The 144,179-nt window shown below is 41.3% G+C and overlaps 1 protein-coding gene and 1 long non-coding RNA gene across 15 annotated transcripts; both read right to left on the reverse strand.

Annotated features, from left to right (window-relative positions):
- Positions 1-7,525: 7,525 nt before the first annotated feature.
- LOC120726258 lies at positions 7,526-43,748 on the reverse strand. Its single transcript, XR_005694303.1, has 4 exons — positions 43,354-43,748; positions 29,688-29,785; positions 11,124-11,221; positions 7,526-8,030 (listed from the first exon to the last, which is right to left on the reverse strand). It is a non-coding gene; the product is annotated as an uncharacterized LOC120726258 (long non-coding RNA).
- A 6,188-nt stretch (positions 43,749-49,936) lies between these two features.
- Positions 49,937-119,209, reverse strand: mef2cb (myocyte enhancer factor 2cb). 14 transcript variants are annotated; one of them, XM_040019689.1, is made up of 13 exons: positions 119,061-119,206; positions 118,911-118,969; positions 111,708-111,844; positions 87,782-88,024; positions 78,254-78,457; positions 64,481-64,624; positions 64,161-64,298; positions 61,594-61,774; positions 60,711-60,758; positions 56,156-56,328; positions 54,519-54,648; positions 54,065-54,200; positions 49,937-53,767 (listed from the first exon to the last, which is right to left on the reverse strand). In XM_040019689.1, exons 4-13 carry the CDS (start codon positions 87,833-87,835, stop codon positions 53,419-53,421), a joined length of 1,557 nt encoding a protein of 518 aa, XP_039875623.1. In that variant the 5' UTR covers positions 87,836-88,024; positions 111,708-111,844; positions 118,911-118,969; positions 119,061-119,206; the 3' UTR covers positions 49,937-53,418. The 14 variants fall into 14 exon arrangements, with proteins under 14 accessions (XP_039875623.1, XP_039875628.1, XP_039875625.1 ...); XM_040019694.1 differs by having other exon boundaries at positions 49,937-53,671; positions 118,911-119,209; XM_040019691.1 differs by having other exon boundaries at positions 61,594-61,771; positions 118,911-119,206.
- Between the last annotated feature and the right edge of the window lie 24,970 nt (positions 119,210-144,179).

Genomic DNA, 144,179 nt, shown 5'->3' on the forward strand with positions numbered 1-144,179 from the left:
GTACACAATACACACATTGCATATAATTGAGGCACCAACCCAGTTACTGGATATACTTTGTCATAACAAGATAAAAATGGGCTTGTAACTCAGTTTCCATTAGTTTTAGTTTTTCAGAACATGACCTTCATATATATTCTTTAAAACGTTAACGTCTTCTACAAGAACAAGTAATGTATGTGTGGTTGTTTACTGACAAGACCCATGGAATGAAGAGGTGTGTGTCCTTTTTGGGTCTCTGAACAAACCCAGGTGCTTGTGTTTATCCACACACGTTGCACATGATTGCATCATTATCTACTGGAAGTTACCAATGTTAGTGAAATATGAGAGCCTATGACTTTGCAATGAGGTAGTGTGTACAGTTTGTCTGTTTGTTTGGGTTTTTTTTTACTTCTAAAGGTTAACCGACTCACCGTAAACCAAATTACTGCAAGTAAATTACATTCAATAGTTTAAATTTAATTTATTTTAATTCATTTTAAAATTCCATTAACAAATATTTTGAGTTTCCATGACATTTCCTTTCTATTTGATTCAATGACACAGATCATTTTGGATTCATTTGAACCAGTTTTGCTTTTAATGAAGCTGTAAACAGAAGTATAATTACAGAATACCTTTTTTAACGAATAAAGTAACATTTTTCTTCTGAAGCGTTCATAGTGGGCATGTTGGGTAAGTTCTGCCTTTGCAGGAGTCAGTTATGGAGTTCTTATACGTTTGTTCCATTATGTTGACAGTTGGAAATGTAAACTTAATGGAAATTGTTTGGAAATGTGAAGAGGAGGAACAGTAAATATGGTGCCACAAATAAGTATTTGCCCCCTTCCTAATTTCTTAGCTTTTAACGTTTATTTGTTTCAAATCATCAAATTTTAATACTATAAAAATAATAACAACTAACCAAGTAAATACAAAATGCTGTTTTTAAATGATGACCTCATTTAATAAACAAAAAAGTTACCAAACCTACATGCCCCTATGTGCAAAAGAATTTGTGCCCTAAACATAATAACTGGGTGTGCCATCCTTGGGAACAAGAATTGCAAACAAGTATTTGTGATAACTGGCAATGAGTCTTTTATTTCACTTTTCAGGAACTTTGGCCCGCTCTGTTTTCCATAATTGTTTTAATTCAGCCACATTTAAAGGCTTTCCCACATGAAGGGTCTTTTTTAAGTCACGCCAAAGCATCTTGCTCAGATTTAAGACCAGACTATGTCACTCAAAAACCTTGCTTGTTTGTTGTTTTTGTAACCATTAGTAGAGCACTTGTTGGTGTGTTTTGGATCATCGTCTTGCTGCATACCCTAAGTGCACTTGAGCTCCAGGGCACAAACTGATGCCATTCTGCTTCAAATTTTCTGGTACAGAGCAGAATTCATGGTTCCATCAATTACTGCAAGTCGCCCAGGTCCCGAAGCAGCAAAGCAGTCCCAGACACACCCAGCCACCACCTTGTTTGACAGTGGGTATGTTTTTTTGTTTTGTTTTTTAAGGAAATGCTGTGACAGATGTAATGAGACTCAAACCATCCAAAAGGATTCCAGAGATTATTTCCCCAAAAGTCTTGGGGATCAACATGTTTGTGGGCAAATGTGAGATGAACCCTTGTGTTCTTTTTTGGTCAGCAGTGGTTTTTACCATGAAACGTTCCCAATGATACAGTTTTTGCCCAGTCCTTTTTTTATTGCTGAATCATGAACTCTGACCGTAACTGAGGCAATTGAGGCCTGCAGTTCTTCAGATGTTATTCTGGGCTCTTTTGTGACCTCTTAGGTGAGTCGTCAATGTGCTTTTGCTAGGCCAGTCAGTCCCGGGAAATTTCACCTTTGTTTCAGAATTTTTTCCATTTGTGAACGATGGCTCTCACCATTGTTCAAACAAACATACTTTCTTCCTGAACACTTGTGCTACAGTTAGCTGAATTCAGTTTTTGCGGGAGGAGGGAAATGATGAGGTGCTCTACAGTTTTTGAGGAGTAGAGATCTTTTTTTTTTGTTTGTTTAATTGCACAACAAGACAAGACGGTGCGATTGGTGAGATGCAGACTACTACACACAGACATACAACTTTGGCTCCCAGCAAGCATCCGTACATACCACATGCTAACACAAAGCTAGCCAAGAATCCAGAGTGATGTTTAAGCTGAGTGGATCGTCACTGCAGCCCAGGAACCAGGTCAGGAACCAGACCGTGAACTACAACAGGTAAAACAGGGTAGTGGTGACCCATTAGGGTTTCAACATTTTCAGCCTCCATTTTCACCGGTACATGTTTCTGCAGTAGAATTACTGTGGCTTTAAAGTCTCTTTAGGGCTATTTTTCATCTTTGCTTTGCTGGTTTTGCGTTCATACATGAACACTAAACAATACTAAAAATAAACTAAAAAGAAATTGTTTATGTGTCTTAAACTAGTATAGGGTTTTGTGTTGATGTGTGGAAATGCCGCCTCGGGTTTTTATTATTAACTGGTAATTAGGTACCAGCGGTTTCTGGTCTTTTCACAGAGTAACGTGAAATTAATGTAACAAACATTGTAAAAAAAAAATACTTTTTCTGGCGAGGAATTTAAGTAACGTAAGTTAATAGGTTACACAAATTTTATGAAAAGTAGTACATAATACATTCATATTTTTGAGTAACATGTCCAACACTGGTGGTATGATTTGTTGCTTATTGAGACCTTTTAGCCTATTTTTACTTTGTCGGGTTCTATTTAAGTGATCTCTTGTTTCAAATTGACCTGAACTTGCCTTTTTTGGAAAGTGGAAAGTTTTGATTGTGATAAACACAGTTAATTAATTATTTAACTCAGGCTCAGGTGCATTTTGGTAGTTTTTTTTCTCCCCTTTATAAATTCTGGCATAATTTATGACCCACATTTACTCTTTTTTAATATTACCATTTGTTTGATGGTCTGAATAATATACACCAAACTAAGAAATCACGTGCAATGTAAGGCTACATCCACACGTACCCGGGTATTTTTGAAAACGCAGATTTTTCTATGCGTTTGCACCTGTCGTCCACACGTAAACGGCGTTTTAGGTCACTGAAAACGGAGATTTTTAAAAACTCCGGCCAGGGTGGATATTTTTGAAAACTCCGTCTTTGCATTTACGTGTGGACAAGAAAAACGGAGAAAATGCAGAAAACGCAGCGTCAAAGGTGTGCGCCTTTTTTGACGTCACACTGTGCGCCATGTTATTGTTTCGGTGAAATGAATTTCTACAATACTGTTACTGTTAATTGTACTCTCTGCAGTGTTTAAATGCTTACATATACACACACAGTTACTGTCCCTCCACACATACGACTCAGTTCTGCTTCTATGCCCCATCCTTGTTTACTATTTCCCACCTGAGGCTTCTAGACTTCTGATTGGCCAACATTTCTACACAGTTAGGAATATATCGCCACCTGTTTCTTTGGCATGTTCCTAGCAGCGTTTTCCTTCATTTCTGTGTTTACGTGTGGACGGGATTATTTTTTAAAACGAAAATGGAAAATCTCTGTTTTCAAAAATACCAGTGTACGTGTGGACATAGCCTAAGATAGGATAAAATGGAGGCAGATGTGGTGACCACTAAAAGTAGCAGCTGACAGAAGAAGAAAAAGATAGTAGTTGATAGTAAAGATTTGTGGATTAGATATGCATTTGCAGTATTATTGATGTCAACTTCACCTCCAGCTAATTCAGAACTTTACAGACAGACGCACAGCCCATACACTAACTAACTGTTCTAGCGCTAGCTGTGTTCACAATATTGAGGAACTCTTCCTGAGGACTTTGGAGAGGTCAGTACAGTTTCCATTTCAACATTTACATGTTAAAAAGTTATCATAAGTGTTAACATTGCTGGTGCAGATGTTTACATTAGACGTTTAACTGTTAGCAATTATCTCATAGTCACATTAGCTGTGTATTATCATTAAGGTAGCAGCTAGCAGCTATGGCTAACAACAACCCTGTTAATGTGGAACCTGAGCAACAAATGCTATCAGTTCTGCCTCTCTGTAATAATAATAGTTATACCCTTAGAAACAACATGAGTTGGACTGTGTTATAACAGTGAATGCCCAATGCATGCAAAAGCTAACAAAGTTTTGCCCAGTTCCATTTCCCATTCTTTTCTTATTTATTACCATGGACCTAAATGGGGATATAATATGCTTATCAGTTAAGTCATAAACATAATTAAGACTTAAATAAACTCAATTTATAAATATGTTACCTTTGTTATCTGGAAAAACATAAAGTGAATGAGAAGCTCAATATATAGTTAACGGCTACAGTGCTAAGTCGTTTTTACCAGCTGCAGGAATGACAGGGGAGCTTGCACAAGATTTCATGTTGCATCTTTCAAACTGACACCAAGACATGTTTGAGCTATTTTAACACTCCTCTGACAGTTGTTGTTGAGGCTTCCTTTATTTTGCCATAGTTACCTGCAGATGTGACACCGCTGGCTCCAGGGCATCCTTTGTCTCATCACAAAAGCCACTAGCAGTTGATACAAACATCATTGGACACTCGTGGAATACACACCATCTCACCTGTCACACTGTAACGATCACATCGACAATGTGCTGCAAACACGAGGAGCAAAAATTTACACAGACACAACCCTCAGCTTAGATTCATGTCCCATATGACCACTGACGTGCATCCGTGTGAGCGCGGCTGTGTGTAATGTGTATGTTTTTATGTGTGTCAGTCTGTCTGTGTGGGGATAGTTGGAGGCCATCTTTCATCTCTTGCTGTGATCAGGTATTCTACATGATATGATATGATGATACAGGCCCAATTAAGGGATGGGGCTGTGTGAAAAATGTGATGACAGGGCAAGCGGAAGACTAGACTGTGATCTGACATCTGAGAGGGAGAAAAATAGAAGTGAGAGAGAGGAAAAGAGAGAGAGAGGGAGGAAAAGAATGAGAGGGGCGGTAAAAGAATGGTTTAGTGTGGGAGAGGACAAGTGAGGACAGATGAGCCTGAAAGATGGGTGAAGGGAAGAATGATGCTGGTAAAGGAAATGAAAATGGGGTAAGTGTGAGAAAAATAGTGACAATGAATGTTAAGTAGGGAGAAGCAGAGAAAATTAATGTGATTAGAATAGGAGAGGGAAGAATGAAGAGTGTGGCACTTTGGATTTTCAGTGACACCAGATTCATATTAATGAATTGAACCAATTAAAATAAATGTATCAGTCTAATTCATAAGAAAAGCCTTAATTTTATTGACCCCCAATACTGTGCAGAATCAGAGACAATGATTTGGTCCAAATGGAATGTATTTATCTCACATAATACATACATAATCAGCAAATAATGAGTAGTCAGGGTGAAAAATAAATATTTAATTGCAGAGTAATTATTAAGTGATCCTCCCTTTTAGCCATGAAGGACCAGAGTTACTATGCAGATCAAAGTAATGTGAGACTGGGAAGTGGGAAGTGTGCGAACAATCTACTGAGCGACTTAAAACGATAAGATGGCTTTCACAGGCAGTTCCTTGTAATAGTGACCAACACAAGCCAACAGTAGTACTTTAAATTAGCGTCACTAATGAACAGACCTGATGAGGGAGCAGTTTCTTAAGATGTAAGGGCAAACTTTAAAGTTCTAAGAAACTAAATAGTGTGCTTTGGTGAAAACTATTTCACCGGTAAATCTTGTGTGACAGCTGTCCTGTAGGGTGAGTAGGGTAACACAGAAAATTACCTTAAGCATTTTGATTGAGTGATTATGCATAATTGCTTGTATTACTCTTGTTTTTGCCATACAGGGTTGCAAGTACTTATTAAAGTTCATTGTGCATATTGTGAGAGTCAGGCATTAATCAAAAACACACCTTTGACCTGCTTAAATCACTGTAATCTCTGTAGTTTGACAAATCAAATATTGGGAGTCAGTAAAAAGCTCTGCACTCATGACATTGAGCCATTCACCTGTGTCAGTATCTTGTGCTTAAAATATTCCCTTGGCATTCGACAAAAATTACCACTCCTGGCAGCAAATATCAGACCCAAATCAGGCTCAAAATATGATGGTTTTTTTTTCAGTATTGCAGTCAATGTACTTTGCAGTAGATTCCTTGTGAAAATCTTTGTAAATTAAGTTTGCATGATTCATTTAAATAAGCTCCTCTCCAAATTTTGCACTCCTACAAATGCGTGTACAAGGAATCCAGCTACAAACATAACTGTGTCCTCTCAGTCGTTAAATAACATCAAATTTAACATAAAAAGAAGGTTTTTCACTGGCCTTTAGGCTTGTTTGATAAAAATATACAAAATTAAAGTTATTCTGAGGTTGTTTAACTTACGGCCCCTGCTGGGTGATGTCCCTTGTGAGTTAGCTGAATTTTATTCAGCGGCTTTTCAAGGGAAAGTTTACATACCACAGTTTTTACATGCTCCTTCTTCTGAAACAAAAACATTTCCAAAGAGGTGGAATTACGCTTGTGACTTCTATCTTTTGGTGTAACATCTTTTTGTACTGCAGTGCATTGCAGTTATATTGCTGATACTTGAAAGCGAGTTTGGCAGTTGTTGTACAGTTGATATCTTTGAGGGTTATAGAGGCATGTATTCAGGCGGAGAACATTTAAGCCTCAAATTTGCTCAATTTTATTCTTTCTTTAAGAAAGAAAGACTACTGGAATATTTTGACATTGAATTGTGGTTAATTTGGTGTTTATTCTGTGCTGTGTTTTAACTAGAGGCCCTTAAAACTATAAATGAAACCGAATATTAAACTAGTTAAGATCTAGACAAGGCTAAAATAGAATGATCGAGGATTATACGCAGGTTTCTATGTCATATTATTTTCTTTACACAAATGCTACAAGTGAGCTCGAGCCATCACTTAATCAATTACAGTTTACAGCAGTTTCAATTGATGCTGCCAACTGGAAAGCCCTTAAAATGACAACTTAATAGACTAGAGAGCTGCACAGAAATGAAAAATAAAGTTGGTTTTTACACTTAGTGGTATTTTTAAAAAGTACTTCACCAGACGCTGGTGTTTGGATACTGTGGGAAAACGCAGGACGTCAGTATGAGTTTGTCTGTATGTGTGTGTCCTTTACATGTCCAGTTTGCATTTTCCAGTGTCAAACATTAGCTTTCTACTTACCTCATGAAGTGTTATGATGTTATTGGTTTGTAGCCTGGTGTGCTGTATACTGGTAGTTGTGCAACAGGAAGGACATAAAAACTGAGTAATAAAAGATAAAACCAAATTGTTTCTATACCGAACAATTTGTAAGACACCGTGATCCTAATTTGTCTTTGTAATTTAGCGTGTGGATATAATTATGTAGACACCTTGACAGCACAAACAGAAGTCAGACTGTACATTCCCCCCCCCCCTCCCCCAAAAGGAGATATAGACAAAAATAATAATCATTGTAATTCTTAATTATTGCACATGCACTTACGCTTGATTTGACAGACAAGGAGCAGCGTGTCAAAATGGTTCACAGTGTTGAATGACAGAGATTTTCAAGAGGAAGGCTTCTTGGCGCCGACTGAAATTTCTTTCCTCTACATTTCGTAAGTTTGTCTGGAAAAACTACAACTGTGTCAGGTGTGTGATTTGATCAGGACACATAGTGCTTTGATCACACTGCCAGCTTTTATCAGTGTGCATGCTCTTTTCATAACCACATAGGACCCAATTATGTCAAGCACATTGTTCTTTACCTGGAGTGCCACAGCACTGAACAGAAAGGAAGAAATAACTCACACTTAAAACATCACTTATGGGGGAAAAAGTCTTTATTTAGCTGTCAGAAAATATACTTGTTAAATTCAATCACTGACATGAAATAAATACATGTTTTAATGTGTAGAATATTTTCATCTTATTTTAAGAAGTGTTTTTCCATTAAAAAAAGAAAAGAAAATATGATACCCATCAGAACAAAGGCACAGTAAGTACTATTTTCAGGCTGTTGTAAGACTCTGTATTGCTGAAAGTTTGGCTCCGTTCTTCTTAATCAGGATAACTTATTTACCTAAAAAAAGAGAAATACAAAGAAAAAGAAATAGAAGAGAAATATGAGTTTATCATTACAACAGTGTTAGATTTTATCACAGGAGTTTATTAATTACAGTTTTAAAGAAAAATATTGATGCTGCGTGGAAACAAATGTACAGCACACAACGTTTAGGAAATACTCTTTAGCTTTCAGTAAACACAATTTTTCCACCAAGATTGGGGAAAGAGTGAGTTATGCTTCATACACAACAAACACATAACATCCGTGTTTACAGTTTGCCATCAAGCGTGAGGGACGGCATTTGTTGTAGAGTTTCGTCACATCCCAGAGCATGAGCCTTGAATGAAAGGAGCTCAGTGAGCTGCGAGTTCCCAGTGTACTTGAAGGCGACAAAGGCCTCAGCAATATCCGCTGACATTAGTCCCCCTCATATCACACTGCACTTTCCTCCTATTGTTCTCCCTGCACTTCTCACATGTATTGTCTTACATGATATCCTTAGAACCTGATAAGAAGCCCAGTGGAGGTTTTTGTAGCTGAGGACACAGGCCTGGGAGTGTCTCAGGGTTACAGCTGCTTATTATTCTCTAATAGAGAAGCCTAGAAGACTCTAAGGTCTGGGGAACGCCTTACCGGATCCCTGTACCCTCAGTCTAACCTGGGTTACCTGCATTTCCAGCCTTTCCTCCATTACTCCTGCCATACCCGACACTCCCTTCCTCCAAAAAGACATTATGGTATTAAATTTCCTCGAAACCATAGAGCTCGTTGACAAGCATGGAAGGTATTAAGGGGCCCAATACAAATGTATAGGCTGTACAGAACAGCTGGGGTCATTTGAGACAGTAAGGGTGGCTGAGTGTCTCGTCAGCTGCATCAGACTACAAAGACAACAAAGCATGTCATTTTATGAACCTGTGACTGCTGTTTGCTGATTTAACTGACCACTTGAAATAGCTGTAAGAGTGCACTACACCTTTACAAGCTGCAATAAATCAGTAACTCCCCAAAGTTTTTTTTCAGAGAAAACAAGAATTTATGGATGTAGTGTTTTGGCCAGACATGTTTCCTTGAACAAGTTTGTCTGATGTTTGGCTGACAGTACAAAATAGTTCAGGGCTGGCATGGGGTCCCTGGGCCATCAGCAGTCCAACTCAGCCTGACTCCAAAAGATGAAGGGAGGTGGATTCAGACAACTCAAACACACCACCCTGTCTGTTCACAACTCCTCAAGGGCAAACACTGCCTGCCTGTCTGTTTGTGGCAGCTGATCGCAGTCAAAACTACATGTGCCTTTCTATGCATCCTCCTGATGTCCTCTGCTGACACTGCAGTTTTATGCCTATAAGGATGATCCGCTGTATTTTCCTCTTTCAAAAACTTTCAACCAAAGTGTAAAATATTTCAAGAAAAAACAGAAAGACTGAGATGAAGCACACTGTGAAAACTCGTGCTTCAAGATGAATACTTAAAGGGTAAAATATTGTAATATGTTCTTATAACTTTATTATTTCAAATGTCCCAAAGAGAGTTTTGCATCTTTTACGAACTAGGGCATTTTTAATAGTTTTAGCCTTCGTTTTCTTGGTTGTCGTAACATTTCATTGACTGTAAAATTCAGAGAGAGACATTTTGAGAAAGCAGACCCAAGAGTTGTGAAATATGATCTTAATGCGGTCACCTCAGTCCAACATCTTTGGCTGTTAGCACAGCAGCCTGGCCTGCTTTCTGCTTGTGAGGAGTAGCCAATCAGAAGACAGTTTATTTAAAAGGAGGTTGGCCTTAAAGGGAGAGGAGTTAAAAACATTTTTTTCTTTTTTATTATACAGAGGTTGAATTCAGGGACTGAACCAATATGTTTTAGCCATAAACACTAGTAGATTCCAAATATGAGCATAATAGCATAAGCATTGAAATATGAGCATAATAGGTCCCTTCGTCACTATTTTCATCATTTATGTTATAAAATACACACACATGCACACATCTATATTTTAGTTTACGGATATTGTTCGGTGACTTGGAATTTCCCTGAGCGGATCTGTAAACATGTATAGTTGTCGTGCTCTCCATCACAATGCGCATTTATGCAGAAAAACACTGGAATTTTGGGGAGTGCTCTCTCCTCATCCACAAAAAAATAAAAAGGATTTCATGTCAAAGTGTCCCCCAGGAAATTGACAAAGGCAGAAAGTAGTATCTGGTGTTGCCCCAAGTTGTAGGAGGAGTTTTATGCCTTAGTCTCCTTCTGCTAACTACTCCCAGTAGACAACAGTCAGATGCTTCCAGTCTCCAGGAGGGAGAAAGTGATGCTGCTAATCTATAGAGAATAAGACCTGACTGAAGTCTATTAGAACTGGAAGAGAATATTTATACAAAGTCAGCAGGAACATGATATATGTATAGACAGGCACATGCACTAAATAAGACTATTTATTTTGCATTATGCAGTCTATGACTGGATATGTTTTTCAACATATAAGTGCATGAGCAGATTCCGAAAAACAAACTGGGGGTAATAAACAGACATACATAAGCACAGATGCACAGACACAAAAACGAACATCCACAGAGATGTAACACACACACAAACACATCTCTCCACCATCCCATTGCCTGCCTCTCCTCCGTTCTCTGTCTATCTCTGTCCAAGCTTCTGAACCTTTGGGAGACACATTCTTTTTCATCTGTCAGTATGGATGGAAACAGACATGTTCAAAACACACAACAATGGCCTCACCAGCACCAAGGAGGCTCTATGTTTTGTATGCTTGAAGCACTGCATTATCTCTTAAGTGTCTAGCAACCTCAGTATAGTAAATAATGGATGCTCCTCTTCCTTCTGAAAAACCCCCTCTTTCACTTCAGGGACCAGTCATGGTTTACCTGTATAAATGCCCTTTCTGTGTCTTTGGAGAAATGGATAGCACGAAAGGATGTGGGTCAGATGATTTCATTAGCACAGCATTTCTCTCTGTGTCTCCTTCAATCAGCCATTTGACAGAGGCAATGTCACTCAAAAGTGTCTTACAGACACCTCCATATCAAATGTTCTGAGAAAAAGGATGCACAGAGCAGGCCATGTAACAATGGAGCGAGTTCAGTTACCTCTGAGATCAGCAGAATGTATTCCACGTCCTTAGTCGGAGACTCCGGTCATTATTCCAGATGTTTGTGGATCGTGATGGACTTCTGGTCCATCAAACCTGAAATAACAGGACAGGTATATTGTTTAGCGCTGTATATATGAAGACATTTCACAGTTGTTCCATGTAACTAGACTTAATCAGAAGGTGAGGGGCCTTTCCACTTATTGACCTACTTGTTTCTTTTTACCGTTAAGTCAAAGCAGGATTTTGCAAGACTATATTGTGCCACTACATAACTAAGTCTCTTTGGTATCCCTCCCCCGTTCATTCTGAGGTTACATCGAAAGAGTTTCAGCTATTGTGAATTATTTACTTGATTCTCCATTCGGCCCTTTAACCCCTCAGCAAAAGCACAGGCAGTTGGGGTTAAAAATACACTCCCGCAGGATCTGAGTTTGACTCTACATCTGTGAGTGTGTGCTTGTGTGCATTTGTGCTTGAGTATGGACAGAAAGGTGAATTTAAAATATAAAACAGTATATATTCCATGTCACAGAAAGCATCTTCCTCTGTCTCACTCTTGTGCACTGTCTCCCTTGTGCTCTCTCTCTCTCTCTCTCTCTCTCTCTCACACACACACACACACACACACACACACTGAAACACATATATGTGCTACTTTATGAGGTACTTTCTGAGTGAGAATCCAGGCCATCCCAGATGGGATTATTATAACACAGCTTGAGCTATGCAAGACTCATGAGAGTGATTGTGTGACTTTGTGTCTGAGAATGTGTTAGTCTGTGTTTTAATGTTTGTTAGGCAGCGACCTGAGTGCACATGAGGGTGCACCTGTCTGTATCTGCGAAAGCATAAAACACACAGCACATAGGAGGAAATGCTGAACCATTAGCAAGAAGACGCTTTCACTTACAACTGTGTCAAAGTAAAAAACTGGCTTACAAAAGAGCACATCTATTTATGTTTAGCTTCTGAGTCAAAGGCTAAAGATATATGTCTATCAGCAAACTGAGACTTCAGCAGGTTCCCGGTCTAACTGAGAGAATACTTTCTCTGAGATACAGTATGTGGACCTTAATGGATCTGCACCGACACGTACACACACACACACACACATCTACTCTCTTAACTTTCCTTGGCTATATTGCCGTGGTATATCCCTGCATGCAGTGAGGTTGTCATGGATACACCCAGACACATCCGCCATCCCATAAGCGGGGGGATGCTGAGCGCTTCAGAGGGGCTGGCGCCAAACCCTCAGTCCCCATTCTCTACCCCTTCCCCCAAAATGAATTCTGTCCCTATTCTCCCTGAAAACTGGCTCAACCTTAAAAAAGGCTCTCTGCTTGTCAAACGCGGAGGCCTGGAAGAAAGCCGGAGTTATTTTTTTTGCTGTGGCCTCCTTTGCTCCTCACTGGAATGGATCATTATGGGCCTTTAAAGATGATGGAATGATGACGAGTAAGCTATAAACAGGGAAAAAAACACATTGGTACCGATTTGACTCCAGTTGGAGAAAAGCTGAAATCAATGCTGCACCTGGAGAATGGGTGTATATGCATGTACTTGTGTGTGTGTGTGTGTGTGTGTGTGTGTGTGTGTGTGTGTGTGTGTGTGTGTGTGTGTGTGTGTGTGTGCATGTTAGCCTCAGGGCTGTGGTTAAGCCTGTAGTTCATCCTGAACTGATCCTTTTCATTAGCCATTATCAATAATTCAACATTGCACTTGCTTTAATGGTTTAATGTGGGCAAACCCTCAATCTGCACACATTCACTATGACACACACACACATACACACACGCTCATATGCTCTGCCTAATAGCGCTCGCTCTCTTGGCCTGTACACAGTGCCACTAAGGTGAATATAGATGTATTATCGTGCACATAACACAGTCAGTGCACCTAAGGCTTTCAAACGTAAAACACCTATCAATCAGATGCACCATTTTGCCCTACCAGAGTCTTACAGTATCCTCTGACTTATAGGAGAAATCATTTTTTCCTCCTGCAAAAGTCTTTTTTCTTTTTTAAACTGCATATCAAGTTATATATGCAATAAAATGGCACGCCAGCTCCTCCTGTCTGAGATGAGGAAGTGAAAGGGTTAATCTTTTATGACGTGCCCCCTCCCGTTCCTACACTCTTTGCCCTCCCTTTCATATTCTCCACCATGGCAGTGCTCAGTAGCTGCACATATGCTGAAAAAATAATCCTCTTTGATTGGAAGGCTAATTTGAAGTGTCAATTATTCTTATGCAAATTAAGGTACAGTTTCTCACGTCTGAAACGGGTTTGGCGGCACAGATGCGTGTGTGTGTGTGTGCGCGTGCAAATCTCCTTCCAAAAAAACAAAACAAAAAACCATACAGCACTATCAAACCCTTCCCCCCAACCAACTCTACATCTATACCTCTTAGGCAAGAAAGCTGACATACAAAGAGAGACAGTATAATGGGATGAGTATATTTGCATGCACATTGTCCACGCTGAACGCTAAACAGATCATAAATTGAGAGTGCAATGTCAAAACAGTAACAAAGGCATAGAAGTGCAAGTCAGCTCCCAAAACAGTCGACAATACAGAGGCATGTAATGTAAATAATGAAATGATGTCGGGTAAACAGGAATACAACGAGAGCTTGGATGTATCACGGGAAGTATTGTGGTTTAACAAAACAATTTGCGAAAGCTTTTGTCATCTAAACACTTTCCAGTAACATTCTCCCTTCTGCCACTGCCACACCAGAGGTGCAAAGCGAGGAATATAATCCCAGTGTCTCCACAGTAGAGAGAGAGAGGCACAGGAAGATCTAGTTTAAAGAAAAAGGAATAAATGGAGTTTTGAGAGCAGCACCATGCACCTAAAAGCACACATCTGTCTAAGTAGAGTATGTGAATGAGTGCATGCTCCTCTGCATTATAATTAAAACTTTGGACTCTAGCTTGAATCTGGATGAGGAAGTTGAGCTGACAAAGTGAGGATGAAAAAAAGGACAAAAAACTCCCCCAAAACCCAGAAGCGGACAGACTGAGGACTTTACAAATAGACTCTGTTGTCTGACCCTCTCAGCTGATCTGGCAGCTCAAGTAAGAAAAAAGCTTTTCAGGCCCAAAACAGGATCAAACAACCTGCTATAGAGTCCGGTTACACCACAACAATAGCTTACATTCACTCTCAGTTTCAACACACAAGCTTCTTTTTTTTTTCTTTACCCCAAAGAGAGTAAAGGGAGAGAGTGCGTCTGGTTTAGAGGGTGGGTTCATGTGGGTATGTATACTGATATCTTAAACGATAATGGCGCTCAGTAGATTAGATGGTATCCGCCATACTGTGTTTGTTTTCAGCGGTCGACTCCTGCCTCTCGACTGAGATGTATGGTCAACCCTGCAGGCACTCTCCCTCTCAAGGAAACCTTTAGATACTGTCAGGGAAAGTGAAGAACACTGACAGATAGCATTCAAAACTCTGAGATAGAGACAGCTGTGAAATGGTAGCAGGAAGGATCATTAAATATATAATGTGAAATGCACTGACAGCTAAAAACCTGCGATTGTGAGAATAAGTAACCGTTAACTGGTCGCATTAAATATTTGAGGAATTGTGAATTCATTTTCAAGCTATTCGTACACTTTCCTTCATTAGCTCAGGATTTTATACTCAACACACACTGAGAGAGTCCTAAAGATACAACTTGCAGCTCATTAATCACACACCCAGAATAGACAGAATAATATCTGCTAACCTGCTAAGACCAAGCTGAATAGAAGCCCTGGCAGACTGTATTTGTTTTGCATTGGCTCAGTAGTTCGGAAGAAATTAGTATGCAGTTAGGGATGGGAGGGCTTGTCAAGATCAGGAAGAAATCTCTACCCACCCACCGGGTAGCTCTACATTCATGAACAAGGTTGACAAGAAAGCTGACTAGTGTAAAGACAAGGAGCAAATAAGATGGCGGCGAACGCGCTGAATATTCTTTTTCATACGAGTGCACTGAGAACACTTTCACAGACAGGCCTGTTCTCTATCTGTCTGTCTTATATGTCTGCTCATCTGTCAAGACACTCACTCTCCCTTTTTCTTTCTCGCACCCTCTAGCCACTCTTTTCTTTTCAAGAACTATGTGTCATGCACGTCAAAATGCGAAGGCCAGCCCTTTTGAGGGTGTTCTGCTGGACCATAGAGCGAATAAACATCCATGTCAGGAGAAAGCGATCTGGGGCCCTTCTCTAACTGAGCCCGAGCTCTCCTGGGAAACACACAGCTCATACAATGGATAGAGGAGGTCTTTTGTTGAGTCTCTGGGAGCTGCAGGGCTAGCTCTGGATCAAACAGGGGTGTATGTGTGTGTGTGTATCTGTGCATGCGTGTGTGTACATTTCTTCATTTTGTGCACACACACACACACACGCACACACCTTTGCCCACACACAGAATCACAGACTCTCCTCATCTCCCTAAACTCAGTGTGACTAAGTAAACTTCTTCACCCTCTTATAGCCGTTACCTGAAATCACCAGCAGGAGAGGAGAGGTGAGACAAAAGATGAGAATTGTGACGCAAGCTAGTGTTGTACTGATTTAAACAGGTTTAGTGTCAGTCTAAAGGGGCTTTCTGATGTACTGTATTTAAATCACAGTTCAAAGCTTGCTGCTGTGCTGCCTTGCACCCCGCGCGCGTGCGGGTGCAAGACAGGAAAAGTCTGTAGGGAAGTGTCTAATGCTAATGGGTTACCTGTGTGTGTGTGTGTGTGTATATATATATATATATATATATATATATATATATGGCCCTGTTACGTATTATATATGCTTGAGAAATTTCTCAAGTATGTGATCTAATATGAGTTAATGGGGAAGTGGATGTGCACAATTTGACTACAAGAGAATAATAATGACCAGAATTTGTTAAACGTGCACCTCCATCAGCTGTTGTGCTGTTATCTAAAAACTGTGTTTTTTGTGGCTGAACAGCATGATTATATGTGGTGACAAAACAAACGCTGCAATACAAAAATAGTGTAGTTCCTCCCCTTCTCCCAGAATACATTTTAATAAATTTCCATTCAAGCCTTGCTTCTGGCCGTCTGCCCCTCATGGAGGATCTATGAGAATTCTTCCTACTGAAATGAACTCACACCGTCTGACCTTATTCATCCCCAAGACTGCACTTTCTCTGGGACTCCCCCTTTTCCAGTCTCCCGTTTCCCACAGACCCCCTCACTCTTCTCTCTCCCTCTCTCTCTCTCTCTCTTGCACGCTTTCTCTCTCTTTGCATCCTTCTCTTCTTTCTCACCACCTTCCCAAGCCTCCCCCCTCCCATCTCTAGTCTTTGCCTTGCCTTCAACTCCAATTTTGGGCACAATGAAGTTGTTCTGGCTGACAGTTTGGCCAGTAGAATAAGTGTTGTTTGAGCCTGCTGTGTGGCCCTGTAGTGGGCCCATTCTCCCCCTCGCCGGCTCAGTTACCGAGAGCCTGGTTGGTGGGACACGGAAGACATCCGTCCCCACACTCCCACCCTGACCCAAACAATTAGGCTCAAACCACCATGAGGCTCACCTGCACCTCCTCCTTACATGTTCCTACACATGCATGGATAAACGCACATCTGTTATGGTGTAGCTGCTGCTACACAAAAGCCAGGTTGGCCTGATTTACTCAGTTACTCCATGTCTTGTAGGACGTGTCAGAAAGGATTCTGTATTGGGGTCAGCTGGAAAGACAAAGCCTGCAGCCCTCTCTCCTCTGTCGCTTTCAGTAAGCATCAACCAGCCTCTCTCTCCAGCACCCCCCCTCTCACACACACACACACACACCCGTGCCCCTGAATCCCTCTGTTTCTTCTCTCCTGTTTCCCTTTTCTGACGAGTTACCAATGAAATACAAAAATGCACACTATAAATATTCTTCCTCACGCTACGTCCAACTCTGCGTGTACACACACAAAAGGACAGTCATGCACAGAAGCCAGGACATGGGAAAGTGGCTGGGAGAGACACTGATGGGGGGGGGGACGACCATATGTCCAGACGTTGTATATCAGTCGGCTCACCCCCAGCGCTCTGCCAGACCACCATAACTTAGTTTGTCTTCAGCACAAAGTTTGGTCCAAGCTTGGCTGGGTTCATTAGGAACCTATTCTCTGGAACCAATGAAGCTCAACAGACCTCCAACAAAGGAGCTAATCACACCCACTGCTGCTCTCTCTCTCTTTTCCTTACCTTCAGTTTGATTCTAAAAAAAAATGCCTCTATCATTTCCAAGCAGTACGACTCCTTTACTTAATAGAAAACCAAAAAATATATAATCTGATGATCCCAAACAATGATTATTCCAACAGTTAAATGATGCCAAAAACCAGCAGTTGTCAGCTAACGATACTTTTTTATTCTTTTCTGCTACAGAAGCAAACGTGGATAATTGTGCCTTCACCAGAGAGTCACACATGCAGCTGCTTGTATATGTGAATGGACTTACAAAGTGTCATGTTCACACCTGACAGACACTTTCCTCCCTCAGATGTTTGTGCATTTTTGAATAGCTGTGTGTAGAATGCATCCCTGCATACAATGTCTCGTATGTGAATCCGAGTGGATGCGTGAGCAAAAGGATGTGGTGCACTGACAATGGAGAGCCCCGGGGTGCAGAATACTTGAAATGACCTTGAACCTCGGTATTCTCCATTCCCATGACTGCAGGGACGGTGAGTATGCCTGTGTGTGTGTGTGTGTGTGTGTGTGTGTGTGTGTGTAAGAGTGTGTGTTTGAGAAGCAGAACAATGAGGCTTTGCACTTTCTTTTTTAAAACACATTAGCTCTTCCAAAATTCTTCATTCCAGAAAGTCAGGGATAAAAGAATTCCAAGTAATCTACGTACATTTTTTTTTTTTTTTAAAAAGCAGAAGCAGTTTTTCCCTTTGATAATTGAATTTTTAGATATTTCTTTAATAAGAAAGACATACTTAGACATATTTTCAAGTTACTGTCACAGAAAAGACCTTGTGAGTTGAGCTTATCACATCATAGTGAGCTATCCACTGTAACATACTCCAGTACCCCCGCCAGCCCACAGCAACTGTATTTGCTCACCCTGTATCCAGCAGAGAAAGAGGCTTGCTCCATACCATGTTCCCTACTGTGCTCACAGGCTAAAGGCAAGCATGAACGTGGCTGATCTGGACATGGCTTAAACACACAGACACTGTACACAGAGGATGGTCCCAAAGCACACCAACACACACAAGAAAACACACACACTCATTGATGTGCACGCAGATGAAGAGGACTTGGTGGGTTAAGAATCACAGTAGGGGGTGCTGATGGTGAAGGGAGACCCAGCGAGGGGTGGTAAAGGCCATACCACTAGGCCCTGCTTGGACACAAATGTCAGCAGCATGATGACCTGTACACAGGAACCCACAATGAGAGAGTACAGGATATGATCAAAAAGGAGAAATAGATAAAAAGAGCTGGCAATGAAACCAAGGCAGAGGTATATATAAGGTAAAGAGAAGCTCTTAAAATGTATAAAGTAATTTGAATTGAGGCTTTAGGAAAGAAGATACAAGCCGTGTTATTTTTTTATGTTTCGTCTTTTGTGTGTTTTCAAATGACAGCAAAGGGAACCTCTTTCCATCTCTTTCTTTGCAAGTGAACAGCTCACCAGCACTGGTGAACATTTCACCTTTTCAAGTGCAGGAGGAACAAAATACCCACTGAAGCTTTAAACAATGAATACTTTACACACATTTGAATATTCCAGGTGATTCAATCATCTTCCATAGCACACATACAGTATGAAATTTCAAAATACAACACTACAGTGTTTCCAAGAATTCAGAAGACAAGAAATATAAACACAAAGACACAAAAGCTGATCCAGTTACACACAAGCAAACAGACAAAAAACAAAGATATCATAATTAATTAATAATTATTTGCATATTCTATTGAGAAAGGATACGATCTGGACTAATTGTGGCGTTGACTTAAGCTCCATTAGGTGTGGTGTCAAATTTCTCTCATAGCAAGCTCAATAAAACATACTGAATAGCCAGTAATAGCAGTTCACACACACACACACAGGTATTCACTGACGCTTGAGTCCTGAAGATTAATTTAACAACCACCTGTATAAAACTAAGCAGCCAGGCACACAAAGCAGCCGCCATGCATGCACGAGTTTCTTAGCATACACAACATGGCTGGTGACTCTGCCTTCAAAGGGAAATTCTGCTGCTGCAAATCGACCTGCTTTTTGACCGTTTTGGGGGTGGAACTGGCTCCTGTGATTGGCCACTAATAATGCAGTAACAAGCACACAGTCTCCTTGATTGGCTGATTCAGTTAACTTCCTTCCAGTAAGTTATGCTGTGGCACAAACATGAGCAACACTTTAGTAACGCTTCAGAACCTATCTGATATGCAATATGCCAGTACCATAGGTACCAGCTGTGCTGCCTTTCTGTTGACCTATGTAGGCATGGACTTTCAGAAATCTGCCAAATTAAGTTCTCCTACTTGTATGGAAAGAAATATAATTTTTCATGTTACTCATTCATTTTTCCAACATATGAGTCTGAAGTGGACTTAAGTGATAAGAGATGAGTATGTCTTGTATGTCTTTTTAAATAATTAATTAATTAAAAACAGACTTATAAGTATGTATATATGTATGTATGCAATGTTCCCTCCAAGCCGCGCACGTGCGCAATTGCGCACTGCTGGCACGGTCTCTGCGCACAGAAAATCAGCGTTGTGCACAAAAAAAAATCTAACCTGAATTGAAATTAAAATGAATACTTTAACAATTCTGTTTTGCTGTGTTAGTCAGTAAGTGACTGGCTGCTCCCGTATGGGATTAGAACGATGCCACCTTATTCCATAGTCCAGCCATTAATGCGATTCACATTCGTATATACGCAGCTAATCAACGTCGTTGACAGGCTATGGCAGCGCCCTTAGCTAGCAAAAGCGGCGTGGCTGATGTGGAGTGAAGCCCCGTCAATGACAACGTGTACAACCATTGGAGACGTGAGCAGGACAGACGGAACAATTGACGGAAAAAGCGTGGACTTTATACCAGTTTTTAAATTGCGTTGATAGGCCACGTAAAACCAGAGTTATGATAAAAATATTAGCAATGTTTGGTTTTCTTCCTGAATACTATCGTTGTTTACATTTACTGCGGGAAGAAACTGTAAAAACTGCGTTTTATAAGGAAAACGTTCGAAAGCACTCTCCACCTGTGAGCAAAGACGAAACCAAAAAACCCCAGCCTTTCCTGTTGGTCAAAAAATGTACCATGTCACGAATCAAAAAATGATATGGCAACATGGCATTTAGTTGTTTAGGAAGGGGGAAGTTTTAGGAGTGACGGCATTGTTTTGAGATGTGAGAGATTTGCGATGTTTAGCGCAAATCTTGTGTAGTTCGTGTGTAGTGTAGTCAATAGTTTTGTTGTGTGTGTCAGAACAATGAGGCAACTGCTGAATGTTACAGGTGTTACAGCAGTGATACATCTCCTGTTGTCAGGCCTGCAGGTATCAGGGTGTTGTTCTCCTTTATGTCATAGTGGACAGAAATTATTTTTTGGAGTGGCCCAAATAATTTGTGTGGCATCAACTTTGATGCAGAACAACTGATTGTTCTGTAAATAGTTTGAAATGTTTTTTTAAAAAAAACGCCTTAGCTGCATTTTTAGGTAAACAGCTGCAAAAAACTTTGTTGTTTGCAAAACTCGGTTACTTTTTTGAAAAAGTAACTATGTAATTACATTGCCCAACATTGGTCATTGTATACTGTATTTTGCAGACAGACAGCTACAGGACTCTCTCCCAGACCACAGACTCATAATACAAGTCAAAGCTTTATATATATATATATATATATATATATATATATATTTTTTTTTTTTATTATTATTATTATTATTTATTTTTTTTTTTTTTTACTTCCAATAGTGTTAACATGCTTCACAGGTCATGAACAAGATTTTTTTTTTTAAATCTTCATTGTAAGTGGGCTAAAGCAGTTAATTAAAAGTAGTCTAACATAAATGTAAATGCTGTAATTTGATTATTTTAATAAACCATGTAACTTGGATGGATTCAATGCTGGCGTGACCACAGTGCACACGTCTGCTGTTGCTCACAGTGGTCCAAAGGACCGCTCAGGGAGTTTGTGTGTTCGCTGAGACACATGAAAAATTAGAGGGAACATTGTATGTAAGTATGAAATAAGTATAGACTTTACTTACTTAACAGCTTTGTAGTAAAGCCCATAACGTTCATAGTTTATAGTCTTTGAATCTGCTGTGCGTTGTGAATTAAATATATTGCAACATCATTAGAAAACAAATGCTTTTTTGTGGTAAAACTAGAAAAATTTATTTTCCAAGAAAACTGAAGGATTGTTCTGTATTTTCGCTAATTTGACCTTTGAGACATTAATCCTTTTAAATGAGAAAATTTAAAATCATGTCAAGCGTCAAAGTTCATTCTGAAGGACATTTGTACACCGTTTGTTTAAGAAATTGTATTCAGTGTTAGAGTGTATTATGCCCCATGCCATAATGGGAAAGGTGACTGAAATACACACACACACACACACGGGCGCAATCTCTAGATGGCCATATTGAAAAGTGTGAATGCCCTGACAAAAACAGGAAAAGCTGATTCGCTGAACCCAAACCCGTGGCCATTTTTCTCTCAGTGAGCTCTGTCTTCAGGGAAAAAAAACCAAAAAACAAGTCCTGAATCCTCACTCTTAATACAATTTTTCCTCTCTCTCATGTTCCTTCATTTCCTTTTGTTTCCTCTATCTCCAGCCTCTACCTCGAATCACAGCAAAGTTCCTCGGTGAAAGCAGTCTATTCTACTCATCACAGACACTTCTACAGATCCTCAGCCAGACAGTTGTGATTTGTGCCTGTGTTAAGGCAGAACTACTCCTTGCCTTTTTCACAATAAAGATTGCTGCCATTATCTGGAGCTATTCCTCTAGATGACACAAAAAAGAAGAAGAAAACATGGGGGTAAGAGGATGAAGGAATTTCATCCAACCACTGTGTGAACTGCTGATGGAAACTTGACTGACAATTTCATATGCAATTGTCAGTGTCACTCACGGATACGTTGTCATGTCTGATTCCCATCTTCTCAAGCTAAGCTTTAGTGGGTAGAGTGTGTCGTCAGTGGACAGCTTTCAAATGTCTAATAAACTTCGTATTGTTTTTATTAGTTTAGATAAATGGGACTAAATGGGGTTTGGGAACTTGTTTTCTAATTCCGATTTAATGAATGCTTTTGTTTCTGTTTATTCAGTCACACACACATGTGACCTTTGACTGCAGTAAAACCTGAGTAATAATTCAACCCATGTGGCGTGAATGTGGTGGACATGTAAATTCAAAACTGTCCCCTTTCACACTGATGTATCAAAGAAGATCTTTTGTGGCCACTGGGCATTGAGGGTGGGAAAAACAGAGATTCGAGGGGGTCCCTTCAGTCACTCGTTTGGGCTTTGAATGAGCCAGTGCCCAGGCAGGAAAGATGGTGTGCCAGTGGTGTGTGCTCTCTGCTAATTGATTGCCTCTGCTAACAAGAGCATAATGTATTCTATTGTGATCATCCTTTGCCCATGTTCATTAAGCCAGGAAGCAGTGTGATCTTTTCTTTTTGTCTCGGTCCTGCCTCTTTTACTCTCTCCTGCTCCTCTCATCCACCTCCCCCCACTCCCGCTCCTCTTTTTCTTTTTCTCCCTCCTCTTCTCTCTGCCCCCCCACCCCTCTCTCTCTCCGGCACTGGATGGGAAAGGTGATACAAAGGTGGTATGACAGGCAAAACATCCCTCACCATCCCAAATGCAAAAAAAAAAAAAAAAAAAGGGAACAAAGGGCAGGTGGAAGGAATAGAGTAGATGACTTTTAGAATGATGAAGGATGGAAGTATCGATGAAAGGCTGAGAGGGAAAGACGGGGTAGAGAGGTGTGTTGGAAGAGAGGAGGATATGGAAACAAGAGGGAGATGGTGAGAAAACAGACACAATGATAGTGTGAAAAAAAAAACGAGGATCAGAGAAGGACCTCTCACTACCTTCCTCCATACCTCTCTTTTTCTTCACTTCCCCCGCCCGTCCCAGCTTCTGTTACTGCCAGGTTCCCACCTGCTCCTGCTCTCTTCTCAACACCCCCACCCCCCCCTTTTCCCCCTCTTGCCCCTTTTTTACCCACCTCTCATTCCCATTTCCCTCTCCCCCATCTTTGGTTCACTTCTTAATTAGAGCAGACTGGACAATAGTACCACTGTTGCCCATGTTTGGAATCCTGGACTGAAACAATCGCTGTTTACCCAAGCGGTGGCACAGCCTAGACTCTCTCCTTCATTATAGCTGGGCCAAGTCTGATTACTTCTGTTCTGCAAGTGCTAGAATACACCACTGAGCCCGCCACTACGACTCATCCACTTTCCCATCTTTTCAGTCATAACTTCAGCTGCTCCCAGTTGCTAGCCTTAGTCTCCTTTTGATTTGCATATTCATTACCAATGACCAACAGAACCGCATTTACTACAGGAGGAGAATAAGACGGATAAAGAAGCAGAGAAAGCAAAACAGAGACGAGATGGGTTATAAATGATAAAGTATTTCAAAAAATCATTTGTTGAATCTGGTCTATTTTCAAAATGACCTTCATAAACTAGGACAAAGCTAATTTCTTTATTAAAAATTCCCACCGGGGTTGAACATGCTGCAGGCAGTGGCAGCATGACTGACTGCAAGAAATAAGAGAAAGCTCTCTTTCCATAATGGTCTGAGATAATAAAAAAATGGCATGGAGGTACTGTTATCAAGCTGATGCTTGTGGCGAAGACACGCTGAATCAGTGGATTGAAAGCCTTTTCACTCAGCCACACCCCTCAGCTCTGTGGCTTGTAACAGAAGTATGCTACCAGCACTATGCAAAACAGCATCATGAATATGCGTAATTAGGTGGGACTAGTGTAATTTTTCTGGGTTATGGGATGTGACATTTGTGGGGCAGGAGCATACATCAGTGCAAGCCCGACTGACAAATGCAAATCCCTTTCTCTGCAATAAGCCTTTTTACACTTTGCAATACAAAATATCCACTTTGCTTTTATTCACCTAATAGCTGTATGCAAAAAAACAAAAAAAACATACACAGGTGCACGTTTACACTTTGCATGCATAAACATAATAAAGACACTAAAAAAGCGCCTTGAGAACACAGCACAGCTTGTGCATTTGAGCACAAACTCTCAATCACACTCCATTTTAACAACACAGAGACAGGTAAGCACAGTACATTTGTGTTTAGACAAAAAAAACAGCAGCAATAAATGAAGGCCTAGTTGCTTTTAAAGGTAGCGGACACGAGGGCATCACAATTACTTCATGATAATAATGAAAAGCGCAAATCGATACAAAAAGTCAAATTAAATGTGTCTCAAAAGGACTTAAAGGATGCCAAGAGTCCAGCAGGAAGGTTAACTGAGGGCTGATACGTCACTGTGTTTAACAGAGCTACATATCCTTTGATAATGAGCTTTTAGCAGTATTGTTTAAACCACAAACGATCCTCTAAGACAACCCCAATCGAAACTATATTGTTAGGAAATTTATGCAAGGTAAGAAATTCTGCTTTTTTTCTAGATTTCATTGAGTTATGCTGTTATGCCTGTTATTGTATACCTTGTGTATTTTTCTCCTCTCCTTTTTGCATTAGTATTCAATTCAGATGAAATTTCAAAAGACCGGAACATATGAATTCACAAAAAAAAAAAGAAAAAGGAAAATGACAGGTACATGGCCAGGGGTACATTGCCAAAAGTATCTATTAATAATTGGATCATATTCTTATACAACCAGGCACACTTGCATACACACACAAGCATGCACACGTTCAACACACCTCTCTAGCTCTTCAGAGAGAACCAATTTATACATACTGTACTGAACCCCCCACCACCACCTCTCATCTCTCTCTTTGCCTTGCCATGCCCCTTTTCCTTTCCCCATTCACCCATATAGACACAAACACGCACACACACACAGAGACACGCACACATAAACACACCGGCACGCAAAGCACCCTGACACAATCCACCACCCTGCCACACATACCGAAGGGGAGGACACATCCCTCATAGCGCCCAGGAAATTAACTTGACATTTGATGCAGACAGAAAAAAATATATTTTGGTGGGGGAAGGAAAAAAAAAAAAAACAAAGTGTACCAAAGCAGGGATAGCATAAACCCAGCCCTTGTTCACCCTTCCCCACTCCACCCTCCTTAAGCCCAGGGATGCATTCGAGGGGGATTTTAGCGATCTGCAATGCAGACGCCACTGGGTGCCCATGGAAAAATGAGCTTCATCTTTTGCCTGTCCTTGCCAGTATATGCTGTCTGTCCTTCTTTGTTTCCATCTTTTATGATCTAGCCGCTCCATTTTCATATCCATATTCGTGCAGATTTTATTTGGAAGGAACTTGAAAAATATGTGCCACACTTGATGTTGCTTGCATTTCAAATTAGCCACACCCTCTAAGATATTCTTTGTGAATAAATATGATGAAGGATGATGATGTTTTAATTTGTTTCAACTTGGCTTTTTTTTTTTTTTTTAATTTAGCTGTTATCTGCTAAAACCTTGGAACGCTACACCCACTGCTATTCTTTCGTTTACATGCAATATTTAAATAGCTTTGCAAATCTGGTTAATCACTCCAAAATGAATAAGCGTTTAAGAAAGCAAAAAGCAATAAACGGTCTATTGGTTGCAATTCTGTGCAAAAACCAAAGCAAACACGGATGTTTCTTTAGCAGCGCACCTAAAATTTAACGCAGCAGACTAGAAAATAAAGCGCAGCGTGATCTTGCATAAGATTAACATAGTCTTGTAGTAACCTCAGCAAGGAGCCCAAACACTGAGAGCGAGAGCAAGCCACAGTTAATACATCATTATGCCCTGCTACCGTTTATACCCGTGAACACACACAATGTGCAGCGAGACTGCAGACCAGCTAGTGTCTGTCTCAATATCCCCTGCATTAGACATGCAGGAATGTTAACATCATTATGCACAATTGTGAGTGTGTTTCTGTGTGTGCCCTCCCCCCTTTTTTTCCTCCCCTGCCATATTGTGTCTGCGGGTTGGTCCGTGTGTGTATGTGTGCACGTGTGTGTCTGAAAGAGGGCGGTGTTATTTAAATATGATTGTTTGCAGGCGAGCAGAAGGCATTACTGACTGTTGACTGTTGTCTTGATCAGCTTTGGTCATCGGGGTGAGATGCTATGGGAATTAATTTCACATAAATAAATATATTGTGCAAAACGTTCAGTTTTTGATAAGGATTTTATTGGGTAACTGCAGGATTTATATTCAAATAAGGTATGAAAATGAAATACAAGCAGGGAAATCTAAACCCATAAATACATTTCAAGCAAAAAACAAAAACAAAACAAAAACATTTCATCTAAAAAAAAAAATGCTATGTAATTTAGGATGTAAGTAATGTGACTTTGAGTTTAGTAGACCACAAATTATTCTTTAAGGAATTCTATGCTGATGAAACCGTGATGATGCAGTAACCCTGTCATGGCTCTGAATATCCACATTAACAGCCAATTCTAATATCAAGAAATAGAATGCAAGCATATTGCTTTTTAGAGGTAGAGGGAAAAGGGCCTGGCTGTCTTTACCTAATCCCTATAGTTTCTGTATCACGTACAATAAAGTTTTCACTGTGATGGCAAGGAGGAGGGGTGTGACCGTTATTAGCATGGTGCCACTAATATCTGCTCTGCATTTTTCTGAGGTGGTGCAGCCAAAATATTGCATCATCCCAGCACGCACGCTCACACAGACACACGCTTGCTTTTTGCAGCTAGTGAATCACATTTGCATTCACTGCATTTACAATAGCGTCCTCAATGAGCACTATACATTTTGTTGCATCATAAAAATGGAACGCGGTTCTCCGCAAATAATACAAATCCATATATCGTTTATGCATTGTGGGTAAACAGAAATAAAGAGGAATTTATAAGGAGAAAGTCTTGAGAAGAGATTTACAATGAGATTCAAAAGCAGTATTCTTCAGTTATATGACACAACTTAAAGAAAGACTGTGTGCGTGAGTGTTGTATACAAAGTCCTTGGCATCCCTCTCTGCTTATACAAACTCCCCCCCTCCTGCTACTACGCTTTCTCTTGCTGCCAGCAATTTGCATGTATTTGCATGATTTTTACGATGTGCATATCCTTTGTTCTGACTGTATGGTGATGCAGAAGAAAGCCTCCCTAAGCAGCGCTATTACACAGCCCACTGAAAGCTACTTAGATATTATATGAAAAGGGGGAAAAAAAGAACTGTAGCTTTATATATTTTAATTATGAATTGATAAGATGAGATGTGCACAAATACCAAACTCATCCTCTGGTGCATCCGTGATTAGAATGAAGGGTGTTGGGGGTGGGAGTGGGGAAAAAAAGAGATGAGGATGTTCTAGTTTTGTGGAATTTTTGAACAAGCATGGAAAAGACATATTATGCTATCGCTAAGAGGCATGAGCATCTGCAATATATAGCATGGGGAAAGGATTGCATCCAAGCATGAAATATGGAATTACTTGACAAATAGGAAATAGGAAAATTATAGATGGAAACTAAATCATTGAAGAGAAAGAGAGAGGGAGAAAAAAAACTTTCAGTATTTTACAGTGTGTTTTTTAAATAATTCACTTTTTCTCCCTTAATTTCCACTTTGATTTTACTCATCCTTTTATTTTTTTTTAAATTGTCTCTTCTTGTATAACCTGATCATGAAGAATGAAGCCTTCATATTTACTGTGCTGTTAATACTGTGCAAAATTGTTATTTTGCTCTTTGGGATTGGACGAATGCGATGCTTTCTCGTATGCTGGCATCTTTTGTTCTGTGCTGTTGTTTTATCTACGAAGACCAGACAACATGCGCGCTCGCGCACGCACGCACTCGCACACACATACACACAATGACACTTTAGTGCTCCTTAATCATACAGACGCATGCAGATGACTTCATTAATCGCTGTGGGATAGCACTGATGATACAGAAGCCGGCCTGCAAAGACTCGAGGGTTTCGCTGAATGCAGGCGGCACATTATAAATACTTACTCCCGCTGGCACCCTAATAGTAAGCAGCTGTACTTCAAATCTGCATGACTGATAGATGATTATGACTATAGCATAACAAATGAGGTGATGGAATATAAACAAACAATACTGTGTAGCAGACATCCTTTATTTTTTATTAGTGCTTGTTTTAATGGTCGACAGATATGACTAAAGGAAGATTTACAGTGTAAATGTTTTGGTGTTGTCTAAGTTGTGTGAGAGAGAGAAAGAGAATGAGGGTGAAATTTAAGACTTCTACAGACTTTTGCAGTGACTGCTCCTACCAAGCGACTTGCCCTGACCTTCTAATTGGCTCTTCTGAGAAGTCCACCGAATGTGTACGAGTACTGGGAGTAATTAAGAACAGTAATGCCACAGGGCACTGTGACCTAAGGGTGCTAATATGCCACCATACTGACGCGTCTTCTTTTTTTTTTTTTTCATTTTTTCAGCATCAGCAAGAATCAAACTAAGAATATATGATATATATATGGAATATTATGAGGAATATTTGCTCTTGCTGTCAGCTAATTTAGAAAGAATTTCATTCTTATGAGAACCATTCATTAAACTAATCATTAAAATATCTGTCTGCCTACGATTGCATAAAAATGTTGCATGTGAACAGCAAGATGCCTTGCACGTAATTAGTGTGTTAATGTGCGGGTTCTGGTAGCTAGAGGAGATGTTTCTTTTGCAATCACTTCCTGGTTGTAGTTACTGTTTGTGTGTGCATTGTTGTGATGATGAATAGTGAGCAGTAACCTCTGTTTCCCCCGTGCTTGTTGTCTTTGGTATCGACCACAGGGCAAAGAATGGGTCATGGGATTTGATATTGCCCACGATCACGTTGCCTGAGCTCCCTTCAAACCGCTGTTATTCTGTTTACTGTGTCCTCTGGACCACTGCTAACATCTATGCCTTTATCCAACACACACGGGCTAACTTTGCTGCAGGCAAACACACACACTCACACACACACACACACACATTGGTGGAGATAGGCATAGAGGAAAAAAAATCAGTCAAAACAACTGGCAACAAAGAAATTTGGATGTTCCAACAAAATTCTTTATTATTTTGTATTCAAAACATCCAAATGAGTTTCAAATGCATAATAGGACCGCAACATGTGTCTAGCAAATCGATAATTCAATTATGTTTTATAGAATAAAACAATTATTAATAAAAAGCCAAGCAAGAAATTGGTACAGAGTGTTTTACTGAAATGTTTTGTCCTTGAACTACCAGAGGTCACAGTAAACTCATGTTTCTGATAGATACACAAAATGCACTAAAACTAAATGTTCATACACGTTCATTTCGAACAGTTTAGACCAACAACACACACACAGACACACACTTGGTTTATTAACCAAAGCTCACCTCGTGTGGGTCCATTAGAGAGCAAAACCCCCGAAATCTTGTGTTGACCTCTACTTCCTGCTGCAAGCAGTTCCTCTCTCAGCTCCCTTTCTCCAGCACTGCAGCAATGAAAGACATACACAACACAAGCAGGGAGTGTTTACCAAGCGGTAACCTTTACTTGTTGAACAGCTCTTCCCGAGCAAATCACAATTAACGGGTTTTCACCAAAAAAACATCAGAATGACAGCAAACACACAGTTATATGGTTAAGGAGGGAAATAGCTAGCATAGCTAAGTTTGCTTGGAGGAATTCAAATTGGCAATAACTTTGTGCAAATGTCTTCTCAACCTTTACTCTTTGCCACAAATAGTACGCCAAACCTGGGACCTTACAGAACATGAACGGCTGACTTGCGTATCACTTGAAGGTCATGGCAAGCAGTTTTGCATACTTCAAAATATCATTATAAATCTTTGCTCAAATGTTAAAGTTTTTGCTGCGGCGTTTTAACGCTATAATATTAAAAGAGTCTGCTATTTCTTGTAAACTGCCTGATTATCTCTGGTGTATGCCAACACACTTTCTGCAGCCATGTTGTTTGAGTAATGCATTTGAGGTCAGAGATGGTCATTACAGACTGCAGCAGCCTATGAGGATAGTTTGAGACTTAATTTGTGACTTTATCCAGCGAGCCACCATGTGAACCTGAACACATCCTTAAACAATCAGGAGTATTTCATTTTAGCTTCTCATTTTCTGTCCTTTTGCCCCCTGTATATGAAATATGACCGGTGGAACTCTCCTCACCTTGAGACAGAAGTCAGTTAAAAAATTGGCCCGATGTCAGAAAGTTGAACATGGATGACAAAGCGTGCACTTTAGACATAACACTTCTTTAGGTTTCGCCGCTCTCATGTGGTGCTTATGACTCATTAGGAGGCTATGTACAGAAATATACTGTAGGCTACTATGTAGTCACTTTAGACTGGCTTTCTTTCCTCCTGTGTTCCCAAGTGATTGCGAGACTCTTTTAGCGAGTCAGTGTCAAACTGACAGGTGCCACATTTTATTAGAGCCCTGTATTAAAGCTCTCGCGCATGTGCAAAACAACACCTTCACCCTTGCAGTGCGTGCTGTAAGAAGTAATTAATAATGCATCTACGACATCTTATTTTTCCCATTTACTTGCCTTTTTATTTCATCAAATACAGGTTTTACAAGCACATTGATATCAAGCACCCTGAAAGAAACGTGGAAGTCTTGCATCTCTAAATTCAATCAAGACTTCAGGAGTAAAAAAAGAACAAAAAAAAAAGAACCTAAATAAATAAATAAATCACTGAGATATCGGTGCATATTCTCATACTCCCCACTGCAATGTTCCACATATTTCTGAGTGTGTCTTGCGGTCGTGTGGCAAACCAGTGTGCGTGTGTAAGTGTCTGCATTCGTGTGTTGCTGTGTCTATGTGTGTTTCTAGCCCTACGGCAGAGTTTAGGGTAACTATACAGCATTCCCCCTCCACCTTCACCCTGTTCCCTTTGCGGCTTGTGTGACTTGTCTCATCCCATCTCCCTCCTGCTCCTCTATCTCCCTGCTTCGCTCTGCTCCCCTTGCTCTCCCCACCACCACGCTTTGAGCCTACATGTGTGTTGGGTGGATTGGGGGGCTGGTAGAGGTGCTACACTCTACCAAAAAAAAAAAAAAAATTCAAGCCGGCTTTCTTTTAAGCGGCACTGTGGTGATGCATTGGATGCTAAATATAATGCAAATTGCAGACGTATACATATCACAGGCAATCGCGCACCGAGGCAATAAAAGAGAACATAAAGGGAAATGTACACGAGCCATAAAATGATTATCTTGTGTGGAGAAACATTTTTTTTTTAAAAAAAAAGCCCATTTAAGTGAGCTGCAGAGATTTGGAAGAGATTGTAAATTAAAATGGGGAAAAAATTACGACTATTTTGACTGAAGTGACGCAGGATTGACGGTGTCTTTCCCACATTGTGCGACACCTTCCAATTGCACCTGCCTATATGACAAAAGGGAGTAGTCGCAGAACAAAAGCATTTGCTTTATGAGAGGTGTGTCTTCTCTCCACCACCGTGGCTTACAGTGTTTCATTATCCAAAGTCAAGGTCTGCTTTGCCACCCAGCTCCCCCATGCTGCCTGTCTCATTTCCTCTCAGTAACAATCCATTAGCCAACGCGAGATTCAAACTCACAGCCTTTTAATTATTCTCACATCTTTGGCAATGCGCCAGGGCATACCACTCATCAGAGGAAACCGGGAGGTAGGGAAGGGGATCAGCTGATATTGTGTATATACTTTATGCATGGAAAAATGGGACAACAGGCAAGTGTGCAAGGATGCAGAATTCACATGGGAATAATTACACGTAATCTTTGAGACAGTTTCAACGTATGAGGATGGCAACTCACAAATGAATAGACTAACAGCAATGCACATCCACGTACGGGAGTTAACGGCCATTTTAAGCTAAATCTTGAAATTGTAGCGAGAGCCAAATTTCCTTCGGTAACATACTTTCCCCAGATTGGTGAGCCCCATATTTTTTGGCGTGTAAGCTGTGTGTGTGTGTATTTGTCATTGTATGTGTGTGTGTGTGTGTGTGTCTTTGCCTGAATCCTTGGGATGATGTGTGGCATAATTCATCTTGAATAATTTCCTGCACATTCTTTTTCATGCTCAGGAGCACTTCACGATGAAAGGGAATGCTAATGCTGCGTCTGTATCTGACTGCACAATGTGTGTTTGTGCGCTGGGGATGTGATTGCGTGTGTGTGTGTGCGCGTGCCCGTTTGTGCCCGTGTGTGCCAGCTCACTAAGCACATTTATGATAATTAACAGATAGGAGAGGTCAGCTAAAGTGTGTGTATGTGACAGCGAGAGTGAGTAAGAGAGAAGGAGACAGAAAATGATAGGGAGAACAGTAAAGCGTTCATTTACATAAACTTACAATATTGTCAGTGCCTTTCTTACCCTGCTCTGTAGCGTTCCTATTGTCATTTTTGAAATTTTCAAAAAATTCTCTAAATTCTCACTTAAGGTAAAATGCTGCATCTTTTATCTATAATGTTTAAGTAAGCAAAGCCATGTATTTATATTATATACAAAAAGTACTTTTAAATTGGCAAGTGTTTGAAAATCATAGCAATCAAACAACTTGAAGAACTGCTTAATGTTTTAAAAAGATGGTAAATGCACACAATTTAGTTCTTTTTTCATATCTATATCTATATCTATATCTATAGATATATATATAGATATATATATAAAGAAATAGTTGGAGTGTCTCATTACAGTGCTTTCATCGGGGCCTTAACGAAGGCTCCGCTGAAAATTGTTTCCAGGGATAAAAATACACTGACGTGCCAAATTGAAATTCCCAAAATATTAGCAAATGTGATAGCCGCAGTGCCGGTATTAGCGCTCGTACACAATAAGCGGCGAGCAACAGAAAGCTAAACACAGGTCGATCTGCTAAGTGACAGTAATCGAAGGAATTAATAGATGCAAATGAAATGCTCGGCATGCATAGCTGCCGACGACAGTATCTGAATAATTGACTCTCAGATCTGTGTGCTATCCACATGCTTCACGGAAATTTGTATGCATTAATGTGTATGCGTGCGTGTGTCTATGCCAGCGGACATTTTAGGTCTACCCTCCCCACAATCTCACTACCGCCAAACGCCTTAAGATGGTGGCACCTTGAGGCAGAGAGAGACACTCTTACAGAAAGCCAGTCTCCTCCTCCCTTTCCCCCCCTTCTTTCTCCTCAGGTCCTCATGACAACACAGGACAGCCCCCCACCCCCCCTTCCTAACCCTTAGCCCCCCTAATAAATATTTAATTCATCCCTCTCTAATAAGGATATTAGGCGAGTACACCCCAGCCCTGGCGTATATGCATGAGTCCTTTCTCATCAAATTTACATAAAAGGGCCAGATGCTAATGCGAGCGTAGCAACTACTGCTCACCATTCTATATGCAGTGGTAGTGCTTCCTCATCCAAGTGCTCATATAATTTAATTGCCGAACAGCATATATTTTTCAAACGATTCTCCGTATTCAAATTTGTAGCCCGGCCTCAATACCACATGCCTTACAAAGCGCGCGAAGATGGGCATATTTTAATTGTAGGGGATGCGCGTCTAAAATATTTGCGCTTATTTAATTTTTTTGGCGAAGCCCCTCCTCTCATACATAATTACAGAGGCACTTGATATGAAAAAGGAGGGGAAAAACAATGAAAAAGGGCGTTGTGTTTTACACAATCAGAGCCCGCTCAAAAATGAATTACTAATTCAACGATTAAAGCCAGTAGAGTTTTGGAAATTGCGTTAGGATGACAATGGAGAGATAGTTTTATAATAGGAAATGATTATGAAAACAATGAGAGGCAATTTGAATTAAAACTGCACTTTGGAAGCAAGTATCTAGATACTGACAGATTGCGGTTGTGTACACAATGTGTTCTATATTTAAGAAAACAACATCTGAGTGTGCGTTGCCCTAACACCCTAACACCATCTAAATGCAGAGTATAGCACGCAGTCTTGTGTATGTAATTAATAGAGAATGAATTATGCAGTGACACCAAATGTATTATTTACACGCTTTGAAGCAGGTTTCAGATGCAAGTGTACTAATTCATTTATAGTGCATAGTATTTGCATAATCAAAAGCCAGCAGAGCACAGATATAGACAGGCAGACAGCCAGATTCAGACTTTAGCAAAAATAGCACTTGTGCGTACAGCCTCAGTCTGCACTGCTGCTGCCACAGTGCTGATATCTTATCGTACAGCCACGAAGCTGAAAGCATATTTTACTAGTAAGTTGTTGTAATGTTAGATTTTGGGGAATTACAAACATCTTATCAGCTTAAAAAACACTCCATTAAAAACTTCAACAGGGGGTGCAGATAAATAGTAAGATAAGCTATATATCAACTTGGATTTCAATTATTTATTGATTTATTGATTTTTAGACAATAAGGTGGGAAATTCTTTTTCTGTTTTTTTGTTATGCATTAAAAAAGACTGGTTTGTATTTCCTCAAAATTCCCTCCTATGTCTGTTTTTTTAAAATTGTCTCGAAATTGAGCTTTTTGTGGAATATTTTTTACATTGTGATTAACTTTAAAGGTGATGCATAAAATATGGGGGGAAATGTAGGGTGCTTTGGGAGCATACTAGCATGCATACTGGCAATGCAGATTAATAAGATTTGGGTTTGGGTTAAGTGAGGGGGTTAGAAGTGTCAGTCTTGGAATTATCAAATTTCAGCTTCACTTTAGCGTTTCCTTAATGTTCAGTTAATGGAATAAAGTTCAGAGTTTTACGCATGCTCAGAACATTTTCAGGTTATCATAAGATAGTTTTAAATGATGAATGTAAACTCATTTTGGTTCCAGTTTTTAAGTTTTGAAGATGAAATTTTTAAACATAGTCAAAAAATGTGACAGTCTACTTACATTTTATTTCTAACATCATACCAAAACAGATTAATGATAATATTAACAGAGCTCATAGTTGCTGACAAAGGCAGGATTACACCATACAAACAACAAAAATGTGTTGCTTTCAAACTCAATCCCATTATGTTGCATAACAGACATTTGACAGTTAAGTGAGGTGTCTGACTAACATGTCGGTCATGCATATCCACACAGTTAGTTGAAGGAGGGGGGGGGCATACAGTGTGGCAGAGCACAGCATACCCGCTGCTCCCCACAAGACATTCAAGTGGCCATGCATGATGTCATTAAAAAGGGCTGGGCCATGACATTCTTTAGTGGATTATTGGCAAGTTATGGTTGGCTGGTCTGTTATGGAGAGTGGCTGATCAGATCCCTGTTAATCAGCAGTGACACCCTTAGTGAAGTTAGCGACACTTTTAAGCGTGCGTGTCTGTAAAACACGAATTTGCTATCTCAGACTCTGTTTTGTGTTATATATCGAGACGCTTATGAATTTTCCACGAGCTAGATTACCATAATGACTTCAGTTTATGAATTAAAAAAAAGGAGGAAACAAGAAGAAACCTGAAGCTAATCAATTAACAAATGTCAGGGATTTAAGCAAAAAGATGTAACCTTACACAAAAAGCTGTGTTTACGCTAAGCCACGGAGACAGGGGTGGGTGGCATTCTAGTTTCTTGCATAAAACACTCTGTATTCACCTGCGCACACAGACACGCACACAAACACACACGCTGAAACTAGGAACCTGTCCTGCATTGGCAGGGACTGATGCTGCCATGCGCAAGGTGATCTCACCTACCGTTGCCAAGGCGACACCAACCAGAGGGAAAAGCTTATTGTGTGTGCGCATGCGTCTGTGTGTATGTGTATGTGCTTGTGATTGTGACAGAAGCTTGAGCTGGAAGAAGAGAGGGAGGAGTAGGAGAAGGAGGGCCTGCAGGAATTCACATTGTGCCTGGCTTGTTTAAGGTTTATGCCTCATTCACTTACTACCCTTTATCAGGGGAAATACTGAACTGGCTCATTCAATTATCAAGGCAATAAATTCAGCACAGTCGTGTTGTTAAAATAGCAGGCCAGCGCTTTATTGGAGAAAAGACCAACATATGGGGAGGAAAAGAGGTCCGTGTCAATTAATTTGCATATGCTATATGGAGAGATAAAGATAAACATGAAAACATGGAGGCCTTCATGCATACATGCTCACACACTGACAGGCATGCAGACGCATACAAGGATGCACACTGCAGGCATACACGTAAGGTTCACCACACTTGCACAGCGCTACTCATTTAGGGAAACAGACAAAACAATCCCCCCTACTACCAGCTGGTAATGTTGAATTCTATTAGTGATGAAGAGCTAACTCAGACTATAGGAGTCATCTGCTCATCAATGGGTGGTGGTGGCCTAGGCTTGCTCCACAGCCATGAATGCACTGAATTCATTACCCCTGGTGCACAGATGGTGTCTGGCCGCCTGTCTCAAGTTCAAGTTCATGTCCAGGGGACACACACACACACACACACACAGATATACACAAAAAGAGTGAGACATGGCCCAAGCCAGACAGACGTTGTTGACTGAGACACAGCTATTGTTCCCTTTCATCAACATGACTGTGGTAGTCTCACTAGCTATCCACGATGCATGGTAGGGCATAAACGCCACTATGTAGATACACATGATGTCTTTTTTTTTTTAAACTAAGTGGCTGTAACTAACTAAGTAACATGTATAACTCTGTATACCCACAATCTGCCAGCTTTTCTAGCTGCACAGGATGTATATATATATATATATATATATATATATATATATATATATATATATATATATATATACGTGTGTGTGTGTGTGTGTGTGTGTGTGTGTGTTACCTGTATGAGAACTATATACTATATTCACATCCTTTGTCTGGCGCACAAATTATCCAAGTCTGGTACATACTATAAACCTGCTATAGCACCTGCCTTACACAGCACAGAGTCACAGAGGAATCACATAAAGCGCCCAGACACACTCACATAAAATATGCTGATTGCACAGCCAATGAATATGAAAACACCTTCTATGATGGTCGTCATGGTTATGTTACTCAACATATCAGGTGACAACAGTGGTGTGGCAGCAGTGGACTGCATGTGTGAACATGGATGGAAGGCTAACCGATTATATATATATATATATATATATATATATATATATATATATATATATATATATATATATATATATATATATATATATAGCTATAGATACCAGAATGAGAGCCTTGTTTGTATACTATACTGTACTAGGAACACCTCCGTGAATAATATAAAAGCTTCCTCACAGACCGGAGGACACTAAACTAATTTAAGGCATATTTTAGAGACCATGCACAACAGAAGATGCACATTTTCAGGATCAGTTAAATGTAAGTTTCAGATGGGGCCAAGTAATCATCACATGTAGAGAATGCTATTGATTATTTTTTGGACTTATGGCAGCAGTGGCTTCCACTTCATATAAAACCAGCATTTTGAACCAAATTAGAATTTAAAAGCCCAAAAACTACACAAACGCTAGCTGCCAATCATACTGCATCTTCCCTGCATGCAGCAAAGGAGGTTATTAAGTAGGAGAGACATGCAAGTGTGATTTGCAACTGTTTGAGACCTGATGCTGCTCTCTCCTGGTAATAGCACAACCAAGCATTACATTTCAAATTCTATTCACAAGCCTTGAACTAAGGTCCATTAGTGACTACTGGATAGATCAGCAGCATACACAAATTCAGCATATATGCTTTTTCTTTCTTTTTCTTTTTCTTCTTCTTCTTCTTTTTTTTTTTTTAAGAAAACCAATATATATATATATATATAGCATAATTTGTAATAAGGACAGGCTGAATATGCCACAGTCGAAAATTTGGCTAATGACAGGCTATGAGATGTTGCCTTAGTGACGGAGGCATTTTTTTAAATTATTTTTTTTTATATTCCTGACTCCGAGTTGACATTTGGTGTGCCCCCCAGACTTAAAAACACTGTTCTCTTTCATAACGCTAGACAAGGATTTCAATCGACTTAACCGAGGACAATAAGACTTGTTTTATTCACCGCAGCTCGGCCCAAATTGTGTTCTCAAATTTCTTTCGGCCAAACGACCCGGTATTGTATGCCGTCTTTGACAGGGGTCGGGAACAAGAGACACTAGTTTTGTCTGACGGTGTGAGAAAGTCTGCAAGAGACCTTTTCAGCAAAGCCGGTGTTGAATTCAGCCACTGTGCCTCTGTTTAACACGGCACCTAAATAATCCTCTGTTGCAAAAGACTGTGAACATATGCTGAACTTGAAATAGGACTTAATCAGATGGGGTTTTTTAATCTGAACTTTTTTTAAAAAGAAAGGAAAAAAAAGAAAGGAAAAACATACACTGTGAATGGGAGTACAAAGAATGAAAATGAAATTAAATCTGTAAATATTCAAAATAAACAGGCAAGCTGGAAACACGTGGGTTGCAATGGAAACAACCTCTCATTTTTAAGATCAGGCAATCATCGAGAAGTCTAGCAGGCATCTTCGCAAGCTTACAGGCGTTAAAAGCTCGAATCTACAGCACCGTGAGTGATAAACTTCTTTTACTGGAGGAAATGTGTTTTCTTTTTTTAAAGGCCCGTCTGAGGGAGGCAGTTAAATGTGCGTTACAACGCTTGGTCCCATGTGTCACCCCACAGTTTTATCTGTGCCAGCTAATTTTCTACCCCCGACATTGTTTTCTTAATCTCAATTAGGACGTTCGCGGTCAAGTTCAAATACAAAGTGCTGAGCTGTGATCCATTCAGCTGCTCCAAGACTCATTTGCAAAATTATTCTCGAGGAAAATGCCCGGATACGCGCGCACACAGGGCACATGCGGCCATAAACCGCAGAGTTTTAAAATAATGACCCCCCCCCCAAAGAAGTCCTCATTATCACTTGCTACAATTGTGGAGACATTAACGCATTCAGGACCGTTACTACTCCAAGTTTAGGAGCGCCGCGTCGGCTGGGGCTGGGAAACGTCGCCTCTTTCTTTGGGGATGCAGATGAGTCTGGTGCACTTGACGTCTTTTCATGACCCCTGTCGTCCCCCATCCCCCCACCCAGCCCCTCCAGGTCCTCACGGCGCTGTCTGTCATACTGGGCCTGGGCATGGCATTGCCACTTGCCCCACCGAGCGTGGGAATGGGATCGTCCAGTCGTTCACATCTCCTGCACTGCGGTTAACGGAATCAATTAAGCGGGCCCGATCCCCCACCCCCGCCCACCCCAACATCTCCCCAATCCCCTCCCTCCCTCCTGTCCTCCCTCTTCTGCCACCTCCCTCCTGCTTTTACCCCTATTCCCCACCTCTCTCTCTCTCTCTCTCTCTCTCTCTCTCTCTCTCTCCATTTTTGTCACTCCAGTATATGTCCTAATTATTACTGTTTGGGATGCCAGCGCCGTTTCCTGGCCGGACTCGATCATGCTGGAATAAGAAGCATGGAGTCGTACACGTGGATTACTACAGAAGCTCTTAATGCCAATCTTTAATGCTCCCCATAAGCTTAAAAACTACATTTAGATTGAAAACAATTTGTAGAAAGTATGAAACAATTTAACATAAGTGTTTCAGTCTAAGGAAAAGTTCAGCGTGTGTGTGTGTGTGTGTGTGTGTGTGTGTGTGTGTGTGTGTGTGTGCGTGCGTGCGTGCGTGCGTGCGTGCGTGTGTGTGTGTGTGTGTGTGTGTGTGTGTGGTTAAATGTGGATAAGCTTGCACGTGTGGAGGGAGGGATACAAAAATAATAATAAATAAAAGAACAAAAATAAACCCATTTAGATGAATCACATCTACAGTCTCAGGTCCATGGGGAAACTGAGTAGGAATAGGTGGTCCAAAAGTCCTCGACGAGTCTGGAAGTAGTTTTTACTTTCGGTTATCTAGCTTTATGACGAGCAGAACACTCATACAGCTAGATAACCAAAGATAACAACCCACTTCCCAATCTTCAGCAATAATCCACATGTGTATTTCATCTTCTGGTCTCCAAGTTTCCATCTCTCAGAACTCAAATATACATAGCGGTGGGGAAAAAAGTCATCAGTTTCCTGTTTCAAGTCACATTGTGCATTATATCCCTTATATTCCCTTATTTTTGTCGTTGAGGGGACCATAGTACAGCCCGAACTGTTAGACACCTGGTGTAAAAGAAAAAAAAAAGATATATATTCCCAGTGTTAATGTCATATTCACTTGACATTAACCAGTATTACTGAGCTGAAGAGGGCCTTCAAAATCGCGGTAAGGTGTAGTCATCCTTGCACGGGGGCCATCATTTGCAATGCAAATAGCTTCAATCCCACAAAAGGCTCTTTCGCCTCTATTAAGTCGTTGTGGCAGTGGCAATAGATATCCTGCGAGGCCAGTGGAGAAGAAACGCGGCAGAGAAGGTGGGAAATCCTGTTTCCTGTGGAAAGTGGAATAACAGCAAAGGGAATTACGACGCAAATGTTTCGGATTATGAAGACAGGAGCTTGTTTTTTTTTTTTCTTTCTTTTTTTTTGGCCAGAGTGTTAAGTTGTCCGCTCGCATCCAATGTGTACTTAAGGAAAGATAAAAACCGATGACTCTGAGCCAAAGGGTCCGTTCTGCAGGCTTGCATGGTCGATCAGTCTGAAAAGGGGGGGATAAAGGCCATCCCCAAAGGATAGGGGGCTGGGGGTGGCCAAAATATGGACCAACCCCAGTGAGGTCAAAGGCCTCAGACCACGACAAAGTAACTCCGGTGATGTCATAAAAAAATCGCAAATGCAGCCTCATATCAATGCTCAATCTTCATCCATTACACAGAGCGCGTTGGAGTAAGTCCGCCTTGCAGCGAGCAGTCTGCACACCCTCTCTCACACAGGGATGAAAATGGATGGCAGAGGAAACCATATGTGGGGTTTTTTTTACACAGAATGAGAGCGATTATACTGCTTTTAGTGGGAGACGCGAGCAGAAATTGCAGCTATTAAACAATAAAAACGAAACAACTTTGTGAGGAGAGCATCGCTGCGCTGCTTGAGCGCCAGCGTCTTCCTGTCTAGGCTGTATTTTTCTATTCGCAATAACACGGTACCCGTTTGCTCACTGCTCTGCTCCTCACACGAGACACATCTGTACAACAGGAGTCAAATTGCTCTCACGTGCTCGATCTTTGCGTCGAAATCCTTAATAGCCGCTTGTGTGTTGTTGTTGTTGTTTTTGTCTTTTTGCCATCGTCGCAATCAGATGGGCAGACTACAATGGCATTCAGGTAGGCTGCCGGTGTCGCCTCCCGCGGAATGAGACCCCAGCGCTTTTCCGCGAGGATGTTAACCCGCTCACTTTTTCCGTAGAAATGTAAGTAGTTAACTGATAGCTCGGCACAAATAGGTCAAAAATATAGGGGCTCTGTAAGTGTGTCAACAATAACACGCACATGGAACATGTGATGGATCATGCGCAGGAGCATGCAGCTGCAGGTTATCGAGTGCATTTCTTGTATCCTGTGCAGAACTTTGATTCTGTTCGAACTGCAAAAGGCTCTCAGCTCACAATAAAATAAAATTAAAAAGGTCAATCTCACACCTTGGCTGAGTCGGTTCATGCGTGCATATCGGTGATAAATTAACATCCAGTTATTTGTCAATGGCACATTAACTTTTTTTTCTCCTCTTCTTCAGGTGTTCCATTCACTTGCTACAGTTTTAGACCTGGCCCTCAAGTGTACTCTCGTTTCGTGGATGGGAGGGGCAAAGCAGAGGTGTTTTAATGAGCAAATATGAGTCACAGGGCCTGTGCATTTCAATGGGGGATTACTCTACACACTTTGCTCCTTCAAACGTTCACAGTCACATCTAGTAAATTCATATTTGCAAATCTCAGCTGTCCATTTCCAAACAACATATTCCACTCGCAACGTGATATATCCGAATTTGCCCAAATGCCATCTCCGCACAATGGAAAATGCCCCCAAATTATATAATTTACGCACACATTGTTAATGTCTTTATTTCTTTAAATGCACCGTAAGCTTCACCACATACAAAAATCATCCTGTCCTTCTGTTGATCTGTTGGGTGACTAACTGCATATCATTGCGGTTTTCATTATAAAGCACACCTGATTAAGGTAAAGAGGGGTTCAGAATGGGCCTCCACACAGAGACCACGCTCTCATTACGCCTCACCGTTTTTCAGAGGTAAGACCTGCTGATCCTTGTGCAATTACAAGAAGCTGCATTTCCGCGAAAGTTAAAGACACAATGCCGAGAAGCCAAACATTTCAGAAGGGTGCAGTTCTCTTTGCAGTATTAGCTTTATTCGAGCATACGACGCATTCATGCGTAATAACACCTACATAAGTAAAACTGTACAACGAACGCTTTGTTTTTAAGACAGTGTGTGACGATTTTGGTGACGTTATTCATTCAGAGTAAAGTCAAACTTTTTTGTGTTTTTTGTGTCTTTTGTACCAAGACATTTCAGGTCCTTCAACAAACATGAAAAAATATGCGATTGGATCTGTTTCTGTTCCTAAATGAGTCCGTCCTTGTTCTCCTTTCTTTTTTCAAACACATCGCTCTCGAAATCACACTTCTCTCACTGCATCCAGTCCACACAAACAAAACCCAAACACGGTGGATTCATTGGCGCTGAAGTATGCCTTATGTGGGTATAATAATAATGTCAAATTTTGGACAGCACTTCTTTTTATACTCGGCTGTTTTTCATAACCAAAGAGGACGAAAGAAGATTATCTCTGACGCACCTTTTACTCTAGTAACACTGCTGACAATCTTTAAAGATGACTTAATTGCAGAAGGCTGAAATGAAAGAGTGAAGACGCTCTTAAAGTTAATAGCATTAAACTATTCTTTGTGAGAATAAAGCCTAACTTAGGATCTGAATGCATCTAAAGGGCGCCAATCAGTGTCTTATTTCCAAACTGTGCAAAAAAGGTTAAAAGCCACAAACTTCACATTTCTTTCCTGAAAGTGTAACGCAATTGCGAGACATCATTCAGCGACGTATTTTAAGAAAACAGCAGCGCACGCGAGCATGTTTTTAAACGATATTCTAGATTCAACTTTTGCGCACAAGGAAATCTTTAAATCAGACACACAAGTTGCACTTACTTCCTAATGGCGAGTCACAATCAGACCAGAAGCCGTCCCAACCCGGTGAAGAACAACGGGGTCCGAGTGTACCGTGATATGGTGTATGTTCCCTTCAAATATCCCAGCCGTATTATTTGGTGGGTGGGGGGGCGGAAGGGAGGGGAGGGGGGACTTTAAAATTGCCGCTAACACTCTAGCCTGTATTCGGCGTGCTACAGCTGCTCTGTGCAAAGCATGAGCATCCCACGCACATGACAGACGAAGAGAAGGAGAAAGAGGGAGGGATGGGGAGAGGGAGAGACACAACTTTCCCATAACGTCTACAAGCACCAAATAAAAAAAAAGTGCATGCACAGTTGAGCTTCTCAGAGTGTGCAAGTTTTTTTTCTCCCCCTGTTGATGGTGGGTTCGGATGAGGAGGGAGGGGGTGATGATGATGATGATGAGGAGGGGTTGTGGGTTTGGGGGGGGGGGGGGGGTGTAAAGTCCATCCTTCTGTGTGAGCAGAGGACGTGCTCTGAAATTCAAACAAGTTCCCTCGGTTCTTTTGTTGCACGCACGAACTAAGGCAGCATTGTTCGCGGTTTGGCGTGGACAACTCCCTCCTCTTGCCTGACCAGGTTGCGAAGTGAGCCTCGCAGTTGGGTGGTAATGAATTTGCTGCAGGCGCTTCGCTAACACGCTTTGACAAACGGAACGCATTTACCGGTTTCCAGACAGAGGGGAAATGATTTGCTACATGCAATTCCCAAACTAAGTCTAGAATGGGGTCAATAATGAAAAGAAAGGGGAGAAACACACTTTTAAACTTCACTCAGAATCTTTTGATTCAATCTCGGTGTACAGCACAGGCCCATACTAAGACTTATAAATCCACCTTGGTCCCAGTTGCCTAATAAGAGGTAGGCTAATCTCATAACACACACACCGCCCCTCCCAAATTGGACACACACACACACGTCCGCACGTATACACAGCTTGGAGAGAGAGTGAAAAGAAAAGAAAGATGAGAGATTTTTTTTTTACACCACAAAAAAAAGTTAGAATGAAGTGACCCACTTGTCAGTATCCTACAAGTAGCCAGTGTCTTTATATAATTCTCTTGGTGAAGACGTACTTTTTTCTTTTTCTTTTTTGGGGGTGGGGGTGGGGTGGGGGGATATATTATACAGTTCGATATTTCCCAGTAAAACTAGTTAAAAGGCTTTCCTCCTGCCAGAACACCATTTCTTCCAGGCAAACGCCTCGGGCTTCCCGCTCTATTATTTCCACCGGCCACAATTTCCACGTAGCCTATTTTTCCTTTTCTTTTAGCAAATCATCATGTGACCGAAACACGGAAAATGCAAAAAAAAAAAAAAAAAAAAAAAAAGGGAAAGGAAAAAAAGGTTGGGGGGGGGGCTCCAAGCATCCTCTCTCATTTACCCCCCTTACCCCAGCCCCATCCCTTGCCTAATTGCAGGCGTATCCATTAGATTCAACCGGATTCACGTTTTAGTTTAACAGCGAGGGCACGTTCAATGACGTAGACAAGCATATCAGCTACGTGCAGCCATATTTAAATACATCAAGGCAATTAGCGCATCAAAATATGCAAATCCCTCTTACTACATAGTCCGCCCGGCCGCAGTCGGAGTATTTCCCCTCAGCCTGTTCTTGGTGCTTTGCCGTATTGAAAGCCAACATAGCTTTGTTTTGTCTTCCAAAGAAGCTTCCCTAATGTGAGCAGGACAGAATTAAAGGGAAACATGAAGAGAAGGAGAACCCAGGCTCCTGCGTGGAAAACCGCCCATGCGTAATGAGACGACCCGCTCCGCCATTCTCAATTCTCCGACGCCGTTGGCTCTGGTGTGCGTATTATTTTTAATATTGATGCATATTCAGAGGGTAGATTTGCATTACACACTTCTTGCTTGCTGTTTATTGCGACGCATTTCCTCATGTTTTGACCGTTTAGATCTGTGCAGAGCTCCTGTGCACCTTCGTAGCGATAATTTCCTTTATTTTTCAAATGCAGTAATCAAATTATTTGACTAATGCTGTCTTATATTAAGCCGACAGCGAAGATAGCGACGTCACTGTGTGCTTAAGAATTAAATAAAACACTGGATCTTAATGTAAATCGGCGATGTCTTTTGAATACGTAAATGCACCATGCATGAACAAAGAGCTCTCTGGTGGGCAAACAATGGGCACTCAGCATAGGTGATAGCTTAGAGGTGATACTGATACGACTGTCTCAGAGCAAGAAAATGACAGTGTCGAAAAGTAATAACTAAAAAGTCTGCTGTCCCGTTTGTGAGGGAAAAAAAACAGTGACGCAGCGCTGACATTTAGGTTGCAATTGCTCAGCCTGTCTCCTTAGTGTCCGTGCACGCGCACAGAGCTGATGCCAGGGACGAGAGCGCGAATGCAAGTGCTCTTGGAGAAAAATATCCACAAACATGATCACATGTTTATATGAAACCAAGTAGAAATGCGTTAAAACATCGCAGTTTTCACCTTTTTTCTCCTCTCTTTCCGTCTTTTTCTGATTCATTGTGTTTCCGCACGGGTCTTAAATGAAAAATCTGACCACTTACCTCCAAGTTATCATAATCCAGCGCTGCTGTTGCTGCTGCTGCTGTTAATTTGTGTTTGGTTATAGGTCACTTTTCGATCAAGTTGCTAGGACGTTTTCCGGGAGGTCAAACTTTCTTCTAGCAGCCACAGCAGATGCAGCCCCTATGGCTACTCCCCTTGTCATTGAACCTTATTCTTAAATTGCTCGTGACTCAACACCAATGGTCAGGCTGGCTCACGTAAAGATATTCAAAGCCACAAGAGTCCGTCACCCCACCTATGCGTGGCTTCTAACTAGAAAGCAGCCTAACATTACTTGTTATAAAAAAATATTAGAATATTTGGGAGTCCATTCATCATCCTTTGTTGCATCACACACGTATTCATCACCATCACCAAAAACCAAAATGTAGCGCGTAGGCCTTTATCGTTGGAAATGATAAATAACTGAGCATATTGATTAGTGGTCAATTTTAAGAATGTTTAGTGTTCACTCTGGTGCTATAGCCTGAACAAAATGAACGATTCTTGCGGTAATAGTTATTTTGTGATTTAATGATGACGATGTGAAGAAAGGTTTTTATAGTAAAGGGTCTGGAAAGGAGGCTTTCTCTTTTTTTAAACAAATGTAACCTTTTATTATTTTACTTGTTATCCTTTTAGTGTAACCAAAACGGAAAAAGAAAAGAAAAAAAGGGATCTGCGCAATTCGACAAAGCAAAAGAAAGAGCTTATGATGTTATACGTTTTAATTGGGAGACCACTACGTTTCTGGGCACGAACTTACATTTACACTTTCCAGTTCTGTAATCGGAGTTGGGGAGGAGATCAATTCGCTGTTCCGTCATCCTCATTTGAATTGTATATAGAAGAGACACCTTCATGGTGGATTCCCACTGTTCCTCATGGTAAAATCACTTGTTTGCGTGGATAATACAGCCTTTATCTCGGGTCTTATCTGGACAACAGATCCCAACAGCAAATGAGACAATGTGATTTCAAGTAGGGGCACAGAAAATCGAAAGGCATGTCGTTTTTAGGAATTAAAAAAATATTATTGAGAGATGAAGCAGTGATTCGGTTCTCAACATGCTGAATTTAATCCTCGTTTAAAAGGGAGCAAATCAATGAGCGAAACCAGTTTGGATCAGATAACATTAACTGATCTTCGAAAAGACAAAAATAAATAAATAAACAAAATAAAATAAAAATATTGCCTATTTTCCAATTTGAGGCCAGGGTAGACGTCAGCCTACGATGCAGTTTGTAAGAGGACCCGGGGCGCTTTGTCTGGCACATGAAAACGGTATTCAGAAACTGGCGTAATGAAACACCTCCAAGGTAAAGAACCAGCCAAGCTATTTTTAAACTGAATACCTGAAACTGTAAAAGTGCGAGGTCTCTCTTGCAGCTGTGTTCAAAAATGAAAACTTTTTTTCTCTTATAGTAACAAGAAAAACTGTATTATTATTATTATTATTATTATTATTATTATTATGTCACAGTTGTTGGGTTTTTTTTTCTTTTCTTTGCAACACAGTACACATTATCATTGTTTTCACAATCGGATATTAAGCAGTAATTGTTAGAATTAAATGATAATAAATAGTGTATTATGTATTTACACTTACCTCAAAGAAAAATGGATGAAGCAGCTGGTGGAGTACACGGGACCATTCAGGGTCTGGTCTACAGCTTCTTTTGGAGAAAGACGGTGAGGAAGATCCAGGTTGTGAGGGCATCGACTAAACAGCTAAACGGTGACATCTAGTGGTGATTTCTAGTTTGAGTACTCAGGGTGAACGAGTGTGCAGCCTACAAGGGTGAACGAGTACCTGTTCCTACCAACGCCACACTGAACTTGCGCAATCCAACGTCATGCGTGCAATTTAATGTACATTCATGATCTCAAAATAAGCCTGATGCTGGAAACACACATGCCCTCAGAACTCTTTCACTTTTAATGTTACAAAAGCAGCAACTGAAGCCCTAACTGGGCTTTAAGCTAAGAATGTATTTTAGATATTGTTTTCCCCACCATGTAAATGTACAAGTGCTGTCTTGATTTTAATTTATTTATTTTAATTTATTCACCCTGAAGGCGCTGATTTTTTACAATTCGTTTTCTTTTTTCCTGTTTTCATTTCTATAGTTTTTTTTTTTTATCAAAAAAGTGGCAGCCCGTTTGCAGATTCAGGTCTTTGAAAACTGTGAAAACTGTTGTCACAGTATATTATTTTTGATAGATAATTCATTATGTTTGGTCTGCAGTGACCTTACAAACCTTCTTTCACACGTTACTGGTGGAAAACTCTTCAAAATCACTTCAGTGTGTCTGGTATTAATGTAATGGCGAAAGAAAATGTGAACATTTAGACCGTTTAGGAAACAGTGTCAATAAAGATGCTGTAAACATTAAAACTGTTACTTGCCGGCATCTGCACACTCCTGCTCCAGTCTGCACAAGTGAAGCAGTCAGTGCAATACATCGGAGCATTAGCCTCATTGTTATATATAATTTTAAAAGAGTAACTCCTTTACTTTTAGATCGTGAATAATTGTTTAAAGCACATTTAAAGCGATGCATGTAGACATGTTGCTGATGTAGCAATTACTTGTGAAATAAAACAATATCCAAAACGTGTTGAATCTGTTTCTTCGATTTGCCATCTTTAAATACGTGCAATTAATAGATGACGTGTGACAAGTTTTTGTATCATTTCTTGTTACCTATTAAAGAAAAAAACAAAAACATATTTCTCAGCGAAAGAAACGACGGCCAAATTGTAGACTACAAACCGAGTAGGGAGGAAAAACGGTAGAAAAGCAAACGAAACCTAAATGCAATTAGTTTCTCGATAATTCTGAAACCATCCTACAGGTAGGCCTATGTTCACAGCAACCCACTGCAACGTTTCTCTTCCTGGAAAATATATTTATTCATATCGATTCACAATTTTTCTGCATGTGCTAAGTAAATAAATAAATAACGCTAACGTTAAGAAGCGATAACTTCAAGGAACAATGACTTCAGACTAACAAGAAAAGATAGAAAAGGGGCCTTTAGAAAATATAGACGGTAGACATATATTATATATATCTAAAAAAAAAATTAGAGAGATTTATATAGAAGAAAAAAATGAAAAGAAAAACGCTATCAAAAGGATTTCTTTGGCATTACAAAATGTTCGAAATCTCGCGATGGATTTATTTTTTATTTTTGTAAAACTGTAATTCGTTTGTTTTTTCTGTGTGTGTGTGTGTGCCTGTCTATATGGGTATTCACTAATGTTATTACATTTCCATTCGAAAAAAGTGATTCTTTCAGGTAAGCTATACGGACCTGTACTGCCTGCAGAAAAATGCATGAACAGTCAGGAAAATTTCTTCCTTTTTTGCGTTTTGATAACAAAACAAACCAATAATTGTTACAATAAAGTTAAGCTATATTTTGGGGGTCAGTCATTGCGAAATAACTGTTATAAGAAAAGCTGAAAAAAATAAAGACTGTCATGGATTTTATAGAATAAGCTGTCCACTCTCTCTTTGATTCACACTTCTGAGTTGTTTTGGTTTTTTCCCACTTTTTTTATTGAAGAAAAAGCGAGTAGGACAGGAGTAGGCCTAAACCTTTACCTTGTTTCTTGTCGTGTGGGAGCATACGACTGTGATTTCATTGTTTAGGATCTATGTGCTCTCATGTTTAAATGTAGTTTGATTTACTACTCAGAAAGACGATGCAACTGTAATTGTGAGGCCAACTGTTAAAAAAACTGTTTAAAATATTAAATAAATGTTGTTGCTGTTGCTTTTTTACAATTATTATTTATTTGTCATTATAAATATAAAAATGCATCTATTGAAAAAAATGTGGATGACAAATTATCTGCGAGTGAAGTTGCTATGGCACCATGTCCCTTCTTCATTTCCTCATGGAAGCTCTTTGTGTTGATATGTTTTTTGAGTCTGCATGGTATGAAAGCAATCGCTGTATGGGATGCATGTAGAAACAAGTCAAACACAATGAAATCACACCAAGTCACATCAGGATAACTAAGAAAGCCAGTAACTTTACTGAAATCTCTGCAAAATACAAATAGCCTTTCCCTCCTGCAGAGGAGACTTTTATTTCATCCCCATACGTTTTCACTACATACAGCTGAATCAAGTCCCTTGAGTTACAGAGATGTGATTTTAATTTAATACCATCTTAGTCTCAAGTGGCGACAAAGGCCAGCTTATGCCGCTGAAAGCCGCTCCTGCATTCCAAAAAACCTTAGTTACAAACGTCCGCCCCCATCATCAGGTTTATACAAGCTACATTGATACTACAGACTGACTTTTTAAGTATTTTAACATATTACTCTTTTTTTTTTTAATTTCAGCTTTTGAGTACAACTTAAATAAACCACAAACACAGAGGAGCAACAAAGAATCCCGTAGCATGTGAATGTTGGGACCTTAAGCAATTGTTATTACACATGGCTGTACAGGTGAATGGTCTCCCCTTTGCACGTTAAGTGACTTATCAAAAAATCAGCTGAGGTACTGCTTGGGTCAATTTTGAGGTACCAACATTTAGTCTGATATAGTAATGACAAAGAACAACTGATCAACAGATGAAGAAAAAAATTGGCTTCAAATTGAACAAATGTAGAAAGAAGAAGAAGAAAAAACAACATCAAAGATATAAAGACAAGCTTTCTCCATGTCTTTGGTTAAAAATACTGTCAAAACTATAGCACTCTAATTAACTGTCAGGACATGTTGGCATTATTTTATTCAGCGAGCAAGCAGTGTGTAATGTTGATTGATGAAGTGAAAAACAAGTACAGCTTTCACACGGGCCTGAATGATTCCGAGTTAAGTAACAAATTGTAAATAGAAAATGCGTTTTTCCTTTCCTTTTTGTTTTTTTTTCCCCCATGTAACCTTTTTCGATACGCTGCACAGGGAGACAAATGAACAAGAAAGCAGGTAAATTAATACGATTCCTATGGACAATGCAGTTTGATGGCTAAAGCTACAATAACTAACTGAAAGTGAAATGTGAAAACAGTTGTGAATTTAAGCAGAATCTTTTATTATCTTGTTTCAATGCTTGCAAAACCAAAAGAACAAAAAAAAAAAAAACCCATATATGAATGTGAAAATAAAAGCTGACTTTACAACACAGAAATGCCACTGGCTTTGGTTTCTCCACACTTATGCTGCCTGAAACATCATGTTTATTTTTTTCCCAACCTTTTTTTTTTCTATTGAAGTTTAAAAAAAAAAAGAAGAAGAAAAACACTGTTATAGAGGCTCTGCCCCATTTGACTACACAGACTGTATACAGTAACAACCTAGTGATCCTGCATGAAATATGCACATAGAAATATCATAACACTTAAGTGACAGCAGATACGGGTGTGGGAGGCGGAGAGATATGTGGCTAGTTTCATTGTTTAAAAAAGAGAAAATCAAAGCTATTCATCAAGAATAAACAATTGTGCTTCTCCCATACCAGCATGATCAGTTTGTTCTTTTTTGTGTCTTACGCTGAACTGTCTGTGACAGTGTGGTAAAGGATGTGGAACCCTGTTTTCGAGACTGGAGCGACACAGAATTAAATTAGGTTTGAAAACAAGAGTACTTAATCACGATGCATAAATCGCATTACGTTAATGCGATTCAAAGGAAGATTTTACAGTTTGCGTCTGAGCGACATCTCCAACACAAGGTAGACTGGGTCGAAAATTGAAGGTGGTATTCAAAATCGATGAGGTCAAATCTATGTTTTATGACTACGATTATTAAATTATAATAATTTGGACTCCTAACGAAATATCCGGATGCATAAAAATGTATTCGGAGACTCCGGCTTTGTCATATTTCCTCATCAGTGTGACAATCGTGTACGTTACGTGTCAACATTTATTTCTGTGTGGTCTCCAGATTCAGCCTCGTGACATTTTCCACTAGAAATGAGGTTTTTCAGCATTCAGGCTTCAACCCTGGCAATGCTTTCCAGCTGGTTTTTAAGGTTAGTCTAAACACCCCGCCCAAACAGCCCTGTTCAGAGTTAAAATGAAACAAACCAGACAACATGTGCAACAGCACATAGAAACTTCACTAAGAAACCAACAAAAAAAATCATTATTATATATATTTATATATTAGAAAGCTATACACAAGCATGTTAATTTCACAGATTTTTTTTTAAAAGATTCTTAATATTACCATTATTATATATAATAAGAAATACACGTTTAAAAACAAACCTCTACAAAGATTAAACAGTTCAGCAAAGCATTGGATCTCAGTCTGTTTTTCATGGCTTGGGGCTTGAAGCCCTGTCATTTCCCCTCTGGGTGAACTATCCATCTCTTATTGGCAAAGCTATCAAAAAACACATTCTGGCTTATAGAAACTACAAAAAGCCACAAAAATGCTTTGCATTTTATTCCTTTCATATGAAAATATAAGCAAGTGTATTGTACAACTGTTTTTTTCTCTTTTTTTTGTTTATCAATACTGAATAGTTAATACTAGATCCAGAGATTTTCTTGATTACGCCGACATAGCTCTTAGATCAAAGAGTGGTCCTCACTCCGTTCTTTAAGGGGAGCACGAAAACGATCAAGGGTTCCACACATCTAGCATCGGGTTTTCTCGTTTACCTGTACAATCCTTCAAATGTTGCATAATAGCTTTTTCATTTAGTGAGTAAATAAATCTTGTAATGTCTGGCGACTTTTGACCCCAGGCCCTTTTACCCCTTTGACCCGCTATTTACATAAATACGTTGAACCTGCAACATGACATCATCTAATGTTAACACACATTTTTGCAAGGTAAAACTGCAGAGAAGGTCTATAGCAATGAAACTGATACTGTACACATGTATTGTTTGTCCAACTCAAGTGCTAAGGTGTTTTCACTGGACACAATCACGCTCATCTTGTTTTTTTTGTTGTTTTTTTGTTGTTTTTTTTGTCTCTATTCACTGATATAGCACTGGGGCAAATTGTAAGTACGTTTTATGAAACAGAGTACCTGACCTTTTTTTTTTGTATTTGTTGATATGCACATCTGTAGACACGTGTTACACGCGTTAAGATATATGCATACATGATTCTTTTTTTTTTCCACAATACAATTTATGCATAGTTCCCCAACAAAAATACCCCCAGATCCCATCCCAAACAACAACTACCCTCCCAAGCCCCCATTACAACACCCAACTGCTTTATATAATGTCAATATGTATAACACGCACACACACGCACACTCAGCAAAATCAAAACAAGGAACAAAAAATAAGGAAAAGAAATTACAAACAGATTTTTGGAAAGGGTTGTCCCTTTGCTTTCCTTCAATAAAGAGAAAAAAGGAGAGAGGCCATGGGGTTGGGCGGTGAGTGACTCATGAGATCGAGTGCGAGGAGGAAGAGGAGGGAGCTGACTGTGGGGCATCGTAATGCTGCATTGTCGGGAGCGCGGGGCAACTTGGGGCACTGCAGAGGAGTGGACAGTGCAATCATGTCGCCCATCCTTCTGACAGGCGTACCCGTTTGATGGAGGGGCTCTCACGCTCATCCAGGGCGGGCCGGGCCAGTCCCAGAGGTGAGTGGAACTCATTCCTGTGCTCATCGCGGTCGCTGCCCTCATGGGAGCTGCTACAACTGCTCAGGCTATCAACAGGGGAGCGTCCCGAGTCCTGGCGGGACGAGGGGTTCTGGGGAGGTGGCACCCCGCCACCGTAGCCCCCCGGTGTGCTGCTGGTGCGATCTCTAGGAGGAGAAACAGGTTCGGACTTGATGTGGAGGCTTTGAGCAGAGGGCAGGGACAGATTTGAACCCTGACATAAGTGAGAGCTAGAACAATTTCTGTTGGAAGGAAAGGAAACGCAAAGGGGTTACAGAGTTACAGAGCAAGAAACAAAGTGATTTTAAAAGTCAGCTCGTAACACGCACACATACACACATGCCGGCATGCATACATACACACTCGTGAAAAAAAAAAAGTGAGGTGTCACTTGTGTTCGATATTGCAAGTGAAGATTGAGAACAGTAAAGTAGATTTATGAGTGTGGCATTTCAAAAAATAAAAAATCTCTGGGAGTAATTCATGTGTTACTTCATGCACTTCCCAACAACACCTCAGAGTAAGCTCTGTGCACTCACCCTAGCTGGCCCAGCGCTGAATGCTGCATGTTCTGAAGGTGTTGCTGTTGCCACCCACTCATTGAACCAAGGTGTAGAGAGCTGCCACTGTTGAAGCCAGACAGGGAGGACAGGTCTGTGCTATTCAGGGAGTACTCTGTGTGCAAACACATATGAAAAAGAAGAGGAAGATTCACATTATAGTTTGTTCAATGAAGTGAAAAAAAGACAAAGTTGGAGCTCTGGTAAATCCTGCTGTGACATGAACGTGTTCAAGTCACTGGGTGGGACAATATCACCCTCTGCTGTTAGATTGCTGTATAACACCCATTTGCACACAGAAAAGAAAAGCTTGGTATACACAATATAGAGTTTTAAAATAAATTTGGATTTGATGGGTCATTTTGCGTGTAATGCAAAATTATACAAACTGCACAAAATAACTCTATGTTTACAGACACACTGGGCAACGTACCGGTACCATAAGAAGTAGAAATGGCAGATGGGTAACCGCCCATGCCTTGTCCTGGTAGAGTAGGAGTTGCTACTGATACCACTGGGGTGGCCAGTGACTGAGCAGACTGAGAGTTGTTTATTCTCTGGTTCTGTGGCAGAGGAAGAGAAGACAGAGAGAAAAAAGGGGAAGATGGGAGAGGCTTGAGAACATGAAATCTACTTCCAGAGAAAACAAACAAAAAAAGTAATAAACCGAGAAAGTTTTTTTTTACTTTCTTTCATTTCTTTCTTTCACTCAACAGATGCTGAAAGAATGAATGTGATGCCAACTTCTGGAGAAATTAATCACTTGACATGCGGCAAGGCTGAACCTTGCCAACCCTATCATTTACCACCCTTTTTCCGAGGGCCTACTGTCGCTATAGTAACACCGCCGGTTTCCACGGCAACGCGGGGTAGCAAAGGCAAAGGAAAGGCACTTTAGTGAGGCAGAGGGGAGGGTTTGTCAGAAAATCATGGAGGTTTGATGCAACATGAAAGTGTACTCTTTTGTTGCCTTTCATTTCTACACTCTGAGCAGTCCTGTGAGTTGCACATGTGCAACACACAATTCTCCATGCAGGTGAAAAAATATGAGGAAGAAAGGGAGGAATGGATACACACACGCACACACACACACACGCACACACACAAATAAAAAGGCCAGGTTGCTTTTACTCTGGCACACCACTGGATGGCACCATGTGCCCTCAAAAAACATCGCACGAGGCGACACTGAGGCCTTCAGCAGAGTCAGCAGCAATAAAGGTGAAAGTTTCTCTGCAGTCAGGATGGGTTTTCTTGCAGTAATAAGCCCTTTAGTCAAAGCAAAACTGGATTCAAATTAAGAGGTTAGTATCAGGGGACTGCATCGCTCTAGGATCATTATGCTTCTTTGAGGTTTTTTTTTTTTTTTACTGGAAAACTCGACAGCTTCAGAATGTTTCGACTGTTTCAGGGTTGTTCTTTTTTTTTTTTTAATCTCTGATTTTGAGTTGCAGTCTGACTTACCAATAGCAGATCGACATCCTCAGACTGATGGCATTGAAAGGGGAGGGTAATACATTCAAATTAGTGAGTGTAGGTGAGCACACACAAGTGGTGGTGGCTAGGCGTGGATCTAGGGATGGAGCTGCATTGGAATTGAGCCAACGGAAGCAGAGCTAATGTGAAAAGAGGATGCTAACAGCTATTGTAACTCTACTAACGTAACACACTCATTTATAGGAGGGAAGAAAAAGAAATAAGGGGGACCTTTGGAAGAAGCATCAGCATACGCAAACAGACACAGCAGAAGTGATACACCGTAACTGCCAGAATATCAGCCTTGGGCCAAAAGTACATTTTAAAGAAAGGCTTTGGTTTAACAAGCTGCCAAGACTAATCAGAGAAACGTGTACCTTAAGTCACACTTATCACAAGCATAACCTCATCAACCCAAGTCTGATACGATAGGATGAAAGCAGCAGAGAGGACATGAAAGGAAATAAACAATAACAGCCAAACCTGACAGGATACCCCCCCACCCCCCACCCCTAGAAAGGTAGCAGGATATGCAGGAGGGAAAGTGGATGAGGAAAGGAAGCAGGTTGAGAGAGGGATGCAACCGCTACTCACAATGGACGGCATGTTGTTCTTGGCACCAGGGGGGATGAGCACACGTAGGTCAGGTTTGCGGTTGTTCATGCCCAGGTTCATGGGTGGGGGAGACTTAGTCTGCATGTTCTTGTTCATGCCACCTGGAGAAACCAGCAGACCAGGCGAGTTGCGGTGGTTCCCATATCCATTTCCTAAGAGAGAGCACAGGAAAAAGGCAGAGAAACATTTACTACACCAGTGTTCTCCTTTGGTATTTCTAGGAAGGCGCACTTACATGTTATTAAACCTGTGTCAAAAGTTTAATGAATCTCAAAACTCCTGCTGTCCGTGACGGTGTGACCTAATTATGAACTACAGGAATCCATTTTCACCTTGTACTCCCTTTCAGTGTTTCTGCCTCATCTTCACTTCCTGTGGTAGGAAATTTATTAGCGCACCGTCCTGAAGAGAAGACTTGTAAATGGTGCTTCATGGAAGCGGTGCACACTGCTGGCGGAGCAGATGTGCAGTTTTCGTCTTCATTACCAGTTTTTAGTGCCCACACGACAGCACCTCACCCTAAAACTCTGCTACCGTCACTGAAGGCTATATTGTTCCCGTTTCAGCCAGGGAATCTTGCCGAAACATCTAATTTTGGGTAGCGAGACCACAGAGGGATTGGGTAAATCGTAGTTAAACACAGTTCTGAGGCTCTTCTAGACAAAAGTCGTGCCTTTCTCTTGTCACTAGACCTGGATTCCTCTAAGCATGGAAGGTCAAGCATACAGCACCAGTTTCTCCCTCAAAAAAAAGGAAAAAAAGAAGAAAGGTAGTCCTAGCAACATCATTAAAAAATTGAAAGTGGAGACTTATTGCAAGCAACATGGTCTTTGTTTCTAACCCAATCCCACAGACTGCTTTTTCCCCCTTCCATTCCTTCCCTCTTCCTAGGGGTAGAACACAGGGCACTGTGTGGACGTTCCCACTTGAAAGACGGGCAGGAATTATACGTTAGACATAAATGAATTTCCTAATCATATACTCCAGGGGAAAATGAGTCACAGATGTCTTCCTGGGCAATTTCCCCTGCTGATCTTTGTTTAATTTGAGAGCGAGGTTTTTGTTGTTTTGAAATGAAAAGTCTCAAAAGCTCAATTTGAACAATCTGAAGAGTAAACGACCGCTAGCAGCGAGAGAAAATGAGGCCGCCTGACAGAAAACGAGAAAAATAGTGTTGTGTTACTGTTGCCGCTGATGTGTGTGCCGACGCGTGATGCCTGATATTAGCGCAGACTTTGTGTGTCACTGTATGTTTTGCTCTATGCAATGTTTCACGCTATAGGCGCCGTATGACTTGAGGCTCTGTGAGAAACGTTGCTTCTGCACGAGCCACGCGTATATGGATGCACATGTGTGTTTTGTATTGGACCCTCTTAGTTCCAATGTCAGTCTCACATTAGCAAAGAGGCAGCTGCCTCTTCAGTTTTCCCGCTCTCTCATTCTCATGGCTGGCCCTTTGTGAGATCGAGTGGGTGCATGTGGAGACAGATGAATGAGATCTCACACACACATAACACACACCCTCCCAGCACACATACACATACTTTAGTAAATAACCCAGCAGGAAGTACATCACTGTTTCTGTACAGATGAATCAAAAAGACAGTGAGCAATGGAGAGACATTAATACACACTTTGGTCAAGATGACACGGACTTCATCTTGGTGACAGTCACTCAGACATCTGTGTATTGCTACCCTGTGGAGATGGCTGCAGTCCAGTCAATTATATGCTGGATGACTTTAATCATGAGTGGCACAGGCCAGTCCTTTAGCACTTCAAAAGTAGAATCACAAGCCAATTAAGCTAATGAAGCGAGAACTGTGACTCAAATCGTTCTATTCTGCAGCGTGATCAACCTGATTTTAGGGCGCACGCATTCAAAAGAGACAGATGATAACCAGAGTTCATTTCCACTCTCCTCCTCTATTACTATTTTGCGCAGTCAAAGTGCGGCGCAGGCTGGCGTCAACTGTTTAGAGGAAGTACCAAAATTAAACACGGCCCAGCAGGGAGTCTTTTTGGCTGTTGCGTTAAACTCGATGTAGGGAGAACAATATCTGATCTCAGATTCAGATAAATAAGGTTTTTTTTTTGCTATTGCTGAGTTGTGTGTGTGTGTGTGTGTGTGTGGTTGGGGGGGATAGCTAAGGTCAGAGCTGAATGATTACAATCTGGCTCCATGGTTAGCTAGGGTACTTCGAGATACATGTGACAGACAAGACTCCCCCCCATCCATCCCCCTATCAGAGTGTTCTCTCTGTGTTTTTCCATCTTACACACACACAAAGCGCACACACAAAGGAGAGGTGTGGTTAAACTCATGTAGATTTTACTGTTACTGAACAAATTTCTGATGTCCTGTTGTGGTCTAACAGGCGCGCTCCATTCTATTCCCCATACACACACTCTTCCGTTGCGGTTTGGCCAAACGCGCATTCAACCCTGAATTCTCCAACTGAACAAAGGTGTCACACTTGTTCAGTTGGTGTAGGATGCTGCCAAAACTGAAGCAGACACTCATCAGCTTGACCTTTTGTCAGTTGCTATATGTGAGCGCGTGTGTGTGTGTTCCCTTTTTATTAAAAAAACTTGAACGAATGCGATCAGAGATGTCCTCGAGATGTACCTTCTATGCAACTCATTTAAAGGAGGAATCGAGGCACGAGCGGAGTGAGAGGTGAGAGGAGATTCTTGTTAATTCCTCACTGTGCTTTGGTGAGAAGCGTGTGGACAGATGACACTTGCTTAATTGCGCGCATTCAGGTGGAAAGGTTTTCACAAGCCGAGGCCTCCATCCGGACTTCTTTCCTGAGTGCTCTTTTTTTCTTTCAACTCACGTTCTGTCTCTCATCATGCAAATTTCATTCATTTCATTTCATTTTCATTTCATTTATTTGTTCATTTTCAGGCACAACAAATACCTATATTGAACATAAAATGCACAAAACAAAATTGACAGATCAAAACATATGCTTAGATGTAGGCATGAAAACTTTCCATAGGAAAGCTACGATGACTCAGCCCTTCAGTAACATGTCCTATTTACACTGGACTAGAATCACCAGGGGAACTTTTGTGATTTGAATATACCCCCCACATCTGGGTTTCATGTGGCTGATTTGCAGATCTGTTTCAGTTGAATATACAGGCATAATCCACTGGATTATGTACAGATATGACTCAACGCAGCATATCTTTGTGCACTGAGAGAAACAGCCGAGGTATTTCTTTTATTTCTTTCATAGAAGCACAAAAGAAGTTGTGTGTTTCTGTGTGTCTTAAGGCTCCTCTTATGTTACTTAGGGCACATGACTGATGACACATACACGGGGCAGATGGCCACTCGTACAATCATCTTATCAAAACTTACACTGGGGAGAAGAGGAGTGTTAAAACAGTCCTCGAGGTGCCACAGTGGCTGTGCCACTTCATACTGATGATTTTAGAGGAACATCATTAAAATGGCTGACCGAGTTCGCAGAACACTTCCATCTGTGTTCCCCCCTCTGTTTCTCCTTTGCACACATGCTTCCACCATTGGTGGATATTCATCACTGTGCCCCCCCCCCACACTCCACCCCAGATGAGATTTAAGAGAGCACTGAATGGAATCTTTCAGCTCCCACATGACTCTCTCTCCACGTTGTGTTTTTCGCCGCTGCTGAGCGACGCGCAGCGCTCACAGAGTGCCTCTGTTCCTTCAGCGCAGTGACACAAAGGCTACTTTTGAAGGATGCACTGCAAAACGCAGTCAATGGAACACACGCCACAACAAATGGGCCTGTTGTGCGCGCGTATGTGTTTGTGTGTGCGATGACTGTCCAGACAGAGAAACCAGGCACTGACCCCTTGTGATAGAGCCTTGGGGGCCAGACAAGGCTGCCCAGCTGTGACCCACTGACGCCCCCAATTCTCTCTTTTTTACACTCTGCACCGTACGCTGAAGTCGTAAAAATTCAACCCTTTAAAAGGGAGTCTCTTTGTTATAAACGCGGGCCTCACATGTCCTCGGGGACAAACCCATGTACAAACAGAAGTTAACACATAAGATGTTTTACACGTGTTTCCCAAATGTGTGTTGCTGAGCTACCGGCAGGATCATTATCCCACCGTGAGACTCTCTAAACACTGAATTAATTTGGTTCTAGACAGAAATCCGAGAGGTGACAGAAACAACAAGACAAATTTGTATGTGTACATTAAAGAATCTAGCAATATCTCTGTTATATCTGCTGCCTCAGGATATAATGCCATTTTACTTCTCTTCCCCCCACTTGCTCTACCATTTTATAGATGAACACAGGCAGGATGTGTCACAGCCCAGGCACTGAGCAAACATTCCCAGATGAACTCCACGACCACTAACTTCAACACATCATGGACAAAATCTCCACTTGGGTTTGGGTTAGTGTTAGTCATGCATTTTATGGCCCCAAGTGGGTGAGTGGGTGCCATGTATGTGTGTGAGTGGGTGTATGTGTGTGTGCATGTTAGCAGACATCTGTGTGTGAGAAGAGGAGGGCTTTCTTACCAGCACTGGTGCCTGCGCCAGTGGTAAGGTCGGCACCCATGAGGCCACCTGTAAGATGAAATAGAGAGCGCAGCAAAACGAGAGAAACCCATTAGAGGATAGACACCCACACTGGCTCCACTGCACCTTCTGTCTCTCGCTCGGTTTAATCACAATGTGCTGTGTGTGTGTGTGTGTGTGCGCGCGTGTCAGGCCGTCATATGTGCACTGACACCAGAAGCGGCGCAGCTTCCCACTCCAACTTGAACACGCTTAGCAACTGGACACTACGAGCGGATGCATTAAGCTGCCGTCCAAGAAAAATGACACATTATTATTTTTAAGGCATAAGAGGTGGATGAGTGGGAGGGTCCAGAGCGTGTGCGGTTTGGCATGGATGCTGCAAGCGCCAAAACTCATATTTAGTTTGCGCTGGCATTTCTAGCATCCAGTTGTAATGACAGGGTGAGGGTGTGGGCAGCAGCCTTCAGACCAAAGGGACAAAAAAAGGACTTTGGACAACAATAACAAACCAACAGGCCCAATTTGCTTATGTCACCAGCAACTCGGTGCCTATATATAAGGCCAGACGTCCTGTGTGTACAACAGAACACTAAATCAGCAGGCCTGTGGCTTGGGATTTTATATTGCATTAAATCATCAGCTCACTTTGAACAGAATACTGAGCAGGCAATATGTGAATACATGTGGGAGGGGACGACTTAGGATTCATTAACTGCCTTTAGGTGGAAAATTGTGGGTAGCTGTCATAAAATAAATTGCACATTTCTATGTGCGCCTCTATTAACATGACAGACAGGTACACACAGTTGAGAAGATAGACAGATGGGATAACAGCATGTACATGGGTGCATGAGTGCGTGCGAGACCCGACCTGTATTACCTGCACTGGGGGGTCTGTGTGTAACTCCAGGAGACATGCTGTTTCTCTGTAGGCCGTGGTGTGCCAGTGGCAACAGATTGTGGTTGCCTAGGGATCCACCGGGATGGCTGTAAATGAGATTGTTCTGGTTGCTAACAGGAATGGACACGGGCATGTCGTAGTTCGATGGGGGCACGGCCTGCTGAGACGATAGAGAGACATAAACATGGGTGTGATTAGACTAAAGATTGCAATGATTCTGATGCTTGAATTGTTATAAAACAAGGTTTTCGAAGTATGAGACAAACAGAAAGAAAGAGAGAGGAAAAAAGCATGACAGGTCAGAAATAGTCCAGGAACACAAAGAAACTTAAAGAGTGAAGTTCAATAGGACTAATGGACAGATGAACTGAACTCCTTACAGCAAAGAATAAAAATCCAAGATAGCAGAGTTCGGCAAAAGCAGCATTGCATGAAAGACAAAGAGAAAACTCCTTTCAGAGTTACTCAAATTGCCTCAGTGATAATATAAATGGACTGGCGGTACTTTTTCATTTCAGTGTGATCGAGTTACTTTGGAGGCTACTAATGTCTTTACACAGGAGTCAAGTGCTGGCCCTGACATCTTGTAACATTTGCCATTGTAAAGTCAAAAGGCTGACCAAAGGAAATATTATGCTGAAGTCATTACAGTCATACATAAAAAAATGGAAGGCTGTGGTTCACAGGGAACAAAGCCAATCGTTTTCCACTGTCCCAGTCCTTAAGATAATTCAGTCTATCTTCACCTCACTAACAAGCCTGCAGAATATCTTGCAAAAGTAAAACGGCACAAGAGAACACAATGGGGGATCACTTATTTTCAGATCATATGGAGCTTATGTAAAGTGTTTTAAGTGACGCACTCAGATCAGTCAATAGTCTCACCAGGAACATGAAAAGCCTCCGGCATCTAGTTTGTCATTTTTATTGTGTCACTTGGCATAAGGGTTTAACCTTGGGAGTGCCCTGGAAGTGGTTGATCCTGCATTGTTAGTTTTAGGAAGTAGAAAATAGCACCCTAAATTACTGCCATGTGTCTCAGAGCCATGGAGGGAGTGCATCAGGGAGATCATCAGCCTGGCTCATGTGGAAGTGGGCGATGTGCCTCAGCTTCTTTAATTTTCTCCCCTCTGCTAATGTTCTGTTAGCAGGCCAAATATTATTTCAATGTACAAAGATGATTACTCTAACCATATTTCATTATGGGCCTCTCCACGTTTCGCTTTAACTGCGACTTTGCACGGGAGTGGCTAGCCAAAACCTATATATGCTATTTTTTTTGAGGGTCTGTCTCTGGTTCTGTTTTTTTTATTCCCACCCACCCTATTACTTCTTCCATCTCTGACTCTTTGGTGGACTTTTTTGACCTAATTGGTCCCGGTGAACTATTATTTAAAAATGTGTGAGCTGTCGTCGTACATGCACATTTCTGCATGTGTACACACACACACACACACTCTACTGCTGGGTGTAAGGGCCCCGTTTCTGAGCTGTCCTTTAACTGGTGCCATCCTTCCTGTTTTCACTCATCTTCCTCCTTTGCCTCTCCCCGCAGTCCCCTCAACAGTCCCCTGCAATCCAGAGGCCCAGTGCTTGGCAGCCACTCTGACCACACACTGAACTGCCACTTGTTGTTTGCAGAACCCCACCCCACCCCCTCCATCTCCCCCACCACCACTCAACCCCACCCATTCTCCGATCCCAAACACACCCCACCTCACCCCGACGCACCACCCCAGCTCACCAACCACTGCCTCGCTTCTAACCACATCTCCTCCTACTCCATGCGGCTCAGACACTACTCTTCTTCTCTGAGTGATTTACCATGGAATTATCTCTTTGCTCCGTATGGCCGAAGCGCTAACCATTCTATAATGTGCTCTCTGAATGAGTGGCAAGCTCAGTTTACATAGAAAGAAGGCCTCAATTTTGTAGTTCCTGGCAACTAGCTATAGGTTAAAGTCTTCTGTAAAGTTGAGACTACATAAAATAAATCCAGCAGATAACACATCTAGGCATATACAAAGCTACAAAGGCGTTTGCCTGAGGAGAGATAAGCAAGTTTTTTGAGTTAGGAAGACGTGCTTATTAAGAGTGTTCGAATGCCTGCAGCTGTTTCACTGCCAACACTGTCTGTCCCTGTTGTTGCAGGTCACAGACCACTGGGTTTTGGTGCAGGAAAAGGAAAAGCGCATGCAGACCACACCTCTCCTGAGAGCCAGGCAAGGCATTATGGGTAGAGCGGGTTCAAGGTGGGAACCGGGTGAGGTTAAAATTTGTCATAAAAGAAACTATGCTGTTAAATCAGCAAACGTGCCTACTAGTTATGGTTGCAGACATGTCAAATTAAAGGACCATTCCTCTACTGTAAACAGGAAAATTCAAAGATCTGTAATTTTGCAGAGTGCAATTTTACCCCGATCTTACTCTCACTCTCACTTTGTGTAATTAGTCTGCTTCCAAACAATGGTGGTTAGCTGGGTTAGCGCAACAGTTACTTGCCAGTCAGCATTTTGTCAGCCTGCTGAGTATAACCCAGTACTTACAGGTATCTTATGAGTTTTAATCATGTGATCAAACTCTTCGTTAATCTGTTTGTATTTCTCCTCAGTGTGCGGGGTGAGGATGAGCGCAGACTCGAGCTCCGGGCTCTCGCCACCTTTGTTCTCCTTCTTGCTCAATGCCTGCCAGGTCCCACAACCACAGAGAAGGATGGAGGGGAGACACACACATGAAGGGACGGAGAGATGGACGGTAGGAACAGATGACGATGACAGGGATGAAGCAACAGAAAGCATGTGGGGGGAGGGAGAGAGAGGAAAGAAAAGGTGAGAAGAAGGCTCTGGGTTTAACAAGAAGTACTTACACACAGTCTCTGTCTGCTGATCATCAGATCAATGTCCTCGTTTATTTTCCTGTACTTGTCCTCAGACTCGGGGCTGTGGCCAACCGAGTCATCTGCGTCGGGATCTGGGCTGTCACAGCCGTTTAGGCCCTTCTTTCTCAATGTCTGCAAACAGAGCAGTTGCACAACATAGTTGAAGGGCTTTGGGGTAGGGAAGAGAAACCCAGGTGAACAGCTTCGGAGGGACATAATGGTAATGAAGTGTGAGGAGGTTCATTTTCGAATGCAAGTCTGATTAAAGGACATCTTGAAAAAAAAGAAACACTTTGGAAAAGTTCTTAAACTGATGTGGTTTTATATCAAATTAAAAAACAAAGAACAAATCTGGCTTACTGCGTAGGGTAATGAGATCTTTGCTACAAATTATCTTAATTTTTATAAAAGCTTTAACAAAAAAAAAAAAAAAAACGCTCACGGTATGAACTCTAACAAGATGGTATGGGGTGAGGACACACGGCCTATTTTTATGAACAAGTAAACATGCAGCTAAACACAGAAAAAAAAGGCACAAATGATTCAATCACATTCAATAACAAGACATAACAGAATGACAAATCAAGGGGGGACCTTAAACCCTCATAATTGCACAGAAAAGGGAACAGTCATAAAAGTAAAACATATTTTACAACCATAATTATCAGCGGGCCGTGAAATAGAATTAAAATACAGCTGAGGTGCACAAGTTTACGAGTGTGGTGTATGTGCTATTAAATGTGGCAGTTTCTGTTCTGGCCACCTGATGGCCACCTGCCCCCATTAGAGTGGACAGAAAATAGCACGCTGAAAGAAGAAGGGGAAAAAAGCGCACGCACACTCTCCACTCGATCACCACTCCCTCTCACTGGAGGAGAGAGACAGACAAAGAGAGCATTGGAATAAATAAGAAAACGAGAGGTGGTGGTGGTTGGCGCGGGGGGGGGGGCTGTATCTGTAGCTGTCTCTGTCCTTTTTTAGATATTGTTGACAACCTTAACAACAGGGATAAGTTTCAGAGCGCATTACTGTGTGTGATAGCACGAGGGTATGTTTGCTTGAGCAAGTGGGCATGTAACGATAGGTGCTGTGTTCATTTGCCTCGCAAAAGTGAGAGAGACAAAGACCGAGCGGCAGAGAAGAAAAGTACAGTAGCTGACAGTTAGAGAGATCTCATCAAAGACACCACCTCCTCCTCCTCCTCCTTCTCCTCTCCACCACATGCCCCCCCCTTACTCCCCCTTGCCTCTCTCCTCCTGGCTTTAATAAAGGGAGATTAGTCTACGGGAGGAATATCACGGGCCTGCTCCTGTCTGTGCAGTCATCGCTTCACACTGCGCTCTCCTACTTTCATCTGAAGCTCCATATCAGACAGACGTAATTAAATTTACTTTAGCACACCTTGTATTTGATGCTGATCAAGTGTGTGAGAGTGTGCGCTTCTCTGTATATGTTGTATAGTGTGTGTGTGTGTGTGTGTGTGTGGGTGGGGAAAGAGGGGAATGAGTCTGTGTGTGTGTGTGCATGTGTGGGTGTGTGAGAGTGGGTGTTAGTCAAGAAAAAAGAAAGAGCGACTGAGCAGGAGAAAGGAGGAAGATAGATGCTAAGATAAGTTAATCTCGGTGAACTTCTTCCTCTCATTTGTTTGTCTCTGTCAGTACTCACTCACAGAAGAGATACGAGTGCTAGCTACTCCATCACAACCAGCAGCAGAAGTGACAAGGAGCGATCTGCCTGCTTAGAAAACAAATAAAAATCCAGTCATCTCTCATGTCAGCACAACAAAGGCCTGTTTTGAGTGTGGTTTTAGTGAACTTAGAGGGCTTCTTTTGTGTGTTGTGTGATAACTGTTTGATTCCTGAGGCGTCTCGTGGCGAGGCAGCTACTGTAAGTGTGTCAACATTTGCTGGCTCTCCTTTTTCTCTCTCTGAATCCTCACTTGGCCCCTGGAGTGGAAATCTGGAATTCTGAATTTGAAAGCATCTCTCACATCTTTGACAGTCTTCAGGAAATCACACCAAACAAATCACGCTAGGCGATGCAGGAGATCTGACTTCCAATAGACCTACAGTGAATCAGGCACTCTTGCTCTATCTGAGGAGGATGAGTCAAGAGAACAAAAGGGGCACAGAGGTTTAGCATGCTGTCTTTTTTGGCAAAGGCGTGAGATGTAAAACTTTGCTATTTCTTTTGCGTAGTTTCAATCTGGCCTTGGCGATGTATCATATCGAACTGACAAGAGCTGAACCACTGGCCTTTTTCCGCTCACATGAGAATGCATGCAAGGAAAAAAAAAACAACAAACAAAAAAAAAGAAAGAAGAAAAAACAAAACAACTTTTCTTCCTACTTGCATAGATTTCCACCTACTGCCACCAGCACATGAGTCCATGAGAGAGTTACTTCCATTCTTGGAAGAATAGCCGTGGAGCATTGCTGGGAGAGGAGAACGGGGGCCGAGTTAAAGGTGACACCCATATGGGGTGATTGAGCTGGCGGTGTAGCAGTAGTTGGGCAATAGTTGCTCTGTGTGTTTATGGAGGTGCATTTAGCCAGGGTGTGAGTATTGCATGACTGACCCAGGCTTAGCTTTCCAGCAGGCCTCGGTTTATTTAGGGTGCAGTACAAAGATGTTATGCCATTCATCTCAGTTATGCCCACCTGTTTAAAGGCATCACACCTGTTGCCAAAGGCCTAGCATACAACCCAGCAACCAATCAGAACTGCTGAAGAGCTCATGTAGCCTTAGAAGGACTTCTCCCTCTTCAGCCTTCCACCTCACCATCCTGCTGCCCTACTTTCAAGCCATCCTATGTGTTTTACCCTCCTCTAATAGCCCATTGCTTTATCTGCTCCTTGAATATGCCACTGAGTGCTGCTCCAAACTTTCAGTCTGTTATACAGTAACATCACCATTATATAAGGCACATCCAAGACTTATATTTCAAAATAATGGGGAGAATAATGATCAGTGAAAAAAAAGGTTGCTGTTGTAATATTGAGAGAAACAGGAGTACAGGAATGAAGACTTGGCATGAAAAGGGAGTCTTTGGGGAATACGGTAATAGGATGAGGATTAAACAAAAACACTTTGGTGCAGTTCACTTGTGGCAATAATTTTATGCACAAAGAATTCCCCCACATTCTCATGCCTAAATTAAAATTATTCAATATTCTAAGTAACTTCATTTTCTTTCTGTATTCTTAAAAAAGAAGCTAATCTTTTGGCTGCTGGCATAAATGAGCATTATTTAAGTTTATAGGGTTTTTATTACCCCGGTTTGCGATGACTGACATTTTTTTCACATTAAATATTACCCTCTGCTGCCGTGTTGTGAATCACAAGAAAAAAATGGCCAAACGGGGACACCAGATTATGAGGAGAAAGTGTGAGAGGAAGGAGGTTAGAAGACAGCAAAACGCTACGGCGATGTAAAGAGTCACGCAGAATGCTATAGAGAGTTCGTGCTGTAAACATGAGAAAGAGGAAGGTGGGATATAAAGTATGGCGAGGAGCAAAGACAGCAAAAAAGCTGTGTCTTCTTGCTTGGCTCTGTGTTTCTCTCTCTGGCCCCTTTGGAGGCTTGCTCCTAATTAAACTCCTTCTTCATGATGCTCCCTCATGACTTGACTCACAGGGCCTGTGTGAGGCAGGCACAGCATAGACAAGGTGTCCTACATACTTGAGACGCCCGTCTCATTGGTACCCTTCAGTTTTTACACCCTCAGCTAAGCTAGCCTAGACTGGGGCTGGTGTAAGAGGAACGGCAGGACGCCGCTGTAAAAACCTAACGGAGGTAACCCGAGCTGAGACCGAGGCCGGCTTGAGCTACAAAGAAACTGATTCACATTCTAACACGCTTGCCGTTCCCTAATGTTTTAATTGCAGGAAAACGCTTGCTCTATATTCACTTCATAGGTTGGGGGTGTGAGCGATAACTTCATTTAGCTCCTGAGAAAAACAGCGGAGAGTATTTGGGTGTGAATCCCGGGTGGCCCCAGGGAGTCTGCTAGGGACAGCTGACGCCTGCCCAGAGCTCCTGCCATACCAGGATCCGTCTGCTCGGCATTCTGCCACCCTGCTCACCCTCTCTATCCCTCAATCCGTCTTTCTGCCCCCATATTTCTGTCTCAGTCTGTTGCTCAGTCTGTCTCTGTCTCACCACCTCTGCGCTAGTCCCCTAATTTTCTGCAAAACCACCACATCTCGACAGAAGCTCAGTCAAACACTGTTGACTTGACGGGTACATCTTTATTTCTGATAGACTCTGGGCAGTTGAGGATTTGTGTTTGGAAAGAGCTCCATTGTTGACCATTTTCCCTCTGTAGTTATGCTGGCAGTGGCTGAAGGCTACGACACATTCAATATTGTGTTTATAGCTATTGGCGACGGTCAGGCCAGCGAATGTTCCTCAGTGTCTTCAACCCAATAACAGGGAGCATCGGCGCAAAGGCGCTCCACCAAACAGCCAGTGTATTACAGGCCATTTATATCTCTGTCAACACTGTGTGATCTTCATCGCACATGCACTACGGTAAACTAAACCCAGAAAGAAAATAATATATAATAGCGGGAATGTTTCCCACCATAAATGGACCCAGTTTATGGGGTTTGTGGCATATTTCAGCAGTGGGTGGGAAACAAGTCTGTGATAGACAAGTGCAACATAAAAACATCAGTAACAGCGCCACTTATGGTTAATCATGATTGCTGTGCTGTTAAACTAAAATAAAACGGCACTCAAATGAAATCTTTTGTCTAGAAAGCTCCGAGCTTGCCATGTTGCAGTATTAAAAATGGCTTTACTTTATTCCAGCTATCAAACATTCTCAGTAAGCAGACTGTATATATCGTACTTTACAAAGTGTGAGGAGTCAATGTAGGCTGGGGTGTGTATCTAGTTTAGAAAACCATCTCTTGTCACATTGGTGAGAAGCAAAGGGGTTTTGTGTCCATAGGGGTGCACAGACAAATAGAAACATTGTCTTTCTTATCAAAAATAAGATGGAGGTAGTCATGAAGTGGACCTACTGTGGATTAAGACCTCCCAGCGCCAATTCACAATAAGCACCAGCAGGGTGGTCTTCCTGGCGGCAGGGAAGAGGTAATAGCATGTCTGAGATGTGATCTTATTCTTCTTATTTTGTTTCTTCTTCTAAGTTTTTTCCTCTTTCTTTCGTTTTTTTTTTTCTTCTTTTTTTGGGTTCGTTTGGCTCAATCTAACTTGCTCCCATTTTTGTCTTTCTTCCTCGCTCGCTGTCTCTCTCGCTCGCCCGTCCTTTCTGTCTGCCTTTCAGAGTGGAGGGAACATCAGAGGGATCAGGCTGGCTTAGTTTATTGGAAGCAGATGGCAGACCAAAGGCAAGAGGGCCACAGTTTCATGAAGCGTGGTTTGAACATGCCAGGACCATGTCGAGGGGCATGCCCATGGATGATGGCTACATGGAGTGTGTATGTGTGTGAGCGATTTGGGGGAGATGGTTTATTTTGTAGGTTACCAATCTGAGGAATAGGACCTCTAATCCCTAATGTCCCATCTAATGTCCCCGCCTGCTTCTTTTTTTAAGTCATTATCTCTGTATCCTTATTCACTGTTTAAGAAACTATCGCATCATTGGCCTTTCAGTGCTTTAGCACCTTTGATGCCCCTTACCCCCGCTGCCCCGCTGCACTGTAATAAGTAACCAGACATTGGCACCTGGGATCCATCATCCCTGGTGGTAAATTCTGTAATAACACCGCCTAAACATGTGATTATTAGCTTTCTAGAGACTACAGAGTTTGCTCAACATTACAAAAGGGAGTGAGATATATAGCAACAAACAGAGAGAAAGTGTTAAGGCAAGTGAGAGAGGCAGAAAAGAAGACAGAGGGAAAGGGCACTGTGTGCAACAAGGTTCCTCCACATTTCTCCAAACGGTGCCACTTTGATGGTGCATGTGCTAAAATCACTATTAAGAAGAGCCCACTGCAGACGAGAGCCCACTCACAGACACACAATCTTAGCTAGCCAGTACACATCAGAATACCAGATGGTGCAGTGTTTCCCATATGGAAGAGACACACACTAAGCACATGTCAGAATCCAACACTGTTTGTTACAGCAGCATCCCGGCCCTGGGAACAAAGTGGTCATTCAGACTTGTCACCACACTGTATAATTAGCCAGATAGACATAATGAGACACAATGCCAGCTCAGTGAAACTGGATAAAGAGGGCACTTATGTCTGCGCCCTTAACCTAGCCATCTTTCATCCCCATCTACACTGCAGTTGAATAACGCTTCTCTATTCAAATGAGAGAAATGAGTGCGGGTCTATATGTATTTCTGGTGCAATGTAGAAATCGATTCGCAATGGTTAAATTGTGTGTTTTCCACGCGTAATTTAGCTTTGCATACTTTGTACAGTGAAACTGCACGTGGCCTGTTTATGCCACAGTCATCATGTGACTGTACTACACCATGAATCATATCAAAAATGAACATACTTTTAAATTAGCATCAGGTAACAAACCTCAAGCCTCCTTCGCCCAACCTCTTTTTCATTTCTTGAAACTCCACCTAACCCCCAACCCTTTAGCAACAACAACAACAACAAAAAAAAACACACAACCACTACAAATCGTCACTTATCGTCTTTTGTCTCTCTGTTTCTTATCGCGTGGTGCCAAAGCAGGAAAAGGGAGCCGGGGGGAGGCCTTCAGTAACAATGACCAGCCGGCTGACCTCTATACAGTGACCTTGAGTTTCCACACCCTGCCCAAAGCAGTAACCATGGTGGGGGTGGAGGAGGTAGGGCCAAGAGGAAGCTCTAGGCAGGGAAGGGAATGCCATATGTAAAAATAGATCTTTATTCTGAATTTTCCACAAATAGTTTCAAAGAACAAGGCATCATTTCATCCTAATGGCTGGCGTGAATTGTTTTGGGCTGTGTGTAGTGGAAAAGTCTTGCCTTTTGGCAGCGTGGCCTCAGAAGTGGCCTGCCTTTTTCACTGCTCCTCACCACGGGGACCACATATTGGCACATTTCAAACAGTCTATTTTTAAAAACCTTTTGTTGTTGTGTGAGTACTTCAGACTTCCGTTTCAGTATTGACCTTAAAAAAACACCTCTGACAGCGATCTAAGAGGTATAGTTTCTTGCCTTAGCTTTTGCTTTTCTGGTCAGCGGGCATGTGATGTGGAATAAAGTGCCACGCCTGTGGATCACATATGCTGTATTATCTGAAATCTTGTTCTTAACCACTTTTTCAAAAAAGGGGTGGGTGGGCATGAATTTGTTCTCTTTGTGCCTTGATGCAGGGTGGAAGCCACAGACATATGGGTTCTCCGGGCTGATCAATTGTATGTAAAGCAGATCTGCTGATCAAAACGTACTCAGATCGGCCCAAACATATGATAGCAATTCAGAGAAATTAATTTCCTTTTTCTGTAATGGAAAAGTTTTTGAAAAGCAGACAGGAAGGCTCTGTTTGGTGGAATGAGGCGGGGGATCAACAAGAGAATTGCACTAAAAAGCAAAACAAAAAACAGACTATTTCATTCAAAGGACCAAATGTTTGTAGGCAGCTCAGGGTCTCACACCAGTGGTCGCCGAGGGCAACTCTTCATAACTGATCAACAAGAACAGAGAGAGAGAGAGAAACTGGATGAATATCCTGACACTTTGCTTACTCACTCCTCTGTTTCAGAAACAACCCCCACCCAGCCTTGTTTAAAACACAAGGGTGGGGGGGGGGGACAGAGACAGAGACAGAGACAGTCTTATTCTTCTATTCTTTCACAGCAAGAACCGCCAGCTAGACGTCTATATTTAGTTTCACCGTAGACTATTTTTAGAAAGCAACTACTTTTTGAGGAATTTATTAAGAAATGGGTATTTTAAAGAAAATGGTGGGTTGTTTTTAGGCTGTTGCTTTAAGTGGTGAGCTCGATACATTTTAGAGGAGTGGAGTAACTGAAAGTACGTACATTTAATGATCAATATTTTTTTTTGTATCTCAAGCTTTGGGTTGAAAAAACATCTTGTGTAACTGAATGAATAAAGAGGCAATGTGTTTTGTTGATTTCAAAGGAGGCCAGAGACATCTGGCAACAGGCTATTACACTAGTCCAGTATTCTTGTAAATTAATAGATGAATTGTTGCTAACACTGTAAATATGAATTATGCACTGATGATAGAGATGTGTGAAGCAGTATTGAAAGTGGTACAATTTCTCTTTCCTGCTTTTCAACGTTAATTAACATGCACTCAACCCCATATACAAGGAATTTTTGACAACCTGCTACAGCATGTAAACAGTCTGTCATCGGGAGCCTTTGTTTTAACAAACCGCTTTACTACGAGCTCGTCAGTGTCACAAGGTTAATTTACTTAGTCCCTCAAAGCAGTTTCAGAACTTAATCCTTAGCTCATCAGGACAAACAAGCCTTGCTGTCAATCGCTTCATCCCCGGTAAACACCGAGGCCTCGTGCCGACAACCCCTTGCCATGTCACACCACATGCAACCTCTTCCAAAAAACACAAAATGACTGCACACTCAATTACCGTGGACAACCAAAGCACAAGATATGATACGACGGCCTTATTTCTCTTGGAGGCGACCAACGCAAAAGCAATAGGGTATAAATTGCATTCTTGTTGGAGCAATTAATACAGTTTTAAGAGCTATGAGAAGAAGCCATTCAGTGAGCCGATCAGCATCGAAAAACCGCTCAAGGCTAATGTTCTCGTTGCTGTTTAGAAACCAAATAAGCACGCAGAATAGCTGGAAAATATTTTCATAAGAGCGAGGCAGAACTCGAGCATACTAGCACTTCAGAGAGGGAGCTCAGGTCTGGTTGGCTTGGAGAACTTGAGAAAGTAAGTAATTTTTTGAGGAGATGGCGAAATCGGCTAAGCAGTGCTTAGAATGTATGGTAATGTGATGTTCTTTCCAAATGGCTGAGCGTTGAGCTGGAATGCATATACCTGCTTGATGTACTTTCTCTTTATGTTTCTTCATTTACACCCCTCCAGCAGCACACACCACCCCCTCTCTCACACTCTCCCTCCCTCAAGTGTACTGTCACTGGGCTGAAATCACACCTGTGCTTCTCGCACATCTCGGCACACGGGTGAAACATACGCAGGGTGAAACATGGTGAGGGAGCTTTGCTGAATCTCATTAGCCAAGCAGGTAGTCATTAACAGAATGACCTTTGGAAATAATTACCAGCCTTCCTCCTGCCATCCCTCTTTCCCTCCCTCCTTCTCTTCTCACACTCATCCATCCCTCTGTCCCTCCCGTCCCCCTCTCATTCAATAGCTTTTTTTTCTGGGTAAGGACAGAGGGAGGGAAAGTGAAAAAAAACAGAGTTGAGGATAGGCAGGGAGTCAGATCCCTGCTGCTGCTGTTTAAGATTACAGGGTGAGCTGAACTTTCAGATTAGGTTAATCTGCTGGAAATGGGATTGGCCAGTGGCCATCCTCTGGCAGGTAGGCAAGCATGCAGGTCACTTCAGTACCAAGAGCCATGTGCTATTCCATGTGATACTTGAGCCAATGGCATCGGAGCGTGTGACCCTGGCTGAGGTCATCACAATGCCATTAGTGCTGCAGGGTTTGAGCCAATTGTCACTGTGTATGTACACACACATACACCCATGCAGTGAGGCCACTGTGAGAGCACACCTACACAGCAAACACATTAGTGTATTTGTGTGTTTAAGCACATATATGCTATAAGTGTGCATACAGGCACACAAACACTTTTTCATTTGCAGGTTTTTTTGGATTCTTTTTTTAGGTGTTGAGGCGATATATCTTCAGATCATCACACACTCACTAACCCTTCGGTTGTTTCAAAAACCTGTGTTCTTTGTTTCAACAGCGGGGGGAAAACAAGCACATTGTAGAAAAGGGATTTGGCAAAGCCGAAGTGCGTTGTTGGATTTGGGGCTGTTCGATCACAGCAAGACCCAGCCAATGCTTCTTAGGTTTGGGATAGATCTGCAATCATCAGGAGGGGAAGAAAGGACTCTTTCATGTGCTATTGCAATTAACAACCCCCATACCGGAATATAAATCACCAGTAACGGCTCAAAGTGATTGTTCTTAAGCATGAATAAAACCAGCGAAAAAGCGAGTGATGAATCTATTCTATTGTCATTTCCCAACACAGCTTACCATTTCTCCTCTAATGCTGTTCACATGTACAGGAAACTGGCCTGGCAGACAGAGAGTATAGGAAATCTATCTGCATGTTTGACTGTTTTATCCGGAGCCAGACTCAGAGTGTGCTGTAGACCTGCCAGGACGGCACACTTGGAACCTGCATGGACATCAAATGATGGCGGGTCTGCCTCTGTGTTTGCTTTCATCGAGCTACTAGAGAGAGATCAGCTTGGATGTGTTTTTGAACACTTAGCATTAATTAAGTGGACTTCTCCGTATTTTTATGGAAGAGCTACATATTATGTTTTTATTTAATCCAGTCACTGGAGTCTGAGTGGGCTAACAGGTCCTACATGAAATAGGATTAAATTGAAGAGTGTATAAGACTAACAAAAAAAAAAATCCTCACTTTGTTTCTAATTGCTACTCTATTGATTAGTATATGTCTTTCAGTTCATTCAATTTTATTTATATAGCGCCAGTCGCCTCAAGTCACCTTTATATTATTAGATAAAGATAACAATAATATAAAGAAAGGCCCAAACAGTCTAAGAAACCCTTTGAGCAAGCACTTGGTGACAGTGGGAAGGAAAAACTCCCTTTTAACAGGAAGAAACCTCTGTCAGAGCCAGGGAGGGAGGAGCAGGTTGGGGGTGATGGGAGAAAGACAGAATAAAAGACACTGTGCACTGTGAACATAATTTCCATTAGTGATGTCTCTTTTGTTTCACCACTTCTCTCACAGGAGGGTTAGCTTTGGTTTATTGTTCTCTTGCTTTCTCATATATTTGAACAAGTGTTGTTCCTAGATGAAACGGTTTTGCAGTGAGTCATCAGACCTTCTTTACTACTCCTCTCTTTCTTTTTTCTATTTCCTATTTCTGTCTTTCAAATAAATAAACCCACTGACCCAAACATAAATTCTATATAATAATAATAATGAAAAAAAAAGAATAGCTTAGCGACTCCAATGAGAAAATAGATACAGAAGAGAAAGGCAGACTAGAGTGAGAGAGGTAGAGAGAAAAGCCCTCCAGCCTCTTGTAAACATGCTGTTGCTAGAGAGGCTGTGCAACGTACTCAGTGCCACTCTCTCAACAACGCTAATTATCAACCAAAGACATGCTAATTACATAGAGCTTTATTGCTAATGTAGCGGGCCTCTATGCCAGCCGCCCACACTCTGAGCTCCGCTCCCCTACCTCTGCCTCTCCTCCCACTACACCTTCAGGCACAGCAGCAACAGAGGAAGAGAGATGCATGCATTTGAGCATAGTGGCAGAGACAAGAGCTTTCTACAAATTTGAAATTAAATCTGACATATATACGACTTCATATTTAAGATTTTTATTTTATGTTTTTGCTTTGTTTTGTTACACTTTAAAATCAGCGCCTCATCTTGTTAAGAACCTCCTCTTTTCCTTTTCATCATCCTGCCATCTCAAGAGGAAGTCTGCTCTGCTCCTTACTTAAAACTCAACACGCCACCCATGTTACTGCAGCTTTGACGTTGGCACACATGGCTTGTAGGAAAAGATCTGACCATGCTGTTCCCCTTTGTTCCCCCTCCCTCTCTATACCCCCCCCCATCACCCCCCCCCCCTCCCTCCCACCCACGCTAAACGTGCTAGTGTCAACCCTGTGGCCAATCCCTTTAGCACACCGCAGCTCAGGCTAAAGGCCTCTTCAGGTCGATTTCTCCCGCTGTGAGTCTCTCAGAGATGGCAGAGCTTCCGTTCTCCAGGGATCACATTATATGTAGTGCTTTATAGCACTCTCCCCCCACCAGGCTCTTTACCATCTCCCCCTGACATGGCTGTTTACACGTTAGCTATCCTCTGCTCTCTAATGGAGACAGTTAGAGAAAGAGCTTCAAAGCAGGGAGCTCTTGTCACAAGCACTAGTTATACATCACTCTCTTCATGGGTTCAGCTGGGGAAGGATAATAAACTGACTACAGAGTGAGTGAAAGACTTGGTGAGCAAAGGACACCTGTGCTGAGAGGCAAACTGGTGATAAAAGTATGCAAAAATTACTAAAGGCATACAATTAAGGAGTATGAAACTCCGGCAATTGATAAGTATTTCTAGTAACATTAAAAAATAAGCTGTGGTTACACATAAATCTACACAGTGTTTGACAAAGATCATCATTAGCTAATGCCTAATGCACTTAATGTACAACAGTAGTACAGCATTTCTTACCACATAATTTATTTTGGCTAACTCCAAACATGACATGTAGAAAACGTGGGCAATATGTACATGTACATGTGAACACCAGTTGATGTTAGATGGGCATGAAGCCCAGTAACAGCCATATGGAAAAAAAAAGTCTCATGCTGTTCTGTCCTGTGTTAGAGTGGCCAACCGCTTCATAATGTTAATGTTTTTATTTATTTATTTTGTGTATCTTCCATGAACATAACCAGGTGACTTATCATTTGCAAGCAAAATATGTTGTGAATCAGTTGTATTCTACAATAACAATTGATTTAAAAATAGGGGATTATATATGGACACAGACTCGTTTCTTAACCTCAAAGTCCTAAACAGTATTTATGTAGTATTTACTGTCACAATAGATTGCTCTAAAATTAAAATGGGATACATATTATTCTACTTGTGCTATTGTGTTGGTCGGTGGGTAGAATTGGAAACATCAAACATAAAGAGGATTTTAATTCTGGTTAACAGGCAAATGTATGGAATTAGCAAATGTTGTAGTAAAATGAGTCTAATTAAATCTGGATTTATATATTTAAGGATTCTGTGTAACAATAAAGACAAAGAGCAGGGATTCTAATGTTTATATATATACATATATGTAATATCCATTCAGGATTGCTTTGTGGGGCAGGCACACTTACATTTGCAAAGCACAGTGTGAGCGTAATTAAGAGAGAGAGCAGGGGAAAGGGATAAACTTCACATGACTGCATTCATGTTTGTGTGTGGCCCACGAGGTCAGAGCTCCAGAGTGAATGTTGCATAACAGGTTCACGTTGAAAGCTTAAGGATCCAGGAGGGTGCTAGCGTCATTTCCTGCTTTATCTACCTGCCTAGTGGCGTGGCTGACAGCGCTGTTTAACATCGCCTTGAGCCACTCTAGCGACATGTGTCCAAAGCAAGTCCGATCAACATCCTCCTCTCACAGGCACATCAATGGTGACAAGACACCAAGGGCACAGCGTGGTGATTACACACCACAGGTGACAGTCTAAAAGGCCCAGATCAATGATAGGCTACTTCTTTTATGCTGCAAAGTGCAGGCGACACAAGAAGGCAATTTGAATAAACACGCTGTCTTGAAATTAATGACTTATTGTGAGTCTTAAAATAAGTTTTTCTAACAGTGATTGATAGTGGTACTGAACCCTTGGGGAAAAGTGACAAACTATGGGAGCAATTATTTTGTACACTATGTTAGGTGTGAAGACTAAAAGAGAGAAGTAAGGGTTGCTGAATGAGTCACAAATGCTGTAACCATCTGTCTGCTTGTGCGTTTGCATGAGCGTCCATGTCTGCGCCCGAGCGTGCGCTCCTGTGTGGCTGTGCGCGTGCACGCGTGTGTGTGCCGTCTGTGTTTTCTCGTAGCTTACCTCCACAATATCAGAGTTGGTCCTGCTCTCATGGGGCTCATTGTACTCAGTGTATTTAAGCAGGACCTTGTCCATGTCTGTGCTGGCATACTGGAACAGCTTGTTGGTGCTGTTGAAGATGATCAGGGCAATCTCACAGTCACACAGCACGCTCAGTTCATACGCCTTCTTCATCAGGCCAAACTTTCTCTTTGTAAATGTCACCTGAGTGAAAGGAGAGAAGAAGGGAGAAGAGGGATTTGTGTTTAGTTTACTTTTGTGGCACACTTACAATCAAACTAGGCTGTTTTATCTGACTTGTTATAAGAATTTGATTATGACAAAAAAAAAAAAATCCCCCACCCTCAACCGCTTCGCTTGCAATGAGAGAATAAATAGGAATTTGACACCGCAACTTTCCTCTTTAAAAATTTTGAGTTTTCAGGGAAATGGCATTAAAGGAAAGTGAAGTCTGCTAATGGTTTAACACCCACTGACTGTAACAGTCTATCCACTATACCAGGAAAAAGGAAAAAAAGAAGCTGGGCTTGCATTTAAGGAACTGAAAATACTCTGTCTCAGTCAGATAACGGTAAAGAAGGTCAGTTATTGCTTGTACATCAAAGCACATAGAGTCTCATCCTGGAACATATGTCAAGTTAAATTGTCTTTTTTTCAGATGGTCCGAATGTGTGCTTCTGCACAAAAGAAACACACACTATTTTCATCTAAAAATGAGCTGAGATTAACCGTTTTCCATGTAGCGACATTAACACTAGCTCAGTTATTGTCTTGCCCAATTAACCGAGTCTCATAGCAAATAACAAGCAGTGATATAAATAACAGATAGCTTCCTCGACCATACTTAAAGCACTTAGTCAGCGCACAGATCGTGATAACACGCTTAACTTGAACCACAAAAAGTGTCTCTTTCCCCTCTCTCTTACTGTTCCTTCATATATATATATATATATATATATATCTGTGTGTGTATGTGTGTGAAGCCCAAGACAAGTACCTTTAGTAATACAGGCACACAAGGACCAACACTGTCAAAATAGAACAGCCTTATTCCTCTATTGTTTGAATCAAAACTAGAACAGTGAAAGTGAGTTAATGCCAGTGAGCTGCACCTGGTTTCTTTTCCAAGCCATGTGTGCGCACTCTTTAGTTGAATGGGAAAAAAAGAGAAAATGCTCCACTGCCAGCTTGCCTCTCTTAACACAGCAGCATGTTTTTTTCCTCCCCATTTTTTTAATAGAACTGTCTCTTGTGTTCCTCTGTGACTGTGTGTATTATTTACATTGGAGACTTGTATTGACAAAGTTTTTTTTGTTTTTTTTTAATAAAGAGGAAATTCTGCCAGAACTATACCCAGCTGGTAACTAACAATCTCAGTTTGTTGATTAACTGCATTTTTGCCCATTCTCCTCTAGCACTTAAGTGGGCCAAAGATACCAGATGAATGCAGAACAAATACAAGCTCCGAATACAGTTATAAGGCCCTTATAAAGAAAGCCTTGCTTGTGATAGATCCTGAATAGAATTTTTTGGCATTTACCTATCATGCCTTGCCCTTCACATTTTCTTTTTACAACTGAAAGAGGAGATAGGCTTGAATAGATATTGATAGATAGTTTTGAATTTCTTGAAACAATATCTCCCAGGATGCACCAGGGGAACGGAACATCAAACCATCCCTAACCTCCACCCTGACTTTCTCTTGCTCTGCCTTTCTACCAGGACTGGACCGTCTTATCCTGGACCCTGTCGCTGCCACCCCATTACCCCACCCCACCCCATCTTAAAGTTTTCCACTGATGTCACCGCCTCATGCCAAACTATCTTGTCAGACAACAGAGGCTGAAACCAAAGACACGGACATGCGGCGTGCTACCTCCTTACAAAGCACTGTGTCAGGTTCTATACCTCGGTACACACACGTGTGACTCACTGACGAAATGTGTAGAAAAACGCTCCCCTGGGCTCTAAATACCATGCTGACATTTATACAGGCATGCTGAAAAGTGACAAAAAAAACAAAAAAACAAGCCTCACTTTTATAGTCTAAGATCAAATGGCATCTTGTGACAATAGGATTAATTGTCATATTCAAATCACTCTGCGCTCTTTATTCACAGCTGAAAAGTGAGCACCCCAAAAGAGGGTCTGCAAGCCCTACAAGAGTGAGGCTGAATTACAAGTTGTGCAGGTAAATAAGATGACAGGACTGCAGAACATAAGGTCAAGGCGTGCTTTTCAGGGACAGGACAAGCAGAGTGTTGTCTTCCCTTGGTGTTTTGATGCATGGGGCACCGGGGGCAGACGCAGGACACAGCTAGCTGGCGGCCAAGCTCCGTTATCAGCCACTCACTCAGTCACTCACTCTGCTGGGGCCATTAATGTTTCAAAAAAAAAAAAGTGTGCACATGGGACGCACAGTTGGAAGGGGTGTGGGTCTCAGAGGTCCAGATCAGCCGGTCTCAAAGGTGAGGACTGCCGCGAGCTTCACCGCACGCATACAAATGCTTCAATGTACTTTTCAGAGACACGCATTCTCGGCTTCTCAGCTCAAAATGCAGAAAACAAAGAGCGGAATTCAATCAAAGTTGTCTTTAGCCTCATGCTTTAAATGAGTAACTACGTGCAGAAGCATTTCGCACATATTATAATTTACACATAGTCTGGCTTCAACAGCACCACAGGGAAGAGAATGGGTGCGATTATGAAAAGTTTTAACTGACCAAACTATAACACCTACATAAATATCACATCACACCCCCCCGCGCCTTATCTCAACCTGACACGTACAACATGCTACCTCTAAAACACATACTACTACGCTGTGTGCATACATCCACGAATATAAGAGAAATGCCCACAAGTAAACAGAGTGAATGCTTAAAGTCCGCAAAGATCTTACAAGGCATGGAGGACATGCTGATTTGCACCGCATCAATGCAGGTTTTGAAGCTCAATAGTTGACTTTTCAAGATAACTCTGTTGTGACTTCCTGGCATCATATGATGTCATCTCGCAATACTTTTAGCCCATCAACGTCCAATTTGCTTATGTCACCTCCAGTCTTTCCTGTGCAGGCTTAAAACATCTCACTAGGCCCAAACAGAAGCGGTTAACAGGTACTATGAACCTGTTTTCCAAGTACTTAAAACTAAATCTATGTGAGGTGTCGTTGGTTTACAGTCTTTTGAAGAAACTTGATAAAAAAGATGAAGTTTTGCAATATTTAAACACTTACATGCTATATTCGTAACCAAAGATCAGGACAATAAGCTTAATATGTAACCCAAACACTAATGTACCTTACCTTGTGTTACTATTTCTAAGTTTGTATGGACTGAACAAATCATCACTTTAAAAAAAAAACATAAACATTTACATTTGCTATACATGCAAATGGATGGATCTGAAATCTGATACATTTCTTTTACTCAATGAGTCCTCTGTCTTTGTTGTTAAAACACAAAACATTTTGTAAACCACCCATATGTCAGTGTGGGTGTAATCTTTGTTTCCTTGGTCAGTGGGTGCTGTTAGTCACATCACTATGTTAATAACAGAGAGAATGACATTACAGTGCCGTGCATGCTGGTAAAAGGGAACAGTGCGAGTGTGTGAGTGTGAACCCAACTGTGTCTTTTCACAGTATATTGGTAACGAGAGTGTGAAACCTATCTTCACACACATAAAAGCACACATACAAGTACGCAGGAAAAATGCGTTGACTATTTTTGGTCATCGTTGAAGGTAAAGACCTAAACTAATTGGAATGGGACACATTACTTTACAGATGTCTTGGCATGCTAGTCTAACCATATTCAAATTCTAACCCTGACGCATAAATTCTTCCCATAAAATATGCAAAAAACTAGTTTATCAGAACTCAAATCTCAGTGGTGTCTCAACGTGATGCTTTCTGATTTTCGTTCTTCAATTAAAAAAAAAAAAAAGACAGAATTAGGAAGTTTGGCCTGAACCTTGCAAAGGTTGAATGAATGCATGTGCAGGGGAACCTCGCAAGTATCAGAAAGTCCAAATGTTACTTCAACAAGCTTAAGCTCCTAAGAGATTACTCAGTTATAGAAGAGATCTCGGCAATGACTACCTTCAAAAGACCCTGTGAAGGACACTAAATCATCCCCACACTTCCACAGCATCTACAAACAATTATTAAGTACTACTCTGGGCATTTACTTACATGAACTAAACTATTCGTAAACTGTACACTCGCTGCAACACACATCTTATTCACTCACCCCTATCCTCCTCCACAAACCCCATCCCAGGAGAGCTTTAGACTAATGCACACACACAAACAGACAACCCAGCAACCACTCAGCTGCGTTACCATTAGCTGCCCTGTTAAAGTCTCTCTTTTGTAAATTTTTATTGAACAAATTTGAGTTAATTTGTTTTTGTTTTTCTTTCTTTATTTCTGTCAGCTTGTGAGTTGGTGTGCTATCACCAGAAAATGACTGGTGAAAAAAAACAAAAAAAATGTAATTCAAACTAATGTATAAAAATTTAATAATTTCTTCTCCGCTTGCTGCATTTGATCTGGCTCACATGGAGAGAAACACCCAGGAAAAGCAGAGGGACACAGAGAAAGGAGGGGAGAGAGGCTGAATCTCTGCCACATGGGTGAGAGAAAGACGAGGGGAAAGACGGAGGAGAAAAGAGGGGGCGGACGCACAGGAAGCACATTTGTATGCATTTCCTCTCATAACAGGAAGAGGCCAGTGGCTTCCCCTTCACAATGGCTTCGCTTCTGCTTCCCACCTCCTGCCTGCTTCCCTGGGGGAGGAGGAGGCGAAGGAAGAGGAGGAGTGGGGAGACAGGCACCAAAAAACTGCTGGTTAGCAAACCAAACATGGCCATGTGAAGACACACACATGCACACACACACACATAGATGTCAGTCACCTATGGAGCAGCGAGATTTGACTTGAAACAAACACTTATCCCATTGTCAGGGGCCGAGCAGGAAGACACGAGCTTACGCAAAAGGAATAAGAGGAGCCGAAGACCTTGGCTTGAACTTTGCCTCACAGCCAAGACGCTGTTAAGACAGGCATTACGACAAAAGAGGCTTTGTCCCACCTCTAATATATGCCGTGCTCTTCTCTCTCCTCAAAAACCCCACTCGTCATCACAGGGTGCACTGTACACCGAAGAGCGGGAGAGAGTGTGGTCCAAACGTTTTGTATCTTAATCCCACGTTAGTTAAAAAATTGCGTGTGAAAGTTAATGGTGATAGCTTAATAATGGCAGGTACAACCATAGATGTCTTCAAGTCCACGCCAGTTTAGATTGTTTTTCTTAGCCAAGCAAGTAATTACATCTCAGCATGTTCTTGTTTATGCTGAAAAACCGCAACTGGAAAAGGATATACCCGCTGACTAAAAAAAGGGGATGTCACATTTGCAAGGCCCAAGTTAGTGGTCAGAAAGACAAAAATAACTTTGCTGTCATCCATTTGAAGGGTATAAACTGTCAGTGTGGCACTGAGGCCGAGGCTGTATACTTTATGCAAGGGATGCTATTTTTACTTTTAGCAGATTTTCGCAATAGGAAAATAAGTAAAAACAGGGAACTAATTGGTTTAAACTCATTTCACTTTATCTACATGTGTGTCTGATTGTTCCGGTAATCAGTTCGGAAGAAAACCACATTACCCCATTTTTTATTTTTTTTTATTAATACATGAGAACCTTTTGGTGAGAGTGCAAATGATCTGCAGATTACGAGCTCATCTGAAAGTTATAGATGAAAAAAAAATGAATAAAACCAAGGCCAAATAAAAAGGCTGGTGTCATTAGCAACAAACTTTTTATGGTATGCCCTCTATTTTTAATTTTTTTTACTTATCCAGCAAAATATGCTTTCATTAATACACAGATTTCTTTTAATAGATCAAAAAGGGATGAATTCCAGAGCACACAAAAGAAAGGAACTATCGAAAGCTATAACACTGATGCTTTGTAGTGGGGAGAGTGGTTAGAGTGAAGTGACGAACTGGCGGTTGAGACAAAAAAAAAATGAGCGGAAAAAATGGGGGAAACAAAGTGAAGGTGAGAGCTTAGCGAGCCCACAGGTTAGCTGAACATACGATAGAAAGGAGTGCCACTCTGTGTGGTAAATGAACGAGATGGTAGAAGGTGGGAAACAGGGAATTAGAGGAGGGGTGCAGGGGTGAGGAGCTACCCTGTGGGCCTCATTATTTTCCTGCTGTTAATGTCACTCGCACATTTTCTCACCCCGGTACTGTTGATTGGAGGGAAGAATGCTTTGTCGTAGAAACAAAAAGACCCTCTTACTACAGCGACAGCGGTGCAGTTAACGTGGCTCTCTTCACCAGAGAGAATTTTTTTTTAAAAAACACACCAAAAACAAAGTCACAGCATTTTTAAAGCTTCTTTTGGCCGAGTGTGTGCTGGTATGGCTGTTGTTTGGGGGAGTTGGGAGATCCTCGTGTTTTACTTCCTGTCACTGATGACCTGATACATGTTTAACCTTTGGCCTCGGGTCCCTTCCCCCATGAAACCCATATGTCCGACACAAAGACGCACACACACAAACACAATGATTCACACAAACAAGTCATCCTAAATTAAGCCCACTGAGCAGACTGGCTGGAGAGGTAACACTAATTAGAGCCAATTGCAGCAAATTAGTCGATGCACAACACGGGCTCCAGAGAGATAGATGTGTTTTTAGATGTGTACATGTGCATACACATATGCGTTTGTCACTGCTGCGTTAACAAAGGCTCCAAATGAACCGTCTAAGGTGTGTGCTACGATCGGTCTACGCCCACGGTGTCGACGCGTGCGGGCGCGTGCGCACACCTGTACGTTTAACTTGTGTGCGCCTGCCCATCTGTGCGCGTTTGCAAGCTGGCTCAAGAGTCTGCTCTTTGTGAACAGCCCATGAGTTTATGACACAGGGGGCTCTTTCATGTGCCCGAGGCTAGGAGAGGGTCTGAGTGGTCGGGCGGCTTGGAGCCAGGGCTCACACACTGCTGCCCACTGTCCAGCACTCCGGGCAGCCAGTCAACGCCAGGGAGGCCTGGCCCCTCTGCCACTGCTCTTGGGAAGTGTTTCGGGGCCTGGAGGTGGCAGCCCAAAGTGGCCGCCCAGAGAGAGCCAGGCCCTGTGCCCAATATGATGGTGCAGCTGCATGGAGGGCAGGGGTGAGGAGGCACTAAAGCCCTGTAGTTGGAAAGGTAGCGTTGACAGCTACACAGAGTGGTGCCACTCCAAAGAGGGCTGCGTTAGAAAGAGCGTCATAACCAAGGAAATGTTACAGTCGCTCTATATATTGTATTGAAGGACAATGCAGGAGTTGCGCCATATCCTGTTTTGTTTTTTATGCAACTCCCAAAACTTTTGGAAATGAATATTATGGAAAATAACAATATATTTTATTTTATAACAATATTCAAACAAGATCGTAACCTGCTAAGGCTGTAGAAGGGCTTTCAGAAACACGTAAAACACTGAAAGTATGTGAAGAATGTGAGGTCAAAAGCAACACTGCAAAAAGTCCTCTGGTGTTTATTTGGCTCAGGCTCTGGGACATTTCCTCAAAAAGGAAGTGAAAATATGTAAAGCTTGAGCTTCTGTTTTTTTTTCTTTAAAAAAGAAAATTTAAGTTTCTGTGTCTGTCTCTGTCCCTGTCTTGTGATATCCGCCTCTTCAAAACACGGTGATGTCATTTTTTATTTTAGGCTGTAGGTTTTATGACATTATGCTCCACAGAACATGTGGTGCTTTCCACATGACTCGATGATATAATATCAGGAGGAATCGAAATCGCTTAAAAGCAACAACGAGTACATAATATCAACGAGCACTCTATGGTTTTAAGGATCAAAACAACAAAATCCTGCGATATATTGATTTTCTTTTCCCAATGAACCCTTTCTCTCTCCTCAGTCTCTTCTCCTGCCTCCTTCTCCTCTCCCTGTAAGTGAAGCCCGGATATCTCAGGCATCGATTTCCCTCAGGTGTCCTTCCTGTCTCCCTCTTTCTCTCCTTTTCCTCAGGAGTCGAAGAGCCCGGGCCCATTCTTAGGTGGGATAAGAGAGGAGGGCTGAGATAACAGCAAGGAGGAAGTGTGGGTGCTGCTGAAACACGATAGTTTTAGTCCTCATCTAAAACTCGGTGACCTCTTCCTTGCTCTTTCTTTGTTTCTCTGCCTGTCTGTCCGTCTGGCTCTCTCAATAACAAACAAAGATATACCATCTCACATCCTCCATACTTTTCAAAAACTGTCTCTATACATGACTCTTGGTTACACTCTTTCTTTTTATGCTGCATCTGTGATTCTGAGAAACAACATTTCTGATGTGACCTTCTTCGAGTCCAGCACGCAAACTTTCTTACACACTTCCTATTATCTTCCTGTTTCTTGCAAACACACTTGAGCTTAGTCACGACAAGGGCCAACATCTACTTCAATTACTCCCCCGGCACACTCCAATCAATTCACCGAGCCTTTGCTCCGGCCACATATGACTGTGTTTGATAAAAGCACATTGTGAAATGGCTCAGAAATACTATTGAGAATGTCACGCGGTGTAGAAGTCTCAAGCAGCATTGAAACGGATTGTGTTCAGAACTATGTGTGTGCTGGTGTGTGTGTGTTTGACCTGTGATCCGGGGGCCACATTAGCAACGTATGGATCCAATTGGGCTGCCAGGAAGCTGACAAAGTGTCAGTGGTCAGCTATGCCACAGGAAGTGATCGATTGTGGGCCTCAAGGGCAGTGAGAGAGCTCTGTCTCCTGCCTGAGACAGTAGTGTCCACAATTTATTATCCCAAGTCTCAAGTGATGCCAGCTGTCGTTAAGAGGATTCTTTGACTCTTAACATTGGTTGTTGACATTTTGTTTTAAATTAATGTGTATTATTCTAGGCAGAGGAAAGCTACAGCACTTCCACTGTTACTGATTTAGCTCGAGAAAAATAGCATTTCAGTGTTTGCGTCCCAGTGTGTCATTTCAGACCATCCCGAACCCTCTGTTTGGTTGTTTGTTTATATTTTCCTCCACCCTGCCTCACTGGTGGTACCACCCTCTGCCCGGTAATATTCCACTGGCAGGGAGCTAAACAGGGTGGCATGGTGTGAGGGCTTGGGTGTGTGAAGGGTGCTTCAGTTGAGCGTAGGCTGCACCCCTCAGACTTCTCTGTGATATGCAGAATGTGCTTTAAAAATCCCAACAGTTTTAAAGCAAAATCCATTTTAGGAAACACTGTACACTCCTCGTGTCCTCACACTGGATTGTTAGATTGAAGGGAAACAAACATTGCTATTCTAAGCCGATGGAACTCCTCCACCAAAAGCAATATCTGTACTTTCCCTGCAAGGACTGCTCTGTCTCCCAGCTCGCATATTGCCCAGACTCCCAGAAACCTTCATTGTTAAGAGCTATATGGGGTGTAGGGTGTTTCTCCTTCCTCCCTCCTCCACCCTTTTCTCCCCCATCCTCATACTCATCCATCCTCCCATCCCCCCGGGACTTACCTGTCTGTTGCGTTCATCCATAATCCGCGTGATCTGAATCTTTTTCCTCCCCATCGTCCCCGTCTCTTTCTTTCTCTCCTCTTTCTAAAGAACTTCAAGCTTTCTTCTCTCTTCTCTTTCTTCTTCTCTTCTCTCTCTCCTGTTTCTCTTCACGTTTCCGCTCTTCCTTTGCTTTGTCTTTTCTTCTTTTTTTTTCCTGCTTTCTATTTGTTTCAATCAACTCAAAGATTCCAGCATCTGTACCTGCAAGACAGAAGGGAGGGGTCGGGGAGAATAAGCATTAAATGAAATGAAATATGGCAAAATACTGAGAGGGAAAAAAAAATAATAAAAGTGGCATCGTGGCAGCCACAAGGGAGGGTGAAGAAAGACAAAGAATCTGTCAACAATGTTGTGAGAACCGCTGTGTTTTTCACTGTCGATATCATGCAAATCAGTTTTTGCATTTTTTTTTCTTCCTAGGCACCGACTATGAGAGGAGACAGCACTGTCAGGATCTCGCCTCGTTCACAGAGAGTTTGACAGTGTTTTGGAAGTGCCGCTAACTTAAACGCTCTAATCACCAACACTGTAACATTACCTCCACACTGAGAAATACATTTTGTTTCTTCCCATGAAACTGCACTGTATTGACAGTGGAGCTGCCAGCCGCAACTTTTTTCTACTCTATCTGCAGCTCATCTCCAAAACGGCAGATGCGATATGCTAGGATAGTATACAGATGTAAAATATGAGGACCTAAGAGTGTTGCCATGTTCTGGTAAAACAAAGCCTTTGTAAAAATAAGTAAAATGTGGCAACATAACAGTTTGATACACAATGGTTTCTTGGAGAGAAAAAAAACCTTGCATGTCCGGAAGATATCGGAGTAGCCAATAAACGCGTGCACAGTTTAACGTGTGTGTACCTGTGTTCCAGAGGTGCAGGCCAGCAGCTGAAGCGCTGGACTGAATGGGCGGAAGAGCAGAGTTGCGCTCCGAAAAGTTTGCATGACTGAGTGACTGTGTGTGTGTGTACACGTGTGCATGTACATCTGTGTGTGTGCGTGCACATAACTGTGTGCTCTTGTGTGAGCTTGGCTAAGCCAGAGCTCCAGTGCATCTCTCCAGAGTGCTAAAGTAGGCCAACCCAATCTATCTCAGGGAGGAGCAGAAGAACTGTTGTTGTGTTTTCTTTTGACAGTAGAGGTGATAACGTCCCTCGTTATGCAAATGAGCATCCCATTATTTAAGCTCAGTGCAATGCAGGGGAGCTGTCAACGCCGTCACATGAAAAAAAAAAAAAAAATCCTCCATCTACCCTGCCTTTTTTTCTCTACTTTCCCCTTCTTCTCTCTTCTCTCCTTTCTGAACCAGATTTCCGGCACCTGGCAGCACAAGCATCAGACATTGATGTGGAAGACGACACCGCTTCACCAAAAGACATGTCAGTCTCAGTCTCTCTCTCTATCATTCTCTCTCTCTCTCCTTTTTCTCAAACACCCTTGCTCTTTTCCTCACTCTCTCATATTCTCTCCTTTGCGCACTCCTGCACACATACCTGCACATTGTAATGCACTTCCTTTCCTTTCCTTTTTTTTTTTTTTTTTACCTCCTGCTAACCTGAATCCATGTATTTATTGAGTAACATGCATGAGGAAGCACAAGAAAGATCTGAACCCCTCAGGTGAATGCAGCACATTGCTATGCACTTGACCTTTTTGTGCTAGAGAGTAGGACATTGATAATGAAAACTCATAATAGAGACATCCAGGGATGCAGTGGCTCTTAATGACAGACCAAGGCCTGTAGCGCAAGCAAGGCTGTAGCTATCTTTTCCATTTGCAGCATGAAATGCAGGCTCTGTGCTTTATTCACGACTCAAAATTTAGAATCCTGCATTATAATTAAGGCCTTCTCAGTGCATGTATGCGAAACACGGATTTAGTAAGTATATTACATTGTATTAAAGAAACAGCATTGCATTGATTTTTATGGATTTTATAAGATTGCCTGCCAAAAATGTCCATCACACAAAAACTGAAAAAAGTGAGACAATACAGTCTCAACAATAATGAAATGCATGACAAAAAACTTCCTGAGATGATGGTTTGGAATACACCCACTCATGGAAGAACTGAGATACGAACATAAATGCGTCATTTGGCAGTTAGGACAACAGCCGGACTGCACCATCATAATAATAACAAGATCTAAAATAACTCTGTGGCAGCTCTGAAGAGGCTATCCAAAACATTTTAGCATTGCTCTGTGCAAACACACCCATCCGTAGACAGACACACAAAGAGCTGCCCTGTGGAAGAAAACAAAAAAGGATGTTGTCAGACAAACTAGGATTACAAGCCAACACTAAGGCGCTTGGCACAAGACAGCCAGACAAGGATATCAATCAAGCCAGCGTACCTCAATCACAGGCTGACAGCATCATCCCCTCCCAGTCTTTGTACTCAACACTACCCAGCCCGGGCATCGCTCCAAACAAGGAGGCGTTACCTTCATGATCCCTGCCTCCTGGCCTGCACCTCCTCCGTGTTTCTCCCAGAGCACGCTGAGCAGAGTTGAACCTCTCAATGTCAACACTCACTGGGGCAACACCTTAGGCCTTACGTAACATTAACACTAAGATTAAGCCCGTGTCCTGAACATTTAATCCCCGCTTTTGGCTCTGAGCACCAGCCAACGCTCCCTGAGGTGAAGCTCTGCTGCTGCTTACCCCCATGTTGGTGCCTCTTAACTTCACCCAGCCTCCTTCCCCATCCCATCTTTTTCCTGCTTCCTTTACCTCCTCCTACACAACAACAACAACGACTCAAGTTGCCCCCCCCCCCCCCACTTCCCCTCCCCACTCCTGCCACCACCCCTCACTTTTCCTCACACCCACCCCCGTCCCTTATGGGTGCCAGGCAGCTCCTGGGTAAAAAAAAACAAAACAAAAAAAAGAACAAGTGCCCACTTCCCCATTTCGTTCCCTTCCCCAGCGCTGGAGAGATCATCGGTTAACTTAACAGATTAGCAGTGAATCACTAAATCCAATTTAGCCTCGTGACGCCAAGACAGTGAAGTGGAGGGGAAAGCAGGAAATAAGCACTGCTTAGTGAACGTGGTCAAGTGGCACAGCACAGTTGTCCTTGGCAGGAATGTCTTGCAAGGCAGCGACACTGACATCTGACCTTGACAGGGCAAAGAGAATGAGAAAGAAACAAAACAAAAAAATGAAGACACGTGGTGCAAGACAGCAGAAAAAAAAACCAACCTAGCAAACTTGCACATTAAGCCAATTTACTAATCCCGAAGCAGGCAAGGAGGGAATGAATCTGTGGGAGATGAAGAATAAACAAAAGAGCTCCGTTATACTCTGTAGACTTGTTGACTAGCGGTATGCCTGTATTCACACTAATGTGTGGTAACTGGAAGGAGGCCGGGGTGGGCAAATGCTAAGGTCAGAGGGCACGCTGGCACCGAGCGTGCTGAAGGACGACGGTTATGCCTCTGCCGGTTTTATCGTATCTTCGAGCTTTAAAGGTGACAATAAAAAGAGAAGAAGAGCGCTGGGAGAAAAACAGAGAAATGGAGAGAAGCATAAAGAGGGATCTTTTGAACAGGCACCAGGCCTCTCCAGGGGGAGGGGAAGAGCTGTGCCCACGACCCTCCCATCTGTTAAGCAGACGGATGGAGAGAGAGAGAGAGAGGGAGAGAGCCAGAGAGGGAGATATGAAGGTTGGGGGAGGATGGGAGAGATGGAGAGAGAGGAGCAATTCAGCACATAGATCTAATGAGCATTTTCTCTCTGTGTCTCAGAAGTGTAGCTGAGAGGACAATGAGAACATATACACTCAGTGCACCACAAGGCTTGATTCTAGGTCGCCTCTCCCAAGTGTTTAGTCACTAAAAACTAATATACAGCACATGGCACTTTTTCACATTCTAATAGACGTCTGTAGGGTGCTTGTTAATGTGGCTTTGTTATTGAGGACATGCACTAAAGATGACTTCTTTGAATCAGGGGGCAACAAAAAACAGGAACTTTACTTTAACTCATGCTCGGGGCTAATTCATCATTTTGAAAGACAGTTTCAGTTTGTGTTTTTTTTTTCCCCTTTTTCTGTGAATGAGGTGGATGGACGTGGCAATAAATAAGGAGAAATGAACACACGATCCACTTCCAAGAACTAAAGTTGTGCACAACCATCTGTTGAGATTATTTCTGCATTCAGAGAATTTCTGTGGGAAACGTAAAAACAAAACTGGGGCAACTGTAAATGAACTGTGTGCACAAGTGCAATGCCAGTGTCCTCCGTCCCTCATGGGAAATGTGGTTGTGAGAATTTGAAATAACATCTTACACTGCAGTAAGTAAACCTTTTAGGAGGTGTACGGTACATTTAAATAAACGCTCTCGTTTTTAAATAAACTCCCATTTCCTGGAAGACGAGGATAGAAAAAAAAATGTTTTAATACCATTTTACACAAAACAATCTCAACGTCAGTACACACTCGCGGTGCTCGATTTGTACGCGAGTTTTTCTGTTATGTAGGAAACTCTTTTTTTTGGCTCAGAAACTGTTTTCATTTTTTCAGTGTAGATTTTTCGGAGGTTTCTTCCTTGTGTTTTTGCTGCAGCTATGTGCATGTTTGCATGTTAAATGTGCACTTTGTGCATTTGTACTTTTGATTTGGAAATAGCAGCAGACAACACTTTATCTTCTGTAAGGCGAGAAGAAGGCATAACAGCAGCAGAAATGAGAGGCGGGGAAGAATCAAGCAAAGGAGCAAGTTGATGGCTAGGCAGGATGGAAAAAAAATGTGTATCAGGTCTCATTGTGCCTCTAATGTCATTACAGGCAGTGACTCCTCTATGTGGCACGCCACACTCCCCATCTGTCAGAGCAAGATAGGCAGGGTGACGAATGGCTATCACTGCCACCCCCCCCTCCCTCCCTCCAGAGTCTGTATCTTTTTTTGAGTGAAGGGGGAGGCGAGTGACCTAAACCTGGGCGGTAGCCCACACGTAGGTGGGCCTCTATGGTTTTGAATCTCAGCAGATATTAGGGCTAATTTAACATGTTAGCAGCTAAAGAGATTAGCAACATGTACATCTGGGGATTAGAGTGATAGCGGTGGATCATCTTATAATGTGTTCATTCCTTTTTTTCTTCTTTTTTTTTCCCAGTGAGCATTCGAGCTAAACTTGAAACTGAGAGGCTGCTGTGTAAGTGTGCACGTATATGTGTGTTGGAGGATATGTCTTCACCTGTCTCTCTCTATTAGATCATGGTTTAGTTGTATCATTACCGAGACAGGGACGCTTTCTCATGTATTCTATTTTCAATCTCTAGGTGCCTTAGAACTGAGACACCCGTCTATTGATGAGGAGCAAAGTGAGCCAGTAGTCTCTGATTGGCACAAGTTTTAGACACTCTCCCAGCAACTTATAGTGTGAGAGACATTATAGAACAAAGTAAATAAATATTTATAAATATATTTTAGTAAGTCCTCAAGGTGACGTCTCAATTCCTTACCAACCCTACTTTAACTTAAAACTTCATACCTGAATTTCAAACTTCAAACTGATTTTTACAACGGCAGACTGCCTGGTCTCGAACGACGGAAAGACGGGAAGTAAACACAGATACGCGGGGAGGGGGAAGGATGTGACATCAGCAGACATAGACAATCAAAGGTGCTGAAGGTCTTTCCTTCCCCAAATTGCAGGGTAAGAATTAGGGTTCAAAACTCAACTGCTACGCTCCCCTCTCATTTCCAAAGGTCGACAATGAGCACAAATGAACAGAAACCATGTTTTTCTCAATACGAAATACTTCAGGCCTCAGTTACTTCTAGTTCCTCAAAACGTGTCTCTTGGTTTTGTAAGGCTATGACATATTTTGAAGGAGTGTGGGGGCGGGGTAGGGTGGGGGGTTATGCAGGAACTCATGAATCAAAGCAAAAGGCAAAAAAATAAATGTTGAAATCATAACCTTTCTGTGACGCATCAGACGAAAACACTCACTGGTTTCAACATTTTTGAACAAAAGAATTTGTCAGGTTTGTTATGAGTGCATTTTTAGTTGTTCTTGGTTGCACACCCCCCTAAACTTTTTTTTTTTTTTTTTACTTTTGAACACATCTGAGCATCTTTTGTGGTAAATGCATACCTGTGAGGGGAGTGTCAAAATATCCCCATGAAGAAAAGTACCTTGATGCCGTGAACGTCATTCTTCTTCTTTATTCATTCTCTGTTTACTTTGCTGCGGCTTTCATCACAGCAGCAAACTTTACCAAACATTTTCAAATTAAATTAAGGCATTAGGATTATAAAATAATTTAGAGAGTGAATGTAAATTGGAGGACTAATGCATAAATGATGATGTGTCTGTTTTTCGTGTAAACTACAAGAAAGCTTACAGACATGTTTAATTGTGAAAGCGTTTACGGACGCTCCCACAAGTAATGTGTCTATATAATCACTTTTGCATTTTTCTAAAATTTTGAAGTATCACATTGATATGATGAGTGAATAGAAATGGAGGCGACAGTGTACAGAGGTCTGCCCTTCGTTTGGGCAGCTGTACGTCTCACTCAGCACCAGGAAATGCAGGCCTTGGGCCATCAGAGCTGCAACGCAGATAGGTAGCCATCCGTCAGAGCCAGTACGGAGACAGGTGAGAGCCATCTTTCCATAACCTAATGCTGCCTGCCCCAAGGACAAAATGATTTGACACGATGCGTCAACCCCTCTGTTTGAAAGGAGGCCAAGGGCTGTAAGCAGCAGCTGCTAGGCCAAAGGTAGATGAGCAAACAGGCCCACACTAAAGCTAGGTAAAGCTAGCTCGACAACAACAGGGAGAAGGACTGGCTGTTGTGGCTCAATTCTCAGCAGCTTTTTGTTTTTTGTGACTGTGACTTACGAACATCAGAGATATATAAATACATTTTGAGGACCGTGGCTCGCCACAAACATACTCTTGAACCAAGCTGGAAAAAATGGTATCAGTGAAAAAAGGAGAAGAGAAGAAAAAGCAGAAGCATAGGCAAGCCACATTTTGGAGAGGCCCCGGAAAGACTGGAGTGAATCACCATTTCGTACATTCAGTCTTTCCGTGGCTCGAGCATAAGCAGTGACAATGGCTGAATTAAAGCATAATGCATAGATAGAAGTTATATATTTAAAAAAAAGAAAGACTAGCTTAAAAGAAGTGACAAAGTACCCGACAGATCAGTGTACAGTGTGAGAGGCTGAAATTAGAGGTATCAAAATGGTTTTGAATATGGAAGTGGTGCTGATTGTGGCGATACACACATCTGATGTTTAAACACAAATAACTTCACTAGGTTTCACTTTATCATCACCACCACAGTTTCTTTCACTTCTTCTTCATCTCTCTCTCCCCCTCTCTCGCCCTTCAGTCAGCATTAACCACTGTCTCAACTCGCATGTTTCCACGTTTACCGAAGGACCCAGGTGCGACCAACTGCTGACACCAAAGGTACAGGAACAGAAAATTAATGCACACACGTGCTTAAATGACCACACTGTCACAGGACAAGGTCTGCGTGCACGGATCAGGAGTTACATGCTTATCTGGATTTAGAAGAATACAAGCAAAACCATAATGAACAATAAGCCAAATGTAACAAAATTGCAGTAGAAACCCTTTAGTGAGCACACCCAGCCCCCCACAGGAACAGCCGGGAGTCATGTCACTAAGAACACAAAGCACTGACATATTCACCCAATTATGTACTCTGCCGAGTATGACAATGTCTCGGGATGTTAGCAATGTTCTCCAGTCGGAGGGGAGGGGAGAAGGGCAGAAAGTGTGTGTATGTGTGTTTTGAGTCAAGAGGTTTCAAACTGAAGCTAAGGCCTCATTACTGTAGGGGCTATGCTTACTCCAACCCTGTCTCCTAGGATTGAAGTTTATATATACAAGTAATTTCTGATAGTGAATACATTTTGAAGAAAATTTAGCCCCAATCATAAGAAAGAAATAGTGTCTGTTTGGTTGAACATGTCAGTAAAGATTTGAAAGTTAACCCGGTTCCTTTATTTATCTCAGCCGCAGAATGTAACAGGTCTTTGTCTGAAGCAGACTTGTTAATGAGACAAACCTTCGTTTCCCTTGACTACGTTAAAGTTACTTCATCAGTCTGTTAGAGGACAGTGACTCATTCTGGATAAAACTCAGAAAAACAGTTGAGTACTTGGCACTCGCTTATCTCTACCAACACGGAGACGGTCATCAACCAAGGGACCTAAAACACTCACACAACAGCTGTAGCTGAACTGTATACGACACAGAGCAGCCAGCTTAATTTTAAACACATCATGCAGCCATTTCAAATTAAAAGTTCTTTTAATAGAAACAACCTATTATTTATTTACTTTGTTTAACTGAGGCTTTTATTGTGAACATGCAACAAGATTAAGGTGAGAGACGGCCGGCCAACATTCTGGGTTCGGCCTTTGTTCCTGTCTGCGGCGGTGCCCGCTCAGCAGACACAGAGGCACGGCTTTAAATAGAGCATCCTCTTTTAATTGAGGAAATATTACATTAATAATTTTTTATGTGTATTTTTAGATACTAGCAAAACGTATCGATCTGGTTGAACAGAAAAAATGTCAGCGCCGGTTAGGAGCTCTTGCAGCACTCATAAAAAAATACAGTTCTTGAACAGCTAGATTTAATTCGCTCCACACTGAAAGCGGTAAAAGAATTTGCTCCAATAGGATATAATTTCTAGGGCGACATGAGTTGCTGACTTATAAGATACAGACAACTTCCCATAGCAGTCGCGTGCCCCAACTCTTCACCCCGCACTGTATCAAAGCCACACATCACGGTGAAGACAATCCACTGATGATTTCATCACACCCCCCACCCTTTAGTCTTCCTCTATGCCACAGTATTCTAATCACCCTAATTAAAAGCTTTGTTCATTTAGAAATCTCTGATGACAATTTGTTTCACTCTACCCTACAGCAGTGGTGGCTGTGAAGAGAGGAGAATTAAATTTGATCTTGTGACAGCAATTATTAAATGCTCCCTCCTGGCCTCAATTAAGGCCTTCAGGCTAATGCTAACATGGCTAACCCTCACGCAACTGCAAAGGGCCGAGTGCAGTTTTTGTTCACCAACTTCATACTGTCACCCAGTTTGTTTGTGTGTACATATATATATATATATATATATATATATATATATATATATATATATATATACATATATATATATATATGTGTGTGTGTGTGTGTGTGTGTGTGTGTGCTTCAGTTTGGTAGCTATGGAAATGAGAAGTCGCTTATGGGCTGTTATCTCTTTTGCATTTTGTTGATGGGAAGAGATAAATAGAACAATTTCCCTTTTTGAGGTTGTTGGAACTAAGTCAGCATGTACAGACAGGCAGCCCTATGAGGAAGCTGTGGAATTTACTATTTTTCCTTTTCTCGCTTCATCAGCAAATTTAGAGTCCACAACGATACCATTATATAAAACGATTATATTTTTGTCCTCCGCGACGAACGAGCGCCGGAGCTGACGGTACATCGGCACCTCTCCCGTAGCTGCGATGCTCCCAGCAGCGTTACATGTCATGGTCACAGCCTTGCGGAGCTGAAATGGGAGCCACAGCTCCGCTTTGACTCTATGCACAGTGTGTGGGTAATTTGCAGAGAAGTAGAAGGTTGCACACTTCAACAAGCATGTCCTTCATAGATTCGACCTTCTGTTTTTCTTTTTTCTTTTTCTCTTCCTCCGGTCCCTGTGCTCTGCTAGGAAACCAAGTAACCTAGATCATAAAGTAGGGAGAAAAAGAGTGAGTAAGAATGAGAGACAGAGGTAGAAAAAGAGACCGAGAACACGAAACTGCATGACAGACTGGCAGGAGACAGCCACATTATTACACCCTACCACTAACAACACTTAAGAACACACACACAAAAAAAAGAATACAGAACACACTACTTGGATGATGTCATTTTTTTCTTTCTTTCTTTCTTTTTGTTACCGCAAGCTGATTGTGCTGATTATTGGTGAGCATTGTTTCCCTGTTGATGCTGAGCATCATTAAACAGAGATTGTTCCATTGTAAGTGTTTGTTTAAGCATGGCTGGTTTAATGTTTCCAGGCACTGCCTTTTCACCACAGACACACACACACACACACACACATGCACACACACATGCTGCTCAATGTAAACCTGAGACACAAGCTGTATGTGCCGCATCTATAATTTATGCTACTACTGGGCTTTTGTTTTAAGCCTCGAACGTAAAGAAAGCCGTAAACGCAAAAGCGAAACAAAGCACTGAAAATGTGTCCAGTCTCATAAAGAAAAGAAAAACAATACATACATATATATAACGTGTAACGTGCACAACTGCGTAACGCGAGTCTTTTCCACCACACAGCCTGAACTCTTCTGCTCTCACAGAGCGTTACAGTTCCCAGGGGAAGGGTGGTGGCGGTGGGGTGCATGAGGCAAAAGGTTGTATGGAGTGTGGAGGGCGTGTGGCGGCATACGGTACCTACAGATCAGCCTCTGTTTAGGGGAGTGGCCCCACCAAGGCTCGAGCCAGGCCAGACCCAGTCCAAGCCTCTCATTAGTCATCGGCTGGGTGCCGCGCTCCTTTTTGGAGTGGTTAAGGGGGAACTGGTGAGGGTCTGGCTGTTCCACTGTACTCCACTCCCAGCACCATCACAAACCGACCTCATCAAAGTGAGCGCTCGTAATTTGTCACAGAAAGCAGCCAATTAACATATGTTAAGGGAGGAGGGAGGACTAGGAGAAGGGAGGAGAGGGTGAGTGAAAAAAGATAGCGTGTGATTAAAGAGTCTGCACAGCTGCACAACATCAAGATGGCAAAGTGAGGTTTGAAAGAGACCTCAGACCCAGTAATCTGATAAAGCATACTGTTACTTAACCCTCATAAGCAAGAGCGAGAGAGAGGGACAAGGAGAAAGGGGAAGAATGAAATAATAGAGACAAACAAATATTAAATTACTGCTGTGAATCTACAAGCTTTGGCAGAGTGCCTCTGCTCTCAATATGTGGCCGACTGCGAAGGCCGCTCTATCACACAGAGCTGACCACTCCCGCCAAAGCGCCACTGCCGTTTGACCACACTCTATTTTTAGCTCAGCGCTCACCATTGTCTTTGACGTAGCTCACACTTACGCTAGATTCTGCCAGGAATTTTTTTTTTTTTGTCCTTTTTAACTCTTTGTCTTCCCATGAAACGAAAGCCGTTATTTCATTTTTCATTTATACTTTTTTCTTCTTTTTCTGTCACAAAGTCTCATACGAGTTGCTTACATTCTGACTTGTTTGTTTGCTTTCAAATTCTTGTTCCTCATGGTTGGTTTTAAAACGTGCAGCGCGCCGATATTTATGCATGTGTGAATGCCTGTGTGCGGCTGCATGACTGCGCCTCGGCGAGCGCACGCGCGCGCGCGCGTTTATGCGTCTGTTGTTGTTGTTGTTGTGGGGATGTCTTGTGAAGTGAGCTGTGTGATATTCTGCCTTGTTGTTGGATACGGTGGCATGCTGAATGCATTAGCAGCGCGCGCTGATGCCATTCTGTGTTCTGTCGTCTTTCAGCCACCTCTGCCTTGTCTCGCTCTCTGCGGCGACTGATCACACGTCTTGACAAGCGAGTTTGGGTCGTCGTCTGCGTCGCCATCTTTTTCTCTACGTGGGCTTCAAGTTTTTTTTGGTTTTTTTGTCTTTTCGTTTTCCACCGGGGAAAGGAAGAGAAGTGTGGAGTTAGCTTTAAACAAATTTGAATGTTAAGTTGTTGGGGAAATCCCCTGAATAAAAAAAAAGACAGAAAACAATTCTTTATTCCTTGTATAGTTACTTGAGAACATTTAATTATAAATTATTTTTTATCATCATCATCTTCATCATTATTATCTCGTTTTTCAATTGAAAATCGGAAATGAAAATGCATAAACGGATGGCAGAAAAGCAGAACAGGCATTCTATATAAATCGTGACTTGCTCCCCCCTCTCTTCTTTCTCTCTTTTGCACTCTTATCCTTGCCATCGACCATCAGTCGTTATTTATTTATTTTTCCTATTTGGGGAAATAATGGGCTAAAGTGGCGGAGCGGAGGAGCAGAGGAGTGTGGGATGGAGGGACAGTGAACAGAGGGGCAGAGGCGGGTTTGTGTTTTGCTTCGCTGGGCTTGTTTCTTGGTTGAATTTTTCTCCTCTCATCGGCTTCGCGAGCTGGTGGATCAGTGAAGGACCTGGCCGCCTGGAGAAACCACCACCCCCACCCCTCCACCCACTCCCTGCACTCAAATCCCTCTGCTGTGAGCACAGCTGCACCGTTCACATAACCTCGCATGTCCCCCTCCCACCCTACCCCTGCCCCTCACCCCCTCCGCTAATGATAGCAGAGCACGTCCCCTCCGCAAGGCAACAGCTTTTTCCACTTCACGTACATACACACATATTCTGCTGTGCACGCCCTCAAGAGCGCTGGACACATGCATGCACAGACCAACGGGCACGACATGCCCCTTTTTCCTTCTTAAGGTTTTTCCCTTGATTTTTTTTCTCATATCATTCAATTCCCCCCACCCTCCACCCCTCCACTCCTTCTCTGCCCTGAGAAAAATCCCCCAGCCTTATGACCCAATGAAGGCCTGAGAACATGCACAAGAAAGCACACACAGATACACACACACACTTAGATGAACCCTTTAACTGCAACTGCCCATTTTTCTCCCTCTGTACAACTTGCCACAGCGAGTGACCTGCATCACAGCTGTGTGTGGGAATCTGAGTAGGAGGGTGTGTTTGTAGGAGGATTGAGTGTGTGAATGTATGTATAAGCACATACCTGGACACGTCAGTGTTCACACCACATATGCTGCGTCTATATTTCTGCATAACTGGCTGGGCTATATGTTCACTATATGTATGTATTATCTGCTGCGGGCCCGCGTGCGTGCACGTAAGCGGCGGAGGAGGGAGGCGAGGGCAGTTCTGGCCTTCTGCAGCACCTACTGTGCATTATCCCAAATAAACAACTCATTACACGTGTATTTAACCAAGGGGAACTGGCGAGTAGTGGAGGCTAATCCCCGTCATCGTTCCCAGCGTTCCTTTTCTGATTAGGCTACAGGGAAGTGGAGCCCAAGAAGGTAGGTTGCTTGGTCGGTGCAGGAGGAGGAAGAGCGAGAGGGTAAGAGAAGAAAGAAAATCATTTGAGTTAACTTCCCACAAGTGCCTTTCTTAGTTATAGTATCCTTTCTCCCTCTCTCTCTCTCTGTCTCCTGCTACCCTCTCGCCTTCTCTCCGTTCTTCTCCCTGTGGATTTTGCATTGCTCTTCCTTGTTTTCGACCATCTCTCAGAACTGGGTCATCGACAGATTGTGCGGCACCATTTTGAAGAACATGGGAGGGGAAAAAAAAAAAAACACGTTCTTGCTGTGAGAACAATCCAAGGTTTCTTTAACAAGTACCCCGCTTATCAAATTAAGCTGTCAAAAGCACATTAATAACAGGCAGCACAATTCTCTTCACAGAGAAAGGGGTGGGGGTGGGGAGGGGGGGGGGTGAAAGCGCATTCGGGAAAAAAAAAAGATTTCTCATTCGCTGTGTAAAGAGACAGTCAACCAAGGGCAGTGGAGCTTTTCAAAGATTTCTCCCTCTCTCTTTTTTTGTCCCACTTATAATATGATTATGGGGTCCCTATTATGAGGGGCCAAGATGCAGAGTGTCACTCATTTAAAGGGTGAACAATATCTTGGGTTAGAGTGTAGCAGTGATGACACTCGTGTTTAAAAGAATTACAGATGAAAGAGCATCTCGGGATAATAATGCCGTTTCAAAAGCAAACAATTAGATATGGGCTTGAGGAGCACGATGCCCTGTAAAGAATACCGGAATTAATCAAAAATAAATGTAGTCATCCACCCACAGAAGTGAGACAGTAAAAATGAGTTTGACCCTGGAAAATGTGAGTCTTTGAAAAAAAATAAATGAATGTCAAATGGTAAAATCTAAATAACATCCAGTTCTGCTCCTATAGCTAACCCTATTTATTAAATGCTCTCGTTGTCTCGAATGATTCCATAAGAAATTGAGAGTACAATGAGAAGGGAGTGAGGATCAGACTCAAAGTTAGGCCCCATAGGCAAGACATAGAAATGAAATCAACAAGACAACTCGGCATTCAGATGACAGATAAGAGAGCAAGCCAGCCCGTGCCCTTCCACACATGAACTAACAGTGGAAAAACCCAGTTCTCACACACTCCCCTTAAAATCTTTTACTCTCGACTACATTTGAAAAGAAAAAAAGGGGGAATTAGCTTGTAGGGTTTCTAATCTGTACGTTACAAAATCTGACAGTGTCGGCTAAGACTTCTCGCACTAAACTGCGAGCCCTTTCTGCGCTTTACTCCAGAGGCTGATTTTCTCACACCCTCATTCTGAGTCCAATCCTGTTTGCACGGGCCCCAGAGGGGCTGCTCTGTCATAGCCTGGAGTGGGCCGGCGGTGGATGGATGTGACGTGGAGGAACTGGGACTCTGCTGTGGGGAGGCTGGAGCCACGGCAGGTATCCCCCGCACTTCCTCAGCTATTTTTAAAACCACGAGTCCGGAGATGGGCCAAAAATAAAACAGAGGCCATTTTGGCCCATGACAATAAAAGCAAATAAAGATCCCTCACTCGCACACTTTAACGCACACGCGCGTGCGAATATGAGAAACAGAAAAGTATCCACGCACACCGCCAACAAACAACAACAGATAAGAAGTCAAAAAGGTCTTCACCTGACAATGAAACTATATGTCCTGCTATTGAGCATACACAGATGTGCACATCCGCACATACACAACAGACAAAAGTCAATATCAAGGCTGAGCTATTTCTGTAGAGAGCACTATTTAGGAAGTGCGGGCAAAGTGCCAGTATTCTCCTCAGTATCGTCTGGCTGTCATTGCAGTTATACAAACTCACCTCTTTCCTCTCTCGCCCGCTCCTCACCCTTTCCACCCAACCCCTTGTTCCATTGTCACTGCTCTCTCGCTCTCTCTCTGTTGTTCTTATATACACACACACACGCACACACACACACCAAGGTTATTTGTTTTTCCACTGGGTCGAACCACAGTGGCAGGTGAAAGCATCTATTGGCAAGATAAAGAGAGTGGCTGGTGTGAGAGCACAAGGCCTCACTCTGCCCAGCAAACCTTGAAGTGAAGCGCCGGGCTGGAGTTTCAAACAAAGTGCCCCCTCATTCATTATACATGCAACTGCACTGAAAATCTCCTTCCGCAATGCCATCTTCTTCACATCTCTCCCTCTTTCTCTCTCTCTCTCACTTTGCCTCTCCAGGCCTCTCTCTCTCTCTTTCCCTCTATCTTCTTCCCTCTCTTCTCACATCGGCCCTCTTCGTTTTCTCTCATTTTTTCCAGACAGAGCATCCATAAAGTATGAATAAAATTAATGACATCACGAGCTGCACTTTGGAAGAGCCACTGTAGGAAAAAGCCATACATCACAGTGCAGAAGGAACTGGGCTGAAAAAAGAAGAAGACAGAAAGAGAGAGAGAGAAAAGAGTGCGTGAGGTCTACGCTGTTTCACTCTTCACCGCCTCCAGGGCCTTTCCTACTGTGTGCTATAGTGTCTTATTAAGTTTGACTTCAGATGCACATTAGCTGAAAAAGTTTAAACACTTTTATTATTGTTCAGCTTTTTCTGCATTTCTTTGTCCCGCTTTCTCCTTAATTCTTTGGTCAGCTGAGTAAACTACGTTTTCGAAACAGTCCCGTGTTGCACATTATTTCATAGGCTGGCCTTTGGTGTGGGAATGGCACAGATGACAGTGGAAAGAAACACTGGTGTGGGCTTTGGCAGGACACCGGCTGGTTAAGCAGTGTGCTCTGCAGAAAAGGGAGAGCACTGAGAGCATGGATTCTTTTTTTTTTTTATTGCCCAACTTAGAAAGTGTTAACAGCATTTTCAACGACACAGAGGATCTCCTGATTTTACACAGGTTGTCCAGATTTCTAAAGCTGTGGTGAAAAACAAGCACAAAATTTGAAAAAAGTCTGCGATATTCTTCCTTGGAGCACAAAAAGAGAGACAGACGTATCAGTCGTGCCATCTATTATTGGATATTTACTGTTGCGTTGTTGTATTGAAAAAAAAAAACCCAGCAACATCACATAAAAAGCCTGACGGGGTAGAATTCAAGTCCTAATTCCTCTGAATTCGGTGTGAACACAAGATCTGTTATAAATATCCGATCGCGACGTGACGCTCAGCGGCAGCGCGGATGGGGAGCGGTGGCGGCAGCGGCGCGGATTGTGGCAGCCGAGCGAGCAGGGGGTTTCAGATGGATGCGAGCTTGTGTGAGGCCAAGGCACAGAGCTACCTCTGTGCGTCTCACAGGACTCTGTTGCACAATGACTCGGCTATGTTGCAGTTGTGACAAAGATAAATTACAGCGACTGGAAAACATTTCTACATTTTTTTCCTCACTCTCCCCATCCCTACACCTTCTTTTTTTTCCTTTTTTCTTTTTTTTTTCTTGGCATTGGGTGGATTCCAAATGCGTCCCACACCAAAGGAATATGGTGAAGGCGGGTGGGGGCATCTCTCTCTGAAATAATATTAGGGCGTAAGAAGTTGCTCCTAACTATTTACGGGTCAGGAGCAGGGTTTAATCAAAGAAAATGCCTTTGGCTGCTACATTTCCATAAACAGACAGGAAACACTTCTCTGACAAACTGGCTTCTAAAAAATCTGTCAGATAAATTCTGGTTTCGCCACGTAACGGTTCAAGTCAGCATTACAGATGTCATGTTTGCGTTACCTCTAAAACTGTCTGCGCTGTGCAGGAAAAGAAGAAGAAAAATTCTCTCAGGATTGAAAGTTGGGTAAGTCTTGGGAAGTTAATGTGCCAGTTTATAAGCCTGAAAACTCTCATTTAACTCTCATTTGAACATTTAAGTCTTGATGTTGGAGGCTTTCAACCTAATTTGAATGATCTCATGTTTGGACAAAGAAACCCAAACTCTGCTCTACTCTAAATGTTTCTCTTTGTCTTATCATTCAGACTCCTCTGCTCCTGCACTCCTCCAGCCTTCTCGCCTCCCGGGCCTCTCTCTCTCTCTCTCTCCCTGTCCAAATATTTCAGACAGCAGGCCTCAAGTATGGTGAGGTGTTTTGGGTGTCTCTTTAGGTGGGCTGCAGCTGATGATATGATTGTGCGGTCAGCACTGCCGAGCACAGACCACCCAGCAGGCTGCTGCCGTAATAATGGCCAACAGGCCAGGCAGGAAACAGGAAACAGGATGAAGAAGGGCAGGACATCCTGTTCATCTAGATCACTGTGTTAAACATGACATCACGAACGCATCGACATCTTAACGGAGGGTTACCTGAGCGGAGGCCGAACACTTTGTCGGCGTGCTCTTAACTAACCTCTGCTCAAATAAATTTCCATCTGCGTTCTCTCTGCGCGCGTATCTCTCTCTGTTTTCATGTGCATCTGTCTTCTCAGTTTGCCTTTTCAGCCCTCACACTGACACTGTTTTCCAGACTGCTCCATCATCGCAGACATCAAATCCTACCCTCTTCAGTGTGAGAATAAAGGAGAAAAAGAAAAACAAGCATTTTCATTTGAATATACACCAGCAACAACCTCACAAAACTCAGACGAAGGGAAAAAAAAAAAAACACGTACGCACACAAAAGCACAAAGATTCCAGCGCACGAATACACAGAGACAAGACGCAAAGTTGAAAATGCGCACACACACACACCTCCCAGACACACAGCACACACTGACAGACAAACACACAAAAGAAACAGCAAACACAAAGCACAGCACAGCCAGAAGTCTACTTTATGCAGAAATATTCTAAAGTGTGTTTTACAATACAATTAAACATCAAAGGCTGATATATTCCTCTGTGATCTTTAACACCCCAGTGAACAAACCCCACACACCCCCATCCACTTACAGCATACAGAGAAAGTTGCTGAACGTCACTGCTAATTACTAGATAGAGACAGAAGAATACTTTGCATCATTATGCAAAAACCAGGACATATTCAAATATATGCATTCAATCCACCAAAAAACCATTCAAGGACTGCATTATTTACTTTTTGATTTGTGTGTGTGTGTGTGTGTGTGTGTGTGTGTGTGTGTGTGTGTGTGTGTGTGTGTGTGTGTGTGTGTGTGTGTGTGTGTTTGTGCGTGTGGTAAGTTTTATGAGTAATTGCAGCTCTTATGAGAAGATACACAGACAGTGCTCCTAAGGCAAAGATGCATTTGGATAAACATTTCTAACACGCACAACAGTTAGGACAATGAAAGCGAGATCTGCTGAAGACGAGTAAATAAACACATGGTGAGGTTGAGCCCTGCGTATTTCACTGGTACTATAAAACGTATGAAAAGAGAAAAAAAAGAAAGAAAAAAAGAGAAAAAAAGGAGACTATTCCTCCCATGCAGCAACTAGAGAACACCTGCCATGTGCAATAAACAGGAATGCAAGAAGCCTTTAAGTTATTATAAAACATAAGCATTTTCATCTGCTTATAAATTGGCAAGAAGAATTGTTTTCTCAACAAATGCCTTAATATTTCTGTTATTTATGCGAGGCAAATTTTACTACACACACAGCCTGCACTTTATTGCGTTACATATGCTGCTAAACCAATTAAACGTTTTCACATGCGGGATACACAAGGTCGTCTCTCAGCATTTTAAGACGTTTTCTAACGTTATGAAGCATTGCATGTGAGGCAAATACAAATGTCTACATCTGAGTCATATATCAGCCTCTCATTTGAGCCAAAGGGCATGAAGTCCACTTAAGAGTTCTTCAATATCTACCTCACGATCTTGCCAACCGGCAATCTGCAAATGAATGTTTTACTGATGTTTAACTGAGTAAACTCTGCAAACTTCTTCCAAAATATTTGAAGCCATTAGTGAAAAAAAACAAAAACTTTAAAGCACAGCTAAAGGGGCTTTTAAACTGTTTGCTTAAACATAAATACATTGGTTGTCTCCATTAAGGAAAAATGTTTTCATAGATCTGGTTTTCCATAAGGTGGGGATCTTTGAAATGTGCCTCTTGTGCAGTATTAAATGTCTATGTGAGCAGAGATCAGGGAGCACAGTGGTATAGTTTACACCTTTTCCCCCCCTGAAGATGGAAACTTGGTAGCAGGAATAGAAGTTACCACCAGTAAAACTAATTTATGGGTGTTAAATTACACATTTATAAGCAATATATTAGGCATTTCAAGTGACAAATATTTGCTAATTATGCTGATTTTGTTGCAGTGCCTTGAAAACACATGGAATTACCCTGACCGTGGCATACAATGTGTTCCCTTCCTTCACTTAACTAAAGCTTTACTGAGCCCCTGGCGTACAGCAAAGTGCCCTGACAATCGGCTCAATGCCCTGGCCAATCACAGAGACACGTGACCTTCTAATCCCTCTCTGTGAGAAGGGTAAGAGTGTGTTGTCGCTGTTGGTTTTGTGAATCAGCGCCTAAAATCCCAAATGATTTGTCAAGATGGAGAGGTCTTAAGAGAATAAGAGAAACAAAAGCAGCGCAGGCCAAATAGTGTGGGTGTTGATGCATGTGTGTAAAAGTGTGTGTGTAAGGAGGGAGAGAGAGAGCGAGAGAGAGAAAGGAGACAGAACATGCTTTTGTGCACCTGTGTGTGTTTGCGCACGACTGCATACAAGTGTCCGTGTGTGTGTGTGTGTGTCCGTGTGTGTGTAGAGGGTCTCTTAGATTACAGAGCTTGGCTGACAGACTTCTCAGTGTGTAATCGTGGGTCCACATGCAAGTGCTCACCTTCCTCTGAGCGGATTAACCTATCGCTTAATCCCAAGAGAGCAACAGGCCAGACAGGCCACACAGAACAACTTCATTGACGATAGTCAGAAAAGGAAAGCCACACTTATGATGTTGTTTTCTAAAAAAAATATAAATGAATGCACTCTGACTTTTTTAAGACTAAAAAGTTCACATAAAAGTTTAATAAAGGGTTACTGGACAACTGGACACCACGTTCCCTTCAGAAGTTCTTAAAAATCTTAAAAATTACATACGCCTTAAAACACGGAGCATCTCTCTTTTTTTCCTGAAAGTGAACTGAGAAATGCAGTCAAGCGGTACGCAGTGTGTTTTAAACGCACACATTAAATAAGCTGGTATACAGCTACACACAGAAACACTTTTACCATTCTGTAAGTGCCTTAAAATACCTCATTTACATAGCTGTTATTTTAAAATTAATTTAATAGTTTAATGAATCTCAAAATATTCTCTAAAAGTTACATTAATTATATTTAATTTCAAGCAGTTATCACTACATTAAAGCCCTGTTCATTTCTTACTTTTTTATATAATTTACTTCACAGACAAAACTGTGTTTCAGCTTAAGAACTAATTCAGCCCAATATAAGTAAAGAGATAAACGTTTATCCTCACATTAGGCATACGTTTTTTTGTCCACAGCCAACTCAATCCCAAAATCTATCTAAATGAAAATGAAATGTATAATAGTAATTTTAAATGTCACTGCAAGCCCGAGTTTCTCTGCACATTACATGGTGGGCCTCGTGTCCGCACACTTTAAGTGTAAAACAAAGAATCCATTTTTAGCTCCAAAGCTGAAACCTGAGAAAAGTTGCCACAAGTTAATTGTAGCCTCGTGATTTTTCCTCTCATCGCAACAGGTTTAGTTGAGCAACGCGAGGCTTAACCAAACTCGCAATATGAATTTAATCATGCTTGCTCTCTTGTAATAAGTCAGTCTCAGTCACAAAGGCACAGAGAAGAAATTATAGTTGAGCCTGAACAGCCAAACCTCCTCTAAAACACTGATTTACAGCACAGTCCGCCGTGTCGCTCATCTACATAAATTTACATCCAAATAAGTCTAAAAAATGTTTTCCCCTGTATTGCAGCGATGATATGATTAGCTATTTATTTAATAATTATCAAAGCTTCCTACATAATATACCGGTTTAAAGTTTAGCACGGCATAATTGCCATCAGTTCACCTCAGTTTAGAACGTTTATTTCGTGCGCAAAGAATATCCACAAACTAGGATCACTGTTTCCCTAATCTGTTGCTTTGATGGCAATCTGAAATGTAAAAACTTGTGCATCTCCTTTTGCCTTTATAATTTTGTTTGAGGTAGACTGAACGCTACATTTTACAACCCAAATGTAACTTTTCATATGCCACCCTGCCCAAAGGCGCAAAAAGAGGGCATAAAGTATAGTGTTAATGTGACCAGCCTGTTCATTGGCTTCGGGACTGTGCGCCTGCATGTGGACGCGAGAAAGCTGCACAAGGTCGACACAGCAGTGACACCTAAAATCACCACACGGATCTCCTAATACACCATAACCAGTGATTTGATGTCGCTCGGTAACTATATTACATTGCTGTTACCGGCACGAGTCGAAAGGGGGTCACAACAAATCAATACACGCAGTTGCTGTACTTTGTCAGGGGAGACAACGCGCATCAAACTAGACCCTCAAGTTTCCCCTTACGGAACATTTCAAATAAAATAAATAATATTTTTTTAAGAACCATACGATGGAGTGAGGTGTTTGCCAGTGAGTGCCAAGTGGTGCAAGTGCGGTACTTACTTTATCTGAAATCTTGTCCCGAGTGAAGCGAGAGAAGGCTACAACAAGCGGTCCGCCGGGTGTTTGGTCCGGCCGTTTGACAGGAAGGTTGGAGCCGCTGCTTGATGGGGGACGGAGTTCGCCGAGACGCACTTAAAATCCAGGAGCGCAACTAAGCAGGAGGACGGCGCCGAGAGGAAAAAAAAGTAACCTACAATACGTGGTATGAGTCCCTATAATGTCAGAGAAAACTACCTCTCTCTCTCTCTCTCTCCTCTCTCTCTCTCTCTCTCTCTCTGATCCGACAGAGCTCGCTCAGGAGGCGCTGAGGACGCACCGTCTGGTCTGCTAGTGCGTAGTACCGGTGAGCGGCGAGGGACTCGGTGGAGCGGCTGTGTTGGAGGTGGTGCCGGTATTAGTACTGGACGTCTGAAGCTTAATAGTGATGTTGCGAAGCTGTTTCTGTTCCTCCCCACAATCCCGACCAAGTCTTTCCCTAAACCTTCTGCTCTCCTGCGTGAAGAAATAATCGATTTTTTTCTCTCTACCCCCTTTTCTTTTTTTAAAAAAAAAACTCCTGAAAGGGGGCGGTCTCACATTTCCCAACTCCACTTTAATAAACGAGGCAAGGCTCTTAACGCTTTATTATCGCGCCAGGCCCGACGGAGTGGACACAATTAGTGCTGAGAGAGGACCGCTAGAGGAGGAGGAGGATGATGAAGATGGGGCATGTGTTCTTTAACTAATGATGTCACGGAGAGCACCCCGAGGTCTGCAGGCGACAGCATGCGATGAAACCCGTACCGCGAAAGTTGTGTTTCGCTCAGGCAGGTTAAGTTTTCAGCCTCTTGTTTCACATCAGATGCCAAGTACACCAAAACTTAAGTCTGTCGTAGCAAGAAGCAAAACACTTCAGCGTGTTTCAGCACCTTTAGTTTTTTGTTTTTTTTTAGAAAATACTTAAAAAAAAGACACCATTTTCTACAAACACACTCACAGATGATCCAACATCACTCATTATTTTAACAATAAGAGTTTAAGATTAATTATCACATTAAATGACATGATTCTTCCCTCAATGCGATTTCGCTGGAAAAGTAGGAGCAACTTTAGCAACTCCCGAATAATGCCATTTTCTAATTCTCAACAATTCCTTGGATGTCTGCTCTGCCTCCTTTCTCAGACGCTGCAACACTTTTGCACATCCTGCACCCCGCCAATCATTCTTAGGGACCCAGCTATCTCCTACAGATAAGCCCTGACAGAGACAGTAAGCATTGGGGAATTGCCAAGCCTTTATCCGTCCAACCAAATGATTTCAAAACATCCACTCTATTAGTGTGAAGATAACAATTAGAACAGCAAGTTTGCCACTTCAGATAAGACACAGACAGGCAGTGCATTGGCTCTCTGTACAGAGATGTATACCAGATAGGCCTCATAATACCAGAGTTCTATTATACTCACATTATATGGGTGCCGTATCACGGTTTTAGGATTTTTAATGGCTGCCCTGAATGGAGCTTGTTACGCTACAATACACCGTTAGGCCCCATTGTTGACTTTATATCAATTTAACATTGAAAAAAGGGAAAACATTATCACAGGCTTCCAAAAGTTTCTTCCATCCTGATATTTTAACAAACCAAAAAAAAAAAAACCCCAAAGAAAAACACTTATGGTCTATATACAGTTAAACAGCAAACCCCTTTCTCTTTATTAGCTTTGCACTGTAAAAGCAATACAGACGGCGTGTTGTGTAAATAGACCCCGAGTGACTCCATGATCTTCTCCTTCCCTTTTGAAGTTCACCTACGACGCATAAGCTATGCAAGCAGTCAGCCACCCAGTCAATCAGTTATTCAGTCAGTGAGGGTAGGAAATGGTAAGACATCAGGTAATAAATAAATCAAGCTGGCTAATCTGCTTGACGGGTGAACATTACAGCCTGTAACCGAAGTCGCTGGTGTCTGATGACTCTGAATGCCACCTTCACATCACCTGACCCTTTAATCTTTAATAGCATTTCCTCTGGTCCCTAGACCTCCATACTAATCAATAAGGTGCTGTTGGACACAGCAAGTTCATAAACGCGACATGGCAGATATCAACGGCGTTACATGTCAGCATGTATGAAACGGCGAGTTCACAGAGTCACAGTTTCAACAGACATGATTTCCTCCTTTCAGACTTCTTCTGGTGCTCGCACCTGACAGTTGCAGTAAGTCTCCAAAATATATGGATAGCTGTGGGTGCTTATGTGATTGTACATACCACATGCAGTGTTCCTTCTTCTTCTTCTTCTTCTGTTCGTGCCCTCCCTCTTGTAGCTTTCTATGCTGTTTGCGAGAAGTTCACTGAAGAGGTCCTTTCAGTGTTCCCAGTGCTTGAGGTCGTCATTTGGTTAGCACCTGAGAGGAGAAGCAAAGTAGGCAGGCACGGTGAGAAGAAGAGTGAACCTGCCAGTGAAGTGCTTACTGCTTCTGTGTAAGAGTAGGCACTTGCACATAGTGTGCAAAGATCTATGTTAACATCTGTGTAACGTGTGTGTGTGTGTGTGTGTGTGTGTGTGTATGATAGCCATGTGAAACAGAGAAAAAAATGGGGGGATGTGGAATACATTTGAATGGTGAAAAATCATTAAATGAGGCAAACACTGGCTCATGCTTATTCATAAATGACTGACTTGTCTACGGGGATAAACCTATGGTGAAACCATACTAACAGCCTCCCTCAGTTCTCATACATTTAATGCAAAATAGGGAAGACCTGCTGTATATTTTGCTCTTGAGACTACTGAGCACAGGGCTAAGGCTAAATATCTATATCTATATGTATTATATACAGCATTATAACCAGGCTGATATTAATCCACATTGCAGAGCTGAAGGTGTGCCACATTGTGCTATTAAAACTGATAAATTTAGAGTTAGTTACACAATGACTGTGTGCAAATAAGCAGAGCGCGTCGTAAGTTAAATATTATATGTTTTGGCATTTGTGTTATCTTAAGACAAACTATTTTCTCATTAATCAAAATGAGCGAAATTATTAGTTTCTTGCCATCTGAAACTTTCCCAGACCTACTCATTAGCCATTGTCCCTCCCTCCTACATGAATCCTGAACTTGTGTTCTGAGGAGTGTGTTTGCGAGTGTGTTGGAGTGTGGGTTGACAGTCTCATCAAAGCCTGGTGGAGGAAAAAAATCAGTTTAAGAGTTTGCCAAACAATTATGTAATTTCAAAATATGTCACAGTGTGCATAAACACACACTTTAGGCTTTCGGGTAAATTCAGTTTCGTGAGGTTTGGCTTCGGCTGTGCATAAAAAGTGAAACAGGGGAAACTGCGACTGGATCTTAAGTCAAACATATAAGTGCGGTTTGCTGATATTGATCTTGGTTGGATTGTTTCTTAAGCCTCTCCTGGCAGCCACTTCACAGCATGTGTCACACGCACGCACCGAACGCACACGTGCAGAACAGCTTGCCTAAAAATGTATGTGTGCGCGCACGCCCGTTTGTTTTTGGTAACAGAGGGAGAAAGAAAGAAATGCCTCTCTCAAGCAAAAGATAAACACAAACACATTTCCAGGGCAAACAAGAACAGCCCGGGCTCAGTGCAATCTGTTGTCGATCATGCTCACGTGAAAACACAATCTGCCTGTCACAGTAGATGATGTTGTCAAGCGCTCTGCCTCACTGCTCCTGAGAATTAGCCAGCGATTACAGAAGCACTACGAAACACGCAGAGTATTTGTTGTATGTCGGATATGTCTGAAGATGCTTGCAGCTTTATTTGGTATTTACCGCTTTCTCTTCCTGCACTCGTTCCCTAATGAATTTTAGACACGTTTGTTTTTTTGACAATCGATTGATGCTACATGATGTGACGACCAAAGGCTTCACAGAAAGCACAGAAAGACCTGCAGGCCAATTTAACTCACATGCTCAGCTGGGAATCCACAGATCTCACTTTTGCAGGTGGAGATGTCTTATGGGTGTTTCAAGGGCAATCACAGCAATATTTTTTGACCTGGTATATAATGCTAAAAATTCAATGCATATTTATTAAAAAAGATTTTTTTTTTTTATTATTCTTATTCAGCCTTATTGAAATGCATCACATATTATGTATCATTATAGTTAGGGTTAGGGCAAACCTAGATTGACTAAAGAAATTTGGAAAAACAAAACAAAACTGTATAATAATTAAAACGTTATTCATAATTGTGAATCATTTGCACGTGCTATGTGTATGTAATGTGACAGTATACATTCAAGAGCACAAATATCGAGGAATCCGCAACATGGTCCGTTATTTTATACAATTATTAAACTATAACGTCATTCATTCTTTGTTCATTTGAACTCCTAGTATCTAAGCCATACAGTTCTCACTCAGCCTCAACATCTGGGCTCTGTTCTCAGGAAAAACACACCTGCTTTAGAAAATGAGAGACATTCCCCCGCTGATCTGTGTTTGGTCTTTGGGTAAGTCGTCTAAAGCGTGGTATTATAAATAATTTGAAGCTCCTTATTAATAAGTATTATAATGAAACTCACAGGGCAATATCATCAGTAATTATAGTCGAAGGAATTGTACTACAGTACTTTATAATTAAGGGAGCAAAGGTTAGAAAATCAGGTTTAATTAACTGAAATCATATTTCTCCTTGTAATATATATAAAACAAAGAAAGTCATATAACCATGAGGAAGTATTTATTTGCACTTACGAATGGGTTTTTTTTTTATATGTGAACATGCAATTCAGCTATTAGGCAATATCTCCTTGTTCATTTTATTTCTGAAAGAAAGCAGCGACGCAGTTCTGCCTTAACTTGGCACTCATGCCTCGAGGTATTTTGCCTCTGCAAGAATCAGTTGTATGCAAATGTAAAAAGACTTGATCAAGATACACATATCATATATTCATTTCATCTACATCATAACTTTAGGTCACTATTGTATCACTTTACAAGAAAACAGATTTTTAAAAACTGTTGTGTCAAATATTTCTACATCCTGTAGTTTTACTTGTTATATCTTGAAATGTAATAAATAACAAGAGAAGTGACCTGCTATATTTCAGTGAAACTGTATACGGTTTTAATTTTAATAACACATTTTTTTTTCTACCATGTGGCTACATCTTTAATAATATCTATCATCCAAAACTGCAATGGCTATATAACAAGCCCTTAACAAGCAGTGTCAGTCAGAGACAGCTCGGGTGATTTGCATGTGTTGCGTTTAACCAACACTATTCTGTCTGTACACCTTTCCTGCATTATGGATGAGGCACAAGCTGAACAACAAATTCTCCCTTTGTTCTTCTTGATTCTCTGGTTACATCACAGGAAAAGCTCCATGGTCCTGTCTGTGACTGCACTGGCACACTGAGACACAGCGATGCTGGGCGCTCTGTTAATCAGACCTGTTGCTTCTTCGCTTTGTTATATCGCATCTACGTGGGCTTTTCGACACGCAGAGAGACAGACCACAAAGCAAGCACGTCTTCCACATATTTAATTCGAAGAACTAACCGTGCCACCTGTCGAATGGATGATAATAAACAATTTCAATAAGATGATCACATTGGGAAGAAAATAAAAATAGCTCACGTCGACTACAGAGGTGATTATTCAGCCTTGATACCTGCAAATTGACTCCCTGCTTATTTTATTTACAATCAAAATGCTTTAATGTCACATATATCATTAATGTGACAGGTGCCATCAGTGTGTGCCATCTGCTATATATGAACAACACAGTGTACAGGCACTGCAATTAAGTGTGCTGCCTGCAGGGGAGGTCTGCACCCTTCTTAGGGGAATGGAGAGGTTTAGCACAGGGGTTAACTGGAGGTGTTCTCTGTGCCCCAAAGTTTAACCAACTTTTTACCCTAAACTACTTCAACACGGTCGTCTGTTTAGGCATTTTAGCCAAGTATTTTTTTAAAAAACAAATATTAAATATCTCTAACCGCTATCCCACAAATATTTTAATTGTTTTTAATTTACTTCCTTCATTATTCTAATCCCTGATGGTTTTTTCTCTCCCACCTCCTCCTCTCCCCGTGTCTTCTTTGTGCTTAACTGCCACGCTTACTGTCTGTATATCAAGGGCTCAAAGTTCTCTTTGTCTCCAGCAGATTGCTTCGCGAGAGGGAGGGAAAAGAAACTCACTTTCTGCTAATGATTTTTCCTCATTTTGAATGGTTGGAAAGTAATTCCCTATGAACTGCTCCAACAAAGGCACAGTTATTCCATTGTTCTTGCTGCCCTTTCTCTAATTGTGCCTATAAAAGAGAGATGCCAGTGATACTTTTTTTTTTATGTCTCAGTTCAAGGGGTGCCCACCGGTGTTTCCTGAAGTGGTGCAAAAGCTGTTTCTGAAACAACATTATTAGTGTTAAATGTGCGGCAGTGGAACAGAGCCCACGTCTGAGCAAAGTGCCATGATCAACATGTCAAAGAAGAAATGCGGACTTAAATTACAGCTGAAGTTTGGCTCTGTTATGTATTTGTAAATAATATTGAGCGTAACATGTGATGGGAGACAGCTGCTTCTTTCTTATTTAACCATCAACTATGGTTTCTTTAAACCACATCCATGATCCCTCCCTAAACTTAAGTGCATTTTAGAAAGGAACTGGCAAAACTTGTTCTGCTGACAAAGGAGGCAAATCAGATACGGGTCACTGGCATTGGTGGTTTAATTAGAGGCAGCAGATGCAATATAGTTGCATGCTGAGCAATAAAAGTAGTTTTTAATACTGAAGAATAAGTAAAGTTACATTATTTTTAACAGAATATTACAATATAAAGAGTAATATAAAGATGATCGTTTGTAAAAAGTTGCACTTACACTTCCTGAATAACAAAAACCAGCTGCAATGCATCCAACTATAGCACGAAAGTCTGCAGTTAGCTTTGTTTTGATTTCCCATAATAACTATTACACAGCAAAAGTCCCTCCTGCAGCTGTTGACCTCAGCCAATTCTCTTGACAATTAACAATCATTCAGCATGGCTCTGCAACTTCTCCCACACTCTCACCAAGCAGCTGATAGTGTCTCACTGCGAAGAAAAGCAACTAGAGTGGAATACGTTGCGTATCTAAACGAGGATTTCCCAGCTCAGATGTATGAGAGCGAGGCCGACCATCGGCGCAGACCTGTGTTACACAGTAGAGCTTGGCAGACGAGCGGCGATGTCTAAAGCTCTTTGTGCCTCCAGGATCACCCCCAACTCATTCTTATTCAGACATGATCAGAGGAGAGGCAGGCAACTGAGATTAGCTGCAGATCAAAAGAGCTGCCTAGCGCCAGCGCTCGTGTTTTGTAGATTTAGGCGGCCCCGGCACACAAGCATTGTATCGTGGCGGCGGAGCGTCATACTGTTTTCTGGCCTCGACAGTGCTCAGGGGGTTAGAAGGAAACAGAGTTTTTAAACAGAAGGATGGACCGCTGCTGGAAGTCTTCCAAAATTAAATAATAAAGATAATAAAAAGGGGAATGAAAAGGAAAAAAAAATAAGAGCAGAATTACTACGCTGTTACTGTAAGCCATTACAGAACCAAGGTACTTCATGCATCACAATTGAAATCACTCCCATATGTGTAATTGGTCTTGGTTCAGTTCTAATTTGTTTTAAAAATGAAATGCACTTTCTACAGTAACATAGTTTCAGTAACTCGGGAGCATCTGGATCAGTGGTGCCACAAAATAACCATGGAAACTAAATACTACCAATGCTTTCTGTCAGCAGCAGCTACACAGTAACAACAAATCAGCAAATTACTTCTACAGTGTATCTTAACGTTCCCTCTAATTTATACAAAGACACTGTGACACAGTTGAAACCACAAAATGCATATCTGCATTGAATTACCTTCCACTTAACACCAGACAAAGTGAAACACTGAAACTAAAAGCTACATTTTTAGGGAAAATTTGTGCTCGTATTATCACTGACCAAACTTTGACATTCACATTTGAGACATTACCATTTAAGTTAAAAATTTATTAATAATTATAATTTACTTACTATTCATGCAACACAAAAAACAAACAAAACAAAACAAAAAACTGGAAGCAACAATGAAACCAATAGCTGACTTGGAAGGTGGAAAGACAGGATGAGGTGAGTTTCAAAGGCAGAGAGGCAACTGCACAAGAGCGCTCACCACCCTACGGAGAAAGAAAACAGTGCGTTTCCTCAACTCCGCTGACCATCAAAGCCATGGAATTCAGGGGCAGAGAAGCAGTAAAGTAAGGACTGCACTGTTCCTGTAAACTGGGTCAAAGTTTCTACTGTTCTGCTTTTTGGGTGAATAACATGACATGTGTGCATGTGTACTTCTCAAGTTTAGATGTATATTAAAAATGAAAAATAAAACTGTTTTCCTTTTCAAGTAGGAGTATAATAAAGTTTTATATCCACTGTCTGTGTCAACAGTTGACTTAGTAACGATTTTAATAAATAGTCTAAAATACCCTGAACTTCAAATTTAAAGATATGAAATTTATAAGCATCAACAAATTTAAATCTAATGTGGAAACAAACTTAAAAAATAAAACCCTTTTACGCAGTTTGGGACAAATGACATATTCTTACATCCCCTGGTGAAGAATAGTCCCCTTTCTGTCAATCAAAAGTTTGTCCAGTATGTCTTCATTAGACACCAAAATGGGAAACACACGTTTCATCTGAAGTATGTATTTGCATCTAGTGCAGCCACCTTGAGGGAATGAGTCATTTCTAAAGCAAACAACACTTTAAGGCCACGCTCTTTCTTTCACTGATAATTCCAGATCGTGCAATGAGATGTTCTGAGCAATTACCCATAACGGTACAAGTAACCTAAACTGACTGTGAAGAATTAGAAACAGAGAAACAGCACAATATAAAGTTCCACTTTACTGACTTTAACCATTTTTCTTGCCTTGGAGACATAAAAATGTACACTCTTAAAACTAAACACACACACGCACTTCCAGGAGCCTCAATCAGCTATTCCCCAAGTGCTCAACAGAGGTGATTGGCACCAGCTGGGACCTCGCTCCTCCTACAACACTGTTTGAGATTTTTTCTCTTTTTTTTTTTTTTTGGTGTCTTTCTACTTTTTCAGGAGCAGGAAAATCTAAATGTAAACAGCAGTTAAGTAGATATTCTAGCCTTGTTCATACTGGTATAGGCACTTCTGTGTTGGGTTACATGACAAAGACATCATTCACTAAATCCTGCGAAGCTATAATGAAACAATTAGGCAATGCGGCTGCAAAATAAATTTCAGAATGGTTTAAATTGTGCAGCTCAGATATCCAAATTATGGCTTAATCTGTTAAACATGTCATGACCTGCTGTGCAAAGTGTTTGAAGTTCTGACAGAGACAGGTTTTCCACTAAGAGAATGAGATTCAGACTAGAGGGTGGAAAAAAAAAGTGGAATAGGTGTAATTTATAAACTCACCCGTGCCTTTTCTCTGCTTCTCCAGGAAGCTACACCCTCCAGCACCAGCTGAGGCCCGACTGAATCAAACAGGTAAAAAAAAGTTGAAAAAGAGAAAAAAACAAACAAACGTGATAATGGATAAAAAGAAAACAAAAGGCCACAAATGACCTTAAATAGATGTCCTGCATGTAATAAAGCCAGACCAGCTGGCTTTGAATAGAACCCCCAATTTGGGTTGTCTGTTTGCCCCCGGTCTCTGACTGAACTGAAACCAGGTCCGGTTCTTTCCAACCATCTCTACCACCCCTACCCGTCTATCCCAGCTGAATCCACCTGCCCCTATCACTCTTGGGTAAATATAGCCTTCTGAGGGATCAGTGTCACCCCCCACCCCCCATTTCCCCTGATGCATACACATGCCCCAGACCTTTGTCAGCACTGGCATATAAGCCCTACCAAGAATGCTGCCACCTCCACAGTGGCAAAAAAAGACTCCCCTTTTTGCCCCTTCACATATCCACAGTTCTGCTGCACACAAACTTTCAATATCCTCTTTTAATCTTTCTTAAAAGTATGCGTATATATACATATACAGTATAACTTTACATAACAAATACTCCTACTCTTTGCATAACCAATCTGTGTAATCGTGCAAATAAATGAGCCACTGGAAGGGATTTGTCAGCATTGATAGCATCTTGTCCAATGTCAAAATACCAGGTGCAGTGGTATACACCTATAATTTCGTAATTATAAGCTCATTTAGCTGAGTTTATCTATGACTAAAATCCACCTACAGTCTTGTTTTTTTTTAAAAGAAACATATTACTCCGGAAATGTTTCTCCTTTTCATTGCTACCTGATAAAAATCATACATCTTCATCCAAAAGAAAACTTCTGAATTTCCCAAAGCCGCTGGCATCCAGACTGTAAGCCATTTTCCCTTCTAAATGATACATTCAGTAGGATGTAGGAATCAACAAGCTTAAATCATAACATCCCCTGTGACTGTTTGTACATTAGCTGAGTTTTGCGGGGGTGGCACAGGGGTAATTGTAATTTTATCACAAATTTTCCAGTCACGCTCTCATACCTGATGCCAAAATCTAATGTAGATAATGACAGAACAATACACCTAAATTAGTGTTTTATATATCCCTCTTAAGTCAACCAATTTGCTAATGTGGAGACTGATGGCACAAAGGAAAGATGAGTAGACTATAGATTGGTATTTTCCCAGAATACATCCAAAAGAGTGGATCCACTGAGACACGAGATAAAACAGTGGTGTTCCCTGGATGATAGGTGTTCACACTCCTGACAGTGAAATATGGTTTGTATTGATCTAGTTGTATTGTTTTCATGTTTCTGGGCACAGATAATCAACTAATCTGTTTATCTGGGGAAGTTTTTCTGTCACCATGACTACCTGTACACCTATCCAATCCAGGGTACCTATACATTGGTACATTTGCAGTGACATCATGAGCAGGAATTCACTAATCTTTTTTGAAGGGAATTGGGTGGGGAGCGGGTTGTTGGGGGGAGCTCATTTAATTGTGACCTACCTCTATGAGGGATTCAGTGTCTTGATCGAAGATGATATGACCGTGCTGTATTGTATTATTGTGTATTTTGGTTAAAGACTTCCCCTTAGTACACTTCTTTCTTGCCAGTTGGGAAATAGTGGGTCTGTCCCCCCCCCCCCCCCCCCAAAAAAAAATCAATAGAGTGCACTACAGATGACCAAATCCTGGTTGTCTGATTATGAGTGTGGAGAAAAATGGTAAGAAAGGAGCACAAGTACCAGTAAAGCTGTAGCACAATCACAAAACCTTTACATGTGTATCTTGTCCTAATGAGACAGTTTTAATTTTAGAAATTTTTATATTTCTTAAAAAAAAAAAAAACAGTTTGTACTTTTCTCTGAGCTTTGTGCTTTACCTTATTTAAAGTCATATCTGTGGGAGAGTAAAAACAAAAGTCACTTTATAAGCTATAATAAACTGTATGAGGACATGTCAGCTGCTCAGGCAGAGAGGAAGCTGTGTGTGATTGAATGAGGGTACCTCTCTGCACTGGTGGATATTTTGGAAAGATACTCTGCTAAATGTTTATTCTTGCTGAGTGAGTGTCAGGAGATATGTAAAGATTAAGCAGCTGATTAAAGTACCAAAAAAAAACCCCACAACAATTCAGCGAAGTCAAGGACAGTCGTCTTAGATTTGAACGGGTAAAATTAGCAATATCTCAATCATAGCAGTTATGCTAAGTGAACAAAATCATAATTCGTGATGTGCAGCTGTTGCATGTCTCCTTTAGGTATCGCAGTACTCTCTCCAGTAACCTCTACTTTCATTGGATGTTGCACTAACTCTCTTCTGATTTTGACAAGCCCTCATCAATACCTTTGGAACAATCTAACAAACTCCGTGCTAGTTTTATCGGGAAACCTGAAAACCCCACAGCATTGCACACTGCAGCTATATGACAATGTTCTGTTTTTGTGTTTTTTGCATGTGGATGCTTAAGTTTGAGTTTTATTATATTTTTCTGATTAATTCTCGTAAGGCTATACGAAGGTGGTTTCATAACGTTATTTATAATTGCTAATCAGTTGTATGCACAGGCTGCAGATGTCTGTGCTGAGCTGGTATTCTTTGTTGGTCTGACTTAAGTATTCTCACCCAGGAACTGATGGTTTTTTTTTTTTTGTGTTGCTTTTATTTTTCTTTAAATTAACAGTAAAGTATGGTAATCCTAATTTGCATCACCGCTGGGTTGATGATGATGTTTTCATAGGTTTTTCATGCATGTGGACTGTTAAGCATATATTCTGTGTATATATTGTATATGCTTCTAACTGCGTGCCAGTGAGGGTGAAGGTGTTTCTTTGCTATGGCTCACAGCGCTGTGGGCTATGCCAGCAGTGAAACACAAAGTGTTCTGTCAGCTGAAAGGCGACAAGTGTTCAACAGGAAACATGGCATGGCCTCTCTTCTGAAAACTGCTTTCACTGTTTTTTTATTTTCTCTATTTTTTTCTGTTGCTTTATCATTAAATCATCAACAGAAAATTAAAATAATTATTGTAATGAACTCACTGACAGGTTTATGTAACTCTGGGTGGATTTATGGGTGCTTGTATAACAAGTCCACAGTAGTCTGGGGCAACCCTGCAGTCTCACTTGGAGCTGATGATTATGAGAATCATGTAGGAATACGTGCAAGTGTATTTAGCGTTAGTTAAAAAAAAGATAATAATGCAGAGTCGGGTAGAACTAATGCTTTTTAGTGAGTAATTGTGGGCGCGTGTGTAATCCTGAAGGATCATTTTTTTCTTTTGCCAACAGTACTGCATGGCGTGAGCTGATTTTAGTGTGTCTGCCCACCCCTCTGCTCCACACAAGGTCACTCTGTGTGTGTTCGACTTTGGAGAATGAGGGGAGGCCATGGCACACAATCACCACTAAGCACATACCTTTCTGCCCCCAGCCCCATCAGGCCAGACACAAACCTGTGGGCCGCATGTTTATCAAGCGTCTAAGAGTAAAACTGCTGATTTAAGACCGCTGGTGCCTTTCACCATACATTTCATCGTGAATCACTCTGAAAAAAAAAAAAGATTTGAAGTGCTGACTTTTTATTCGGCACTCTGGCATTTTTGATAAATATTAGCTGAACGCAACCTAACCAGGACTTACCGAGCCGGGTCTCCAGAGGTCTGCCCTGATGAGCTTTCGTTGGTTTTATAGGGGAGACCTTTGACAAGATCAGATAAAACACAACAGGAGGAGGATTTGAAGGAGTGCTGGAAAGCACAAGAGAGAAAGATTGAGAGAGACAAGGACGTAGGGAGATTGAAAGAGTGCAAGAGTGAGAGAACACTTACACACCTCAATCCAAAAACAATATTTTGACTGAAACCTTACCCTTTCCATCTGGCTCTTTTGAAAGGTGGGTTATGCCCAGTGCCATGGCTAACTCTTTAGCCCACACTGTTCCTTCTGTAATTCCAGTCTGACATTTTTCCAAAAGGGTAGTTGTACATGAAATAAATGTGAGTCTTGTTACTACTGTAAGGAATTCAAAATATACATCACATGTAGTCATGATCTTCAGTTTAATGAGTGAAATAAATCAGGCACAGAAGTTAAAAATGTCAAATACACTTAAATCTGTATGAAAGAAATAAATGAAAATATCTTCACGCATAATACAGTTAATCTTGTATGTAATCAACTAACATTCAGATCTGTCATGAACACATATTTTTCCGCATGCTCCCCTCTCTGTTCATCATCTCTTGTGCTGGAGAAAAACACAAAGCATTTTCAGGTGGCCATGGTAACAAAGCAAAGCAATTTCCCTTGCACTTACTGCTCTGGATTTGCCTTAACTTCCACATAAATCTCCCCCACGTTTTTCACCCTGTTTCCATGGGGCTGAGTGTAAATTGGGAAGGAAGGCTATTTTCTTGTTACTGTAGCCAATGTACAGTGTATTCACCCTAAATACATTTTGTAAAATAAACATATATAATATGCTTTTTGAACTTGTATGACGATTGCGATTGGCAGAAGATTTAAATTAGCCTAATGTGACGTGTGGTCCAATATAGGACATCAGCCCTATATTTACAATGTAGGGATAACATCATAGATATTAGCGCAGTAAGAAAGGCGGGAAAATGGGATGATTTATTTCTTGATTAGGGAGATCTCATAAGCTTTCAGGCCAGTCGATCAGACCAAACTCACAGTATCACAAATGTAAACTTGATTAATATTCACACATTTAAGTCAATGGAAGAGGGCATCCCCCAGTGGCAGTAAGCAAACCAGAACAAACCCTAATGAACTTTTGATGCCATTTATTTAAACCCAAACTAACTGCACCTTATTCAATATTGACATATTAACTCAGTACAGAATCCAGTCTTTCTTTGAAAACATGCCAAGAAATAAATAGTTGAATAGTGTATCTTTCTAAGACTATATTAAGCATGAGCATAAACAGCAGGTCTTTTGTTTGTAGATTCAGAGCAGTGCATACCATACTTCTGCTGTTTCAGTTAATGTAAGATAGGTTTTTCTTACTTTAGACAGTAAGACTGTCTCTTTAATTGTTTATTTTTTTTACTGACTGCATTTTAAGTAGGATACCTCATTATTTGAAGTGACACTGCTTCTATGAGCGTATGTCGTATATTTACATATGCTCACTTTTTCTGGATGTCAATATACAAAATAGCATCATTTTTTATAACATTTTGTTAAACCCTGAAGTTTACGTTTTAATCAGTGTGAAAGCATACATAAATAAATAAATGAACTAATCACTTCTTAAGTTAAGTTGACATTCTTTATGTACCTAGGGTCAGGGTAAACTAAAGAATTTGTGATCTTTGTGTGCAAAAAAAAGTATCTTGTTTTTCGGATATAAACACCTCAAAGAATTCATTCTGTTTGTCAAGTTTTCTAAGCTGTTATTTCTCCTATTTGGGGGGATATATCACTTTCAAAAGTTAAGGTTTAGTTAGCAAACCACCAACACAACAAAAAAACAAAACAAAATCAACCTATTTATCTTCTTATGCAGATTCTTTCATTACCAAACCTTCATGACCTAATTACTGAGCTCAGTCTTGGGTCATTTGAACTGTGGTATACCCAAACTGAGTCATATAATTTTTTTAGTCATAATGTTAAACACAAACTGTTCACAGCTGTTTTTGCTATTTTTACATCATTAAATTCAAATCAGAATCACTAATACTCCTCTTTTCATGTTCAACACTCTTAAAGTCCCGTATACTACTTCAGTTTTTCTAGCAAGTCCAGTAATCTGGCTAAGGTGTTTCCTACGAGCTTTCAGAATATGGCAAACGTGACATGAGAGACTACAGTTAAACAGCCACAGTCTGCAGTTCACAGACCAAGGTCTGATTAAGTATTGTGCTTTGGTGCCTAGGGAAAACAAAGTCTCAGACCAGAGGTTTAGGGTGTTGCCTGCCCCTTCTGTCAACTGCATTTAACATGACAGAGCACAACTCTGACTCAAACCGCAGAGATAGAAAACGTCTGACTATGTCAGGGGAAAAAATAATATGTCAGTTGTTTCATTGTGGCATTGTGTGATTGCCACGCATGCAACAGAGTGAAGGTCCTAACCTGCTCCAATTTTAAGAATAATTTTTCCTGTGTAAGAATCTTATTCTTCTACAATGATTCGGACGATGCAATGCATAGGGTATTTTATTTACATACATACAAGATAAAAGTCCTTTTTTGTTGCACAAAACTCATGATTGACTAACAATGGCAATTTTATGATGCACAGTTCGTGATTTTAGTGTAAGTTGGTTTCAGCCATTTGGTAAACATGGGTGTGTGTATCATCAAGACGCAGGAGACAGGAAAAAACCTTTCTGCAAGTAGAGGTCTGCAGAATCAAAAGCATACAGATTTATGATATATATTGGAATCAGAATATCTATGAGAATCTACATAATCTACAATCTGCTCTGAATGTGATACTATGCAAAACAACCAGCTGATGACAATAAAACTTTCCTGTAAGTACAATAAATACCCTTTGAACAACGTTATTAAAAGATTTGTAAAAAATAACATTTAAACATTTAAAATTTTAATTTATCACTATTAACATTTGTCACAGCAAACAAGATAATCGACCTTCAGCAACATTATGAGTGTTGATGTTGCATAGTTTGTCTATGTCACGACAACCAGCTGATTCTGAATATCTGATTTTTAAATCTCCAAATATGAGTATTAGCTGGAAAAACCCCTCATTAGTCGAGCTCTGTAATTTCATCATAATTTCATAAAAAAAAAAACCCACATTTTCCTTTTTTTTGGCATTATATGTTAAGGTTTCATTGAAAAATATTTATTTCATATTTAATATTAAATGTACCTAATTAAGGTGGAACATCCCTTTTCTCAGGCTAAGTCGTCCTTCCACTGTTGCATCTGCGTCTGGTTTATATTTGTCCTTCTGATTTATATTTCAGAGAGCAGTGTGATATTTCTTAAATTAGCATCTTCATTACAAGGTGTCTTATTTCTTCCATTAGATGCTGTCATTGTAGCGATACTGTAACCCGTCTGATGTAAAGCTTTTCTGCTTTGTGGTGCCTCTGAGTAAGAAGCTCCACAGGGCTTATACTCTTGCCTGCCAGCAATATCACATGCAAGTTCACACATCCTGATGAGTGAATGCAGACAAAGACACACAAAGACATTTATACAACACGCTTACAAGCGCACGCTTACAAGCGGAGCACAGAAACTCAGGCACTGTGAGCACAAGCTTATATAAATGTACATACTGACACTGTGCATAGGTTCACAGGAGGAGAAAGAGATAGAGCGAGACTTGTCATCCACCTGTCAGGAACGGTAATAATTTCAAAGTGTTTCTCACTGCGGCCTCTGCCACACACCCTCCGTGTTGAACACTAAAGAATAATCATTTAAATGTCTCCCAATCAGCCCTTTTGCCATCTTCAATTACACCTTTCCAACCTTACATTTATATAATTTTCTAATCTAGCTGATGCGTGGGGCTGTCAAATGTGCCAGAGAAAGCAGCAAAGCACCAGCAAAGACTGACAGATGGATCCACCAGGATGGAGAGGCATGCCTCTAGATCTTCCATATGCCCTGGCACCACTGGTGGATTATGGTCACATCCGGCTGGATTTTAGTTATTATTATGGGAAGTACCAGTGATTGTTTTCTGTTTGTTAACAACAATGCATTCCACTTTGAAATAACAGCAAAGCCGAACTAGTTGGTTTCTGGAAGAGCATTTGTAAGAAAGGGAAAAAAATAGAGCACTATCAGTTCACACAACAAAATGACTACTACATCTAAATTGTTAGTAGGTTAAACAGAGGTTTAGCATCACCCAGGTTGACTACTTTTTCTGGTCTAACACATTATTTGGGCTTGCTGTAGCTCAGATTCTCCTCAGTATTGATTTTCTGTCATTTTACGAGTCTAGAACTTAGTACCTTTGTGTAGAGCCATTAAAGGGTAAAAGCATTTTGAAAGGGCAGCTCTTGGTTGTGCTTAGTTTCTGGTAGTGCTGTTCTGAGTAGATGGACATGGAGTGCGAGTATAACTCTGAGGTGTCACCCATTACAGTGTTTTAGGTTAAAATGCCCAACTGCCCACTCTCCTAACATAAAAAAACACATCTAAAAGGACAGTGAATGGTGCTTTTTATTTATTTATTTTTTCTTGGAACCTGAATCATGGAATTATGGAACTTGAAAACATAACATCCACGTTTCCTGTCTCTCACAATAGTATCTGCATTTCCATAACATGTATCACTTGCTAGTGGCACATTCAAAACAAAGGGGAAAAAATAAATGTTTTAAGACTGTGTCACTAGTTAACTACACTTTGCAAAATGATACAAAATCTAATCGGTGATGTTGCCATTGCCAGACAATGACAATGTAAAAAAACATTTTTAAATGCTTCTAAAATAGGAGTGCCACAGTAATTTTCAAAAGATGTGTGCAAGAAACACACACTTCCTCTTATACTTTTCCATTCCTGTCCACTTCTGACTGAGAGTCCTTTGATGGTGAGTATATCCGGTGGTGATGGTAGTTGTTGTGTTCCACGTGATCTCCATTGCTGTCACCTGGCTATCTTTCGTCCTTTCCTATGCGGGTCTCAGATGTCAATGTAAGCACTGATCTTTTGAGTGCTTATGTGTTCATACTGATTCGCAGGCCTCGTTACCACGTGATGCATAGCCTCAGTGATTCTGAAGTTGGTATTTACTGAGTGAAATAGGCAAAAATATAAATGCATCTCATTTGGCACTTGTAAGACATCTTCTACATTTTCAGTTTTAACTAGCACTGTTGAAAAAATGACACAGACACCAATTTCCAATGCTTGAATGGATCTTGTCAGACTCTACATCTCCATTCCCGATTTACCCTGACCTTATCATGCGACTACAAGTGAGCAGTCAACCTCCTGCTTTCTGTTGACCCCAGCCCATGATGTGTAATACACATAATGTGTAATACACATTATGGGCACATTTTTTAAAACAAGGTGCTCAAATACTTGCCTCATGCAAAGTCACACTTTCAATCTTAATGGGCATCATGGCTTCAGCATCATTTATAAACATTAGAAACAAATGCATCTCACCTGTTTGAAATATAAAAAACTTTAAGAAAAGGAATTAATAAACAAATTTATTTTGCATTCAGTAAGCTTAAAAGAGGTTGGCACTTCCAGGTTACTCATCGTTGGCTGAACTGAATCTGTACCAAACCACTGTGCGGGCAGCAGCAGACAACTAAAATCAAGTTTTTTTTTCTTTGTTTTTTTTTCAATAAACAGATATTGCTAATATTTCTAAATCTTTTTTTTTTGAATTGTGTTAGCTTGTGACTTTGATAGAATCTGTGTTGGCTTCAGCTTTACAACACAGATGTGGCAATTTAAAAGACAGAGACCATCTTTTGTCACCATCTGTTTAGAGTAGTTTAATCTAGTGCCTCATATTATATTTGATGTCTTCAATTTCTCTCATTTCTGTGATATTGTTGAGTGACACATTTTATTTTGCAAAGGTCTGAGTTTTTACTAAAACAACTGATAACACTTTTATTAAAAAAAACTTTAATTTAATTTAACGGGAAAGATATTACATTTCACCAGCTGCGCAAACTTCACCAGTAGGTTCTGAGAAGCTGAAGACAGAAACACTAACAAACCGATCATTTTGAGCAAGTCATGCAAGTGTAACGCTCTCATATGCATTGTGTTCTTCTTGCACTGATACATGCAACATAAGCTGTCCTTGCTGAACAGCTTTCTTTATACGTGTAGCTGTTCATATTTTCCTCACCGGACTTTTGACGGCCACGTACACAAACAGAAATGCAACACCTCTGCAACAGATTCCTCACCATGACGGAGGAAAGGAGTGTGGGAGAAAGTGAGTATGAGAGGAAAACCCGACATTGTGTGTGTGTGTGTGTATGGGCGTGTGTTTGTGTGCGAACAATATGTTCTTAATGTTCTTACCTGTCACTGATGAATATTTTATTCTCAGCCTGTTTAAAACAAGACACTCTCAACTTGCTATGAATAAGAGTCATCTGTCAGCACTATTTTCAGACGCGCTCTCAAAACTAAACACTAAACTGGGCATTCCTCTTAGAAGCCAGGAGTGAAAGTTGACACAAATCACACATTATAATCTTTATGTTTGAAGACAGCTGAACTAATTCCTTAATTGAAAGTAGGAATCAAATGTACCATGAATGATCTTGTTTACAAGTTTAAGGAAACACACAGAAATTGAGGTAATCCACTGGAGGTGCTTCTTTTTTCTCTCTCTTTTTTGCGGTAAGGCAACATGCTGCACTTTTATGCATTTCCAATAATATAAAATGACACTAAAACAGCAAAACCAATGTTTAACACTGACATGTGGAGGCTGAATATTGTTCTTTACATGAATTTTACATTGAAGGGTTGTCATAGTGACTCATCAACCAACTCGGTCTCCCGCTGTTTTGCACAAAACCTGTCAAATGGAGATTTTTTTTCTTTAAATCCACAGATTCTTATGCTTAACTTATATTTCCACTAGGTAGCCAGATTATTCCATTTCTTATTCAATCAAAACACAACTTTTGAATTTTCATCTGTGTTTGGATTGCAGATTTTCATTTCAGGGTTGTATGTGACACGCTAGTTAACTATTATTTCCAGTTAACATCCTCATCTTTCTTTGAGCTAAAACTAACTACTGTTTATTCATGGGCTGTTAATAAACCAGGCAGCTGTAAAACTACAAATTCTATCTTGCAATGGGACACATTCAGTGGTAATTAGTTCTCAGACCAGGCCTGTAAAGTACCTACTGTACCTTTGTGGTAGTCCTTAATATGGTAGGTATAACAGGATCAATATTTACCAGGATCTCTCTCTCTCTCTCTCTCTCTCTCTCTCTCTCTCTCACACACACACACACACACACACACACACACACACAAAGACACACAGACTCACAAGCTGAACGTTCCAGCCACGCTGTGGAGCTGGTAATAGGATACAGAAAGGGAAGAAGGTAGTTGAAGCTTATATCCTGCACTTCTAACTAACATTTCTAAATGTGCGTATTACAAACAAATAACTAACTAAATAAATAAATAAATAAACAAATAAAAATAAAACTACAAGACTTTAGACGAATTTCTCCTCCAGATGCATCTTGGTCATATCCATCACTCATGAGTGTTCAAATCTCAAATGATAATTTCTTTGAATTATATTATGATTTCCAAGAAAAACAAAAGCTTGAAACGCCTGGGTTTAAAGAAATAGATGATAAAATATTTAAATACCAACTTTAAAAAAAAAATATACAGACATGTTATTATTGGTATTCAAAAGGAAAAATGTGCTGCAAACACAAGCTCACGCTAGAAACAGATTAACACATTTCAAAAAGTTGTTTTTTTTTCCAAAAAGCTTAAGGAGCAAAATAAAGTGCAGAAATCTGCCAGTAATTGTCTCAGCAAAACTTCATTTTGTAGCCGAAAAGGGAGGGTTTGGACCTCCACTGCGACTGATAAGGCTTTGTGTGGAGTTAGTTATTTTTTGTGGGAGTGGTGCAAACCGACTAAGGGACTTTATTGATTCAAATTAATTAATCCACTTACAGAGGAAGGGGATTCTGTAGCTCTGGAGCGTCTTAAATAGTCCACACAAATTAAACTGTAAATTTGTTGCCTTTAATGATATTCCCAAGTAATTGAATTGCAGGAATGTTTCAAAATATATGGCATTAGCATGCAAAAACCATGTGTTTTAGCAATGGATAACCCAAATAAATTTGATATAAATTAATTTTTGATACGGTTGAAGCCTATTTAGTGTGATTGTAATTACCATCTCTGCAGTGAAGTAAATGCATGTGGATTTTAGAGAGAAAGACAAGATAAAGCTAATACATATTTATGTTTTTGATGTAAGCAAATATTTTACAGGAAAACATATGTGAAAAGAGGGTTACTTGTGCATTTATCTTAGTAGCACATAATGTCTTTAGCTATTGGTATAATAATTAATATAATAAGAATTAACAACATGACATTCAAAGAGTTATTGAATGTTATGTATTTTCTTTCCTCTTCTTCTTCTTCTTCTTCTTCTTCTTCTTCTTTTTTAAATATATATACCAAATTTGGTCTGGCAGGAAAGTTGTAGGTGTCCCATATTGCTCCTGTTCCTCTTTTTTTCTCACTAATACTTTGTGACAGCCATAGCACGACATCCTTGGCTAATCCCAACAGGAAAAATATAGATTAGACATTTTATACCTGCACAGATGATTTTACATGCACTCTATGACAACTGCCACTTCTCATGCCAAAACCAAAAAAGTGAATAAGATAGACACGGTAGGAAAATAAGTACGACATAATTATCCCTTTCTAATTTACTGAGTGAAGTTGGTGAGATAATTGATGCAGTGTTGTTCCTAGCGCATCTGTTTTTTTTTTTTTTTTTTTTTTTCGGTGACACATGGCACAGTGTGTGTATGCATCTGTGTATGTGTGTGTGCGAGTGTGTGTCTGTGTGGGTTTCAGATGCTTCCGGCTTTAGACAGGTGAGAGTGCCTTCACACCTTTGCTGTGGCTGTTTTTGTCACACAGAAAAGCATACTTACACAATCGCTACATGCACAGAACAGTAACACATATGGCTTAGTTGAAACAAAACAAAATGACATAATCATCTCATTTCCTTTGTGCATATGAATCAACTTTTATTTGTGCATATGTAGCTTGAGTTTGATTTGAATACAATTAGACTATGTGACATAGTTGACCAATCAGAGAACACACTCAAAGTCACACTAATTATTATTTATTTTCCCCATGACACCGATATTCCATCAAAACACATATTCAAAAATTTACTAATTGGATGGTTGGTAATTTCCAGGCAGCCATGTAACTTTTCAACAGACTTCACTCTAATATGACTTTTTAAGATTTTAGCGTGTATCTAAAAAAGCAGGTTTCCTATATACAAACATTGTGAGTATTTCTGTGATATTGCAGCAGTCTCTTGAGATGCTGTGTCTAATATATTTTCACTAACAGTGCTAAATCACATTCACGTTACAGCAGACGCAACAGGATGACCTCCGCAGTCAAAGCTTAACCCCACGCACCCTCTTTTAAAGGATCCTATGGCGAGGGCTAATGAAATACAACCCCTTTCCCGCTCCCCAGTGAGTGCAAGAGGGGTTTTTTCTGATTGAAAACTTCCTGGATGTGTCTTGCTTGGTTTGTGAAACGTTGTAATTACTGCTGGGGGTCTCCTCCTGCTCTATTTGCAGGGGGGCTGAGCAGCGTTTGCTTGCACTCCAGGGCTCTCCCTCAGTTCAGAACACTTAGGCCCATCTAATTAGAGTCTCTGCCACATCTCTTTACTGCTGTCTCCACGCACAGCTGGGGACAACCCCCAAATCAAGCTGTGGTGCGCAAAGGCTCACAGACCTACGTTCTTCAAGCAACAACAGGCAACACTCTCAATAGGTTCTGAACATTAATGCTTTCCCTTGCTTTCTCATCCATCCCCTCCCTTCTTCTCTTCTGCAACACCACCACGACTCTCTTTTCTCCATCCTTCTTTTTTCCCTTGCTTTGTTCTCCCTGTTCTCCTCACCAAGCTCAGGCACAGCAGCTACAAAGAGCCCCACATAGGAAGATGAGAGACAGAGCAGAGAGTGAAGAGGGTTCAGATGTTGCACAGGGCTTGTGTGTTCGTATGTGTGTTTGTATTTCGGTGTTTGTGAAACTCTGAAAGTGTGAGGCGGCAGGAGATCGCCAGGGTAGTGAGAGTTGGTAGTACACCCAGAGGCACTGAGAAAGAACAGAGAGAACACTTGCCCCCCCATCAAGAGCAGTTGTTCAACCCCCCGAGGCAAGGTGATGCAGGGATGGGGGAGCAACAAAGGGCGGAGAGGTGGCAGGCGAAGCTACACTCTTCTGCTTTTCTCTTTCACCTGTTCACCTTTACATTCTCTTCAAACTCTCCCCCCACCCCTTCTTTATACCCAGTGGGTTCATGGAGAATGGTTGTGTAGATTTTTATCGCACTCCTCCTTGTCTCAGATGAAGTTGAGAAAACACCAGCTGTCTGTATACTTGCAAATCTATAAGATATGAGCAGATGTAACAATGTCTTGGACAGGTGAAATTCCTGTGACTGTATGGATGTATGTGTGCCTTTGTGTGCATTACTGTAAAACATTCGTCTAGAACTGTCTGAGCTGTTTATTCCTTTGAGTATTTCATTATATGTGGCCTTTGATAGAGGCTGGAGTTTCACAGCTACTTTAGTCAAACCTCACCTTCGACTCTGCGTGTGTTACGTCTGGTGCTTACACCAGTGCTTACATGTGCTTACATGCATTTGTGTGCGTGTGTGTTTCTCTAATGAGGGTGGGATTTAAAAAAAAAATAAATATATATATGGAAGGAACAACAGTCTTTGAGTCACATATGATGAGGGATGAAATAGTGTGTAACATAGAGCATGATGCACCCCTGGGACACATACTGTACTCATGTCCCCGCATACACACACTCACGCACTCTCTCTCTCTCTCTGTGTGCATCTTAATCAAATGATAAAAAAGAACACAAGTGCAGCAGTATTTTGAAGCGGCCCTTGTTCCAATTAGTTCAAGCAATGCATATGTATGGATACGTGCATTTTTCTTTCATCTCTTATATACACAATAAAGGAAAAGTGAGGGAGGGGGTGGTAGAACAGTGATGCCATCCTGCACCTGGAAAGTTGAAGAAGTGACCATAGACCACATGTGCTCTCAGTTCTGTTCTGGCTTTCCCTGCACTTCTCTCTCGTCTCTCGTGTTGAGAACACACACCTGCAGTCAGCCTGTAACCACGCGCCACGCTTCAGTAATCTGCTGACTCCCTCTGATTTACAGCTTTATGCCTGGTAAGTAGCCAAAGAACTCTGACTGCCTGGTAACTTTACAATGAACACTATTTTTCAGACCCACTCGCCTACACTGTGTAGTATACCAAAAGGAAGGCAGCATGTGTCACGGCTAGGTTTTCTCACTGAAATGCTATCTTTCAGAATGTGTTATTTCGTGACAGGAACACTGCAACACTGAAAATTGCCTCACTTTCATGCATATGGAATAATGTGCATGTGTGTGTATATATATATACATGACAACAGCAATTGGTACTTTTAATCTACATGTATTCTTGTGTTACTGTATTTGTATTTACTAATCTAATATGATGACACAACACAACATACAAAGACATTTTTATTTATTTTTTTGCCCACTAGCAACTCACGTTCAAAGAACATAGCATAGGTGATAACGTAACTGTCAAAAGAAAAGCTCTTGAAACGAAGCCTGTCATGCCATTTCCCGCCACAGTGTAGGCTGTGCGGATGAACTTGTCATCAGTTTAGTCCTCACCCTTGTTTTAACACATCTCCAGGGATCACTCCCTCTTGAGCAGACATTTACATTTACTCTTTTACACTGATTTTTTTTCTTCTTCTCTTTAAACTTGTTTCTTGGCAGGTTGACCTGTTGAGAGGAAGCCCAGGGTGCCTCACAGCCAGTTGAGCTGTGTTCAAAAGCTGTTAGAACTGCATTCAAAAATGGTTTCTCTGGTTTCAACCTCTGGGGAGCTCAAAATACTCCAGAGAGCAGCTTTTCCACGTATGCCAAACATGAGAATATGGTAATATATTTATAACATACAATAATAAAAATTTGTAAAGAAAAAAATACACAGCAGTTATCACCTTAAGATTTAATTTGTTTTCACTTTTGTTTTATTAAGACTGCGGAGTAGCACTTTAGTGAGTAATTCTTTTCAATTATTACAGCAAAGAATGAAGAAGGGCACATGAAAGAAAGTCTGTGATGAACGATATAAGTAAAAAACCGGCTGGGAAGTCTCTGCCAGTGAGTCTGAAATATTAACTCTGGCCTTAAGCAGAATTTGAGCAGTTTCTCAAGGTCAAAAACATGAAAAGCACTCAAGGCTTAGAAAAGCAAGATTATGGCTTGTCCTCAACAACAAATATAATCTGATGAAGGCAATCCTGTCAGAATATTCTTTAAAAAATAAAAACAAAAAATGCATGTACAGAATACATATGTATATATGTAGATCACAAGTACACATAGCCAGACTGAGTGTGTGTTGTGTGCTATAGTGTCAAGAGTGATATAACTGCGAAAGCAAGAGGACGTAGGAGGCAGCCGGGTGGGTGAGGGGTGAAAGGGAGCCCATCTAAACTAATTTTGAAAATCACAACTTCTTTTCTAAAGTCAGCATTTCAAATCAGAGCGTGTCCCCTCTCATTTAATGCATCATTTTGCAAAGTGATAAATTTGTGAATTAGACATACATCCTTTTTGCTTTTAAGATACTGGGTCTCATAAGGGAGGGAGCACTGAGGAGGATTTAAGAGCGTTTCGCCGTGTCAAACATTAAAACCCACGGGGAGAGCATCAGCACAATTAGACTAGGGTGAAGGAAAGAGAGAAAAAAATTCACAGACAAAATCAGGATCTTAAGAGCAGCGACGTTATTCGTCTGTACAGTAACGTGGTTATCTGTCGCGGGTGATCCTTTTAAACGCTTCGTTTGCAGGGATAAAAGCAGAGCTGAGGAAATAAACTTAGTTCTGCCTCCAATCTGCAAATCCTTGGTGGTCATGGAAGATGATCCCAATTTGCTTCTGAGCAGCACTGTCAGATCTCACAATAATAAATAATTTAAGACTTTAAGCAGCAATTATGCTTGATAAATGTGGAAAGCCTTTAGACCACTGCTTGCCATAGCAAGATGATGCTTAGGTTCCTGCAAAAATACACCGGTCTCTACTTATGTCACAGCCAATAAATCATGTAGAAAGGTTAATGAGGAAAAAAAATATTTATTCAAGTACAATTCGTGACCTACTGCAGGTCTTTAAGTTCCTATCAAAATTCTAGGAATTACTTTGTTCTCGTTGTTTGTTCTTCAAAGATGTTGTGTGTCCTGGCAATGGCATTCAGTTAATTAATGATGAATACCACCACCTAGAGTTCTGTTTAAACTCTCTTTAACAGTTCAAAAATATGGATTTTATTAGCTCGTAATGTTAAACTCTCCCAGCATATAAATAAAGCTTTTTTTTCAAATTTTAGCAGACAATTTAATCAAAAATAGGCCTATAATGTTGTATTACGTTACTATATATGTATGACAATATACTAATATAACAGATTTTACTTCTTGCACATAATACAATTACAATGCATATAAGCTCATTAAAATATGTTATGGTCATTTTCCATACTGTCATTTTTGGTCACAACGTGGCTCAAAAATTTAAAAAAGGAAACCGCATATAGTCTTAACATGACGTTAGGTATTTTAATTAGATCGAGAAGAAATGTCATCAAATTAGCATGTGTTCAATATGCATGTGCGTGCTAAGTGTATGAGTAAGTGAGTGCAAGAAAAAATAAAAAGAGAAAACCAAACGTTCTGTCAGCCAGCCAGCCTGGGGAAGAAGAGAAACACTAAGAGAAGACAAAAAGCTCTGGCAACACTGCCTCACAGTGCCCAACCTGCTTAGGTGTACTGCACCTTTAAGTCGCTCAGCTACACCCACCAAAGAAGACATACACAGAGCAATAGGGAAGGCACTGCCCTAAAAGAGAAGGTACAAGAAGCCAACCCAGGGCTGTCATATTTTCCACAAATGCAAACGCAAGAAGAGGTTCTAACTCTACTCACATTTATTATTTTTTCTTTTTACATACTTAGTAAAAGCAGAAAAGGAAGGACAAAAAAAATGATTGGTTGCATTTATCACATAAAGTTTAAAGAAACATCAATAACAGCTAAACGCATTAAACTCGCTGCATGAAACTTGATCTGTCATCTCTGGTGAGCGTTGTCTTTTGTTTCATTTTATCCTTGTAGCTGATAGACAGCGCTTTTCAACTACTACCTACTCAGCTTGACTCGACTTTCTTTTGGTCGTTTTCCATTATAATCGAGTACCACCTAAATTGTGTAGGGTCATCATGGCAACGCAGCTGAATGTCCAGTAACATCATTCATATGCAACACGAACACGACAAAAATGAAGGACATTAAGTGATGATATACCTGGCGGTTGGTGAATGGCTGTTTATCAGGCTTGGGAACCACAGCCTTGTTTTTTTTATGTAGCCATTTCCCTCCTTGTCAGGTTTTAAAAATTGTGGTTTTGATTTTTGTGAAAGAAATGCTCTCATTACTCATCGAGTGATGCCCCTGATTAGCCAATCGGTGGCATGCAGTCTGTTGACGTCACATTTTCAGACCGCTTCAGATAGCTTGGTATTAGGTATGTCGACCTAATGGAAAACCCTAAAAAATGACTTGAGCCGAGCTAACCCGAGTAGGTACTAGTGGAAACGGGCTATGACCACCTTGAAGAAACTAACCACAACAAAGAGGTGGAACAAGAGGGGAAAAAACCTGCAGTATCGTATGTAAAACACCAGGGTATGACCACACGATAATTAACACATAATCCAGCACCCACAAGCACAAATGCCGCCAACATCGGCTACTTACATCGTAGACTCTACAAAGATTCCCTGGAGAAGTCTAAATCCCCGGAGAAGTCTAAATCAGCTCCTAGACTGGATCTGGATCTATTCTTTGTGTGTGAAGCATTTTTAACGGATTATCTTTCCATTATTATGGGTTACTATGTAGTACAGACTATTCAAGGAATTTGTGCTTGAGTTTTGGTGATTGAAATAGTATTTTTTAACAGTCTGTTGCTTTCACTGAAAAAATTTATGAATGTAGCTTGCTAACCAAGTGTCCTAGCTTTAGCTGATAAATTAGCACTGCACTCTTTCATTCACATGAGGTAAAAAAACAAACAAACAACAACAGAAACCCCCATAGCATGGCAGCAGCAAAAACCCGAATACTGAAGCTGCAAAATGCAGAACTCAAAACCAACATTTAGGTTGACAGGGACTCCTTGAAACTATTGCATGTAATTTCAGTTTGTGTCACCGAGAGTCTGACTGACTGGAATCCAAGAAACAAATCAGTCAAACAGCAAGTAAACAACAAAAGGAAACTATCTACCGCAATGTGTGCACAGAGATACGGCCTTCTGATTTCATAAAGCTGTGCTTTTGGTTTGATTTTTCCTCAGTGGTGTGGTTTGTTCTCCAGTGAGCTCTTCTGCAGGCCCATATTTGCATTTTGTGTCTACCAAGAGCATGCCAAATCCTCAAGTCTCTTACAGGTTTCACAGCTGCTTAGGTGAGATATTAAGTGCAGAACAATAATTACATAAATTTCAATAAAGAAAAGAAAATGACTCTCAACTGCTTAACATGTTTGTTCTTTTTACAACTTAATGTCATTTTAATCTTTTTTATAAATATAGTTTTGAAGTAAACCTTCCCCCAAACCATCATTAGTTCCTTTTCTAGAGAGAAAATAGAGCCAACACAGCATTTACATTTATTACTGACTGGGAGCATTTAATTCCAGGACATGAATTGTGAGGTCTGTTAAACAGCATGTTCATTTTCATTTTTAATCTTGTGATGGGTTCAGAGAGAAGCGAATCCACGGAGCACAAAAAAATGAGACTGAGATACTTACAGAGAAAAGGAGACTATATGGTTTATACTTTGGCACAAGCCACTATTTACCGAGAAGAGTCACTGTGTCCACTTGGGTTAGATGGTTTGGTGGCCACTGGAATCCAGTTTGTGAATACCTGCATTGAACCACTGGGGCAGAGGCAAGGCTGTGAGGCAGACAGGAGCCACTGGTCACCACAGTTTGAAAATGGTGCCCTCATGCTGTTTACTCCTCTGCTGCCTCCTCTGCTGTATGGCCATCATTGTGTTTTCTCAGGTGTGGATATGAAATAGCAGCAAATACGAAGTGATGTGTGGACTGAATGCCATCTCGCAGGAACCACGATGCGTGTTTACTTTATTCCTACAATTTTTTTTTCTCATGTGTGCATGTTTGTCCAGCTCATGAAAAATTCAGTTTAAGAGATTTGTGTGTTCAAATGCTTTATTATTAAACACATAAGCGCTTGTAGAGGAATTTTATTCGGTGTAAATTTTAAATCAAAACATTTTAAAATGTTTAAAAATGATCACCATGAGCGCCTAGTGGATTTATATCTTGTCTACACTGTTGTCTACAAATTACAACATTTAATCAAATTAAACTAAAGGGTAGAAAAAGCAAACAAATGGAAATAAATAGTAACTATTTCACAAACCAAGAAAGAAAATATTTCCTTACATGATTAGATAAATTTGGGCTCAATTTTTATCATTATCATTATAAATGAATCCTTCAATTTATTTACAATGATAAAATGGCTGCGTTAAATACGAAAGGATTGAAGGAGTACTGACTGGAGGAGGAGATGACTAACATAAGACACATAAAACTCTCTGTCAGAAGCCTACAGTGAAATGTTGGGAATTCAAATGGCATTACATGAAATAGCATACTGACATTTCACAACAGACATTGTATTGACAGAAAGTTAACAGCCCACAAAATTCATCCACTAAAATATTAGTCCATAGTAGGACTGTTTACTGTGGTGTGTTTTGGTGGCGTCGCAAATAAGCTTATTATCTTATTTGACTCTGAAAATGCTTCTTTTTTTTAAATGAAAAGCCCCATCTCTTCTGTGAGGCTGACAAGTAATGCTGAGTGGCAGCTACTCCAGAACAGTGCCAGGGTCCAGTCTGTTGCTGAGGTTATGACGTTATGGCTGTCAAATGTGTGGATAACTAATATTGCGGACAAAATAAATAAATAAAAAGTATCTTACCAGAATCGTATGCTGTTAGCATTTCCACCCATTAAGAGTCAGGAGTTGTGTGGCTGTCAGAGGAGGCTGACAGAGAATTGGCGAACCAACACCATTGCTGCAATAGTGTTCACGCCAAACGGCAATTTGCAAAATTTATGGAAAAGCAAATTTAAAACTGGCACAGATTTGAACTGGGTGACATAAATAGATTGAAATCTAACGTCCATGCAACATTAGCTTGACGCTGTGTCGCAAAAGCCCATCAATGGCCTTTGTCCCGTAGCTCATCAGAAACAACAAGCTGATTTATGAGATGGGCAACACACGGAGAAAAATCATAGGACTTCCTGTTAGATAGATAGATAGATAGATAGATAGATAGATAGATAGATAGATTACACCATTGTCATTGTTTTGTTGGAGAACATTAAAGTAATAACAGGGAACAACAGGAAGAAACTTACAGTCTGGCTTTTGCACAGTATTGTTAGAGAAGCATAAATGTCCCCCTGAACATGAAGAGCTCTGTTGTCTAGTCAAGTACATTCTGAATGGAGCGTAATTTCATGTCCTTGTGTAAAAGTATACCCTATTGTTTGAGAATTAAGCACAGCGTATAGGCCTGTAATTATACCTCCACAATAGCGGGTTTTCAGAAACAGGCTGGAAATAGCATTGGAGGGTTCCGGTCTGAGCTTCAAACTACAGAGCTACTAACAGGCTGACAGACTGTAAAATGGTAGAGAGCAGAGAATAGAATCAGAGACTGCTATCGTTTTACTGCCTGTGGATTGGAGGGGGGCACCGCCATTGTCCACTAACTTCCTTATTTGCACTGTGGTGCCTTGTTTATAAATGTGGGTACAATGCTATGAAAGCTATTGTTAAAGGCAAAACTAGTGCAAAGAATGCTTGGAGGCGAGAAGAGACGGAGAGAAAAGTAACCAAGATATGTGAAGACTGAAAAGGAGGCAATTAAAATAGAAACATGATGTGGAGATTTTAAATAAGACTCTCTATATCTACAGACCCACTCCACAGCCATTTCATATCCTGAAATAATATCATAATGGTACCCCAATTTCATAAGAGAGCCGCCTGGCATAGTGCCTAACTACCCAGCAAATAGAGGGAATAATATCATTATATCATATACAACACAGGGAAATCCCAGTGGTGAGCAGGCTGCATGAGCAGCTGTCTGATTGAGACAGTAGGTGTGCACTCATGTGTGTGCCTGTATGTGTGTCTGCATACTCTATTACAAAAAAAAAAAAAAAATCATAGAGAGAGGTTTACTGTAGCTGTGCGTGTGCGTGTGCTTGTGCACGTCATCATTGACTTTGGCTTTATAACAGGCTCCAGGGCAGTGCTTTACCTGGGACCTAATCAGTCAGTGAGCCTTACTATCTCCTGGGACCTCCCAGCTGGAGGGGGAGACAGAAAGGAAAGAGAGAGAGTTTAAGGGGCGGGGGCTACAGACTGTTGTGCTGAACAGAACGGCCTTTTGGGAGCCAGTACAACCCCACCTTCTCAGTTTTGCTGCCCATGGCTCTCTCTGACTGACCACAGTCAAGGTGATCTTCTCTTTGGCAACAGACACCAACACAGGTACATGCACACGCAGAGACAATGTAAGTGTGCAGACATACTACAGCATCATACAGAGAGACTGGAATGTCATGTTGTTACATTGATGTATAGACACAGATGTCACAAAACTGTGAAAGATGGCAAGGTCATGCATTTTTTTCCATATCCAAGTTTGGGTTTTGGCTCCAGTATTGGAGGGAAATAATCTGCACAGTTTAATCAGGCTTCATTGTAAATCCTAACTGACTCTGACAGCATTCACAGGACATAGCAGTCTTTGTCTGGAGCTGGGAGCGCTAAGTATGCCAAGGCGGCAGTCCTTCTGGATGAGGAGAAGCTGGACGTCAGCCGCACAGAGCTTCAAGAGCCCCTCGGGCTTCAGTCCCTGGGGTGAGCATGGGTTCAGTGAGAAACCACGTACCAGTCAATTGCCAGTCCACAAGCCTAAACGGCCAACTTCCACCTGGAGAATCACTTTACATGGTGAAAAAGAGGTGATGAGGTGGAGAAAAGGAGACCAAAGAGAAGAATCATGGTTTGGGGGGAGAAAACATAGAAGGTTGCCATGACAAGGAAGGAGTGGAATAAAACATAAACAAAGGCGGGTGGCACCAGGATTCTCGGGCTTCAGAGCAGTGACAGGCTTCCTGGCATGGCTGGCACAGTCTTATGCACAAAACCTGGTGGACACAGAAACTCAGTCTCTTCTCTTCTCTTCTGCAGTCCTTCTTGTAAAGTCAAACATCAGACAACTGTCCTTTATTGTTTTCATTGAAACTTATGCTTCTCAGTCTCTTGTTTAATATAAACTGTCTTGTTCTATGAGTATGATTACCTGTCTGCACTAATCCTGCATAGTCATGGTCCACTGGTTGTGACAGGAAGACCACCTGTGGTCTGGCAAACCGTGACTGTGACCTAAATGGAGCTGCTGGCAGGTCGGCCATTGTACAGTATGTGTGTGTGTTTGTGTTTGTATTATCTATGACATTAATAATTCCATTTACACAGACTCTAATGGGCTGTTTGGGTTGCATGCTTTTGCACCTTTTCTAGCAATTTTTGAATTGCTCCCTATAAATTGTGTTCTGTCAGTCATACACAGAGGACTCTGACATGATACTGTGAAATGGCAAAACCAAATGTACTGTTAATCTCCCAATAATATTTCAATACATTAAAAGAAAACGTGCCAGATATTTCTCTGACTGGCAAGCTATCTAACATCATCGGTCACTGAGGTCATGGTGTAGCTGCACAACTCTAGCAGAGTGTAAATCACATTTACAGATGGATGAAAATGTTAAAGCAGTAAACACAGTGCCTTAGCCCTCCGGAAACCAGTTTGTAATTTTATTAAACACCAACGTTTTAACTGTCACTACACACTGAGTCTGAGTTTTAGTTGGCTTTGCTGCACAGCCAGAGCCTGCAAACGAACAAAATAGGGGCTTGGTCTGAAACGCCAATTTTGCTTACTACAATCCTAATATGTGAATATTATGTGTGATTTCAGCGTGTGCAAATTAGATTTTCTTTGTAGATGACATGCTTCCACCAAATCTGTTCTCCCAGCTCACAGATGGGCCTGCCTTATAATGCTGGTAAGACAATAACGTGCAGACATACTGTGGAGAACCTGGCAGAGGAGAGCTGGCTATTTGTAATAGGGGAAAACAAAAATGATATAAGATTTATTGAACCAACACAACAGAGCAAATGAACAACAAATGAACAGAGCTCAGTGAAGGATCAAATAACACAATGGTGAAGAGGCATCCACAAACAGCAGTAAAAGCAGTCCCGTATTGATTTGGAGCAGTGAGCCTGCCAGCTACTGCTACCTTCCTCTTTCCAGGAAGACTCTGCACGTACAGGATATACCTTAAGGCGTCTCACTGTACCCTGCTTGTGTGTGTGTTCATGGACAAGTTAACAAAGTTGTGTAAACTGTATATTATACTAGCTATACAATATATGTATACAAAGTACAATATATGTACTTTGTAAATCATCTTCACTCTGGGGTCTCAAACTCATTTGACACATTAAAAAAAAAAAGCTGGGTTTTGAAAAGAAGAGGGGGACATGCCCTCTTCTTTTCAAAACCTTCTCTCAACTAAGTTCCCGAGTGTATGGTTCTAAGTGCCTAAATGTAACCAAGCACCTTTTAGTGCCTAAACCTAACCAGGGGGTGAAAGTCAAAGTAAAAAGCGTGTGAGACTCAGAATTGAGTGACAAAAAAAGTGAACTAAGTGCGAAACGCAACGGTCAAACGTCAGGCAAACCACAGACTCATGGCTCATAACTCTGCAACTTATGACCAGTGCCACCTCTCTGTGGACTAAAATGGTGCTGTTATCTCTAGCCAATAAAATATTGCCGCAGCTGGTGGACATCATGTGCATAATAGTGGAACATAAGCGCATCTGATAAAAAGGTATTGCGTGATGTCTCTTGTTTCTTGTTTATCTGTTTGTATGGGGTTTTTGGTTTGGGGTATTTCGGGGGTTTTTTGCATGGTGGAGTTAACTTGCATTCGTGGAACAGTGACGAACTGTGTTTATGATTTTTGGAAGTGTTCCTGAGCCCATGCAGTGATTTCCACTCCTCTGCTGTTTTAATGGAACAGTCTCATTCCTTTTTACTGGCAATTCTCTGGATTTTCTGAGTCTTTTAATTACATTATGTACCATAGATGATGAAATACCAGAATGTCTTTCAAT

The sequence above is a fragment of the Simochromis diagramma genome, unplaced genomic scaffold, assembly GCF_900408965.1.
Source record: "Simochromis diagramma unplaced genomic scaffold, fSimDia1.1 OVJJ01000822.1, whole genome shotgun sequence".
Lineage (NCBI taxonomy): Eukaryota > Metazoa > Chordata > Actinopteri > Cichliformes > Cichlidae > Simochromis > Simochromis diagramma.

Bases quoted from the DNA above. Each gene is read 5' to 3' on its own strand.
- mef2cb (XM_040019689.1), bottom strand. From the start codon at position 87,835: ATGGGGAGGAAAAAGATTCAGATCACGCGGATTATGGATGAACGCAAC. The intron at 78,458-87,781 runs GTAAGTCCCGGG...CCTTTCACTCAG, and splicing joins TGGATGAACGCAACAGACAG to GTGACATTTACAAAGAGAAA. The intron at 61,775-64,160 runs GTAAGTACTGGG...CTATCGTCTCAG, and splicing joins TTAAAACTCATAAGATACCT to CAGGCCGTGCCCCCATCGAA.